This window comes from Lactuca serriola, chromosome 5 (genome assembly GCF_051521515.1).
Source record: "Lactuca serriola cultivar US96UC23 chromosome 5, Lser_US96UC23_V15, whole genome shotgun sequence".
Lineage (NCBI taxonomy): Eukaryota > Viridiplantae > Streptophyta > Magnoliopsida > Asterales > Asteraceae > Lactuca > Lactuca serriola.
The window spans coordinates 104,595,891-104,740,069 of record NC_136412.1 but is presented as its reverse complement, the minus strand read 5'-3'; positions in this window follow the sequence as shown (position 1 = coordinate 104,740,069).

The window sequence follows — 144,179 nt, the reverse complement described above, 5'->3', positions numbered from 1 at the left end:
AGAGTTTGTGGTGATTTGTGATTCCATTTGAGGCATTCACACTATTGGTGCTTGACCCTCAAACTCCTCAAGAATCAAACTCATGAAAAAGGTATGTAATCTCTTCTAACTCTTTTATGTTTAAAAGTACCCCATGCCATGTTAGATAGGTTATGAACCTTGGAAAATTATTATTTTGCATGTATTTAGACAAACATAGATCCAAGGTTTATTAGGGTTGCATGCACACTTAGGAAGTGTTAGATTGCTCAAAACCCAACAGTGGTATCAGAGCCTAGGCTTGCTTGTTTGATACTTGATGCAAAATAGTGAAAAAAGTTGAAATTGTTGCTGTCTGGCTGATGGATTCGCCAAGTCCATGGGGGGACTCGCCGAGTACAAGGCAAAATTCATCCTACTCGCCGAGTAGGTTCATGCACTCGGTGAGTAGAATGATCAGAATGCAGAATTTCAACTTTTGCTGCTGGAAATGGACTAGAAACATTACCCTAAACTGTTTTGGTGTTTTAAAACTTGTTTTAGTTGGTGTAATGGTTGTTCTAATCCATTTACAATAGCATATATCAAAATTCCATGATTTTTATGTGTTCATATAATTCTTGAAATTTTGATGATCATGTTCATGTTCTTATGAATTTAGAAGATGATAGGAATTATTTGCTGAATGGTTTAGAATTAATTCTTGATCATTTATGTGTTTTAATGGAGTCCATAATTTGCCCTCAAGTTATGGATATCCAAAGGTCACTTTTCTTTAACACACACATTTAAACACATAAGTTACATGAAAATGAAGAGTCTTCATTTTTATGAACCTTTAATTCATAAGTTATGAAATGAAAAGTTTTGGATAGTTACAAAACTTGCCCTCAAGTTTTGGAATTTGTAAAGTTTCACACACTTTAATAAACTTTAATTCCAACCCTTAGAGTTTTAATAGTTAAAATTCAACCCTTATACTATTTATAACATTAATGGTTAATTATTATATATATATATATATATATATATATATATATATATATATATATGTATAAGAATAAGTCGTTCTACCGTTAGTAAGCCTCATTCACGAAGCCGGTCTATAAGGTGGGTATAAGGTTGTTGCCTATAAAATGGCAACTTAATGGGTGTCCACTCTCACCCACTGCTTGCTTGACTGGTGGAGGGTCGTTAGCCGAACGGGTAGGACAATGACTTTAAATCCTCATTAAAAGTATAATGATTATTATAAAGTAACTAAACCTCTTTAATTCCCAATCTTAGTTATTTTAGGAAAAATGTGAACATGGTGCTAGTCCATGGAATTCACACTTTGTACCTTACCAAGTCGTTGGTGGAGCGTGTGTGGTTAACCGGCACACTAACTTGGACTAGTAAGGATCACGAAGGGTGACTTAATGTTTGTCATAGATCAATGGAGCGTGTGTGGTTAACCGGCACATTGATTAGGTGATAATATTAAGGGTACCAAGTGAATTAGCATGGTTATTCACACCTTGTTTTGTGATCCTCGGCATCCCAGTCACAAAACTTGAAGGGCACAATCGAGATTGAAACATGCCATTGAAAAGTTCGATGAATCTCAAAAGAATCTAGGAATTTCAAATCCAATTAAAACCTAATAATTCATTTTGTTTTTCATGGTGGAAATTGGTGAATCGTCATTCACCTACCTTTCAAATATATTATTACTTAGATTATGACATCCCTCTTCTAAGTATAATATATTGTGATTGGGTCCTAGCCTTAATATTACATTTGGGTGTCTTATTAAGGATTCTATATATCTAATCTAAACTTGCTTTCTTCTTTCAGATGTCTTCCAACACTAATGCTTCAGGCTCTAACCCAACTGGTTCTTTCTCTCTCATGAATCTTTGTGGGTGAGTCATCTTTGATGGTTCCAACTTCATGGATTGGATTAGGAACATCAGGATGGTTACTCGTTATGAGGACAAGGAATATGTCCTCGATAAGGAGTTCAAAGAGCTTGATGAGTCTACTGCTACTCCTGAGGAGATCGTTGAATTCAGGACACATGAGAGAGATGCTACTAAGGTGGCATGTATCATGATGGCCACGATGACAGCCGACCTCCAAACGTCATATGAAGATTTCTACCCTTTTGAGATGCACCAAGACCTGATGGAGGGGTACCATCAGAGTGCTCGTCAGGAGCGGTATGAAATAATCTCCTCCATAATAACTACCCGCATGAAGGACGGTGAATCCGTCACGGCCCACATGCAAAAGATGCAAAGGTATGTGGACCGTTTGCTGAAGCTGAATGTGAACTTCCCTGAGGAGTTGGAAATTGACATCATTTTGCACTCCTTACCTTCTTGTTATGACCATTTTTGTGTGACATATCATATGAACAAGGAGGAAGTTTCCCTCAGCAAGCTTCAAGGACTCTTGAAGACCGCTGAAACCGGTCTTAAGGGCAAGGCGGTTGTTACCTATACTACTCCTACTCCAACATCTACCCTGTTTTGGCTATCGGGCAAGGCAAAGGGAAAAAGAGGAAGTGCCCTTCGAAGGGTACCAAGGGAAAGTCTCTTGAAGGCTCCTCATCGAAGACCAAGAGCGGTTCTGTCACTCCTTCTGCCATTCCCAAGGATGCTGATTGCTACTATTGCCTGGACAAGGGGCACTGGAAGCAAAACTGCCCTATGTACTTGCAGGATCTAAAGGATGGGAAAGTGAAACCCACCCATGCAGGTATTTACACAATATTGTCTAATTACTCAACATATTCTAACTCTTGGGTGCTTGATACAGGATGTGGTATTCACATATGTTCTGATTTGCAGGGCCTAAAACGAAGTGAGGATGTGGAGCACGGGAAGATAAACTTGATCATGGGGAATAAGAAGGCTTCACCTGTTTCCAAGATTGGAGTTTATACTTTGTTGCTTAATAATGGGTTAAAATTAGATTTGAATAAATGTGTGTATTCTTCTGAAATGGCGAGGAATATTATTTCTTTTCATGCTTTGTACAAAGAAGGTTTTACCTTTTCGTTTGATAATGAATGTGGTGGTATTAATGCTTTCTTTAAAAATGTGGTTTATTTTAAAGCATTACCTTGTGATGGTGTGTATGAAACTGTGTCGATTGTAGACAACTTAGGAAATAATGTGTTGTATATTCATTCTTCTACTAGCCTAGATAAAGCATCATTGTGTCATTGTCGTCTTGGACATGTAAACAAGAAACGCATAGGCCAACTCCAAAAGAGTGGAGTCTTGGAGTCATTCGACCATAAATCGGATGATAGTTGTGAATCTTGTCTACTTGGAAAGATGACAAAATCACCCTTCACTGGAACTTGTGAAAGGGGTGAGGGTTTGTTGGACCTAATACATACTAATGTATGTGGGCGATTCAAAACCGCCACAAGGGATGCTAATCGGTATTATGTGACTTTTACTGATGATTTTAGTAGATATGGGTATGTCTACTTAATCAAACATAAGTCAGAAACCTTTGAAAGGTTTAAGGAATTCAAAGAGGAAGTAGAAAATCAATTGGGCAGGAACATTAAGATGCTTCGATCCGATCGAGGTGGTGAGTATCTTAGTACCGAGTTCCTTGACTATCTTAAGGAGTGTGGGATTGTCTCACAATTGACTCCTCCCAGGACACCACAGCTGAATGGTGTAGCTGAGAGGCGTAATCGAACCTTGTTAGACATGGTTCGCTCTATGATGAGTCGAGCTTCGCTACCAATCTCTTTTTGGGGGTATGCCTTAGAGACTGCCGCCCATATCCTTAATCTAGTCCCTACAAAGAAGGTTACCAAATCACCTCATGAGATGTGGACTGGGAAGGTTCCCAATTTAGACCACATCAAGATTTGGAGTTGCGAGGCTTTCGTGAGGCGTGAAACTCATGATAAGCTCGAACCCCGAAGTGAAAGGTGTATTTTCATCGGCTACCCATAGAAATCCTTCGGTTATCTCTTCTACAGACCCAGTGAGAATGTGGTCTTTGTAGCAAGAAGAGGGGTCTTTCGTGAGAGAGAATTTATGAGCCAAGGAGACAGTGGGAGGCAAATTGATCTTGAAGAAATTCAAGAAGCAATTGGTGAAGGAACCTCAGACACTAGCAATCAACCTGAGGAGGAAACTCCTGTTGAGCAAGCTGACATGTCTGTACCTCCGAGGCGTTCCACACGGGTTAGGAACACACCTTCGTTTTATTATGGCTTTCATATTACTACGGAAGGTGATACGTTTATCAGTGATAGTACACTGGTAAATTTGGATGAACCTAGCAGTGTTAAGGAAGCCATGGCAGGCCCGGAGTCTGCTAAATGGAAGGAGGCTATGGACAGCGAGATACAGTCCATGTATGACAATCAAGTTTGGAACTTGGTTGACAATGTACCAGGCCGTAAAACAGTCGGGTGCAAATGGATCTTCAAGAAGAAGACCGACATGGAAGGAAAAGTGCATACTTATAAGGTTCGACTGGTTGCGAAGGGTTTTACTCAGACTCAGGGTATTGATTATGATGAAACCTTCTCGCCGGTAGCAAAGATTAAGTCTATTAGGGTTATGCTAGCCATTGCTGCATTTCATGATTATGAAATATGGCAAATGGATGTCAAAACCGCTTTTCTTAATGGAAAGTTGGCTGAAGATGTGTACATGAATCAGCCAGAGGGTTCTATCAGTGCAGAGTACCCTAATAGAGTATGCGAGCTTGAGAAATCAATTTATGGATTAAAACAAGCATCTCGTAGCTGGAATCTTTGTTTCGACGAGAAGGTCAAAGAGTTTGGCTTCTCGAGAAGTGAAGATGAGTCTTGCGTGTATGTCAGAGCTAGTGGGAGTATAGTTAGCTTCTTGGTACTATATGTGGATGACATACTACTTATAGGAAATGACATCCCAAACTTGCAGGAGGTTAAGTCCTGGCTTGGGAAGTGCTTTGCTATGAAGGACCTAGGGGAGGCTGCCTATATCCTAGGGATAAGGATATTAATAGAAAGGAGTAAAAGACTAATTGGACTTAGTCAGAGTACCTACTTGAATAAGGTGTTGAAAAGGTTCAACATGCAGAATTCCAAGAAAGGAGATCTACCGATCCAAAGCAATGCCAAACTGAGTAAGACTCAGAGTCCGAGTACAGAGGCAGAGATAGCTGAGATGAGCCAATTACCGTATGCTTCCGTTGTTGGCTCGATCATGTATGCTATGACTTGTACCCGCCCTGATGTGGCCTTTGCTTTGAGCATGGTCAGCAGGTATCAGGGGAACCCTGGTAAGGCTCATTGGACTGCGGTAAAGAACATTCTCAAGTACCTGCGGAGGACTAAGGATTGGATCCTTACCCTTGGTGGGAGTGATGACTTGAGAGTATTAGGGTATAGTGATGCTAGTTTTCAGACTGATAGGGATAATTTCCGCTCTCAGTCGGGTTGGGTCTTTACCTTAAATGGAGGGGCAATTTCTTGGAAGAGTTCCAAGCAGGAGACGGTGGCTGATTCGACTTGTGAATCAGAGTATATAGCAGCGAGTGAAGCAGCAAAGGAGGCGATATGGCTGAAGAACTTCATCGGAGACCTTGGAGTTGTACCAGCTATTAAGGAACCTATGGAGATTTTCTGTGACAGCAATAGTGCGGTTGCCTTAGCCAAGGAACCAAGAGATCATGGCAGATCCCGACACATTGATAGAAAATATCACTTCATAAGACCCAAGATTGAAGAAGGACTCCTCGTGGCAAAGAGGATATTGTTAGATGAGAATCCTGCAGATCCCCTTACGAAGGGACTGACGAGGGTTAAGCATTTTCAGCATGCGAGGCGCATCAGGCTGAGGGACGATATTAGTTTTACAAATTAGATAGTTTTCCTGAACCTTGTAAAATGTAATCGACATTTGATGATGAATAAAATTTGTGATTTATTTATGAGTAAAGTGTTACTGTCATTGTCAATTATTTAGTATTGTTTCAGTTTTGCATGTTTTGACTTGCAGAATAATTAATTTATTCAAACCTCCACAATCGGTCATACGTCGGAAGTAGGTATGAATCAAGATTGTCATGAATTGGGTTTGTAGATGGCTAAAGGTGTTTATACATGGCAATGGTTGCTGTAACGTTCATGAGTACTCATAAGTTATGAGTATTGGTATAAACCCACGCTCACTTATATCACTTCATGGAATTTATCTCGAGTGATCGTGAGACGATAATATCATATAAATCTTCAAACCTAGAGATATGAGTTGTTACCTATGAGTTGGTTGTGCATTGATTGCACGTAAACGCATCAGTAACTTGATGTTATAAAACGTGCCTTTGTGTACAATTCAACAAGTAGTAGAACAAGCATATGAGTCGAAGTTTATCTGTTCCTTCTAGAAATAGAAGCGATATCTGGGACCCTCGATGATTTTGTGTTGACCCATGTACCGAGCCCGGTTCGAACTAAATTGATGTGTTCAGTGAAGTTCTTTGTCAAACAAATCGGAAATCGAGAAACAACTGCCAGACAATAAGCAAGACATAGTTCCATATGTTTGTCCGGCTGATATCATGAGAACAGAGGATTATATGATCACTTGTCTTAAAATGGCGCTTCATAGTTCAACAGAGTTTTCGAGAGCTATGATTGCTGGTTGGTTCCTGAAGTAAAATAGGCAAATACAATTATTAGACTTATCCAAGTGGGAGTCTGTTGGATAAGGTGTCTAAGTCCATAACTTATTTGGTATATACTTGACCCGACCCGGCATGGTCCATTTGGGTTGCACTTCACCCGAACAATTTATGGATAATTTTATGAGAGTTATACACATATGTTTATTAATATATTATAAGTTATAATATATTAATATGAAGTCATGTTATTTAATTAGTCTTAGTCTTAAATTAATTATGAATTAATTTAGAGATTAAAAGGAAGACTAATTAGATTGTGGGCTATTGGTTTTATATAGTGTGGGCTAATACTCATTTGTTAATGGGCTAGGCTTGTATGGAAGTCCATGGATGATCCATGGAGCTTTTAACCCATGGATCCTTGGAAAAGGAAAGGTCATGGGTTATTAGGGTTTCACCCTAATCATGTACACTATATAAGCATGCTTATGTTGCATGAAATAGCCACTAGTGTGTGTGTGCTTGTGTGTGGCCGAAAAATTACAAGTGTGTATACTCTCTCAAAGTTTTCGAAGAGTTTGTGGTGATTTGTGATTCCATTTGAGGCATTCACACTATTGGTGCTTGGCCCTCAAACTCCTCAAGAATCAAACTCATCAAAAAGGTATGTAATCTCTTCTAACTCTTTTATGTTTAAAAGTACCCCATGCCATGTTAGATAGGTTATAAACCTTGGAAAATTATTATTTTGCATGTATTTAGACAAACATAGATCCAAGGTTTATTAGGGTTGCATGCACACTTAGGAAGTGTTAGATTGCTCAAAACCCAACAATATGGACATGCAATTTATAAGAAGTATAATAAAGTTTTAATAAAAGTATTTGATAAGTAAAAGAGTTTGTAAAATATTTTGAAGTAAAATAGTTTGATAAACACTTTGAAACAATGATGAAACCATTGGTTTTATAGTTATTAATCTCATGTGATTGATGTAATAACTATAAGTATTCAACTTGTATTCCCCCCCCCCCCCCCATAAAAGCATTTAAAACATTCAAAAGTATTTCAAAGGTTAATCAAAGGGGTATGAACTCACCTGTAGTGAGTGGTTCTGATGACAATGTTGGATTAGAAGCTAGGTGTCAAGTGGTGACTTGAGTACACACTCGAATCCTATTTTGAATATATTGAACATATATAAAAATAATTAGTGTTATGAACGACTAAATAATGTATTGGGACCACCTTAGGGACTAGTAAACACTTATAATGAAGTGTTACAATCATATATGATTGTATGAGGGTTTATAAGGCTATACAAGAGGGTGTATGGCCAAAATGCACACTATATGTGTGTGTGCGGCCAGTTATGCGGCCTGGTGTACTACCAGCACATGTGTGCGGCCATTTGTGCTGCCAGATGGTGTGTGCTGCCAGAAACATGGTGTTCTTGGTGTTCTTGGTACCTCTTATGAAGATCTTCAAAGAGAATGGATGATACTTGAGAGGATTTCGTGTTCTATGCTTGACGAAGTGAAGGAAGTGTTCAAAAATGATTTAAGTGTGGTATATATAGGTGGAGTGTGCGGTTGGGAAGGGTGTGAGGCCGCAAACATGAGTGTGTGGCCGCACACTCAAGTGTGTGGCCGCACACTCCATGTGTTGGAGTGTTTGGCCTGGTTTTGATTCCTACACTTCAAGTTAACCCTTTTTAGCACTCCTACCTTGATTATATCACATTTAGAACGCTTCATTAGACTCTAAAGGGTACTACTATATAGTAAAATAAGTCTAATATTGGAAAGAATTGAAGAGTGCATGCGAGAAGTTTTTTGGGTTGTCAAATAAATGTATTGTAAACTCCTTGATTCCTTTGAGATTCATTGAACTTTTCAATGGCATGTTTAAATTTCGATGTGCCCCTCTAGTTTGTGACTGGGATGTAGAGGATCACAAAGCTGACGTGAATAACCATGCAAATGTACATGGTGCCCTCATTGTTACAGTCACCTATTCGATGTGCTGATTAACCACACATGTTCCATTGAACTATGACAAACAATAAGTCACCCTTTGCCACCTATGCTTAGAGTCCATTTAGTGTCCCGGTTAACCACACACGCTCCACTAACGTATTAGCAAGGGTGCAGAGTAAAATTTCATGGAATTGCACCAATTCACTTTTCCTAAAGTAACTAAGATTGGGAATTGTTGTAAAAACACTTAGTTACTTTTATAATTCATTATACTTTTAATGAGGAAAGGTTTGCCCTATCCTACCCGTTCGGCTAACGACCCTCCACCAATCAATGAAGTGGTTGGTGAGAGTGGATACCCAATAAACGACAATTTATAGGCCATAACCTTATACCCCCCTTATAGATCGGCTTCATGAATAAGGCCTCCTAACGGTAAGACTAGCATTTTAAGTTATACATGTATACATATGAATCTTGTAATATTATACTAGTATAGGGTATATTTTAAACATTTTAAAATACTAGGGTTTTAATCAAATTTGAAATTTCTAAAATTTAAAACCTTTTAATTTAAAATTTTAAATGTTAAAACTTTGATTTAATAATTATCCCAAAATTAAACTATTAATTTTATTAAATCTTGAAGGATTATCTTATTAAATTAAACAATTAATTTAACCTAATTCCTTAAATCCCCTAAAATTCGAAAATATGGGATGAGATAAATCAAAATCTTTAATTACCAAATTATGCCATTAAAGAGATAATTATAAGATATGGCAATATCCAAATCCCTAAAATTTAGGGATCTTATCTTGGGGAGGAGTCAAATTTCGAAACCCTTGGGTTGGGTAACCGTAGAATTCGAAATCTTGGAGGCTAAGGAAAGGGTTTGGGAAACCCTTATCAAATTTCGAAATTTAGGGTTTAAGAACCCTAATTTCGAAAATCATGCCTCCTAGGGTTTATTGGCAATAAACCCTAAAGTGTCAAATTCAAACATTTGTATAAGGCTAATTGAAAACAAAACTAAACGCTCTGATACCACTAATGGGTTTTATACAAACAATCCTATGTGTGCATGCAACCCTAAATACGGATCTATGTTTTTACTATTAGTTACACAACATTATGAACACAAAAAGATACCTAGCATGCTCCTAGTAATTTCAAAATTCATAAGGAAGAGTAAAACATATACCTCTTGTTGTTATGTTGTAATAACAACTTGTATCTTGAATCTTCTTGTCTTTGAAAGCAAGTACCACAAGTGTAGTACCTCTAATGGCACACAAACACCAAGAGCAATTGAAGAACCAAGAGAAAGAGAGGGGAGAGGCAAAAAAATTGGCTCTAGGAACTTCTAGGATCAAGTGGCCGATTTTCTTATGCCAAGGGGTCTTTATATAGGTGTAAGAATTAGGTTTTCAGACCTTATCCTTATCTGGTTGCTTAGCCACCAAGCAGCCCAAGGATAATTCTAGAAGCCCTATCTTTAGACGAATTCTAAGGTTTTAAACCCCTTGAATTCGTCCACCATATGCTTTTGGGTTTCCTTGCCCAACTTTGTAACAATCACATAATTACAGTTCAGTCCCCCTAGTTCAGTTAACTTCTTTTGATCACAAAATTAATTCTTGACCAATGTTAATTAAACAAATATGATTTCTCTTTTAATATATTATTCTTATAATATATTAATAAATCATAATAACCTCTTTCTCTATTATTTCTCCAGTCAAGTTGCTTCGGTGAAGGTAACCCAAAAGTTACATGCATAACCGAGTCAAGTACTTACCAAATATGGTTACGGGCTTAGACACTAATCCAACTTAAGGATCTTTAATTATTAGATCATACGAGGGAATTCCCTTCTTAGGATAACCTGTTTAGGTTTTAAACCTTGACAAAATTCCTGGGTAACATCATAACATCAATTGATAACATGTTAATGTTATGTATTGGGGAGGATCCCAAACTGTGAAATATTTCATAGGCAAGATCCCTACTTATGACAACATGAAAGTGTTATGATCCGTGTGTATTTTCTAGGGAAAGTTCCCAATGTGTGATAACATGAAGATATTATAAACCTTATGTAATTTCTTGGGTAAGATCCCAAGTTCTAGAATAACATGAAACTGTTATAAACCTTATGTAACTCTTGGTAAGATCCCAATCTCAAATAACATGAAAAATGTTATAAACCTTAAGGATCTTAACTTATGTTTATAGATAAAAGGGTTTCCATTCCACTGTATGGTGAAATGATCTCCTTATTCGTATCCCACAATTACATATCGTACGGTCAAGCGAGGTGTATAAACCTTAGTTCGTGTGAAAGAGTTAATTAGCTCTTTAAACCTTACGGGGGATTGGGTACACTTCAGCATAGGAGAGATGATCATTCTATAGCTTGTGTATACGATAGTTTAAAGATCATACCATTGATACAATGGAATTGTCTAAGTGTTAAGATGCTGAGATCTTCATGTGTCAAGATCCTTATATTTCAGGAGATCTTCAACCTTAAGGATCCTTAAGTTTCAGGATCATTGCTTATGGAGATCCTTATCTACTAGGATCTTTACGTTGTTTTGCATTGAAAACGTTAGCTAGGGGTGGGTGTTAGTCTATCTAATGCCCCTTTGATGCTTAAGTTAGTAACGTATTCAAGGAGAAACTAAGGAATGATGAAATGTTTAAGGTAAAGAACATGTGCACCTTGGTTTTGTTGAAGATCGGTTGATCTTACTCACGTATAGTATACTTTGAGATGTATAGCATTCCATGATCTTGGCAAAATTTCTCCTTCGAGTTTCGCTAGCCAATATGCTTGTTTTCATGCTTCAACATCTATTAGATATGGTCCTTCCCACTTAGGAGCTAATTTACCTGTACAAGGATCCTTGGTGTTTCAGAATGTTTTCCTTAATACGAAGTCTACTATTTGAAATCTTATGATTTTTATGTTCTATTGTAAGCCTTGGTAATCCTTTATTGATGAGAAACAATACGTATCCTAGCAAGATCTTTGAGTTCGTCAACAGTGTTAAGATCCTAGGCTAGGATCCTGTCATTGTTTTCTTGATTTTGGAGCAAGTATCTTGCTGTCGGGATCACTACTTCGGTAGGGATCATTGCTTCTATCCCAAACACTAAGGAATAGGGGGTCTAACCTATGGCTGCTTTGGAAGTAGTCCTATTTGCCCATAGGACGAAAGGAATCTCTTCTGTCCATCTTCCTTTCTTTTTATCTATATTTTTCTTTATGTTGTTTACTATGATCTTATCACTAGATTCTGCTTGACCATTAGCTTAGGGATGAATAGGAGTGGACATTATCATTTTGATTCCCTAACTTGTGTAAAAGTCTCTTGTCCTCTTGCTTATGAATTGGAATCCGTTGTCGCTTATGATTTCAGTAGAGATCCCAAACCTGGTCATGATATTACGTTTAATAAAAGAGACTACCTCTTTGTCTCTAACCTGAATGAAGGCTTCAACTTCGATCCACTTTGATAAGTAATCAATCATCACACTACCAGAAAACAGCCCTTTAATGACGCGCAAACAATGACACACAATGATTTACAATACGCAAAAGCGTGCGCCCTAAAAATATTTCATAGGCAAGATCCCTACTTATGACAACATGAAAGTGTTATGATCCGTGTGTATTTTCTGGGGAAAGTTCCCAACGTGTGATAACATGAAGATATTATAAACCTTATGTAAACTCTTGGGTATGATCCCAATTTCTAGAATAACATGAAACTGTTATAAACCTTATGTAACTGTTTGAATAATATGATATAAACCATAATATAATTATTCTAGAAGTCAAAACATGCAAAAAGAAATAATAGTAAACGATTGACAAGAGATAGAAACACTTTACTCATAATGTAACATCCAGATTCCCAGGTATATTATTTTTATTCATTTATTTTGGAAATTGTGGAGGGACTCGGTGAGTTGGTGCTTATACTCGCCGAGTAGGGTCCCGAATTCTCATCCGGATTAATGATCAGACTCGGCGAATCCCTGAGTGGACTCGGCGAGTCCGTGTTGTTTAATGAAACCCTAATTCCTGGGTTTTGGAGCCTATTTAAGGGCACTCATAGCCTCCCATTGCGACTACCAGTCCCTTGAGAGAAACCCTAAGTGATCTAAATAGTTTGTGAGGAGGAGAGGCCATATTTGATCTTTCTATCATTGGTTTAGCAAGAAGAAGGTGAGCAAGATCAAAAGGAGGCTGAAGGGGGTGCTATTTGGTGGAATTCTGAGCTCAGGAGTGCTTATTTGAGGTATAATCTCGATCCATCTTCTGTTTTGGTGATTGTTTATAGAGTTAGGGTTTTCTAGACCCTTTGGTAGATGGTTTTGATTGAGTAAATGGTTCCTTTTCGTATTATGGTCTGAATCTAGATCCATAGAGGTCCAGAGACCTTACTCCATTGAGATTTATGTGGATTGATGGTGAATATGAACTTAGGATGCCATATTAGAGGTCATTTCTTCAAATGGAACTTTGGAGCCTTTGCATGGGCATCAAGCTTCGAGCTTTACGTGATTATTGGGACTAGAAAGGATAGATCTATTGAGTAGAGCATCAGATCTGACCTCAGGAAGCCATTGGAAGTGAGCATGGTTTGGACTTGCCGAGTCCATGAACAGACTCGACGAGTCGAGACGAGTTGTCCCGAGACTATGAATCTAGAGAGTGACCTGCTGAGTTAAGTGAGTGACTCAGTGAGTCAAAAGAGAATCGGAGGAGTAGAGTTCACGTGTAGACTCGCCGAGTCGTCCAATTGCACTCGACGAGTCTGGTCAAAGTTTGACCATTGACTTTTGTTGACTTTTAGAGATTGGTCAACAATGGGGTCTTTGAGTCAAGAGAGGGGTAAAATGGTCTTTTACCCATCTGAGGATGCTAAGAGAGGGTGGGGTCTAGTCTCCAGAGTTATATTCATGAGTGTATCTTACTTTATGTGATTAGGCGGAGACTAGACTATACTGCTACCAAGTCAGGGATTTACCGAGACATCTGAGGTGAGTCTTCTCACTATACTTTACCTTGAGTGGTAATTAGAGTTATGTTACAGAGTTATTGTATGCTATTTATGTGATGTGTTCCACTGCATTATTTCTATGTGATTTATTGCATGTGTATATCAGAGTATATTAGAGTTAGAACCGGAAGGTTCACAGAGCTAGGACCAAAGGGTCCACAGAGTTCGGGGCCCAAGATCCGACAGAGTTATATGTGACACCCCAAAACTAGAACGACGGAAACGTTCTGGGGTGGAGGACGTCATGTAATGTATCATAACAATGCAAAGTAGTAAACAAGCAACAACATCGTCCATTGCATTAATCGTAATAGTTTAATACATGTGTGTTCTTTCATAGTAATAAGACATTACAACAAGTAATCAAAATAAAAGACGAGTCTTGACTGCTCCATCTTCGCAAAACCTGGTCATCGTAACTGTCTACTGGTGACCTGAGAATACAAGTTATTTTGAAAGCGTAGGTCAGCATTTAAGCTGGTGAGTTCATAAGTATTTAATGTCATTGTTTGTATAAGTTTGATGATAACATTTGAAATCGTTCAATGTAATTGTTTGTATATGTTTTGAAAACTCCTAGAAAATCCTGTATTTCCTACTAGTATAAAAAGTAGTCTTCTACCAAGACCCGACTATTTTGAAAGTACACATCACTTGTAAATGTGACGGTTTTTCCCCTATTTAACTATTATTATAAAACTATAAAAGTAATAATATAATAACTTATGTTGTATCCTTTGGTACTAAGATATTCTAATATAATCTACCTCGTCGGTTATGTGAACGTGACACAAAATAAAGGTAACAACATAATTATACAGGTATTAGTCGACCCCGTCGTTATGTGAATGTATCACAAAATAAAGGTAATGAGCTAATAACTTAAGTATTATCCTTTGGTACTAAAATAAACACGACGTGGAAACTTGCCGTAAATGGATGAACCGTAGACATCAGTAGATGTGCATTTACCTCGGTTGCTAACAGCCGGGTGTAGGAATAGTTAGTCCCTTAAGTATACCTGTAATGGTATCAACTATAGACATCCGTAGATGTGCATTTACCTCTGTTACTAACAGCCGGGTATAGGAATAGTTAGTCCCTTATAGTATCTTATCATATAGTATCTGTGTAAAAGTATTCCTATAAGAGTATCCATTTAAGTGTATTCATGTATGAGGAATCTCTGTAAAAGTATCCCTTCATATAGCATGTACTATAGACTCATGAATGAACTGACTCTGGTGAAATTCCTTGTAATAGGAATAATGTTTTGTATCCCCTAAACTATTCCTATAATAGTTTACTGGAATGTAATTGATGAGTGTCCAAGTAGGTTTATACACCCTTGCTACCAAAGAGTGTCGGAACTGAATTAACTGATGGAACATTTATGTCTATATAAGTGTACATGATATATATAACTAATATTTGGATGACATTCGGACGAATAACTGATACCGTAAGGCCACATCCCAATGAGAACAGAAAAGGAAATAAGGCGAGCTAACTGTTCTAAGTCTGTTAAACCATTCTTATTTAACTATACAAATATAGGCAAGCATTTAACAATATAAACATATAAAAGAAATTTTGTAAAGCCTTTGAAAAGTTTAATAAATAAGAATTTATGACTTGATGTCAGTTTATAAATCGATTCGAAAACCGTTTGACAAGACAGTTTAAGTGTGAGAAAACCTTTGTTTGAAGCACAACTATAACAGATTCAAAAAGGAAACATACAGTTTGTAAGACAGTTTCTAAAAGTGTTTTAACATGTTAAAACGTTTGAGAAAACTATTTGAAGTACATATGAAAATGTTCGTTTGTTCTTGTATACGAATGTATCTCCTTGAAATAGTATTTCTAGTATGTAAAAGTTCGTGATGTTCTCGTAAAACTATACCTATTATAGTTTTCTAAAAGTGTGTCTCGTTTGTATAGTAATCCCTAGTGAAATGCTCACTTGTTATGAAAAGTATAATTTTTGTAGTGCCTAAGATGGACACATATACATACAGTTTAAGCAGAGTGTTTGATTTATACATATATAACAACATTTTTCATTTCAAAAGATATGATGTTATCGTGATATATTTTGCATACGAAAGTTTCCCTATAATAGTTATAAATCACATATGATTCCGTTGATAAAAAGGTGTATAATGAAACTTTATATAACACACGATAATAATCGTGTGTTTTACTTGTATTCCCCCCCCCCCTTAAAAGCATATAAAAGCATTTATAAAACATTTAAAAGTGTGGATTGTAAGGGTATGAACTCACATGATAGATTGAAAAAAGCGGGACGAAAACCGAGCAGAACTTCTACTCGAGAAAGCGGATTTCTCGGGAATCTCGGGAGCGTAAAACTTCCTTCCAAACCTCGATATGAAAACCGAGACTTCGGGATGGCTTCGGGCGTTTAGACGTAGAGCTTTGACACGAGAAAGGGAAGAAATGAGGAAAAATGGCCGGCACCCTCGCATTCTATTTATAGTGGCTGGAGGTCCTCAGTACGCTGGGCGTACGACAGTACGTTGGGCGTACGACAGTACGCAGGGCGTACTCATGCGTCATGCATGATTGCATCCTCGGTCGAAGCATCGGAGCGACGTGGATGAGCCGGAGCCTCGCATCCGAGTACGCTGGGCGTAACTTGGATTGGTCCGATGACTCCTCCTTCGGATAATACCGGATTTTGAATTAAATTTATATTTTAATTATTTAGTAAACTTCAAAAATTCATATCTTACTCATACGAACTCCGTTTTCGACGTTCTTTATATCCACGCGTAGGTGAGACTGCGATATACAACTTTCGTTTAGACTCCGTCGGCTGATTTTGAATTTATTTTTAATATTATATTTTTAATAGGCCGGGGCAGGAAAAGTCCGTTAAAATTCCATAACTCCTTCATCCGATGTCTGTTTTCGCCAGACTTTTTACCGTTGCAATACCATTGATGAGATGTTCGATTCTCGTTTAGGTCATGTTGGCAAAAAGCCGTTCGATCTGGATTTCGAGTTTTTAGCTGTCTACTACTATGTCTGAAACTTCGAAAAAATTCATAATTTCCTCATATGAGGTCAGATTTGGGTATTCTTTTTATGTACGTTTATGGTTTAATGATATCTAAAACTTTCATTTAGATACCTAAAGCTAACAATTATTGTATTGAAACTTCGTGTTTTACGTCTATCAGTGTTGCCGGTTTTACCGAGAATCTTCGGTTGGTCATAACTTCTTCGTTATAACTCGGATTCTAGGGTTCTTTATATGTACGAAAACCTTGATACGAATCCTACTAATTTATTTAACCCAAATAATATTTTAGAAAAGTTAAATTTTGACCTAAATTTGACTTGTGATCCATCATATTGTCTCGAAATATCGGGTTGTCACATCATCCCCCCGTTAGAGGGAATTTCGTCCCGAAATTAGAGTTTAAACAGAATTGATAATCATGCTACAGATAGAAGTTTTATTTGCTTCATGTGTTCTTAAGTGAACTCGGTTCCTCGCTTGGCATTCCAGCGAACCTTTCACTATCGGGATACGACTTTGCTTCTTTCGCTTGACTTCACTGGCATGATAACTCTTCTTGGTCAAACGTATGTTGAATGTTTTTGTGGACTGTGAGAATAGTACATCTGGTACCTTACAAGTAGTGTCTCCAGATCTTCAGAGCAATTACTGCTACTCCTGACTCAAGATCACGTGTTGTATAGTTAACTTCCTGTGTCTTAAGCTGTCTTGAGGTATAGGTAGTGACCTTTCCTCTTGCATAAGAACACAACCAATTCATACTGATTATGATGTCAGAACCTTGTGGTTGATTAGATGCCGCGAAGATCTAAAAGAAAGTATGATTACTCATGAATTAAGGAAAAAGAATAGGTATTTTTGTTCTATCTGTTTCTCTTGTCGCAATCGGCAGGAAGGGCATGTGTTTGGCTTCAAAGTTTATTCACATGGCAGCATGATCACTCGTAGTCTTAGGCAGTCTCCATCCTAAAGTTCATATTAGAACTCATACCTGGTTCATCAATCACAGTTTCACGTATACGAGTTGTATATAATTAAGATTGAAAAGGTAGTCAAATAAATGATTCTTCCTTAAGCCCACATCCCAACGAGGAAAAGAAGTTAAAGTGGAATCATCAATTCTAAACCTGTAGAACCTTGATTATATACCACCCCTATGTATACAATCTTCAGCGATAGATCAGCCGTATGGGTCTTTGGATTGAACGTGATGTACTGTACGAGTGGTACTTCGGGAGAGTTTTCTGAGGTTTTTTTTGAAAGGATAAGAAACATGAGGTACTCTATGCATGAGTGCTTTAGAGTTCTGAAATGACGGCTTCGCTAGAAAGACGTCCACTGAGAAAGAGATTTACGCATGAAACAGATATTGTGAGGATTGGATTGACTCAAGTAGAATTATAATATCGGAATTCACTTGGAAATAAGGGCATTAGATTTGATCATAAAGGCGTTACAGACAAAACACTATAGTGGAAGTTTTAACAAAGTTACAGTACTTTAGATTAACTACAAGACTATTGTTGTGAACAAGGTATGCTACAAAAGGCAAGTATACGCAGCACGAGGGTCCCTTTACTGAAGGGATCTTGCAAAAGATAAAGATCTAGTTGCACTACTTTTAAACATGTTTAAAAGCATACTTAATACTGACGACTAGAAGTGAGCCCATATGATAGTAGGGTCCTTCATTGCCTTTTTCCATTCTGAGGTCAAACTCCTCCCGTTCCACCATCATTCTTCTTTGTTGGGCAGTCCCTCTTGAAGTGTCCCATTACGCCACATAGATGGCATATTCGAGAGATTTTGACATTGGTGGTTGAAGTAATGTGTTGGATCCGAGTCCTGCAGCAATTGGTAATATGTTCGTTCTTGCTGCATTGAAAGCAGTGTAACGGACGACAACTACCCAGATGATGGAGGTTGCACTTATTGCATTTCGGTAGGTTTCCAGCATATCGCCTAGCTAGTGTAGGGACAATTAGGATACTAGAAGGGATGGTAGTAGGAGGTAGAGATGTCGTCGCTGCGAAGTTTGCCACATTTGTTGTCTTTTGCTCGCCCCTTGGGGTGATTTGCCTTTAGCTTTAGCCTAGAACTTTCGTTTGTTATTCTTGGGCTTGGGATTCGGGGTGTCATGGTAGTTTCTTGTTCGTTAAGGTACTTGATCACCACTTTGATTGGAATTATTGCTAACAATCTCGCTAACATTTGCGTTGTTAGCATTAAGGTGGGTTAGAACAGCAGACACGGCAGCCGAGACTGCAACTTGGAAGGTAGCTGCATCAATTTGAAGATTTGGTGTTTGGTTGATGGGTTGATCGTTTTTCTTCAGCGACATGATTCGGTTACACGGAAAGAGAATGAATTCGTGAGTGAGTATGGTTGAACCTAGATGTAGTTCGATCATTCATGTAAAGAATAGAAGTGTGATCTCGTGGGTTCGACCTACATCCCTATGATGCAGTCCTAGTAAAGAGTAGAAGTAAGTTCGTACAATGCTCCCAGACTTTTGTTGTTCAAGCCGAGGTTTTATTGGTTGGTGGGTAACATGATCCAACCTTTGAAAGGGGATTGGAAAGGATTCCGGAGTTAAATTTCTATAGTCCAATAACTTGACTAAATGGGGTTTTCAGCCAGACTCCAATGAAAGTATGATGAAAGTATTTGAACAAAGAGTGATACGGAAATTAGCCGGCTGTCAATATCATTGATGTTTAAGATGTAATAAGTTCGGGAAAATTGACCATGTAGTAGGTCTTACATCATATTCGGAGTTGAAAAGCCTTTGACAGTATAAAGGCCGAACTAAAAGTACTTACAATATAAGGTAGTCACATAGAAAGTACTACACGGAACATAGACAGGAACACGGTTCTCTAAAACAAAGAAGGAAGTAAGGTATCTCCTACTGGTGACAGTCACCCCTATGGTGAACCCTTAGTTCGGCTAGTTGACGTTCCATATCAAGCAGGTATCTTTCGTACACCCTCGGCTCGGGTTTCTGCTAGTGCTTGAAGCAGGGTCTCATGGTTTCTCTCAGATCTCTCACTTGTGTGATCAAGGCGATTGGTGCGGATGGTATGCATTCTTGCATTAGCATCAACCTCTGTGATACGATGGAGGGCTGTCCTACCCTGAATCTCGTTTCGGGCAACTCTTAGGACCAGAATTGGAAGAATTCTGTCTGTTGAGCTCCCATCGCTTATGTTTTAGAAGCTTTGGTCTCCATTAAACGACATATGTTGGTCTTGCTCTTCGTTCCCGGTTTCCAAGCATTCTACCCAGGGAGGCGTCGGGCCTTGAAAAGCCGGACGAGGGTTAGGATTTGGAACAACAGCCATCGGGGGTAGGTTTTCCACTTCAGGTTCGGAGTCAGAACCATTAGCAAGGCCTTCAGCTTGGTGGCCATTCCTTGGGATTGGGTGATCATCCTCTAACTCCTCTCTGAGTTATCCAGCATTGTCGTGGTTAGGATGATATGGGTCGTTGTGAGGATGGAATCCAGTCATGATATCTACGCGAGAAAAGGGATCATAAGAACTAACTAAATAGATGAACTAACTAAGATAATTATAAGATGATCTTTATCAATTGCTTCAATACTTGTTTAGTGCATACCAGTTATATGTATTTAGGATAGGGTAGACCTTCGAATAAGTGACCCTAACCCTATGCCCCCAACCCAACGAGGACAGTACATAAATCAAAGATTCACAGATTCTAAGTCTATGACAACCTAGTACATATAACCTTAGTGTATCTACTAAACAACTATTGACATACTGATGAAAATCTATTTAGTTCTCAGATAAGTAATTACAGTAACACTAAATACCCCTTTGGTATTTCATTGTGGTCGTGTTGGTAAGTTTTTAGACTTGTTGCCACATCACAACCATTCATGGGCATATGTTGATCACTCCTCGTACCATCATAGTTGATCAATCTATGCCATTCCTAGGACTGATCATACATCCCTAAGCTTACTTGTGATATTCAACAATCGTAATACTTTTGTTCTTGTCATTGTGACCTGATTTTAGTATGAATGCAGGCACGTATACTTAATTAAATATTCTATTATTTAAAAGTATAAACTCTTTGTCAGAGTATTTTAATCCCATTGTATTTATAGTTAGTATATCTTTTATGGGTTGATATACTCAATTCACTATAAACAATGCTCTGATACCAATCTGTCACACCCCAAAAACGGAACGGCGGAAACGTTCTGGGGCGGAGGACGTCATGTAATGTTGTTAGGTTTAATACAAACAATCCTATGTGTGCATGCAACCCTAGTTGGATCTATGTTTTCACTATAAGACATACAACTTTATGAACACAAAATAAACCCTAGCATGCTTCTATGATTTTCGAAAATTACATAGAAGTGTAGTAGACATACCTTTGTTGTTATATTGCAATAACAACTAGTTTTCTTGATCTCTTGAACTCTCTTGAACTCTTGAAAGCAAGCACCACAATTGTAGTGCCTCTAATGGCTCACAAACACCTTGAAGCAAGAAGGCAACTAAGAGAGAGAAGGGAATGATGCTAATTTCGGCCCTAGGGTTCCCTTGGAATCAAGTGGCCTTAAATTGAAGCATAGGGCATGTATTTATACTATAGGGTGCTAGGGTTTTAGTCTAAACCCTAATGGACAGCTTAGCCACCAAGCAGCCCAAGGAACCTTATGGAATGAGGCCTTGGACGAAAATATGATGATCCTTCATCATAATTTCGTTCCCCCTTAGTCCATTAGGTTTCCTAGCCCAAAACTCAACTATCACACATTTGATAGTTTATACCCCTTTATTTAATTAATCTCTTTTAGTCACCAAATTAATTCCTAATTAATTTATGACTAATACTAATTAAATAAATATGATTTCTCCTTTAATATATTATTCTTATAATATATAAATAAATCATAATATCTCCTCTCTCATATCAAATTACCTTGTCAAGTTGCTTTGGTGAAGGCAACCCAAAACGACTATGCACACTCGGGTCAAGTATATACCAAATATGGTTACTGACTTAGACACTAATCCAACAGTCTCCCACTGGGATAAGTCTAGTAACTATATCTCACATATGACTTCCGTACCCGATAGCAATCGTAGCTTTCAATAGCCGCTGTCAACCCTGACCAATAATCTGTCATTTAGATAAGGGATCGTATAATCCTCTGTTCTAGATATCATGCTAACAATACTTATTGTCTAGCATTTTATTTCTTGATCTCTGATTTGTTCGACATAGAACTCAGTTGAACACATCAACTTTATCTTGACCGGGCCCGACACATAAGTCAAACCAAATCATCAAGCGGCCGAGATATCGCTTTTATCCTCATGGAATAAAAGGAACAGAAAAACGTCGACTAATATGCCTTTATCATTTACTAGTTAAACCACACATAATAATACGTTTTATAACATCAAGTTACTGATGCGTTTTCGCATTATCAATGTATAATCAACTAGCAAACAATAACCATATCTCTAGGTTTAAAGATTATATGATATTATCATCTTGCGATCACTTGTGATAACATTTATGAAGTAATACCAGCAAGCGTGGGTCTATTCAATGCTCAATACAAATTTCATAAGCACTCATAAACTTTGCAGCAAACCTTTGCTATGTCTAAAACTTTTCAGACAATCTACAAACAAATTTATGACAATCTTCCATCATATCTACTTCCAACATATGAGCGATTGTGAACTGTTCGAATAATCTTATTATTCAAGAAGTCAAAACATGCAAAATTGACACAATAGATAAATAATCAACACAAGATAGAAACTTTCTTATAAATAACACACCTTTATTTAATCATCATTTGTTGAATATGACATTATCTATTACAAGTTTCCTACCTATCTAATCTAAACTAATATCGTCCTTCAGCCCTACGCTCCTAGCGTGCTGCAAATGCTTGACCCTACTTAGTCCCTTCGTAAGGGGATCTGCTGGGTTATCTTCTGACGATACCCTCTTCACAACGAGGAGTCCCTCTTTTACCCGATGTCTAATAAAGTGGTATTTCCTGTCGATATGTCGAGATCTGCCATGATCCCTTGGTTCCTTGGTTAAGGCAACCGCTCCTTCATTATCACAGAAAATTTCCATGGGCTCCTTTATGGATGGCACAACTCCAAGGTCTCCAATGAAGTTCTTCAACCATATAGCCTCCTTTGACGCTTCGCTCGCCGCAATATACTCTGATTCGCACGTTGAATCAGCTACGGTCTCTTGCTTGGTACTTTTCCAAGTCACTGCTCCTCCATTTAGGGTAAAGACCCAGCCCGACTGCGATCGGAAGTTATCCCGATCCGTCTGAAAACTAGCATCACTGTACCCTCGTACCCTTAAGTCATCACTCTCACCGAGGACTAGAAACCATTCCTTGGTCCTCCGAAGGTACTTAAGAATATTCTTAACTGCAATCCAATGTGCTCTACCAGGATTCCCTTGATATCTGCTGACCATGCTTAAAGCGAAGGCCACATCAGGGCGAGTACAAGTCATAGCGTACATGATAGAGCCTACTACGGAAGCGTAAGGTACTCGGCTCATATTAGCTATCTCTGTCTCTGTACTCGGGCTCTGAGTCTTACTCAGCTTGGTATTGCTTTGGATTGGCAACTCCCCTTTCTTGGAATTTTCCATACTAAAACGCTTTAGCACCCTTTTCAAGTATGTATCCTGACTGAGTCCTATCAGTCTCTTTTCCCTGTTTCTTACTATTCTTATTCCCAGAATATAAGCGGCTTCTCCGAGGTCCTTCATAGCGAAACATTTCCCAAGCCAGGACTTGACTTCCTGCAAGGTTGGGACATCGTTTCCTATGAGTAGTATGTCGTCGACATACAATACGAGAAAGCTTACTATACTCCCACTGGCTTTGACATACACACAAGATTCATCTTCGCTTCGCAGAAATCCAAACTCTTTAACCTTCTGATCAAAACAAAGATTCCATCTGCGAGATGCTTGTTTCAATCCATAAATAGATTTCTCAAGCTTGCATACTCTATTGGGATGCTTCACATCGACAAAACCCTCTGGCTGATTCATGTAGACATCCTCAGCCAACTTTCCATTAAGGAAAGCGGTTTTCACGTCCATCTGCCATATTTCATAATCATGATACGCAACTATGGCAAGCATCACCCTAATAGACTTTATCTTCGCAACTGGTGAGAAGGTCTCATCATAGTCAACTCCGGGAGTTTGAGTAAAGCCCTTCGCAACCAATCGCGCTTTATAAGTATGCACTTTCCCATCCATGTCCGTCTTCTTCTTGAAGATCCACTTGCACCCGACTGTCTTACGACCCGATACATTATCAACCAAATTCCAGACTTGGTTGTCGTACAAGGACTAAATCTCGCTGTCCATAGCCTCTTTCCATTTTGTAGTCTCTGGGCCTGCCATGGCTTCCTTATAGCTGCTAGGTTCATCCAAATTTACTAGTGTACTATCACTAATAAATGTATCCCCTTCAGTAGTAATATGAAAACCATAAAACTGGGGTGGAACACTAGCCCTAGAGGAACGTTGAAGAGGTAAGGACACGTCAACAGGTTCAACGGGAGTTTCCTCCTCAAGTTGAGTGCCAGTGTCCGAGGTTCCTTCATCGCTTTGATCTTGAATTTCTTCAAGTTCAATTTGCCTCCCACTGTCTTCTTGGCTTATTAATTCCCTTTCTCGGAAAACCCCTCTTCTAGCAACGAAGACAACATTGTCACTCGGTCTATAGAAAAGGTAGCCAAAAGACTTCTACGGATAGCCAATGAAATAACACTTCTCACTACGAGGTTCTAGTTTGTCGTGAGTCTCTCGTCTTACGAAAGCCTCGCAACCCCAAACCTTGATATGTGCCAACGAGGGAGCCTTCCCTGTCCACATCTCGTGAGGAGTCTTGGAAACCTTCTTAGTGGGAACTAAGTTAAGTATACGGGCGGTAGTCTCTAAGGCATACCCCCAGAAAGCTATTGGTAACGAAGTCCGACTCATCATAGAACGAACCATGTCCAACAAGGCCCAATTACGTCTCTCAGCCACACCATTCAATTGTGGCGTTCTTGGAGGCGTCAATTGCGAAACAATTCCACATTCTTTCAGATAGTCGTGAAACTCAAGACTTAGGTACTCTCCTCCTCGGTCTGACCGAAGCATCTTGATTTTCCTGCCCAGCTGATTCTCCACTTCATTCTTAAACTCTTTGAACTTTTCAAAGGTTTCCGACTTTTGCTTGATCAAGTAGATATATCCATATCTGCTATAATCATCTATAAAAGTCACGTAGAAGCGGCAAGCATCCCTTGTGGTGGATCTAAAGGGCCCACACACATCGGTGTGTATGAGATCCAATAAACCCGCACCCCTTTCACAAGTGCCAGTAAAGGGTGACTTGGTCATCTTCCCAAGTAAACAAGACTCACACGTGTCATCGTCCCTAAGGTCGAATGACTCCAACACTCCATCCTTTTGGAGTTAGGCTATGCGTTTCTTGCTGACATGGCCAAGGTGACAATGCCACAAGCATGCTTTGTCTAGACTAGTAGACGAATCAATATTCAAAACATTATTTCCAAAATTATCAACAATCATCACAGATTCATAAATCCCATTATAAGGTAATGCATTGAAATAAAAGACACCATTCAAATAAACATTAATAGAACCATTATTATTATCAAAAGAATATCTGAAACCTTGTCTAAACAACCCGTGAAAAGAAATAATGTTTCTTGCCATATCTGGCGAATAACAGCAATTCTCTAAATCTATTCCTAACCCATTACTCAACACTAAAGAATAAACACCGACTTTGGTCACAGGCGAAGATCTTCTGTTTCCCATAATCAGGTTCATCTTCCCATGCTCCATCTCCCTACTTCTTTTTAGGCCCTGCAAATCAGAACAAATGTGGTAACCACATCCTGTATCAAGAACCCATGAAGTAGCAAATGATGAGTTATTAGATTTAATAGAATACATACCTGCAAATGTGGGCTTGATCTTCCCATCTCTTATGTCCTGCAGATATTGAGGGCAGCTTCGCTTCCAGTGGCCCTTTTGGTAGCAATAGAAGCACTCTGCTTCTTTAGGATCGGAAGAGGGTTTAACGGAGCCAACTTTGGTCCCACTTGAGGACGAACCATCACGGGGTTTCCCTTTATGGTGGCTCTTACATGGAGCCTTCCTCTTTTTGCCCTTTCCTTGACCTATTGCCATCACAGGAGCGGTCACAGCAGGGGACGGTGCAACGGATTTGTCTTTAAGGTTGCTCTCAGCAGTCCTCAAAAGTCCTTGGAGCTTGCTCAAGGAGACCTCCTCTTTGTTCATATGGTAGGTCATCCTAAACTGATTGTAGCAGGAGGGCAAGGAGTGGAGGATTATGTCGATAGCCAAATCCTCATCAAACTTAACATTAAGTTTGAGAAGACGATCAACATACCTCTGCATTTTCTACAAATGAGAGGTTAGGGATTCTCCACTCCCCATCTTAGCGGTGATCATGTTAGTAATGATCTCATAGCGCTCTTGCCTCGTGCTCTGGTGATACCTGTCCAGCAAATCCTGATGCATTTCATATGGATACATGTCCTCATAGGACTTTTGGAGTTCGAGGTTCATGGTGGCCAGCATGATGTAGTGAACTTTCGTGGCATCACGCTCGTGGGCCTCAAAGGCGGCCAATTCCTCAGGAGTAGCAACATCTGGGATGATCTTCTCAAGCTTTTCATCAAGGACATATTCTTTGTCCTCGTAGCGTGTGATCATGCGAATGTACCTCATCCACTCGTTGAAGTTTGAACCATCAAATGTCACTTTCTGACACAAGTTCATCAACGAGAATGACCCAGAAGCGTTGTTGTTATTGTTGTTAGCAGACATCTGAAAAAGAAAGGGACAAAGTTTGATTAGAAATGAATCCCTAATTAAACACCCAAACGAGAAATTAGGGCTAGGATCCAACAACATTATTTACAACTTAGAAAGGGATGCCGTACTCTAAAAGTAAATAACTTGAAGGTAAGTGAATGACGATTCACTAATTCTCACCATGAAAAACGAAAAAGCAATTTAGGTTTTAAATGTATTGAAAACTCCTAGATCTTTGAGATTCATTGAACTTTTCAATGGCATGTTTAAATCTCGATATGCATTTCAAATTTGCGACTGGGATGCCGAGGATCGCAAACAAATTTGTGAATAACCATGCGAATTAACATGGTGCACTCAATGTCATTATCACCTAATCAATGTGTCGGTAAACCACACACACTCCATTGATCTATGACAAACATCGAGTCACCCTTCACTACCTATGTCATCCCCAAATTCATGTGCCGGTTAACCACACGCGCTCCATCAACGTTTGACAAGGGTACGGAGTGTAATTCCATGAATTAGCATCATTTTCACATTTTACCCTAAAGTAACTAAGAGTGGGAATTTGTAAAACAATGTAGTTACTTTAATATTTCCATTATACTTTTAATGAGGAATTAAGTGCCCTATCCTATCCGTTCGGCTAACGACCCTCCACCAGTCAAGCAAGCGGTAGATGTGAGTGTACATCCATTAAGCGTCATTTTATAGGCAGCAACCTTATACCCACCTTATAGACTGGCTTCGTGAATGAGGCCTACTAGCGATAAGACTAGCTTATTCTTATACATATATAATAATTAATCTTATAATATCATAATTGTATAAGGGTGTATTTTAAAGCATTTCAAAATACTAGTATATTAATGTGTATTTAAAATTTTCGAAATTAAGGCTATTTAATTTAAAATTTTAAACACAAAAAAAAAAACTTTGATTTAATAATTATCAAAATCAAACAATTAATTTGAACTATTAAATCTTTAAGGTTTATCATAAAATCAAACTATTAATTTATTTAATCCTTTTATCCCCTAGATTTTTTTTTTATTTTTAAATATATGGAAAGGATAATACAAGATCTTCAATTATCCAGTTTAAACAATTAAATTGATAATCACAAAGATAGCAATATCCAAATCCCTAAAATCTTGGGATCTTATCTTGGGGTGAAAGGGATTTTCGAAATCCCTAGGGTTTCCTAACCCTAATTTCGAAATTTGGAGGCTTGGCAAAAAAAAAGTTTAAGAACTCTATTAAAAATCGCCAACTAGGGTTTTGCAACCCTAATTTGCGAAAATCACCATGCCTTAGGGTTTACTTGCCATAAACCCTAATTTGTCAAATTCATAATATGTATCAAATCCAATTGAAAACAAAAAACCAATGGCTCTGATACCACTGTTAGGTTTAATACAAACAATCCTATGTGTGCATGCAACCCTAGTTAGATCTATGTTTTCACTATAAGACATACAACTTTATGAACACAAAATAAACCCTAGCATGCTTCTATGATTTTCGAAAATTACATAGAAGTGTAGTAGACATACCTTTGTTGTTATATAGCAATAACAACTAGTTTTCTTGATCTCTTGAACTCTCTTGAACTCTTGAAAGCAAGCACCACAATTGTAGTGCCTCTAATGGCTCACAAACACCTTGAAGCAAGAAGGCAACTAAGAGAGAGAAGGGAATGATGCTAATTTCGGCCCTAGGGTTCCCTTGGAATCAAGTGGCCTTAAATTGAAGCATAGGGCATGTATTTATACTATAGGGTGCTAGGGTTTTAGTCTAAACCCTAATGGACAGCTTAGCCACCAAGCAGCCCAAGGAACCTTATGGAATGAGGCCTTGGACGAAAATATGATGATCCTTCATCATAATTTCGTTCCCCCTTAGTCCATTAGGTTTCCTAGCCCAAAACTCAACTATCACACATTTGACAGTTTATACCCCTTTATTTAATTAATCTCTTTTAGTCACCAAATTAATTCCTAATTAATTTATGACTAATACTAATTAAATAAATATGATTTCTCCTTTAATATATTATTCTTATAAAATATAAATAAATCATAATATCTCCTCTCTCATATCAAATTACCTTGTCAAGTTGCTTTGGTGAAGGCAACCCAAAAGGACTATGCACACTCGGGTCAAGTATATACCAAATATGGTTACTGACTTAGACACTAATCCAACAAATGTATCACAACAATGCAAAGTAGTAAACAAGCAACAACATCGTCCATTGCATTAATAGTAATAGTTTAATACATGTGTGTTCTTTCATAGTAATAAGACATTACAACAAGTAATCAAAATAAAAGACAAGTCTTGACTTCTCCGTCTTCGCAAAACCTGGTCATAGTACCTGTCTACTGGTGACATGAAAATACAAGTTATTTTGAAAGTGTAGGTCAGCATTTAAGCTGGTGAGTTCATAAGTATTTAATGTCATTGTTCGTATAAGTTTGATGATAACATTTGAAATCGTTCAATGTAATTGTTTGTATATGTTTTGAAAACTCTCAAAAATCCCATATTTCCTACTAGTATAAAAAGTAGTCTTCTACCAAGACCCGACTATTTTGAAAGTACACATCACTTGTAAATGTGACGGTTTTTGCCCTGTTTAACTATTATTATAAAACTATAAAAGTAATAATATAATAACTTATGTTGTATCCTTTGGTACTAAGATATTCTAGTATAATCTACCTCGTCGGTTATGTGAACGTGACACAAAATAAAGGTAACAACATAATTATATAGGTATTAGTCTACCCTGTCCTTATGTGAATGTATCACAAAATAAAGGTAATGAGCTAATAACTTCAGTATTATCCTTTGGTACTAAAATAAACACGACGTGGAAACTCGCCGTAAATGGATCAACCGTACACATCCGTAGATGTGCATTTACCTATGTTGCTAACAGCAGAGTGTAGGAATAATTAGTCCCTTAAGTATACCTATAATGGTATCAACTGTTGACATCCATAGATGTGCATTTACCTCTGTTGCTAATAGCCGAGTGTAGGAATAGTTAGTCCCTTATAGTATCTTATCATATAGTATCTGTGTAAAAGTATCCCTATAAGAGTATCCATATAAGTGTATCCATGTATGAGGAATCTCTGTAAAAGTATCCCTTCATATAGCATGTACTATAGACTCATGAATGAACTGACTCTAGTGAAATTCCTTGTAATAGTAATAACGTTTTGTGTCCCCTAAACTATTCCTATAACAGTTTACTGGAATGTAATTGATGAGTGTCCAAGTAGGTTTATACACCCTTGCTACCCAAGAGTGTCGAAACTGAATTAACTGATGGAACATTTATGTCTATATATGTATACATGATATGTATATAACTAATATTTAGACGACATTCGGGCGAATAACTGATACCCTAAGGCCACATCCCTATGAGAACAGAAAAAGAAATAAGGCGATCTAACTGTTCTAAGTCTTTTAAACCTTTCTTATTTAACTATACAAATATAGGCAAGCATTTAACAATATAAAAGTATAAAAGAACTTTTGTAAAACCTTTGAAAAGTTTAATAAATAAGAATTTATGACTTGATGTCAGTTTATAAATCGATTCGAAAACTGTTTGACAAGACAGTTTAAGTGTGAGAAAACCTTTGTTTGAAGCACAACTATAACATATTCAAAAAGGAAACATACAGGTTGTAAGACAGTTTCTAAAAGTGTTTTAACATGTAAAAACGTTTGAGAAAACTATTTGAAGTACATTTGAAAATGTTCGTTTGTTCTTGTATACGAATGTATCTCCTTGAAATAGTATTTCTAGTATGTAAAAGTTCGTGATGTTCTCGTAAAACTATACCTATTATAGTTTTCTAAAAGTGTGTCTCGTTTGTATAATAATCCCTACTGAAATGCTCACTTGTTATGAAAAGTATAATTTTTGTAGTGCCTAAGATGGACACATATACATACATTATAAGCAGAGTGTTTGATTTATACATATATAATAATATTTTTCATTTCAAAAGATATGACGTTATCGTGATATATTTTGCATACGAAAGTTTCCCTATAATAGTTATAAATCACATATGATTCCGTTGATAAAAAGGTGTATAATGAAACTTTGTATAACACACGATAATAATCGTGTGTTTTACTTGTATTCCCCCCCCCCTTAAAAGCGTATAAAAGCATTTATAAAACATTTAAAAGTGTGGATTGTAAGGGTGTGAACTCACCTGATAGATTGAAGAAAGCGAGACGAAAACCGAGCATAACTTCTACTCAAGAAAGCGGATTTCTCGGGATTCTCGGGAATCTCGGGAGCGTAAAACTTCCTTCCAAACCTCGATATGAAAACCAAGACTTCGGGATGGCTTCGGGGGTTTAGACGCAGAGCTTCGACACGAGAAAGGGAAGAAATGAGAAAAAATGGTCGGCACCCTCGCATTCTATTTATAGTGGCTGGAGGTCCTCGGTACGCTGGGCTTACGAGAGTACGCAGGGCTTACTCATGCGTCATGCATGACCACATCCTCGGTCGAAGTATCGGAGCGACGTGGACGAGCCAGAGCCTAGCATCCGAGTACGCTGGGCGTAACTTGGATTGGTCCGATGACTCCTCCTTCGGATAATACCGGATTTTGAATGAAATTTATATTTTAATTATTTAGTAAATTTCAAAAATTCATATGTTCCTCATACGAACTCCGTTTTCGACGTTCTTTATATCCACGCGTAGGTGAGACTACGATCTACAACTTTTGTTTAGACTCCGTCGGCTGATTTTGATTTTATTTTCAATATAATATTTTTAATAGGCTGGGGCAGGAAAAGTCCGTTAAAATTCCATAACTCCTTCATCCGATGTTTGTTTTCGCCAGACTTTTTACCGTTGCAATACCATTGATGAGATCTTCAATTCTCGTTTAGGTCATGTTGGCAAAAAGCCGTTTGACCTGGATTTTGAGTTGTTAGCTGTCTACTACTATGTCTGAAACTTCGAAAAAAAAATCATAATTTCCTCATATGAGGTCAGATTTGGGTATTCTTTTTATGTACGTTTACGGTTTAATGATATCTAAAACTCTCATTTAGATACCTAAAGCTAAAAATTATTGTATTGAAACTTCGCGTTTTACGTCTATCAGTGTTGTCGGTTTTGCCGAGAATCTTCGATTCGTCATAACTTCTTCGTTACAACTCGGATTCTAGGGTTCTTTATATGTACGAAAACCTTCATACGAATCCTACTACTTTATTTAACCCAAATAAGATTTTAGGAAAGTTAAATTTTGACCTAAATTTTACATGTGATCCATCATTTTCTCTCGAAATATCGGGTTGTCACATTATAGCCTCGAGTGGCTAGTATGTGTTATGTGTGGTATTTTGGGGAACTCACTAAGCTTCGTGCTTACAGTGTTTTGTGTTATGTGTTGGAGGTACTAGTGAGGAGCACGGGAAGGCGCTGGCATGATTCGTACACACTCATCGGAGTTTATTAGGATATGATCTTGGGATTTTGTACTAAGGTAATATTGATACATTGTTTATGAAAGTAATTATGAATGAATTATTATGTTTTTGAAAAGTGAAAAATTGGTTGAATTTTTATGGTGTTACAAGTTGATATCATAGCCTTGGTTTGAGGGATGCGGATGCATCTTCGGGCGTATCTGAACTCAAACTGAGGATTTGTGAAAAATTTTCTTTAACAAAACAATTAATTTTTTTTGAGAGAAACAGAGCAGAGCCGTGTGTACCGATCAACCAGCGCCCGAACGGTGATTTCCCAAAGCCTTATGATAAGTGTTAAGATATATATTACGTTATGTTATATGATGAGCTATATTATGCATGCTAGAGTAGACTAGGTATCCTTATTAGGACTAGAGTGGCCTGATATATGATGCCTTAGTCTAGGAGCTTTGCTGCTAGGGATGTTTGGAAGTGTTTAGATAGCAGCAAGGAGCTTATGAGAGATCAGCTAGTGAGTAGCATGAGATTTAAGAGAGTAGAGTGCTTGGAATGTGGGACTCTGGGAGGAGGACTTGGGATGAATGCTGACGCGGTGGGGTCGGTAGTATTGGGCAAGTACTACCGAAGGCACCGGGTCAGCGCGCAACCTAAGTAAGAATCCTTAGGGTACCAGAGATCAAGTAGGATTGGGATATCGAGTGCGTGTACACCCGAGCAAGTTTCTGATATCTTGTGTTGTATTTCATAGAGGCATCATGGTGGGGACGCGCCACAGACCAGGGACTAGTGGAGGGGGTGTGAGCGATGAGGAGCTCCGCCAGATGATTCATGATGAGGTGGCTGCTGCCATCCGCGCTGAGATTTCAGAGATGTTCGAGTCTATCAAGACCACCCTGATAGAGACATTTGACGAGAGATACGCTGCTCTTTCTGATGCTGCTGTTGCTGCGGCTACACCACAGGGTGGTGATGCGATGCTATTCCGGGAGTTCAGCAACACAAAACCACCGGAGTTTGATGGGACCCAGGACCCGATTGCAGTGATGAGGGATTTCAAATATCGAGGGGTGTTTCTTCACCTGCTCATCACTAGAGCATTTGAGAGTCCGGTTCGCGTTGAACCAGCTTCGCTTGGGAGCGAAGGACTGGTGGAAGTTTGTGACGGCATACTACTCGCCTGCTGAGCTTGATACAGTGACCTGGGAGATGTTCACTGCTATGTTCCGAGAGGAGTACGTTCCCCAGGTGGAGAGGGAGCATTTGGCCCAGGAGTTTCTGACCCTCAAGCAGGGTATCGAGTCTGTTACAGTGATTACGAGGATGTTCCATGAGCGGGCGATGTTCTGCCCAGAGCACGTGTCCTCCGAGCAAGCACGTATGAGCCGATATTTGAGCACTTTAAGGAGGGATATATGGGAGTTCGTGGCGAACTCGACGTATCGGACATTTGATGAGCTTCAGGAAAATGCCCGGAAGAGGGAGATCGAGCTAGAGACCTAGGCTAGGGAGGAGGCTGAGTCTCAGGGGAGGGATCAGCGACCGGCGCAGTCTCAGCTGGCAGCCAAGCAGGCCAAGCCCGCTGATCCGTGATCTGGGAGTCAGAAGGGCCGCACTTGTGGCAAGTGCGGCAACAACCACGATGGGGTGTGCAGAGCAGGGTCATGCTACAAATGTGGCAAGGAGGGGCATATGGCCAAGGATTGCCCTAAGGGATTTGCAGTATTTTTCACTGCAACCAGACTGGACACCGGAAGGCAGAGTGTCCACAGTTAGGGATATTTCAGGGAGCTTCTCAGGGATCTGCCACTGCTGCAGTGAGAGCTACGGACAGTCGGCCTGTAAAGGCCGAGGCATCGAAGGCACGAGGGAGATCCTTCCACTTGACTGCGGAAGAGGGCCGTGCAGCGCCCGATGTCGTGGCTGGTATGTATTCTTTCATTTATTTACTTTTATGTTGGGATATTATGCTTATATTATGATATGCGTAGGTACTTTTCTTCTGAGTTCTGTACCTGCCTTGGTGTTATTTGACTCGGGTGCAAGTCGGTCTTTTGTATCTTTGGCTTTTAGTCAGCACATCAGTATTAGTCGAGAGACGTTGAGTCGGCCTCTAAGAGTTTCCATAGCTGACGAGAGGGCGGTGTATGCCACAGAGGTGATTCGAGGTTGTGTACTCAAGATTTTCGGAGTTGAGTTTCCGATTGACTTAGTCCCTATCGTGATGGGAGATGTCTATGTCATCGTGGGCATGGACTGGTTGAGCAGATTTGGAGCAGTCATCAACTGCGAGCGACAGCTGGTGACCATACGAGACCCTAGTGGGGGAGTTCTTACGGTGTATGGCGAGGGTACACGTTCTGGGTCGGCGTTTTCTTCAGCCGCTAGAGCGAGGCAGAGTCTACAACAAGGTTGTAAGGGATTTGTAGCGTATGTGATGGATACGAGGGTTGATTCAGAGAGACCGAGGTCAGTTGATGAGGTTCCGATAGTACGTGAGTTCCCGGGTGTATTTTCGGAGGAGTTACCGGGTGTGCCTCCCAAGAGGCAGGTTGAGTTCAGCATCGATTTGGTTTCGGGGGCTGCGCCTATCACCAAGGCGCCCTATTGCCTTACGCCTCCAGAGATGCAAGAGTTATCCTCGCCCCTTCAGGAGCTGCTAGGGAAGGGGTTTATTCGGCCGAGCAGCTGGCCGTGGGGAGCACCTATTCATTTTGTCAAGAAAAAGGATGGTTCACACCAGACGTGCATTGATTACCGGGAGTTGAACAAGCTGACGGTCAAGAACCGTTACCTGTTGTCGAGGATCGACGATTTGTTCGATCAGTTACAGGGAGCATCTTGGTTCTCCAATATCGATTTGAGGTCTGGATATCATCAGGTGAGGGTGCGAGATGAGGACATCCAGAAGACAGCATTCAGGACTCGTTACGGGCATTACGAGTTCGTGGTGATGCCTTTTGGGCTCACCAATGCACCTGCGATGTTCATGGATCTCATGAACCGAGTGTGCAGGCCGATGTTGGATCGCTCGGTGATCGTGTTCATCGATGACATATTGGTGTATTTGAGATCCAAAGAGCAGCATGAGGAACATTTGAGGGAGATCCTCGGAGTTTTGAGATCGGAGAGGCTCTATGCCAAATTCTCCAAGTGTGATTTATGGTTACGAGAGGTCCAGTTCCTATGGCACCTCGTTAACCAGAAAGGGATATCGGTCGATCCGGCCAAGATTGAGGCAGTGATGAATTGGGAGGTGTCGAGGTCACCTACCGAGATCAGGAGTTTCCTAGGGTTGGCTAATTATTATCAGAGATTTATCAGGGATTTCTCCAAGATCGCCATGACACTCACCAAGTTAACCCGGAAGGATGTTGCTTTTTCATGGTGCCCAGAGCAGCATGCCTCCTTCGTGACACTTCGCCAGAGACTATGTGAAGCCCCGGTGTTAGCCCTTCCGGAGGGGATGGAGGACTTCGTAGTGTATTGTGACGCGTTGATATCTGGGCTTTGAGCGGTGCTGATGCAGAGGGGGCATGTGATAGCATACACATCGAGGCATCTAAAGCCTCAAGAGACGAGGTATCCCACCCACGATCTGGAGTTGGGGGCAGTGGTGTTTGCCCTCAAGATCTGGCGTCACTATCTGTATGGGGTTCGGTGTACCATATACACGGACCACAAGAGCCTGAAGTATTTAATGGATCAGCCCAATCTGAACATGCGACAGAGGAGATGGTTGGATGTGGTGAAGGATTATGATTGTGAGATCCTGTAACACGCGGGCAAGGCTAACGTTGTAGCCGATTCCCTGAGTCGTAGGGCGGAGGGCGCCCCGATACAGGATGTTTGTATGAGGATGACAGTGATGACCCCAGTATTTGACGCCATTCGAGGGGCCCAGGCTGAGGCCGTGAGACCAGAGAACCGTAAGAGAGAACAGGTTATCGGGTATGTATCGGAGTTCGTTACTGATAGCCAGGGGCTTATGACATTTCAGGGCCAGATTTGGGTATCGTTTGTGGGTGGAACGCGTACCATTTTGATGGAGGAGGCGCATCGGTCGAGGTTCTCAATCCATCCGGGGGCCACTAAGATGTATTTGGACCTGAAGAGAGAATATTGGTGGCCGTGTATGAAGAGGGATGTCGCGTGGTTTGTAGAGAGATGCTTGACCTGTCGCAGGGTTAAGGCCGAGCACCAACGTCTACATGGTAAGTTGTAGCCATTAGAGATTCCCGAATGGAAGTGGGAACATATTACCATGGATTTTATCACCAAATTGCCAAGGATTGCGAGGGGCGTCGATGAAATTTGGGTGATTGTAGACAGGTTGACGAAGAGCGCTAATTTCCTTGCCATCAGTGAGAACTCTTCCGCAGAGAGGTTGGCAGAGATGTACGTGAGGGAGTTGGTATCATGGCATGGAGTGCCGATCTCGATTGTCTCAGATCAAGATGTGCGTTTCATTTCCAGATTCTGGAAGAAATTTCATGAGGAATTGGGTACGAGGCTACAACTTAGTACCGCATACCACCCACAAACTGATGGGCAGAGTGAGCGAACGATTTAGACGCTCGAGTGTGTTGGATTTCGGCGGGATTTGGGACGCACATTTTCCCTTGGCAGAGTTGTCCTACAACAACAGCCATCATTCGAGCATTGGTATGCCACCCTTTGAGCTGTTGTATGGGAGGAGGTGTCGGACCCCCATTTGCTGGGGAGAGGTAGGGCAACGTGTGATGGGTAGTAGGGAGATCCTGCTTCATATGACAGAGTAGATATTGCAGGTCAGACAGAGTTTGTTGACCGCTCAGAGTCGCCAAAAGAGTTATGCGGACAGGCACCGGTCCGAGCTCGAATTTCAATTCGGCGACTTCGTGCTTCTGAAGGTCTCTCCTTGGAAGGGAGTGATCCGATTCAGGAAGAGGGGCAAGCTGGGGCCCCGCTATATTGGGCCTTTCAGGGTGATCACAAGAGTAGGCAGGGTAGCCTACCGTTTGGAGTTACCTGCATAGTTGGGTCGGATACATAACACCTTCCACGTGTCGCAGCTGAGAAAGTGTATAGCCGACAAGTCGGCAGTGGTACCATTAGAGGATATTCAGGTGGATGCGAGCCTGAACTATGTTGAGAGACCGATGGTGATTAAGGATCGGAAGGTCAAGGTTCTGAGGAACAAGGAAGTGCCTCTGGTGCAGGTCCAGTGGCAACATCGGAAAGGGTCAGATTTGACTTGGGAGCCAGAGCGAGAGATGCGAGAGCATCATCCAGAGTTGTTTGTAGAGTGAGACTTCGAGGACGAAGTCTGATTCTAGTGGGGGAGAACTGTAACATCCGGATTCCCAGGTATATTATTTTTATTCATTTATTTTGGAAATTGTGGAGGGACTTGGCGAGTTGGTGCTTAGACTCGCCGAGTAGGGTCACGAATTCTCATCCGAATTAATGACCGGACTCGGCGAGTCCGCGCTGTTTAATGAAACCCTAATTCTCGGGTTTTGGAGCCTATTTAAGGGCACTCATAGCCTCCCATTGCGGCTGCCAGTCCCTTGAGAGAAACCCTAAGTGAGCTAAATTGTTTTCGAGGAGGAGAGGCCATATTTGATCTTTCTATCATTCGTTTACCAAGAAGAATGTGAGCGAGATCAAGAGGAGGCTGAAGGGGGTGTTATTTGGAGGAATTCTGAGCTCTGGAGTGCTTATTTGAGGTATGATCTCGATCCATCTTTTGTTTTGGTGATTGTTTATAGAGTTAGGGTTTTCTAGACCCTTTGGTAGATGGTTTTGATTGAGTATATGGTTCCTTTTCATATTATGGTCTGAATCTAGATCCATAGAGGTCCAGAGACCTTACTCCTTTGAGCTTTATGTGGATTGATGGGGAATATGAACTTAAGATGCCATATTAGAGGTCATTTCTTCAAATGGAACCTTGGAGCCTTTACATGGGCATCAAGCTTCGAACATTATGTGATTATTAGGACTAGAAAGGATAGATCTATTGAGTAGAGCATCAGATCTGACCTCAGGAAGCCATTGGAAGTGAGCATGGTTTGGACTCGCCGAGTCCATGAACAGACTCGACGAGTCGAGTCGAGTTGTCCCGAGACTGTGAATCTAGAGAGTGACCCGCCGAGTTAAGTGAGTGACTCGGTGAGTCAAAAGAGAATCAGAGGGGTAGAGTTTATGTGTAGACTCGCTGAGTCACCCAAGTGCACTCGACGAGTCAGGTCAAAGTTTGACCATTGACTTTGTTGACTTTTAGGAATTAGTCAACAATGGGGTGTTTGAGTCAAGAGAGGGGTAAAATAATCTTTTACCCATCTGAGGATGCTAAGAGAGGGTGGGGTCTAGTCTCGAGAGTTATATTTATGAGTGTATCTTACTTTATGTGATTAGGTGGAGACTAGACTATACTGCTACCGAGTCAGGGATTTACCGAGACATCTGAGGTGAGTATTCTCACTATACTTTACCTTGAGTGGTAATTAGAGTTATGTGACAGAGTTATTGTATGCTATTTATGTGATGTGTTGCACTACATTATTTCTATGTGATTTATGCCATGTGTATATCAGAGTATATTAGAGTTAGAACCGAAAGGTTCACAGAGCTAGGACCAGATGGTCCACAGAGTACGGGACCCAAGGGCCCACAGAGTTATAGCCTCGAGTGGCTAGTATGTGTTATGCGTGGTATTTTGGGGAACTCACTAAGCTTCGTGCTTACAGTGTTTTGTGTTATGTGTTACACGTACTAGTGAGGAGCGCGGGAATGCGCCGGCATGATTCGTACACACCCATCAGAGTTTATTATGATATGATCTTGGGATTTTGTACTAAGATAATATTGATACATTTTTTATGAAAGTAATTATGAATGAATTATTATTGAAGTGAATTGTTATCGAGATTATGAAAGCAATTATGGTTTGAGTGATTTAAAAATAAGAACACGAAGAGTAAATATTAATCAGATCTTGTATTGATAAAGACTAATTACAGAATAAGTAGAAAGGATATTTGAGTTCCCCAAAAGTTATCTTCTACTTCTATCCTCAGTCCCTATTTATAGGGAACCTGAGTGTACAAAAAATATACTAAGTCTAAACATTACGCTTCGCATATAACTGACTTCGTAAAATAACTAAAAATGCGAAACTAAACAAACACACTATTCGACATTTTACAATTTAGCCTCTACAATCTCCCCCTTTGAAAACAGTAGAAGCTATTCAGTCCATAAGCCTTTGAACAACAGAGTGAATTGTCTTTCGCACTTCTCCATACCAGGAAATCACCTTCTTGAGACCCTTCTTGTCTCCTTCATTATTCTTCTTGCAGTTGTTCATACGAACAATAAAGTGTGTATATTGCGAAGAAGTGTATCTTTCAATTTCTGATACCATAAACAAAAATTTCTTGGGCTTTCCTTTCGTATCTCTTCCCGAAAACACCATGCCGAAAGGTTTCAGGCATATTTCCCCAACAACATACTTTGACAATGCTGACAGGGTTGATGTTTCTTCCCAAGGAACGTTCGCTTCCCTTCCCAAAGTAGTTGCCAATTCTTCATCAGCTAGAGCCAAACAAACGAAGTAATTGTCGATATACGTCTTGACATGTGCGAAGCCGATCTTAAACACTTCAGAATCAGATCCTTTGAACTTATTCTCTTCCATATGCTTCAAAATGTAAGCCACTTGAATCAAATCATTGCATTTCATCAGAGGAAACTCAGCTATAGTGAAGTCATACTTCTTGTTATCAGCTCGAATAACAAAGTAACGAAAATTCTGAAGCATGTCTTCAAACATTGTATCTTTCTTGATCGTTAACACCTTTTTGATCTTCATTAACGACCATACTTCATCTGGATTTTTCCCAAAAACAGCATGAAATCTGATTTTCATGTGTATATAATCATCAGGATTATCAAACTTCTCACTAATCTTGTATTGAGCTGTAATGAAGAGCATTTCGTTAATCGGAAAATCTAACTGACAATTGTCTAAATTCGCAATATCATAACTTCTCTTTGGCTTCTTCTCGAATTCATACATTTCCCTCCCCACAACTTTTGACTCTATCGTTTCATAAGAATACAGCTTCGCAGGATCTCCTTTGTTCATTGTAGGAGGATCACTTGCCCTTTGCCTCATAATACTTTGGACTTGTCTCATTTTATCCAACACAACTTCTGCTTCAGCTTTCTTCTCCTCCTTCGATTTTTCGTACAAAATTCCTTTTCCTTTTCCCACAACATCAGTTTGAGGTTTTGAACTCGAACTTCCTTCTTTTGTCCCAATCGATATTCTGTTGGCAATTGGTCTTGTGGTTATTGTTGTTGAAGAAATTGGCATCGTAAGTACTGGAAGTGTAGATTTTAGCTGAGTAGATACTACTTTCCCCACTGTCTTCGCATCATCCTCTTACTTAAATTTTTCTCTCCCCCTTGCACCCCTATGAAAGCAGGTGGGGCATTCTTCGGTAGTAAAGAGGTGAAGTTCGCAATTGGAGCCAGTGCCTTCTGAATTGCCTGTTCCAAAGTATTAACCTTTAGAGACAAGAACTCAGGAGTGAGAATTTGCTGAGTTGATGATTGCGAAACCACTATTTTCAGCTCAGTCACCAACTTGATCAACTGATCAAATTTCTCCTTGGTTTCTTTGTGGTTAGCTTCAAGGATAGGGTCAGCAACAACTTTGTGCATTGCATTAGCAACCACATCAACCCACTTTTGGACGTCGATATGTTGAGAAGTAATATCCTGAAGCTCCTTCGCAAGTTCAGTTTTCAACTCTTCAAGCTTAAAGTTGACATCCTCTCGAACTTTCTTCACATCCTGTACAAATAGAACATGGCGTTCTTTTGCTACATATTTTAACTCCTGGACCACCGTAGAAAAACTACTTCCTTGAGCTCGAATGCGAAGCTCATTGTTTTTATCTATCTGATCAACCTTTTCCAATATTCGCTTTTCAGCAGCCTTCAGCATAATATCAACCTCCATTGTTGAGATAGAAGACATTCTGCCAGAATCAGCTTGTGACTGAATAATGGCATTCAACTTATGATTCAAGATTTTAAATTGCTTTCCTGTCATAAGCATATGATCAGGTATATCCTCCTCCTCTGAATCAAAGTTAATGTCTTCAAGTACTCCTCTAAAAGCTCCTCCGTCAGTTTCATTATCAGACATGGGTTGCGAAGGTTGAGCAGTTTGAGGTGATTGTGAGGGAAATAGGGTTATAAATGGGTTTCATAGAGGATGGTCAAAAATAGATGAGGTTGTGGATAGTGTTGTAGATGGAAATGATACAAGTGATAAAGAAATGGGTAAGGTGACTGGTAGGCTAGTTGGCAAATTGGTTTCAACACTTGTGATAGGTGCCCCCGTATCAGATACGTTGACAACCGTATCTAAAATAGGTACCTCCTCAGAAACTGATTTGGTAGTGACTATTTCAAGTGGTTGTGAGGAAATTTGCGAAACTTGAATATTTGACACATGTGGAACAGAAACAATTATCGGTGTAGAGACTGGTGGAGTGTCAGGAACCACCTCTTTATCGGAAGACTCATTGCAAATTATCAGCTTTCGCTTTTTCAACAATGTTTGTTGCATTTGTTTCGCAACATCTTGAGCACGTTGTGTCTTGGATCCTGGAGAGACAGGAGTTGGAATATTGCGAATGGTATCCCCCTTACTGCTAACTTCAGTCTTGCGAATCTTTTTCAATACCCCTGATTTTGAGGGTATTGTATCCTTCTTCGATTTTGGCGAGGTTTCCACTATCTGAACCTCCTCATCTTGACCCTGTTTCGAAGATTGAGCAGTTACATCATTCTTGGTAGCCTTCTTCTTCTTTGAGGTTTTGGTAGCAACTCTTAACAAAATGCCATTCTCCACAGCAGCATCGAAAGTCTTCATGTAGCGTATCAACACCTTGTGAGTTGGAGAGACCTTGTGAAGCATCGCATCTGGAATGCGAGCAACATGGGTAAAGATTTCCTCATCATCTTCAACCACCTTTGGAAATTGATATAGAGAGAATTCTGCAACCTCAGCATCCTCTGGTATTGGAATTCCTTCTTTTCCATATACCTGTTAAAGAATCAGGCTCCAATACCTTGCACAAGATATTTCTTTTTCCGAATTCGTGTTTTCCAGACTCTTAACAAATTCCTTCCATAACTGAGTTGCATAGTCTACACTAATATCATAGTACAATCCCATTACCATGGCATAAACTTCCATATGCCCCTATCTAGACCAACTGTGCGTCCTGTTAAGCATCTGAGAAAAATACCAAACAGAAAATTCCACATATACGGTAATCCTGACTTTCTAAAGTCACTGATCTTCTCAAGTGTTGGTTGATGGCCCATTTCGTTGAACATGTGGATGACTTGAGAATTAACGGGTTTGAAAAATGGAGGGTTGTTAGGGATTTTCAAGAACTCAGCAAACATCTTCTTTGTAAGTTTAACCCGTTTGTTGTTCATCATGTTGAAGGTTATCACATCAGTGGTGTAGTTTTGTGACGCCGATGAAGCTGCCAATGACAACCATGTCATCGGAACTAAGAAGGAACTAAACATGGCGGCGGATAGGGGTGATCGTTTCAGGGCAACTATGAGCATCTTCAATCCTTTGGGATAAAAAGATACATTGGGTCAACTTGATAGTTGGTGCTTTGGATTTTCATCAGGGATTGAGAAAGAACTTCATCAGTGTTTGATTGAGTGGCAGCCATTGTTAGGGTTTGAAATAGATGAAGTTGAACAAGTTTGAAGCTTTTTAGGATTGTGAGAGTTTTGTTCGCGTAACCGTATACAATGATCTTGATCCCCCATTTATAGGTTACCCAAATTGATTTGAAATTAAAGCGGGATACATTTAATGTTATCCGATGTGGCACCTTGAAAATCGGATCATGACTGTAAAAGATAACCATGCTTCAAAAAGTAACTATCACATCTCCTTGAAAACCGGATAGAATACCAACCATCTTGAGTACACAACCTATCAATTTTCCCGTTATAGAATTTGAACCGTTAAAACCCTTCGCATGAAGGCAAGGCTCTTTCACTTTTGGGATGTAAAGTGAAGTCATATGCCAGATTTGCGAAATCATCAGCATGAGTTGGTATTACTCAGAACCTCGATTTTGTGTGTGCATTGTTCCAATGAAATAAGATGAGAAACAAAAAACAAAAGTTTTTTTGGAATTCTGTGATGTCAAAAATTCAATTTGACACGAATGCAGTTAAACCCCAGGCAAAGGTTGCTTCATTAATCATCAAGAGAGATGATCAACAGCTTGTGTAGTTTCCCGTGAATTACAATCGAATACTTTTTGATAAGTATCGAAGGGCTTCTTTTAAAAGATATTTTGTGTTGGTTTAAAATTTCATTACATATCATCCTTAACATAAGGTGAGAAATTGTAAATGAAATTACTTGTATGACCAGTGTAGTCAGTGACAAGTTGGCTTTTGAAAATATTTATCATGACTAGGATTTGCGAATAAAACTCACACAGAAATCATATTCATAAAAAATTTGTACTGGATCTTGTTGGGTAACAAACATCGTGGGTTGCGAATGTTTGATCAAGACCACACATGCGAATCGAATATGATTTGGAGTTTCAAAATTTTGGTACTGAAACAAAAGTTTCGTTAAAATCTGGAACGATATTCCCCGTCAATTCCTTAAGGTTTATGATGTTTGGGTTTCACTTCCATCACGGACTCATGATGTCAGATCATACACACAAAATTTTTGTACATCTAAGTCTCGATGGGTTGGATCAGAGACCTCTGGGATATACGTCTTTGTGTGTGATTTGTATGCAGGAATTTTGAGATGAAAAAGATTGGTTATTAGATCGAAAGTACCTCTGTTCTATGTGGACCAAACAGAAAACTCTTAACTCATATGAGAAGAGTAAGGTAGCTCTTTTGACTTATGCGAATACAAGCCTTTTGGGAAGAAATTTTCATTTGATAATTTCATTAAGGCTTTCTTTTCTCACACATATACTCATATGAGGCTTGAGACAACATGTTGCAGCATGCTTCTAGGGACATCCTAACTAGTTCAAATTAAGAAAAATTTATACCTTCCCATAGAAACATATGAGCATGATCTCTTCGCATAAATCCCTAGACTGAACTTACAACTCACAATGTTTAAAGAACAAAGAAAACAGAAATATTTTTGTGATTTTTGAATTTTTCAAAATTAAAAATATAACAAAATAAAATCTTTTTGGATTTTTAATTTTTCAAAAACAAAAATGAATAAACTAAAATCTTTTTGGATTTTTGATTTTTTCAAAAACAAAAACTATAAAATGAATCGTAAACCTAACCTTAGTTGTTATGAGCGCAAATGCGAAAAAATGTGGATGCGAAGCCATGCAAAGCCTCTGGATGAACAGTAACATCTGAACAATTCTGACTCATAACTGCTGAATGAAACTTTCATGCTTGAGATTTTGGAATTGAATTCGCATCAATCATCCCTAAACCTGCTAAAATTCTATCAAATTATTTTTCATCAAGAGGTTTTGAAAAAATATCAGCAAGTTGTTCAGTTGTTTTAACAAAATGAATTTCAATATTCCCATCTTCCACATGATCTTTGATAAAATGATATAGAAGAGCAATGTGTTTTGTCTTTGAATGTTGTACAGGATTATGACAAATGCGAATTGCACTTTGCGAATCACAATACAAGGGAATCTTTTTCATGTTTATTGCATAGTCACGAAGTTGGCTCTGAATCCAAATAATTTGCGAAGTGCAAGCAGCAGCAGCAATGTATTCAGCCTCAGCAGTTGATATAGCCATACAAGTTTGCCTCTTCGATTGCCAACTTACCAACTTCCCATCCAATAGTTGACATCCATCACTTGTACTTTTCCTATCCAAAGTACATCCTCCTAGATCAGAAACTGAAAAAGCTTGAACGAAAAATCCCGTTTTCGAAGGATACCAAAGTCCTAACGAAATTGTTCCCTTAAGATAGCGAAAAATATTTTTCACTGCAGTCAAATGAGGTTCTGTATTATATTTAAACCAAGAAAATTATTAATTTTTCCCATCATGCTCATTTCAAATTGACTTTTCATTAGATTTTCAAATTCAATTGACAATGTTGGGTCAGTTGAGCCAAAAATAATATCATCAACATAAATTTGAACAAGCATGAGATGATTCCCAACTTTCTTGCAAAATAATGTGGGGTCTACTGATCCTTGTTTAAATTTAGATTGTTTCAAGAAGTTTGTAAGTGTTGCGTACCAGGCTCTTGGTGCTTGTTTTAATCCATACACTGCCTTGTCTAGGATGTAAACATGATCAGGATGTTCATCATTTATAAATCCTGGTGGTTGTTCAACGTAGGTTGTTTCTTCAAGTTCTCCATTTAAGAATGAACACTTAACATCCATTTGATAAACATCAAAATCTTTGTGAGCTGCATAAGCTAAAAATATGTGAACTGCTTCGAGTCTTGCAATAGGAGCAAATGTTTCTTCATAGTCTATTCCTTCTTGTTGCGAATAACCTTTAACCACTAATCTAGCTTTATTGCGAATAATATTGCCATCTTTGTCGGTTTTATTTTTAAAAATCCATTTTAATCCAACAATTGAAACATCAGAAGGTTTAGAAGTTAATCTCCAAACCTTGTTTCGTTCAAATTCAGCCAGTTCAGATTGCATAGCAACAACCCAATTTGAGTGTTCCATAGCATCCTTTACTGTCTTTGGCTCTATTTTCGAAATAAAGACATTAAACATACATAGTTCTTGGTTCGCATTCAGTACCTCATTTTTCGCATGAATTTGAGCTCTTGTCAACACACCATCTTGTGGATTTCCAATTACTTGTTCTTTTGAATGATTTCTTGTCCATTTCTCAAGTGATGGAAAAATAGGATCAAATTCCAATGGTACATCTTCATACATATCTTCATTTTCAGATCCTGCAACAGAAAAATTATCATTTGGTTCATGAAACTCATCATTTTCATCAAGATTAATTGTCTCTGTTTCATCATGCTCCCCCTCAACATGATGTTTATCTTGATGCTCCCCCTCAAAATGATGTTCCTGTTGATTTTGCGAATGCTCCCCCTCAACTTGATGATTCATATTTTCATTCTCCCCCTCAAAAGTTGGCTGGCAATTTTCATTGTTGATTGTATGCTCCCCCTCCATAGGAATATCAGGCACACTTTCGCAAGATATTGACCTTGTAGTAATTGTCGAATCATCAGTATGTTTTGAGGATTCTGATGTTTGATTATCAGGAGCATTGTTTTCCGCATCAATTGCCTTGTCAGGAATTCCAAAAATTAAGTCATAATCAAAATCATTTATTTCAGAATTATCAATTTGTGTATCTGAATTAACAAGAATTGATTTATTCTCAAATTTACTATCCGTTTGTTTAAGATAGTAATCATCAGATGTTAAATTGAAAGTTTCTTCAACTTTTCTGGTTCTTTAGTTGAGCACTCCGTATGCAACTGAATTGTGTGAATATCCTAAGAGTATGCCTTCATCAGCTTTAGCTTGGAACTTGGACAAAGTATCTTTGATATTCATTATAAAACACCTGCAACCAAAAACATGAAAGAATTTGACATTAGGTTTCCTATTATTGATTATTTCATATGGAGTAACATTGAATCTTCGATGAATGAATGATCGATTCTGAGTAAAACATGCAGTGGAAACTGCTTCAGCCCAAAGATATTGAGGTAGATTTGCATATGTTAACATGGTTCTGGCTGCTTCGCATAGAGATCGATTTCTTCTTTCAATAACACCATTTTGTTGAGGAGTATATGGTGATGAGAAATTATGCGAAATGCCTTTGCTTGTGAGAAAAGAATCAAGAGCTTGATTTTTAAACTCATAACCATTATCACTTTTAGTTTTTCTTACTCTATTTTTCAAACGAAGCTCAATCTTTTTGATAAAACCAATCATCGTCTGAGCAACTTCAGGTTTTAACCTGAGAAAAAATACCCATGTGAATCGAGAAAAATCATCTATAATAACGAAAATGTACCACTTTTTATTGATTGTAGAAACAGTCGACGGTCCACATAAGTCAATGTGAAGAAGCTCCAATGGTTCTACAATTTTTGAATCTATCACAATCGGATGACCTTTTCTATGTTATTTTCCTTGTTCGCAAGCTGCTCACAGAGAATCATTGTCAAATTTTAGTACATGTTGATGGGTTTTAGCCATAAGAACTTTCCTATGTGCGCATGCAAAACCCTAATGCTTGGATCTAGGCTTTCTAACTAAACATGCTTTGAATCCAAGACTTCTAATGACTAATTAGGTATAAGAACAATACAAAATCAGATCTAGAAGTTTACCTTTGAATCTCTTGTTTGATCTTGTTGTCTTGGAGCTCTAGAGTCACAATTATCACTCCTCTAATGGCTTACAAACACCAAATAGAAAAGTGGATGATTTAAGAGAGAGGTTAGGAAGAAATCGGCCAGGGGTTCTCTACTTTAGATGAGATACCGATTTCTAATGCTCTAAGGGTCTATTTATACTTGTAGACTCCTAGGGTTACACCCTTAAACCCTAGCTGGATAATCTTTTCTTAAAGCAATCCAAATCCTTACCTTAGATAAGCCTTGGACGATTTTGAGCTATCCTAAGCCCTAGAATCCGTCCATCCCTTATCCCTTAAGGATTTACAGTCTAAAGTGTAACTATCAAACAATTGACAGTTTATACCCTCTTATTTAATTAATCTCTTTAAGTCACCAAATTAATACTAATTAATTTATGACTTATATTAATCAAATAACAATATTATTATTCCTTATATTATTCTCGTAATATATCAATAATATTTACTCTCTCATAATAAATCATCCTATCAAGTTGCTATGGTGAAGGCAACCCAAAAGGACCATGCACAATCGGGTCAAATACTTGCCTAATATAGTTGCAGCCTTAGACACTATTCCAACAGTCTCCCACTTGGATAAGTCTAGTAACTATATGCCCAAGTACAATCCGATTCGCAATCGTAGCTCTCAAAGACGCTGTCAAACTCTGATCTAATCAATCTTGTCCTTTAGATAAGGGATCGTACAGTCCTCTGTTAGATATCATGCTGAAAATTCTATGGAATGATTAGTCTAGCATTTAGGTTTCTCGATCTCCGATTCATTTGACATAGAACTTAATCGAACACATCAATTTAGTTCTGACCGGGCCCGGCACATAAGTCAAATTAAATCATCGAGCGGCCAAGATATCGCTTTTACCTTCTTATAATAAAAGTTACAGATAAACTTCGACTTATATGCATTTACTTATTCATTAATCAACTATACACAACAATGCGTTTTATAACATCGAGTTACCAATGCGGTTTTGCATTATCAATGTACAATCAATTAACAAATAACAAACCATATATCTAGGTTTTAAGACTATATGATATTATCATCTTGCGATCACCCTTTTATATCATATTCCATAAGGTGATTCCAGCAAGCGTGGGTTTGTTCCAATGCTCAAAACCAGTTCATAAGCACTCATGAACATCGTAGCAATCTTTTGCTATGTCTAATACCATTTAGACAATCTACACACCAATTAACGGCAATCTTCATTCATATCTACTTCCAACATATGAACGATTGTGGACAATTTGAATAATTCGATTATTCTTAATAAATTCAATTATTCTGGAAGTCAAAACATGCACAGTGAAACAATAGTTAAACAATTAACATAAGACAACAACATTACTCATAAATAAAACTCCTTTATTTAATCATCAAATGTTAATTACATTTATCTATTACGCGTTTCTAATACTATCTAATCTATGCTAATATCATCCTTCAGCCCAATACTCCTAGCATGCTGCAAGTGCTTAACCCTACTCAGTCCCTTCGTAAGCGGATCTGCTGGGTTATCTTCTGATGATATCCTCTTCACTACGAGTTGTCCTTCTTCTAAACGATGTCTAATAAAGTGATATTTTCTTTCGATATGTCTAGATCTACCATGATCCCTCGGTTCCTTGGTCAAGGCAACCGCTCCTTCATTATCACAAAAAATCTCCATGGGCTCCTTTATGGCAGGTACAACTCTAAGATCACCGATGAAGTTCTTCAGCCATATTGCCTCCTTCGACGCTTCGCTCGCTGCAATGTACTCTGATTCGCACGTTGAATCAGCTACGGTTTCCTGCTTGGAACTTTTCCAAGTCACTACTCCTCCCTTCAGGGTAAAGACCCAGCTTGACTGCGAACGGTAGTTGTCCCTGTCGGTCTGAAAGCTTGCGTCACTATACCCTCGCACCTTCAAGTCATCACTCCCTCCGAGGACTAAGAACCATTCCTTCGTCCTCCGAAGGTACTTAAGGATATTCTCACCGCAATCCAATGGGCTCTGCCAGGATTCCCTTGATATCTACTAACCCTGCTCAAAGCAAAGGCTACATCAGGGCGAGTACAAGTCATAGCATACATGATTGAGCCAACTGTAGAAGCGTATGGTACTCGACTCATTTCTGCTATTTCAGCTTCGGTACTCGGACTTTAAGTCTTACTCAACTTGGCATTACTTTGTATCGATAATTCTCCCTTCTTCGATTTTTCCATACTAAAACGTTTTAGTACCTTCTCTAAGTAAGTGTTCTGACTAAGTCCTATTATTCTCTTACTTCTTTCTCTCACTATCCTTATTCCCAAAATATAGGAAGCCTCTCTGAGGTCCTTCATAGCGAAGCACTTCCCGAGCCAGGACTTAACTTCCTGCAAAGTCGGGATGTCGTTTCCTATGAGTAATATGTCATCGACATATAAAACGAGGAAGCTTACTATACTCCCATTGGCTTTGACATATACATACGATTCATCTTCGCTTCATACAAATCCAAACTCTTTGACTTTCTCATCGAAGCAAAGATTCCATCTGCGAGACGCTTGCTTATGTCCATAAATGGACTTCTCAAGCTTAAACACTCTATTCGGATGCTTCGGATCCAAAAACCCCTCTGGCTGAGCCATGTAAACATCCTCAGTCAACTTCCCATTAAGGAAAGCGGTCTTGACATCCATTTTCCAAATCTCATAATCATGAAATGCAGCAATCGCTAGCATCACTCTAATAGATTTTATCTTCGCAACTGGTGAGAAGGTCTCATCATAGTCAACTCTGGGAGTTTGAGTAAAGCCCTTAGCGACATATCGTGCTTTATATGTGTGTACGTTTCCATCCACGTCGGTCTTCTTCTTGAAGATCCATTTGCACCCAACAGTCTTACGTCCGGGCACATAATCAACCAAATTCCAAACTTGGTTATCATACATGGATTGGATCTCGCTATCCATTGCCTCTTTCCATTTTGCAGACTCCGGGCCTACCATGGCTTCCTTATAGCTATTAGGTTCATCAAGGTTTATTAGTGTACCATCACTAATATACGTGTCCCCTTCGGTAGTAATATGAAAACCATAAAACTGGGGTTGAACTCTAACTCTTTCGGAACGTCTAAGAGGTAAGGACTCGTCAATCGGTTCAACCAGAGTTTCCTCCTCGGGTTGAGTGCCAGTGGTAGAGGTTCCTTCTTCTATCGACTCTTGAATCTCTTCAAGCTCGATTTGCCTCCCACTGTCTCCTTGGCCTATGAGTTCTCGCTTTCGGAAAACTCCTCTCCTCGCAACAAAGACAACATTGTCCTTCGGTCTATAGAAGAGATATCCAAAGGATTTCTGCGGGTAAGCGAGGAAAATACATCGCTCACTACGAGGTTCGAGCTTGTCTTGAGTATCTCGTCTTACGAAAGCCTCGCAACCCCAAACCTTGATATGTGCTAACGAGGGAGTTTTCCCTGTCCACATCTCGTGAGGTGTTTTGGCAACCTTTTTATTAGGGACTCGGTTAAGGATATGGGCGGCAGTCTCTAAGGCATACCCCCAAAAAGAGATAGGTAGTGAAGCACGACTCATCATAGAGCGAACCATATCCAATAAGGTTCAATTACGCCTTTCTGCCACACCATTCAATTGTGGTGTCCTAGGTGGCGTTAATTGTGAAACTATTCAACACTCCTTGAGATAATCGTGGAATTCAAGACTTAGGTACTCTCCTCCTCGATCGGATCGAAGCATTTTGATTTTCCTGCCCAATTGATTCTCCACTTCATTCTTCAACTCTTTGAACTTTTCAAAAGTTTCTGACTTTTGCTTGATTAAATAGATATACCCATATCTACTATAGTCATCGGTAAAAGTCACGTAGAAGCGGTTCCCATCCTTCGTGGTTGATCTAAACGGTCCACATATGTAACACCCGTATATCAGGGCTAGTCAATTTAGAGACAATAAGAGTCAAAAATGACTTTTTGATAGAAGATTATTTAGGATGAATAATCCTAACTAAGTTGTAGTATATGTTACAAGGTTTCCGTACATATAAAGAACGCCAAAATCCGAGTTATAACGAAGAAGTTATGACCTGTCGAAGTCTCGCGACAGAACCGGCACGACACAGCACGACGTAAAAAGTGAATTTACGTTAGAGCGATATTTAGCCTTAGCAATCTAAACGAGAATCGAAGATCTCGTTGTTGGTATCGAAGCGATAAAAAGTTAGGCGAGAACGGACGTCAAACGAAGAAGTTATGAATTTATAACGAAGTTTTCTGTCGCGGCCTATTAAAAATAAATAATAAAAATAAAAGTCAAAATTAGCCAACGGAATCTAAACGAAAGTTGTAGAGCGTAGTCTCACCTTCGCGTGGATATAAAGAACGTCGAAAACGGAGTTCGTATGAAGAAGATATGAATTTCCGAAGTTTATTAATCATTTTGTATTTAAATTTAAAAGGAAATTCGGAAGCATTATCCGAAGGAGTCACCGGTCTGATCCGAGGTACGCGCCGCGTACTCGAGTACGCCCCGCGTACTCCGAAGTGTCGACATTCGCAGCAAGTGGCTTCGGATGACGAACACAGTGACGTTTTTCGGACCAGTACGCCCCGCGTACTCCGAGGCTCCAGCCTCCTATAAATAGGATGCGAGGGCAGCCGACCCAATTGCCAATTTCTTCTCTTCTCTCTCCCGTTTTGCATCGTTTTGCGTGCCAGAAATACCCCGACGCCCCGGTATTATTCTCTAGCCCCGAGGCAAGTCCCAAGATCCCGAAGATCCCGAGAAGTGCGGTTCCCGAGCCGAAGCTCTGCCCGCGAGAAGTTCGATTTTTGTGGAGATCTTCCAGATCTGCGGTGGATTACTACTTCTGCAAGTCATAGTGCTGTCCGATCATCTTCTGATCAAGTGAGTGTATACTACCTTTCATAAACACGATAATAATACAAGTATGGTTTGAGTGTATTAAGTATATTGTTGTTTATATGTGTGGGTGTGTAGTTGCTTTCTTCTAACACATCAATATGAAGTATTTGTTATGAAATACGTTCTATGTGTTTATATGTTATTTGTCTATTTGAGATGGACATGGAAATTGGAGTTTTATGCAGGTGTTAAATGATTTAAACTGTGTAAGTATTTATATCTACAAAATTGTTGGGTAGAACAAGGGTAGATGGGATAGTTGGTGACTATGGAGTTAGCGCCTGCTGTTAGATAAACCTTGGTGACTATGGAGTTAGCGCCTGCTGTTAGATAAACCTTGGTGACTATGGAGTTAGCGCCTGCTGTTAGATAAACCTTGGTGACTATGGAGTTAGCGCCTATTATTAGATAAACCTTGGTGACTATGGAGTTAGCGCCTATTGTATAAACCTTGGCGACGATGTGACTTCGTGCCTATTTGATGAACCTTGGCGACTATGGAGTTAGCGCTTGTTAAGTAAACCTTGGCGACTATGGAGTTAGCGCTTGTTAAGAAAACCTTGGTGACTATGGAGTTAGCGCCGCTTGAGTAAACCCCGACGACTATGGAGTTAGCGTCTGATAACTATGGATTTAGTACTCGATAGATAAACTTTGGCAGCAATGGATTTCGTGCCGATTCCTTAGGAATAAGTGAATGAAGGATAGTTGGTTCTTAGGGTGAAACCTTAAGAAGATAATGGGGATGGGTATTTGGGTTGATTGTTTGATAATTGAACATAACAAATGTATTATTGTGGGTTGAAAACCCTATATGCTCACCAGGCTCCGAAGCCTGACCCACTCAGTTTTCTTTTCATTACAGGTAATGACACAAGAGTATAAGTCGGCGGACTTGACGAGAGATTTTGGATTATAGATCAGTAGTTGAATAACTATTGTAAGGTCTATTTTATGTTGTTTATGCTTTTGGTCTGTAACGAACATGACATCCCGAGGTTTTATTATTTAATAAAAATACATTCTTTTCGAGAAATGTTTTGATAAAATGGTTATCATATTTTATTTTGGGAACAAATTCCGCAACCGTTTTCTTTAAACGATCACTCTGATTTTGAAAACAAAGCATAAACAAATCGGTCTTTTCTGGCCGTGAAATTGGGGATGTCACAACATACATCGGTATGTATTAGGTCTAATAGACCCTCACCCCTTTCACATGTACTTGTGAAGGGTGACTTAGTCATCTTTCCAAGCAAGCAAGACTCGCACGTGTCATCTTCCTTAAGGTTGAATGACTCCAACACTCCATCCTTTGGAGTTGGGCTATGCGCTTCTTGTTGACATGTCCAAGACGACAATGCCACAAGGATGCTCTATCCATACTATTGGAAGAATCTATGTTTAAAACATCATTTCCTAAGTTATCAACAATCATAACAGTTTTATATATTCCATTACATGGTATAGCTTCAAAATAAAAGACACCATTTAGATAAGCTAAAATAGAACCATTCTCATTATTAAAATAAAATCTAAAACCTTGTCTAAACAAACCATGAAATGAAATGATGTTTCTAGCCATATCTGGTGAATAGCAATAATTGTTCAAATCTAAACTTAAACCATTCCTAAGTATTAAGAATACACTCCAATCTTGGTCACAGACGACGATCTTCTGTTCCCCATGATTAGATTTATTCTTCCAGCCTCCACATCCCTATTTCTTCTTAGTCCCTGCACATTAGAACAAATGTGGTAACCACAACCGGTATCAAGAACCCAAGAAATAGCATGAGATGAATCGTTAGATTTAATTGTGTATATACCTGCGAAAGACGGCTTGATCTTTCCTTCCTTGATGGCTTACAGGGACTCTGGGCAGCTTCTCTTCCAATTTCCTATCTTGTGGCAGTGGTGGCACTCTGCCTCCTTTGGGTTAGGGCAGGGTTTAGCAGGATGAACTTTGGTCCCACTAGAAGAGGCACCATCTCGGGCTTTAACCTTGCGATAGTTCTTAGACGAAGCCTTCCTCTTCTTTCCCTTTGCTTGTCCAATAGCCAAGACAGGAGCAACGGATGGATTGGGAGTTGGTGCAACAGACTTGTCCTTGAAGTTGCTCTCAACGACCCTCAAGAGACCTTGTAGTTTGCTTAGGGTGACCTCCTCTTTCTTCATGTGGTAGGTCATCCTAAATTGATTGTAGCTCGGAGGCAAAGAGTGAAGCACCATGTCGATCGCCAAGTCTTCCCCAAAGTCAACATTCACCTTGCGAAGGCGGTCGACATACCTTTACATCTTTTGCAGGTGCACGGTAAGAGACTCTCCATGACCCATCTTAGCGGAAATCATGTTAGTGAAAATCTCATAATGCTCTTGTCTCGCGTTTTGGTGGTATCTCTCCAATAAGTCTTGATGCATCTCGTACGGGTACATGTCCTCATAGGACATTTGGAATTCGGAGTTCATGGTGGCTATCATGATGCAATGTACCTTCGTTGCATCGCGCTCATGAGTCTCAAAAGCGGTCATTGCAGCCGGAGTAGCGATTTCAGGGTTAATTTTCTCGAGCTTCTCATCGAGGACATACTCCTTATCCTTATAGCGAGCAATGGTGCGAATGTATCTTATCCATTCGCTAAAGTTCGTCCCATCGAAAGTGACCTTTTGACAAAGGCTCATCAATGTGGAAGAACTAGCAGCAACGTTGATTGCGTTCGACATCTACAAATAGAAAAGACAAAGATAGATTAGAATATGAATCCCTAATTATCACCCAATAAGAAAAATTAGGGCTAGGATCCAACAACAATATTTATATATTAGAAAAGGGATGCCATAATCCAACATGCAAATAATATGAAGGTAAGTGAATGACGATTCACTAATTCTCCACCATAAAAAACATAACTTTAAGTCCTAGATGTATTGAGAATTCCTAGGTTCGGATGAGATTCATTGAAACTATTCAATGGCATGTTTAAATCTCGATATGCCCCTCTTGTTTGTGACTGGGATACCGACGATCACAAAGCGAGTGTGAATTACCATGCAAATTCACATGGTGCCTTCATTGTAACGATCACCTATTTGATGTGCCGGTAAACCACACACGCTCCATCGAACTATGATAAACAATGAATCACCCTTTTCCACCTTTGCTTAGAACCAATTAGTGTGCCGGTAAACCACACACGCTCCACTAACTTCTTAGCAAGGGTGTAAAGTGTAACTTCATGGGATTGCATCAATTCACTTTTCCTAAAGTAACCAAGGTTGGGAATTTTTTTAAAAAAAAACATGTAGTTACTTTTTATTTCATATTACACTTTTAATGACAGGATGAGGTTGCCCTATCCTACCCGTTCGGCTAATGACCCTCCACCGATCAAGCAAGCGGTGGGTGTGAGTGTACACCCATTAAGTGCCATTTTATAGGCCGCAACCTTATACCCACCTTATAGATCGGCTTCATGAATGAGGCCTACTAAGGGTAAGACTAGCATTTTAGTTATATATATATATATATATATATATATATATATATATATATATATATATATATATATATATATATATATAAATCTTGTAATATTATATTAGTATAGGGTTGTACTTAAAACTTTTAAAAATCTAGGGTTTGAAATTCAAATTGTCAAAATTAAGACTTTTAATCACAAAACATAAATTTCAAAACTTGAGGACAAGTTTTAAACATTTAAAACATGGAGGATCAAATAATAAATAATTTTAACTAACAATTAATTCCATAATTATCCATATTTGATTTATTCAAGATTTCTTGCAAGATAATTACCAATTTAATCAAAATAATTAATTAATTATCATATAAGGAAATTAAATATTTTATTAGTTGATAAATATCTTTAATTGATCAAGATTATCGTCATATATATCAAAAAATCGGATTAGGGTTGATCTAATACGATTAAGGCAAGTTTCCATAAGATAATCATGAAAAAATCCCGAATCTGGCATTTCCTGACGCTTGGACTCGCCGAGTGCACAAAGGGACTCCCCGAGTCAAGCCAACTCGCCAAGTCCACTATAGGACTCGCCGAGTCCATGACTCAGAAGCACACAAATTGAATTTTGCAAATAAGATTCAAACAAACAAGCAACAATTTAATAGAGACCAATCTAGGCTCTGATACCACTGATGGGTTTTAGCCATAAGAACTTTCCTATGTGCGCATGCAAAACCCTAATGCTTGGATCTAGGCTTTCTAATTAAACATGCTTTGGATCCAAGACTTCTAATGACTAATTAGGTATAAGAACAATACAAAATCAGATCTAGAAGTTTACCTTTGAATCTCTTGTTTGATCTTGTTGTCTTGGAGCTCTAGAGTCACAATTGTCACTCCTCTAATGGCTTACAAACACCAAATAGCAAAGAGGATGATTTGAGAGAGAGGTTAGGAAGAAATCGGCCATGGGTTCTCTACTTTAGATGAGATACTGATTTCTAATGCTCTAAGGGTCTATTTATACTTGTATACTCCTAGGGTTACACCCTTAAACCCTAGCTGGATAATCTTTCCTTAAAGCAATCCAAATCCTTACCTTAGATAAGCCTTGGACGATTTTGAGCTATCCTAAGCCCTAGAATCCGTCCATCCCTTATCCCTTAAGGATTTACAGTCTAAAGTGTAACTATCAAACAATTGACAGTTTATACCCTCTTATTTAATTAATCTCTTTAAGTCACCGAATTAATACTAATTAATTTATGACTTATATTAATCAAATAACAATATTATTATTCCTTATATTATTCTCATAGTATATCAATAATATTTACTCTCTCATAATAAATCATCCTATCAAGTTGCTATGGTGAAGGCAACCCAAAAGGACCATGCACAATCGGGTCAAATACTTGCCTAATATAGTTGCAGCCTTAGACACTATTCCAACACATGTAACCCTCGAACTAAATCTTCAGTGACAAGTTTGTTAATATTGCGAAAGTTCAAGTGTGACAATCTTCTATGCCAAAGCCAGCTGACATCACTAGATGCCTTTGATAGTAAACACACAGCAGGTTTTCCCACAATTGGTTTGATGTCTAGTGTAAACATATCACCATATCTTTTGGATTTCAGAAGTACTTCGTTTGACTTCGCATTTGAAATGATACTTCATTCTTCATTCAATACAACCTAGTTTCAAGTACCCACAACAAGTTGTGACACACTTATCAAATTATGTTGAAGTCCTTCAACATAAGCAACTCTGTTCACAGTGAATTGTCCATTTGTGACTTTCCCATAGCCTTTCACTTGACACTTGTGATTATTCTCAAATTTGATTACTCCTGCATTTTCCAAGCTTCTATAATCTCGCAAGTTTTCCTTTCTTCCAGTCATATGACGAGAGCAACCACTATCAATATACCATTTTGCATCATATTTCTCGTCATACATCACCTGCAATTATTGAAAAAATTTAGGAACCCAAGAATTGTTGGGTCCATCATTAGTAGAATGAAACAAATTCTTTGAACTTAAAAACCATGTTTTCACTTTGTTTGTGACAGAATCCATTATATCAACATCATCAGATCTAGATATTGAAATATATTCGTTCAATTGTTTTGGATTTCCATTGATTGTAAACTCATCCTTCACAACATTCGTAGCTTTGATAACTGGTTTCCATTTTTGAACCGGAACTTGCGAATTAGGAGATGTTGAACTAGCAGTGGAAGAGTTGTTTGCGGACTTGTCAAATGCATGCTTTCTTTGTTGCTCTGAAAACTCCCCACTTTGATATTGTCTTCCTTTCCCTTCAAGCCAACGATTGATCGTACTTACATCAGATTTTCCTTTTGAATATGAAACTTTGGTTGGTTTTGAGACCGAAAGATTTGGAAAATTTGGTTGTTTTGGTGAAAATTTCACTTTTGCTTGTGTTGAATTTTTCAAAGTTGATGAATTATTCGTGAATTTGTCAACATTTTGAAACTTTTGATTGTTCACAAATTTTTAGGAAGTCTCAAATTTTCTATTGTTGTCATATTTGCGAACATATGGAATTTTGTCAACAAAATTTATTGGTTTGTGAAAGCTTGTATCTGTTTGTTTATTTTTGCTTTGAAATTTTGATGATGTTGTATTTGATATTTGTTCTTTTTCAACTCTTGGTTTATCATTAGACACAACTTGCCAGAAAATTGCTTTTCTTGCTTTTCTTTTTGAAATATTATTTTCTGTTGAATAATTTCCAACCATCAATTTGAATTCATGAGAATTTAATTTCACTTCAGCCTTTGATTTTTCAACTTTTTCAAAAACATTGTTTGCCTTTTCACCTTTAACCACCCATTTTTGTGATGACTTTTGTTTTTGAAACACATAAGGATTTTGAGTTAAATTGTTTTCTTCTGTGTTTTGATTTGCGAAAAAATCTTCAGTAGTTGACCTTTGATTATCTTTTTCAATGATTTTGTTGAATTCAGGATGATTTTTCTCAGCATTTCCAGTAGTGACAAAAACTTGATTTGGAAAAATGGTTTTATCAGTGCATACAAAATTTGGATATACCACAGTGTTGGTTTCCAAATAATGTGCGCCTTTGTCATTTAAAATTTTGTCAAATTCTTTTGTATTTTCAAACACTTGATCAACCACAACTTTTGGAGGTATTTAATGTGAATCTTTCACTTCTTCTTTGTTTTCATCAGTATCGTCAGATTTCCAGCTTTCAACTTCCACATTATCAAAATTACAATGTTGCAAAGTAGAGGGTTTTTCATTTTCATCCTCTACTATCGAATCAACTATAATTTCTTTACCTTTGATCTTAGATGTGATATTAATGATTGACAATTGAGAACAATCAACCTCTTATTCCTCTTCTATCTCACTGATTTCACTCACATTATCTAAATTGTCATCAATATCAGCATAATCGAATTAAGAAGCAAGAGTTGAAGTTTCGGTTTTCTTTAAGATTTTTACTTGTTCACTCTTTGTCAAACTTTCATTGACAATGTTAACTAACTCATCAGCATTCAAGAATTCATCAATTTTGGCAATACCATATGCATATCTATCATCAGGTATTTTATCAAAATGATCAATTGTACTTTCGCAATCAAAAGAAACAACATCAACTTTTTCACGTTCATATTCAAGAAAAGGTAAAAGTTTCCTATGTTGTTCTTTGCTAATGTAAGAATAATGATGTAAAGCAGTTAATTTTGCATACATTCGTTTGGCAGAATTACAATATATATTCCTTTGTGCTAACAACAACCTAACATCATTTGTAAGATTATTCCTATCATAATTTACATTATTGATCTGCATTTCAAGTTTTTCTACTCTGCTCCTTTTTATTTCTAATTCTCTTCATGTCTCACCTAGTTGCATATTTAAATTTTGAGCTTCAGTACTAGCAGACACAATAACATAATCTAAATAAGCCACAGTATCATCAAATGAAGTGATTTCAGTATCATAAGCAGATAAAGGAATATTAAAAGATTCAAGTATAGCACGTACCTTGGTAGTAATGGGTGATTTGTCCGTGGATTTGGATACGAAGCACCTCCCTGAAATATCCTCTTCGCAATCTTCAAAATTTGCGAACATTGCTCCATGTGTAGGATGCCTCATTTCTTCATCATCAGATCCTGAAGACCAGATCTGATATGTTCCACTTTCTCCATTATCAGATTCACCCTTCGCAACTAGAGACACTCCTTTTGTGTTGGTGCGTAACTCTTTAATCTTTTCTGAATAGTATGCTTCGTCTTTAACTTTTTCCTTCTTCTCTTCTTTCTTTCGCAACATGCAATCAGCTGCGAAGTGATTCGCACCATTGCAGTAGTGACAGTATACTCCTGAGTCACCTTTCAGCTTCTTCACTTCTTTCGCATCTTTTTTTTCTCATCAGCTTTCTCCATTTTCTTCCTCTCCTCTCCTCCAGTTTTTGTGACTCCACTCTTCACATCACTAGCCTTTCCTTTTGGATTAAAATGCATTTTGAAAAATTTCTTAACTCTGTTATTTGAGTAGAATGCCACAGCCTCATCATCAGAGTTCATCAAAAATCCTTCATCATCTGAACCATCATGTGTTTTTAGCTGACTGTAGAGATCATTCAAGTGAGTTGTATCAAAACTCTGTTGATTCTTAATCATCATACTTACGCTTCGTCATTCCTTGGGAAGACCCATGATGAAGGTTAAATTGAACTCCATGAGAGACCTAGTGATTCCATACCTATTGCAGCGAAACACAAGCTCATTCAGATGATCATAGTAATTTTCAAGAGTTTCAGCATCCTTTTGTCTGAATTCCTTCAATTCAACTAGACATTGCTTCACAGAGTTGATCTTCGTCTTTTCACTACCTTGATACTTCTCTTTTAGAGTGTTCCAGATCTCCTTGGCTGTTTTACAACTACGGATGTAATTGTAAACCACAGGAGGTAGAGCACCTCTTAGTTCCCTCATGCACCTCTTTTCATTCTTCTTCAGACGGTTTTGTTTTTCAATTACTTCAGTAGTTGTAGCAGATGGTTCGATTGCCTGAATATTAGCAGGAACTTGAACTGTTCCATTGATACAGTCCCAAAGTTCTTCATCTATTCCATTCAGGTAGTCTTCCATTCTATCCGCCCATTGATCATAGTATTCAGGAATTAACATGGGAATTTTGGTTGAGGAACCAAGCAAGTGAGAGAAGGAAGTCATAGTATTCATGTTGAAGTTTGCCATTGATGAACACAGAAATTTTCAGAAAGCTTGAAAAACTTGATGAATTTGAGAATTGATCAATTGAATTGATCACAAATTGCTAATCGATTACTCGACTAAACAATTCAAAGACAGAATCAATTCAAATCTGAAGATCAAATTTGATTTTCAAAACCAAAATGCGCGGAAAATTTTGAGTAAAGTTGCTACTCAAAAAGCAAATGATTTTAACATGAAAATCGGATCAATTCAGTTTGAATCCTGCTCTGATACCAATTGAAATGAATTGTTATCGAGATTATGAAAGTAATTATGGTTTGAGTGATTTAAAAATAAGAACATGAAAAGTAAATATTAATCAGATCTTATATTGATAAAGACTGATTACAGAATAAGCAGAAAGGATATTTGAGTTCCCCAAAAGTTATCTTCTACTTCTATCCTCAGTCCCTATTTATAGGGAACCTGAGTGTACAAAAAATATACTAAGTCTAAACATTACACTTCACATATAACTGACTTAGTAAAATAACTAAAAATGCGAAACTAAACAAACACACTATTCGACTTTTTACAATTTAGCCTCTACAATTATGTTTTTGAAAAGTGAAAAATTGGTTGAATTTTTACGGTGTTACACATAAATAACTACTTTTATTTTTCATCAAATGTCAATTACATTTTACAAATTTCAAGATTATCTAATTACTAAAACTAATATCATCCTTCAGCCTTATGCTCCGAGCATGCTGGAGATGCTTAGCCTGAGTCAGTCCCTTTGTGAGGGGATATGTTGGGTTCTCATATGATGATACCCTCTTTGCCACGAGGATTCCTTCTGCTATTCGATGTCTGATTAAGTGATATTTTCTGTCAAAGTGTATGGATCTCCCATGATCTCTTGGTTCCTTGGCTAAGGAAACCGCACTATTGCTGTCACATAAAATCTCCATTGGCTCCTTTATAGCTGGTACAACTCCAAGGTCTCCGATGAAGTTCTTTAGCCATACAGCCTTCTTTGCTACCTCGCTTGCTGCTATATGCTCTGATTCACAAGTGGAATTAGCCAGTGTCTCCTGCTTGGAACTTTTCCAAGTTATTGCCTCTCTGTTTAGGGTATAGACCCAACCCGACTGAGAGCGAACATTATCCCTGTCAGTCTGAAAGCTAGCATCACTGTACCCTACAACTCTCAAGTCATCACTCCCACCGAGGGTAAGGACCTAGTCCTTAGTCCTCTGTAGGTACTTGAGAAAATTCTTTACCGCAGTCCAGTGTGCCTTGCCAGGGTTCCCCTCATACCTCCTAACCATGCTCAAAGCAAAGGCTACATCAGGTCGAGTACACCTCATAGCATACATGATCGATCCTACAGTTGAAGCATAAGGTATTTGACTCATTTCTGCTATCTCAACCTCAGAACTAGGGCTTTGTGTCTTACTCAATCTGGCGTTATTTTGGATGGGTAACTCTCCTTTCATGGAGTTATGCATGTTGAACCTTTTCAACACTTTATCAACATAGGTGCTTTGAATAAGTCCAATTACTCTTTTATTGTTGTTTCTCAAAATTCTTATTCGGAGGATATAGGCAGCTTCTCCAAGGTCCTTCATAGTGAAACACTTCGCAAGCCAGGACTTTACTTCTTGAAGGGTTGGGATGTCATTTCCTATGAGTAGTATGTCATCCACATACAGTATCAAAAAGCTGACTATACTCCCACTAACCTTGATATAGACACAAGATTCATCTTTACTCCTTGAAAAGCCAAATTCTTTGACTTTTTCATCAAAGCAAAGATTCCGTCTACGAGGTGCCTATTTCAAACCATAAATGGAGTTCTCGAGCTTACACACTCTATTGGGGTACTCTGTACTGACAAAACCCTCTGGCTGAAACATGTAAACATCTTTAGCCAACTTTCCATTAAGGAAAGCGGTGTTGACATCCATCTGCCATATTTTATAATCATGAAATGCAACAATGGCTAACAGAACCCTAATAGACTTAATTTTGGCCACTGGTGAAAAGGTCTCATCATAATGAACTCCCGGAGTTTGAGAATAACCCTTTACAACCAGTTGTGCCTTACACATTACCATCCATTTCGGTCTTCTTCTTGAAAATCCATTTGCACCCAACTATCTTACGATCAGGTACATTGTCAACCATGTTCCAAACTTGATTGTCATACATGGACTGTATCTCTCTATCCATAGCCTCTTTCCATTTAGCAGCCTTAGGGCCTACCATGGCTTCCGTGTAGCTTTTAGGCTCATCCAGATTTACCAGTGTGTTATCAATGATAAGTGTCTCACCTTCTGCAGTAATATGAAAACCATAATAATGCTCAGGTGCGTTCCTAACTCTGGTGGAACTCCCCAGAAGTATAGATTCTTCAGTCGGCTCAACAGGAGTTTCCTCCTCAGGTTGAGGGCTAGGGTTTGAGGTTCCTTCACCACTTGACTCTTGAATTTCCTCAAGGTCAATTTGCCTCCCACATTCTCCTTGGCTCATGAATTCTCTCTCTCGAAAGAATCTTCTTCTTACTACAAAGACCACATTATCACTTGGTCAGTAGAAGATGTAACAAAAGCATTTATGTGGGTAGCCAATGAAAATACACCTTTCACATTGGGGTTCGAGCTTATCGTGAGTCTCGCGTCTCACGAAAGCCTCGCAAACCCAAATCTTGATGTGGTCTAGATTGGGAACTTTTCCAGTACACACCTCGTGAGGTGTTTTGGCAACCTTCTTTGTAGGGGCTAGATTAACGATATGGGCGGCAGTCTCTAAGGCATACCCCCAAAATGAGATTGTGTGACATCGCCTAATTTCTCGGCCAGAAAAGACCGATTTAATTTATGCTTTTTAAAATAAAATCAAATAAATCTTTTTAAAAGATGTTGGGGAATTTGTCCCCAAACAACATATGATAAAAGTTTATCAAAATCCTTCATTAAGAAGGTATATATTTTCCATATATATCAAAACCTCGGGATGTCATGTTCTGATACAGATCAAAAGCATAAACAAGACATTATAAGCCTTTCAACAGTTATTTACAACTACTGGCTTATAATCCAAAAATCTCTTGTCGTCCTCCGACTATGCTCGGGGTCCACTACCTGTAATCATAAAACTGAGTGGGTCAGGCTTGGGAGCCTGGTGAGCATATAGGGTTTTCAACCCACAATAATAATATACTTATTAAGTTCACCAATCAACAATAACCCTGATTACGAATTCCCATTGTCCTCACTTTACGTCCCTAAACACCTATCACAAGGGACCTAGCCTAAGGATTATCATCGGGATGGACACTACTGCTAAGGGGTTTCCTCAGCCATATATGTCCTTAAGGCAACCATGAGGGGGATGGAGTAGGACAATGAACATTTAATTCATCAACACCTACAAGTTGCAAACCAGCTAGTGTTCCACTGGACTATCTAGAAAGTCCGTGGTCGTCATCTATACTCCGCTAGATGACTACAACAACAACAACAACAAAAACAACAACATCGACATCGAGGCCTCTCACCTTTTTTAACACACATCAACTATTTCATCTACCCATGTTCTACCCAACATATTTTGTAGATAAAAAGCATATACAGTTTAAAACTTGTATAAAACATCAATTCAACAATCACCTCAATTAAACAATTAATATATTTACACATAACATGTATTTCAAGGTAAATACTTCATATCTATGTGTAAATTGAAAGTAACTACACACTCACGTGATTTAATGAAAACCAGGCAGCAATTCGTTTCCTAAAACGATCGTTTCTAATAAAACCTGGAGTGTTATTGAGAAACCGGGCTCTGCAAAAGTCTGGCTTCGAAACCGAAAAGATAAATTTTCCAGGCTTCTCGGGCACTTCGTGGAGTATTCCGGGCTTTACAATCGATACCGGGGCTTTGCGGGATGTTAAGCTGAAGAAAATATGGGTTTAGGGGTTAAATATGGCAAAATTCCAAAATTACCCGGGAGGTCTCGCACCCTTCTATTTATAGGGGCGATGCTTCTGATCGGATGGTCAGGAGGAAGACACGCGTCACAGATTCGAAGCTCGCAGAGGGGGATGGCTCGCACGAGGCTGCGCATGGCTCGCACATGGGTCGAACCTGCGAGGGCTCACTGGCAACTTCTAATTGGACCGCGGCCTACTGGTGCACCTGCGAGGTTCGGAGTTAGGCTATGCGAGGCTCGGAGCTAGGCTATGCGAGGTACGGAACACACGACCGGCATTGCGAGGCTCGGACGGAGAGCTGGCTGCTTCGGATTGGGCCTCCTCCTCGGTCGAATCAGGATCCGACACGTGGCTTCGCATGATTCAGCAGCTTCGGTGACAAAGCAGCTTGGTGACTCAGCAGCCTGGTGACTCAGCAGGACACGTGGCACCTTTTCAGCGAGGGTGACGTGGCAACTCGTGACTATGCGAATTTTCTCTATTTTCACGCCAAAACTTCTAAAATCCATAAATTTCGCATACGAGCTCCGTTTTTGACGTTCTTTATATGCACGCGTAGCTATAATTACGCTCTACAACTTCCGTTTAGACTTCATCGGCTAAATTTGACTTTAAATATTATATTATTATTTTTAACAGACCGAGACAGGAAATCCGTTAAAAATTCATAACTTCTTCATCCGATGTCCGTTTTTGTCAGACATTTTACCGTTGTGCTCCTAATGACGAGACCTTGAATTCTCGTTTAGGTTGTGTCGGCTAAAAATCGCTCGATCTAAAATTCGAGTTTTTAGCTGTCTCCTGCTAAGCTGAAACTTCGAAAAATCATAACTTCCTCATACGAAGTCAGATTTGGGCATTATTTTTATCGAACTTCTCAGTTTAACGAATACTACGACTTTCGTTTAGATTACTAAGGCTAAAAAGTAGTTTATCAAAAACTTACTTTTTACGACATTCAGCACCGTGCCGGTTTTGTCGTGATACTTCGACAGGTCATAACTTCTTCGTTATAACTCGGATTTTGGTATTCTTTATCTCCCCGAAATCCTTGTTTCGACCACTACAACTTTATCTAAAGATATCGGGCTTATGTAACACTTTAATTTTGGTGCTAATTTTTATTCTTAATTAATTAAGCCCTAATAATTAAGCATAAAACACATAATTCACATAATATTCACATAATTCCTTTTCATTTCTTCAAAATGAGTTACAAAGGTTAACCTAGACTATCAAGTCAATATAAATGCCTAGGCTAGAAACACGAGTGTTACAATTCTCTCCCCCTTAGGATGATTCCGTCCCCGGAATCACATATCACCAAACAACTGCGGGTAGCGACTCATCATGTCACTCTCCGTTTCCCAAGTGAGATTTGGTCCATTCGTATGTTTCCAGCGCACAAGCACTAAATTGACCTTCTTGCGTCGTAACTTCATAGTCTTACGGTCAACGATTGCCTCAGGTTCTGCGATCAACTTCTTGCTTTCATCCAACCTTAACTCAGAAATCGGAATTATGCCGGGCACATCTCCCGTGAACTTTCTCAAATAACACACATGAAAGGTGTTATGAATACCCTCCAGTTCTTCCGGTAACTCTAGCTTATAAGCTTGATTCCTGATCTTCTGAATAACTTTAAATGGTCCAATAAACCTTGGACTCGACTTCCCCCTCTTACCAAATCTTATAAGTCCCTTCCACGGTGAGACTTTAAGTAAAACCGAATCTCCAACATCGAAGGATATCGGTTGTCTTTTCTTGTCAGCGTAGCTCTTTTGTCGATCTTGAGCAGCTAACATCCTTTCCCTTATCACTTTCAACTTTTCAGCAGTCTGATGGACTATTTCAGGTCCCATAAACTGCTTTTCCCCAGCTTCTAGCCAACATGATCGCGTTCGACACTTCTCCCCATACAAAACGTGATAAGGTGCCATCTTGATGCTTTAGTGGAAACTATTATTATAGGAGAATTCTACTAAAGGTAAGTGTTCATCCCAGTTACCTTGGAATTCTAGGGTACATGCTCTCAGCATATCCTCCAATGATTGAATCGTTCGCTCGCTCTAACCATCGGTTTGCGGATGGTAAACTGTACTCAAACACAACTTGGTACCCAATTCCTCTTGTAGACTCCTCCAAAATCTCGAGGTAAAACGGTTATCATGATCGCACACAATCGTTAACGGAACACCGTGAAGCCTCACAATTTCCTTCACGTAAGAATTCGCAAGTTTATCCATAGACCATTTCTCTTTGGCTGCTATGAAATGCGCACTCTAAGTGAAGCAATCAATGACCACCTAAATCATGTCGTCATTGTTCCTTGTTCTGGATAGTTTAATCACAAAATCCATGGTGATGTCTTCCCATTTACCCATGGGTACGGGTAAAGGTTCTAAACTCCCATTTGGTTTCTGATGTTGTGCCTTAACCCTAGCACAAGTTACACAATCGGCCACATACTTAGCAACATCGAGCTTCATCGTCGACCACCAATAATAGGGTTTTAAATCCCTATACATTTTTGTACTGCCGGGATGAATCGAGTACATGGTCTTGTAAGCTTCTTCCATCAGATGATCTCTTACTCCGCCCGTCTTAGGTACCCAAATTCTATCTTGGAATACCTTCAACCCTTGGTTGTTTGTACCGAACACTAACGTTTTGCCCAAACGTTCTTCCTTTCGGTCACTTTTCTCTAAAGCTTCCTCTTGAGCTTTCTTTATACTCTCCACAATTGTCGAGACAACTTCAATTCTCAACGCTCTTGGCCTTTTCTTTTCAAGGTTTACCTTCCGACTAAGAGCATCAGCAACAACATTTGCTTTACCAGGGTGGTAAAGTATCTCACAGTTGTAGTCCTTGAGTTACTCTAGCCAGCGTCGTTGCCTCATGTTCAATTCCTTCTGATTAAAGAGATATTGGAGAATCTTATGATCAGTGAAGAGTTTACACTTTGTGCCATAAAGATAATGCCTCCATATCTTTAAGGCAAATACTACCGCTGCCAACTCCAGATCATGAGTGGGGTAGTTCTTTTCATGTTCCTTTAATTGCCTCGATGCATACGCGATCACTTTATCCCTCTTGGTCAGAACACAACCTAACCCAACTCCAGATGCATCGCTATAAACTGCGAAGTCATCAACTCCTTCAGGCAATGAAAGAATCGGTGCTTCATACAATCTCTTCTTCAACTTCTCAGAGGCTTCCTTGTGCTTCTCATTCCAAGCATAAGTGGCTCCTTTGTGGGTCAAAGCTGTTAATGGAGTAGCAATTGAAGAAAAGCCTTGGATAAACCTTCGGTAATATCCAGCTAATCGTAAAAAGCTTCGAATCTCCGTAGGACTTTTTGGTTGTTCCCACTTCATCACAGCTTCAATCTTTGCTGGGTCGACCATTATTCCTTCTTGGTTAACCACATGACCTAAAAATTGGACTTCTTGAATCTAAAATTCACATTTGGAGAACTTTGCATACAGCTTCTCCTTTTTCAGGACATCTAGCACTTCACGTAGATGCTTTTCATGTTCCTGCTTGCTCTTCGAATAAATGAAGATATCATCTATGAATACTATCACAGATTTATCTAAGAATGGTTTACAAACCCTATTCATCAAATCCATGAAAGCTGCTGGGGTATTTGTTAGTCCGAACGACATAACCAAAAATGCATAGAGTCCATATCTCGTTCTAAAAGCACTCTTTTCGATATCCTGCTCTCTCACCTTTAGTTGATGGTATCCCGACCTAAGATCGATCTTCGAGAAATAGTTCGAACCCTGCAACTGGTCGAACAAGTCATCGATCCTTGGCAACGGGTACATGTTCTTTATCGTCACTTTGTTCAGCTCTCTGTAATGGATGCATATTCTCATGCTTCCGTCTTTCTTCTTTATAAATAACACAGGGGCTCCCCAAGGTGATGAACTAGGTCGAATGAAACCTTTGTCCAATAACTCCTGAAGTTGTGTCATAAGTTCTTTCATTTCTGTTGGCACTAATCGATAAGGTGCTTTTGCTATCGGCGTCGTTCCTGGTAACAAGTCAATACGAAATTCTACTTGTCGATCAGGGGGCAATCCTGGAAGATCTTTGGAAAAGACTTCCGAATAATCACACACCACCGGAATATTCTGCACTTCCTTCTTTTCCATCTTGGCATTGATCACGAACGCTAGATATGATATACATCCCTTGGCCAAACACTTTCTGGCTTTCATTAGGGAAATGATTCCAGAATTTACTCTGAGTTTGTCTCCATACACCATAAAAGACTCTTTCCCTGGCAGGTTTACTTTTACTATCTTCTTTCTACATAGTATTTCTGCATCATTGGCGCTAAGCCAATCCATTCCTAAAACTATGTCGAATCCATTTAACTCGATAGGCAATAATTCCTCTTGGAACTTATTCCCATCCAAGTCAATGAGGATGTTTTTCATACGATGGCTAATAGGTACAAACTTGCCACTAGCAATCTCGACTAATAAGGCATTAACTAGCCTATCTACAGGCAAAGCTAGCTTTCTACAAAATTCATGTGATATAAAGGAGTAATTGGCTCCAGAATCAAACAAAATTTGGGCAGGCAATTCGTTTACGAGAAAGGTACCTGAAGCGACATCGACTTCTTCTTTTGCAGCTTCGAGTGTCATCTGAAAGGCTCTCGCCTTCGGCTTTGGTGGTAGATTGGGTTTTGCTGCATCCTTCTTCTTCGGGCAGTCCCTCAAAATATGCCCTTCTTCATTGTACCCAAAACATACGTTCTTATTGAAGGTGCATTCATTGGTATAATGCCCTGGCTTTCGACATTTGTAACAAGTGACTTCCACGCTGCACTTCCCAGCATGTTTCTTCTTACACTTGTCACACCACTTGGCTTCGGCTCCTCCTCCAAACTTTCTCGAACTAGTCTTCGAGAATTTGTGCTTTTTATTGGAACCTAAAGTTCCTTCAAACTTTCTCTTTTCGCCAAGTTCAACCTTGCTGGCAGCTCTCCCTTTTATCATATCTTCAACAGACTTGGCAGCCCAGATAGCTGCCTCCAAAGTAAGTTCCTGATCTACTGGCACTGCGTACTCACATGGAAATCTTTTTAAAAATTGGTCCCCAAACAACATATGATAAAAGTTTATCAAAATCCTTCATTAAGAAGGTATATATTTTCCATATATATCAAAACCTCGGGATGTCATGTTCCGATACAGATCAAAAGCATAAACGAGACATTATAAGCCTTTCAACAGTTATTTACAACAACTGGCCTATAATCCAAAAATCTCTCGTCATCCTCTGACTATGCTCGGGGTCCACTACCTGTAATCATAAAACTGAGTGGGTCAGGCCTGGGAGCCTGGTGAGCATATAGGGTTTTCAACCCACAATAATAATATACTTATTAAGTTCACCAATCAACAATAACCCTGATTACCCATTCCCGTTGTCCTCACTTTACGTCCCTAAACACCTATCACAAGGGACCTAGCCTAAGGATTATCATCGGGATGAACACTACTGCTAAGGGGTTTCCTCAGGCATACATGTCCTTAAGGCAACCATGAGGGGGATGGAGTAGGACAATGAACATTTAATTCATCAACACCTACAAGTTGCGAACCTGCTAGTGTTCCACTGGACTATCTAGAAAGTCTGTGGTCGTCATCTATACTCCGCTAGATGACTACAACAACAACAACAACAACAACAACAACAACAACGACATCGAGGTCTCTCACCTTCTTTAACACACATCAACTATTTCATCTACCCATGTTCTACCCAACATATTTTGTAGATAAAAAGCATATAAAGTTTAAAACTTGTATAAAACATCAATTCAACAGTCACCTCAATTAAAAAATTAATATATTTACACATAACACGTATTTCAAGGTAAATACTTCATATCTATGTGTAAATTGAAAGTAACTACACACTCACGTGATTTAATGAAAATCGGGCAGCAATTCGTTTCCTAAAACGATCGTTTCTAATAAAACTGGGAGTTTCATTGAGAAACCGGGCTCTGCAAAATTCGGGCTTCGAAATCGAAAAGATAAATTTACCGGGCTTCTCGGGCACTTCGTGGAGTATTCCGGGCTTTACAATCAATACCGGGGCTTTGCAGGATGTTAAGGTGAAGAAAATATGGGTTTAGGGGTTAAATATGGCAAAATCCCAAAATTACCCGGGAGGTCTCGCACCCTTATATTTATAGGGGCGAGGCTTCTGATCGGATGGTCAGGAGGAAGACACGCATCGCAGATCCGAAGCTTGCAGAGGGGGATGGCTCGCACGAGGCTACGCATGGCTCGCACATGGGTTGCACCTGCGAGGGCTCGCTGGCAGCTTCTGATTCGACCGCAGCCTACTGGTGCACCTGCAAAGGTTCGGAGTTAGGCTATGCGAGGCTCGGAGCTAGGCTATGTGAGGCTCGGAACACGAGGCAGGCATTGCGAGGCTCGGACGGAGAGCTGGCTGCTTCGGATTGGGCCTCCACCTCGGTCGAATCAGGATCCGACACGTGGCTTCGCATGACTCAGCAGCTTCGATGACTCCGCAGCTTGGTGACTCAGCAGCCTGGTGACTCAGCAGGACACGTGGCACCTTTTTAGCGAGGGTGACGTGGCAACTCGTGAATATGCAGATTTTCTCCATTTTCACGCCAAAACTTCTAAAATCCATAAGTTTCGCATACGAGCTCCGTTTTTGACGTTCTTTATATGCACGCGTAGCTAAAATTACGCACTACAACTTCCGTTTAGACTTCGTCAGCAAATATTGACTTTAAATTTTATATTATTATTTTTAACAGACCAGGACAGGAAATCCGTTAAAAATTCATAACTTATTCATCCGACGTCCGTTTTCGTCAGACTTTTTACCGTTGTGCTCCTAATGACGAGACCTTCAATTCTCGTTTAGGTTGTGTCGGCTAAAAATCGCTCGATCTAAAATTCGAGTTTTTAGCTGTCTACTGCTAAGCTGAAACTTCAAAAAATCATAACTTCCTCATACAAAGTTAGATTTGGGCGTTCTTTTTATCAAACTTCTCGGTTTAACGAATACTACGACTTTCGTTTAGATTACTATGGCTAAAAAGTAGTTTATCAAAAACTCACTTTTTACGACATTCAACACTGTGCCGGTTTTGTCGTGAAACTTCGACAGGTCATAACTTCTTCGTTATAACTCGAATTTTTGTATTCTTTATATCCCCGAAATTCTTGTTTCGACCACTACAAGTTTATGTAAAGATATCAGGCTTATATTACACTTTAATTTTGACGCTTATTTTTATTCTTAATTAATTACGCCCTAATAATTAAGCATAAAACACATAATTCACATAATATTCACATAATTCCTTTTCATTTCATCAAAATGAGTTACAAAGGTTAACCTAGACTATCAACTCAATATAATGCCTAGGCTAGAAACACGAGTGTTACAGATTGGTAGCGAAGCTTGACTCATCATGGAATGAATCATGTCCAACATGGTCCGATTGTGCCTCTCAACTACACCATGCAACTGTGGTAACCTAGGAGGTGTCAATTGTGAGACAATCCCACATTCCTTAAGAGAGGCAAGGAACTCGGTACTAAGATACTTACCACCACTATCGGATTGAAGCGTCTTAATGTTCCTGCCCAACTGATTCTCCACTTCTTGCTTAAACTCTTTGAATTTCTCGAAGTTTTCTGACTTATGCTTCATTGGGTAGACATATCCATATCTACTAAAATCATAAGTAAAAGTCAAATAGAACCAATTAGCATCTCTTATGGAGGTTCTGAAGGGTCCACACACATCCGTGTGTATGAGGTCCAACAAATCTTCACCCCTAGCACAAGTGCCAGTAAAAGGCGACTTTGTCATTCTACCAAGCAAACAAGATTCACAACTATCATCTGACCTTAGGTCAAATGACTCCAAGACTCCATCCTTTTGGATTTGGCCTATGCATTTCTTGCTTACATGTCCAAGATGACAATGCGATAAAGATGCTTTATCTAAGCTAGTGGAAGATTCAACACACAATACATTATTTCCTAGATTAGCTACAACAGATACAGTTTCATACACGCCATCACAAGGTAGTGCTTTAAAATAAAGAGCATTATTAAAGAAAGCATGAATACTACCATTATTATTATCAAAATAAAAGGTAAAACCTTGTTTATACAATGCATGAAAGGAAATAACATTTCTTGCCATTTCTGGCCAATAATGACATTTATTCAAATCTAATGTAAACCCACTATTCAGCACTAAGGAATAAACTCCTATCTTGGTGACAGGTGAAGCTTTCCAGTTTCCCATGATCAAGTTTATCTTTCCCTGCTCCACATTCTCACTTCTTCTTAGTCCCTACAAATCACAACATATGTGAATACCACAACCTGTATCAACAACCCAAGACTTAGAATGAGGTGAGTTATTAGACAATATAGTGTATATACCTGCATGGTTGGGTTTTACTTTCCCATCCTTCAAATCTTGCTGGTACTTTGGGCAGTTTTTCTTCCAGTGCGACTTTTCATGGAAATAGAAGCATTCAGCCTTATTAGGGTTAGCAGAAGGAGTGACAAAACCTTTCTTGGTTTGGCTTGAAGAGGAGCATTCAAGGGTCTTACCCTTGGTACCCTTAGAAGGGTTCTTTCTCTTCTTCCCTTTTCTATGCCCGATTGCTAAGACATTGGCCGCAGTTGGAGTAGGAGTAGGAGTAGTAACAACCGACTTACCCTTTAGACCACTTTCGGTGGTCTTCAAGAGTCCTTGAAGTTTGCTGAGGGTGACGTCTTCCTTGTTCATGTGATATGTCATGCAGAATTGATCATAACACGATGGCAAGGAGTGCAAAATGATATCTATTCCTAACTCCTCATGGAAGTTCACATTCAGCTTCAGTAAACGGTCCACATACCTTTGCATTTTCTGCATGTGTCCCGTGATGGGTTCACCATCCTTCATTCGGGTTGTTCTCATGGAGGAGATTATTTCATATCGCTCTTGACGAGCACTTTGATGGTAGCGGTCCGTCAAGTCCTGGTGGCCATCATGATGCATGCCACTTTTGTAGCATCTCTCTCATGTACCTCATATTCAACAAGCTCTTTAGGAGTAGCAGTTGGCTTGGGTACCTTCAGCTCCTTGTCGAGAACATATTCTTTGTTCTCATACCGTGTGACCATCCTAATGTTTCTGATCCAATCTCTAAAGTTGGACCCATCAAAGATGAGCCTCCCACAAAGATTCATGAGAGAGAAGGAGCTAGTAGGGTTTGAGCCAGAAGCATTGTTATTGGAAGACATCTGAAAAGAAGAAGGAATAGATTGGATTAGATATATAGAGATAGTCCTTAATAAAACACCCAAATGTAATATTAAGGCTAGGACCCAACACAATATTTTATAACTTAGAAGAGGGATGTCGTAATCTAAGCTATAAGCTATATGAAGGTGGGTGAACGACGATTCACCAATTTCCATCATGAAAAATGAAATATTTAATTAGGTTTTAATTGGTTTAGAAACTCCTAGATTCTTTGAGATTCATTGAACTTTCTTCAATGGCATGTTTCAATCTCGAGTGTGCCCTTCAAGTTTTGTGACTGGGATGTCGAGGATCACAAAACAAGGTGTGAAGTAACCATACAAATTACTTGGTATCCTTAAGGTATTACCCGTCAATCGATGAGCTGGTTAACCACACACGCTCCATCGATACTATGATAAACATTAAGTCACCCTTTACCTACCCTGTTAAGTTCAAGTTAGTGTGTCGGTTAACCACACACGATCCACTAACGACTTAAACAAAGTGTAGAGTGTAATTTCATGGATTAGCACCTTATTCACATTTTCCTAAAATAACTAATATTGGGAATTAAATAAGGTTTAGTTACTTTAGTATTATCATTCTACTTTTAATGAGAGTTTATAAGTCCTTGTCCTACCCATTCGGCTAACGACCATCCACCGATCAAGGAAGCGGTGGGTGAGAGTAGACACCCATTAAGTTGCCATTTTATAGGAAACAACCTTATACCCCCTTATAGACCAGCTTCGTGAATGAGGCGTACTAGTGGTAAAACGACTTGATCTTATACATATATATATATATATATATATATATTATTAACTTATAATATAGTAAAGTATAAGGGTTGAATTTTAACTTTTAGAATTCTAAGAGTTGGAACTAAAGTTTTAATTATGATTTTACTTGTTCCAAAACTTGAGGTCAAGTTTTGCAAACTTTCAAACTTTTCATGTCTTATAAATTATGAATTTAATTGAGTATTAAAAATGAAGACTCTTCATTTTTATAACCCTTGTGTTCTTTTAATGGTTTTTTTATTAAAGTGTGACCTTTGGATTTCCATAACTTGAGGACAAGTTATGGACTCCATTAAAACACATAATGATCATGAATTTAAACTACCAAGTAGGTTACAAACAATTCCTATGATCATCTAATCCTCATAAGTTCAAGAACATGAATATGAACATTTCAAGAATCATAAATTACTGATAAAACTTGTAATTTTGATAATATCCATTGTAAATGGATTAGCATAAACATTACACCATCTAAAACAAGTTTTATAACACCAAAATAGTTTAGGGTAATGTTTATAGTCAATTTCCAGCTGCAAAACATGAGAAACTGCATTCTGCAAGTTACACTCATCGAGTTCCCTAAGGAACTCGTCGAGTTCATGTGTTAACTCATGAACTCGGTGCGTTTTTGGCCAGAACTCGTCGAGTTTTGCAATCTGTATAGTTTTAGTTTTTTGAAAAACCAACTTTTGCATCATGTATCATATAAACAAGCCTAGGCTCTGATACCACTGATGGGTTTTGAGCATTCTAACACTCCTATGGTGTACATGCAACCCTAGAAACCTTGGATCTATGTTTGACTATGATACATGCAAATAATTATTTTTCCAAGGTTGTTATCCTATCTAGCATGGCATGGGGAACTTGAATCAAATAAAGCTAGTAGAATCACTTACCTTATAGTTGTAGTTTATTGCTTGGAGTTTTAGATCCTAGCACCAATAGTGTGGATGCCTCAAACGGAAATCACAAATCACCACAAAATTTGGAACTTAAAGAGAATAGTAACCCTTCATGAAATCAGCCCTCTTACTTTACCCAACACAACTAGTGTGATTTCAAGAACCAAAGCCTCCTTTATATAGTGTGGTGGATTAGGGTTACATCCATGTAAGCCCTAATACCCATGTCTCTTCATTTGCATGAGATCCATGGGTTAAACCTCCATGGAGTATCCATGGACTTTCCATGCAAGCCTAGCCCATGCCAAATAAGAATTAGCCCACACTATATAAATACGAAAGCCCATATTTAATTAGTAATACTTTTGATCTCTAAATTAATTCTAGATTAATTATAGATCAGTACTAATTAAATAATATGTTTTTATGTTAGTATATTAGAACATATAATATATTAATAAATCATAACTTATACTATTTTCAAAAGATTATCCATAAATTGTTCGGGTGAAGCGCAACCTAAATGGACCATGCCGGGTCGGGTCAGGTACATACAAAATATAGTTATACTTAGAGACTATATCCAACACTTGCATCTCTACCATTGCCATACCTTATTAATATATGTCATATTAAGAATATATTAAGCTCCCTATACACTCCTCCTAGGATTCCTTCCACTTCACCCTACTATTGGCTGAGGAATAACTTCTACTAATATTAACTAATTATCTAATGAGTAGGATTGCATGCTGCTGAAATAAAATAGTTTATTGACTGTGTTGGATTATTAATGTTTTGCGTTATTAGGCTTTTTATATAGTCTATTGTGTAACCGGCTTGGGACTGTCCACTCATTATTAGGGTTTAGCTATATAAGCTATGTGCATGGGTTGTATTAAAATTAATCGTGTTATTGTAAACCCTAGACAACCTCTACAGTAGTAGTTCTTGATCGAGCTCTTCTGAGGCTGTGACTTTTAATCATTCGACACATTCTTGATTCATATTAATCGTTTTGTTGTTTTTACCTTTTTGAATCTATTCGATCTATAGAGTTTCAATCTCATCAATTGGTATCAAAGCAAGAGACTTATAATCTATATGCATCTCTTCTGTTGAAAGAGTTTTTACGGTTTCCACTATTATTGGATATGGTTCAGCCATCATCATTGTTATTGATGCTAATCTTTGATCTCTTTATTATCCAAAAACCATTTTAGTTTACACATCTGATTCATACAAGTTTTGATCGATCTTTAATCATCCCAGGCGATTCTCATGTTAACTCAATAAATCTTTCAAGAGACATTAGATCTACAAACAAAATTCCTATCCTTTTCCCCAGTGATTATGAAGTGTGGGCATTGAACTTTGAAGATTACGTCCTAGGGCTTGAAGACCATTGTTGTTTGATATGGGAAGCCATTACTATCCATACGTTTACTCATACGGCAACAAGAAGAGTAATTAAAACTCAAGCCGACTATAACAAGCTTCTTCTTGATGTAAAAGATGTATCTCAAGATAAGAATGATAGACTGTTAAGCAATGTTAAAGCGATGAGGATCATCAGATTTGCTTTGCCACTAGATACCTTTTGTTTAGTGAGTTCCTACGACACAGCAAAATCCATTTGGGACAAACTTATGGAACAATATTCGACTGATGTTGATCTTGAGCATTCTACTCAAACTCTTCTGCTTTCAATGTTTGGAGGGTTTATACAAAAGCTTGAAGGGAGTTTGGATCAAACCTTCAATCGTTATAATCATCTTCTCAGTAGGATGATCAAGCACAAGATTGGACATGAACTAATCGAGCAAAAAGTCATGTTCATGAATGGACTAAGATCTGAATGGAAGGTTGTTGTCTATACCGTAAAACCACATAAGCAGTTCATGAAATACATGTTGGAAAATTTAATTGGAATACTCAAGTCGCATGAAGACGAAGTGAAGAAAAAAGGGAAGATAGTTTCTGGGATGGGTTCACTGGATCTTATTGCTAAGGGAAAAGATACCGAAGATGAAAATTTTATGGCTGGTCTTTTTGACTGCGAACTCTTAAAGGAAGGGTAAGCTTTGATGGTCTCTAATCCAAGGAAGAAGAAAAGAAGGATGAGAGTGCGGAGAAGTTCAAGGATGAGAGTGTGAACAGATGTCAAAAGGAAGAAGAAAAGAAGGATAAAAAGCTTGTTGGTGACTCTGGTTGTGATTGTAACTACTGTTATGGCAAATACCATCTAGCCAAAGAATGGATGCTAAGAAGAATGGTTGTGAATGCATGCAGAAAAACGAAGTTGAAGACGAATTTGGCAGAGTTGAGGTCTAGTCGACTGACTCCGAAGATGAAGAAGTTTGCAGACCTACTCATGGAAAGAGCTTTGTGGGGAAGGATGAAGCTTCGTAGTTTGATGCAATGTGTTTTATGTTTACCAGTGAAGTATCAGTAATGAGGGGCTATGCTACAGATGATGGATGTAGCTTTGATAGGTGTTTCGCTACAAAACCAGTTCTTGAGCAAATAAGCAAGTGCGAGCAGGTGATCAACAAGGTAAATTCTATGCTTGAATCTCTGAATATACCTTTATCTAGATATGAAACTAAATTAAAAAACTTAAAATACACGTTTTCAAGTTTCGGTTAAAGTCTAAAACAAACTCGTTTGACAAATTCTAACTTAACCGATCAACTCTGTAGGGTTTCATCAAAGAGTAAAGAGAGATGCATGTGGCTTGAAAAATCGGAGTCAGATTCGCCTATGTCTAGGGATGAGTTGATTTACTTGTAGAGAGATAATTTAGGTATTTTTAAACAGCGTAACATTTTTTGTTTGATTGCCAAAAGACTTTATTTTAATATCAGTTAGTTGCTTTTGGATTGTGAGATCGGTAAGAAAATCCATAAAATGATCTTGCCATTCCTAGAATTAAAGGAGGATGAAATAGACGTTGATTGTTACAAATGCGAGTCCATTGTCTCTTCAGAAGAAGTTTCAGATGCTTACAGGGTAGGACTGGACAAAATTGAATCATACATAAAGTAAAAAGACCACAAAAATATGCTTAAATAAATTTTGGATGAAAATGACAAAAAGCAAATCAAATCTGAAACTGTACAGAAGGTTGATTCCTTAAGCACCAAGTGATATGAGTGAAATCACTGCGGAAAATGAGGTTGATTGCTCCAAATTTGTTAAAAACGAATTTGAACTAGTGAAAGTCTTAATTTCCAAAAATTCAGTTGACATTGCACAGTAGTTTGAAAATAAATCCAATGTTTTACATGAAAAAGCAAATGTATTTCCCAAAGTTCAAACGATTCCTAACCAAGTTTTCGCAACTAAGGGACTAAACAAAAACCAAACAGCTGAATTGATGTCCATGGCTGAAGACGACAACAAATATGGATGCAATTAGTTCATCTGGTTAGCTCCGATTGATAGCGCCGATGAAACCGAAGGTCTATCTAAAATGACCTCTTGGAAAATGAAGAGCGGATATGTAGCAGAACCGCTGAATAACGTTCACTCAAGCTACGAAAAGGGGAGTCCCAGTGGAACCAAGAATAATCCAAATGACACTTCGTTCATTCAAACCGAAACTTTAGTTCGCAAGCCAAAAGCCAAGGCTAACATTCATAAGTCATATGAGCAGTTCGTAGCTCAAAAACACCAAAGGAATGCTAGATACGACAAATATCTCAAGGAAAGAAAGCAATTCTGGTAGTCAAAGAATTTCCAACTTCATTCATAAATAAAAATCCAATCCCAATATGAAAGTCTCTTCACTTGCAAAACCTAAGAGTTTTCCACAAAATCGGTCTCCACAAGTTTCAAGTCAAATTTTTTTTCAAAAACCATCCTTTTAAAATCTTGCAAAACCTATGCAAGAAACCAAGTCTCGTTTATGCCCTGAAAATATTGTTTCACATTCGATCGAGACTTCGCAAAATTTCAAGGGAAAAGGAAAAATGACTTCGGAGTCTGACATTCATCACAAAAGATCCGAATCTAATCAAAAGAGAGAAGAGAATAAATTTTTCAAACAACAAATCCAAAACAAACAAAAGAAACTATCCACTAATGGTACACACTTAAAATACAATAGGATTACTATTTTTCAAATCACAAATAAAGATAAACCAACCATAATAAAACGAACTTATCTGGTTGATCCAGCTATTACTTTTCCTGTGAGAACCTTACGAGGGCCCAAAAAACTTTGGGTTCCTCAATCTGCTTAACTTTCGCTGGTAATACGTGATGAGGAGTTTGACTCTTAATGGTACATTGACAGTGGCTGCTCGCATCACATGACATGTAGGAAGGAGGAACTGTGAGAGTTTAGAGCACTGAAGGATGGAGGAAAAGTGAACTAAGTAAATAATTCATTAGGGGAAATTAAGGGTTATGGGATGATAACCAATGGCTAGTTTTCAATTTGCAAGGTCGTGTATGTGGAAGGACTGCAACACAACCTAATTTGTGTTTCGCAGCTAGTTGTTGGCACATGATTAAAAGTTTCTTTTGATGATGAAGGGTCTAAGATTGTTGAAAAGGCAACCAAAAATGTGATGTTAAAGTCAAAGCAAAATGGTGAAATGTATCCCCTCAATCTAAAACCCATCAAAGGGAAGCCTGCAATTTGCTTACTTATGAAAGCTTCCACTGATGATAGCTGGCTATGGTATAGAAGACTTCCACATCTTAATTTCAAATATGTCAACAAACTAGTCCTTGGTGATCATGTGCGAGGGAATCCACTCCTGAAGTACGATAAAGAACATATTTGTGCAGCCTACAAAATAGGGAAACAGAGCAGGAAGAGTCATCCAATGTTCATTAATATGAAAGTTATAGAGCCGCTTGAACTTCCACATATTGACCTCTGTGGTCCTTCTGCAATTGAAAGTATTGGTGGTAACAGATATATTCTCGTAATTGTAGATCATTTTTCTAGATTCACTTGGGTAGAGTTTCTTAAGTAGAAATCAGAAGCCGCTCCAAAGCTCAAGGATTTTATAAAGTAGATAGAGCTACAACTACAAAAGTTAGTTTGAAACGGTCGTAGTGACAACAGTTTGGAATTCAAAAACAAAGCGTTTGAGGAATTTCTTACTGCAAAAGGAGAATCTCATAATTTTTTCACTCCTTATACTCCTCAACAAAATGGAGTCGTTGAAAGACGAAACCGCTCATTGTGCGAAGCCGCGAGGACCATGCTGTCATTCGCAAATCTATCGCTTTACTTCTGGGAGGATACGATAGGAAATGCCTGTTTTACCCAAAATCATTCCATTCTAAATAAGAGATTTTCTATCACCCCATATGAAATCATAAATAATTCCTAACGTAATGTCAAGGTTTTCCATGTTTTCTATTCCAGGTGCCTTATCTTTAACTCAAAGGAGCAAAGGAACAAATTCGATGTGAAGGCTGACGAAGGTATCTTCCTGGGGTATTCTTTGACTTCTAAAGCATATAGGGTTCTCAAAAAAAGGTCCGAAAGGATAAAATAAACCTACTATATTACTTTCGATGAAAATTACTTAAATATATTCCAGAAGAATGATAGTCTGACACAAGAGATGTTTCCCAAACCGAATCATGCTACAATTCCACTCTCCAATCTTTACGAGGAGTTCTTGAACCTACTCGACGAACCTAAAAGGGCAATCTCCTCAAAGCCCATAGCAGTAGAAAACAAGGAAGGCGAACTAAAGAAAATAATTGACGATGCTTGAAAGAAATGGAAAATGAGCACCAGATTCCGAACGATCCTAAAGTTTCATCAACAGGTGTGAATGCTACACCACAGGGGAGGGTTCCACCTTAACCTCCTCACATGATACACCTGTTCAGGGGGAAAATGAAACCCCATGTTTCAACTCAGAACCACCTTTCCAGGGGGAATCTGCATCCAGAAGATGATATTCATACATCATTTGAGGGGGAGAATGAAAATATGAATGATGATTCAGATATACAGTCTGAGTTTGAAGTAGTGAATGTTAAACTAGATCCAACATGTGATCCTAATTACATTCCATTATCAAAATGCACCAAAGATCATCCAAAATCCCAAGTCATAGGAGATTCGTCCTCAGGAGTTCTTACGAGAGCTCAAAAAAAGCGAAGTGATCTACTTTATTTTCGAAAGTAGAATACTGCATGTTCAACTCGTTTATCTCCAAGATTGAACCTAAAAATGTTAAAATTGCTCTTGATCATTCTGATTGGGTGCATGCAACGCAGAAGGGGCTCAATAAATTCAAACTAAACATGGTCTGGAGACTTATTCCCACTCTAAAGGATGCATCTGTTGTTGGTCTTAAATAGGTGTTTCACAACAAGCTGGATAAGAAACAAGGCACGACTCGTAGTAAAGGGAGATTTTCAGGAAGAAGGCATCAACTACGAAGAAACCTTCGCACCCATTACAAGGTTAGAATTGTTGGGTTTTGAGCATTCTAACACTTCCTAAGTGTACATGCAACCCTAAATACCTTGGATCTATGTTTTCTCTATTATACATGCAAATAAGAACATCCAAGGTATTATCCTAATCTAGCATACAAAAACTATGAATGTAACAAGATAGAATACATACCTCTTGATGTAGCTTGATGTCTTCAAGCTTTAAGAGCTTAGCCCCAATAGTGTGGAAGCCTCAAGTGGAATCACAAATCACCAAGACACCTTGGAATACTTTAGAGAATATGATTACTTGGTTCTCTCTAGTGAAATTGGCTAGCCCTTCTTTAGTGTATCCACACTAGTGCCAATTTCACCAACCAAAGACATCTTTATATAGTATGGAGGATTAGGGTTAAACCCTAATACCCATGACCTTTCATTTCCTAGGATCCATGGGTTAAACACTCCATGGACTATCCATGAAAGCTTAGCCCAACCTAAATGAACTTGGCCCATTCCATATATATAAGAGTCCATATTTAATTAGTTCCTTTTGATCACTTAATTAATTATAAATTAATTCTTGATCAATACTAATTAAATAATATGATTCCATATTAATATATTAGAACTTATAACATATTAATATTAATCATAAACATACTATTCTCAAAAGATTATCCATATAAATTGTGTCGGTGAAGTGTAACCCAAATGGACCATGCCGGGTCGGGTCAAGTATATACCAAATATAGTTATGGACTTAGACATTAATCCAACAGTCTCCCACTTGGATAAGTCTAAAACTATTATTGTGTATGACTTCAAACCTAACTGGCAATCGTAGCTCTTAAAGTTGCTGTCGAACTCTGATCTTGTCAACGAACTTGTCCATTAGATAAGGGATCATATATTCCTCCATTCTAGATATCATATGGACTGAGACATGGATTATAATCATTCTCTCTGTCCATTTGTTGTTTCCCGATTTCCGATTTATGACGACTGGCTAATTGAACAAATCAAATCAGTCCTGGCCCGGCCGAGCACTTCCATTTGTCATCATCAAATCATCGAGGGGCCCACAGATATCGCTTTTATCCTGAAGGTAAAAGGAACGGATAAACTTCGACTCATATGGCTTGTTCTACTACTTGTTGAATCATACACAAAGGCACGTTTTATAGCACCGAGTTACCAAATGCGTTTTCGTGCAATCAATGTACTATCAACTCATAGTAACAACTCATATCTCTAGGTTTGAAGAATATAAGATATTATCATCTCATGATCACTCGTGATAAAATCCATGAAGTGATTCCAATGAGCGCGGGTTGAATCCAATACTCAGAACTTATGAGCACTCATGAGTGTTGTAGCCCTTTGTCCAACACCTTAGACCTCTACAAGCCAACCCATGACAGTCTTAATTCATATCTACTTCCAACATATGACCGACTGTGGATGTTTGAATAACTTAGTCATTCAGGAAGAATAACCCAGTTTATTCGGGAAGTCAAAACATGCAAAATAAAACACAATAATAATTGAATCCAATATGGTATCAACCCTTTGAACATAAATAAAACACCTTTTATTTATCACCATATGATTACACATTATTCATTGTATACTGTTTCAGCTATCAACTTTATTCTTGAATTTAAAACAATAGTTGTCCCATGCTCCAAGCATGTACACTATGTTTTCTTAAACACTAGTCATGCCACACACCAAGTATGCATACTATGTTTGTCTATGATCTTAACTTTGTGAACTATATCAATTGAACATAACTTCAATGATTCTCTTTTCACACTCCCAAATCCTTACTGCAAATGCAAGAATTCCAAATTCATGCCATTTACAGAAATCTGTTAGATTCTAAACTTATATGCATTGATCCTCTTGTAACGATTATGCACAAAGTCACAAAGACTTGGCAACAATCATTACAGAGTATTCCAAAGGAGATCAACTCCTTGGAAATATCCTTCTTGCATTAAGTTTCCTTAATCTTACACAGATTGAAAATTCTAACTTTGAAACATTTCCAGATTCCATTTTGACTATCACTTCTGAACAAGAGTTGCCTCCTTACAGATTATGTCAATATGGTCCTTCCAGAATTATCACTATACTTCCAATTGTCCTTGAGTAACCAATCTTTGGTAAACCTTAGATTGTCCTCGACAATTGTTTAATCCTTTTAGTCATATCTAGTTCTAAACCTTTTCCCTTCTTAATGCCCCAGGCATTTGGAAAATTTTAGAACGGATGAATATAGCACATGTAATCGATCCTATATCCGAAGCATATGGGACACGATTCATGATGTCTTACATAAAGACTAAACCAGTCTTTTGCTATAATATTTCCATTTCAATTTGCCAAGTTCTCATAATTCAGATTATGAAAAGGGATGTCGTAATCATAATCGAATTTTAGAACGCAAATAATGGACCCAAATACAGAATTTCCTTATGTTGAGCCATTCCAACATGAAATTCATATATATCCTTGACTAAATGATTAAAACCTCACGATCTAAGCTTATAGATTTGAGATGAAGCATAATTTCCTCTCCCTTAATTATAGCAAAACAACTTTTTCCCAATTGAAACTTTTGTTTTCTATAATTAACATTGCTAACTTGCAATACTTATCATAATTATCATGCTCCCACTAACATGATGATTATTAGCATAACACTTATGCTCCCACTAGCTTTGACATGTACTCAGAAATCAGCTGGACAGTCTGAAATTTAGATTCATACACCCTTTCCGTAGATAGCTCACCTGTGTGTCTAAGCAATTTCAAGAACCACGAAAAGGGATACCGTAATCATGGTCTCAATTGCTTAGGCATTTGCCATTTCTCACAAGTCCATGTTAGTGTGCCGGTTAACCACACGCGCTCCACTAACGACTTTTGAAAATGCAAATAACACAATTGATATCTTCATAAAATCTACTTAGTGAAAGCGTTTCCTCACCATCATTTTCATGAATCGGAGAGAAACCTTATGAAACTTAGATTTATATGGTGTATGAGTTCCTACCCATATGAATTTGTCAAACCATAATCACAAGACAAAGATAATGACAAATCCAAAACCATATGGATTAAACTCAATCTTAACTTCTTGCCACCTGGCAGCTCAAGGGCCTGCCATTGCTTCCAAGTTGTTATGCAACAAACTGAGAACTCTAAGAACTCATATGCAAAGCCAACTTTAACAGGAATGGGCACAGATATGTCAACACGATAGGTTATAAACCTCAAGTCGTGTGCTAGTGAAGAACTTCAGGTTTTATTCTTGATTATTTCTTGAGACTTTCAAGACCTTTAAGACTCCCACTGTCCTCTTGACATATAAGACTCCCTTGTCAAACATCCAAGAGATAGTGCGGATTCTAATCAAGAAAAACACTTTACCCAATTGGCCTAAGTTGGTCTTTGTTTTATCCAAAACATCACAACTTACCAATTTCAAATGTACAAGAGTAGAAAACTTTTACTCTTACATTTGACAAGTGTTTTAAACCTTCTTTAAGACATGTCACTCAAATGACAATCTTGGAGTATGACTCTAAGACTTGTATTGGAACGAAGTATGACTCATCTTCTTGATTTAACCATTTCAATAATTCAAGTTCCTCTTCTTAGTCATAAGAATGCACTAAGATTTCCTTAGAGAACTAATTTTGATATGGTTTCTTAATCATTAAGATGATCACAAAACTGATACTAAAGTACTCTCCCATCTTTTCAGATATGAGAAACTTTTATCCTTCTGCCTAATTTGATTCTTCTTATTCACCCTGCCATACATTGGAACCTTTTCCAATGTCTCAGAGTTACACTTAAGCTTGTAAGTATAATCATATTTACTGAGCTTTAGTAAACTATGACGAATAGTCTGATCAATCTTTTGTGGTGGACTTAATCAGTGCACAAGAATGTGTACTCGATCCCTTAGTCCTTTACTTGACTCACACATCCATGTGGCCGAGTAATTAGTCTTAATTTTCCAAAACTTGAAAGTTCTCATTCATCATGCTATACAACTTGCATGATTCCAAGTTCCGGTCCAATTGAAACTTGGGTGATGAGAATCTTTCCTTATTTGGTAAATCTAGACATTACCACAAATGAAAGAATCAATTTCATATTTCCACTCTTGCTCTTAATGGAATCATATAAGCAACAATTTTTCCTCAAAAGCCATTGTAAGGATATTTTAAAATAAATAAAATCAAAAAAAAATTCTTTTATTTTAAAACTTTGCGGAAAAACTTATCCTTACAATCCATATGAAAACTTGTTGTTATCTATTCCTAAGCAATATCTCATAACTCCTAAGAAGTTGCTCAAGAATCCGATCTTCAAACTATGCAATAGAAATCCATCTACGCCATCAGATTCAGCATATTCTTTCTTTAAGTTTCTTCACTTTTCTTTGATTCTTAAAACATCACCATGTGACCCAGTCACATCATGTATCAGGAATCTCAGAATAGAAACTTAACAGAGTTAGATAGTGGTCTTTACCTGAAGTAGAGTCAAACTTATTGACTTTAACATCCTTAGGTAAATTTGGCAGCTTCGCAACCAATGCCCCTTCCCTTGGCAATATAAACGTATGGACCCTTTGATAATGGTACACGAGACTATCACAGACTTAGCTTTTCTCTTTACCATTTGGTCAACCGAGTTGACTATGGCCGATCCCTTTCCATTGGGAAGAGAATGCTTTACTGGATATCCAATGTCATCATTGTCAATGTCCATAAAGTTTTAGGAAGTTGATCTTAGCAAATATATAAGATCATTAAGGGTCTTGTCATAGTCTGTTTCATAGGTGTCCCAAAGGAACTCACTATGTGACTTAGAAAGTGATTGAACCACCAACTTTCTCAAGACTTTGACACCCAACTCTCCCGGCTTGTCAATATGTGACTACATCTCCAAGATGTGTTCACACCTAGACCTTGCCTTGCCAATAGGGCTTGAGTGACCTTAAACTTTTCAAGAACTTGTGGGTTGGGGAGAATAATTGGAGGAGGTGAAAGAAGTATGATTTCCAAAGGACATCATCTTCATTTAGGAAACCTTGTTTCACTAGATTTGGGAAGATCATAGGTGTCTATTACAGACATCTTTTGAGAGATATTCAAGATAGTTGATTTAAAGTCCTAAATATGACACCCAATATGAAATATTAAGGCTAGGACCCAACAAACTATTTTATAACTTAGAAGAGGTATGCCGTAATCCAAGCTATAAAATATTTGAAGGTAGGTGAATGACGATTCACCAATTTCCACCAAGATAAATGAAATGAATTATTAGGTTTTAATTGGTTTTGAAACTCCTAGATCTTTGAGATTCATTGAACTTTTCAAAGGCATGTTTCAATCTCGAGTGTGCCCTTCAGGTTTTGTGACTGGGATGCCGAGGATCACAAAACAAGGTGTGAAGTAACCATGCAAATCACTTGGTACCCTTAATAAATTACCCCTCAATCGATGTGCCGGTTAACCACACACGCTCCATCGATACTATGATAAATATTAAGTCACCCTTTACCTACCTTGTTAAGTCCAAGTTAGTGTGCCGGTTAACCACACACGCTCCACTAACGACTTAGACAAAGTGTAAAGTGTAATTTCATGGGTTAGCACCTTATTCACATTTTTCCTAAGTAACTAAGATTGGGTATTATTAAGAGTTTAGTTACTTAGTATTATCATTAATACTTTTAATGAAGGGAGAATTCTAGTCCTGTCAAACCCGTTCGGCTAACGACCCTCCACCGGTCAAGCAAGCGGTGGGTGAGAGTGGACACCCATTAAGTTGCCATTTTATAGGCAACAACCTTATACCCACCTTATAGACCGGCTTCGTGAATGAGGCGTACTAGTGGTAAGACTGACTTTACTCTTATACATATATATATATATATATATATATATATATATATATATATATATATATATATATATTATTAACTTATAATATTATAAAGTATAAGGGTTGAATTTTAACTTTTAAAATTCTAAGGGCTAACTTGGAATTAAAGTATTCATAAGTGAAAACTTTACAAATTCCAAAACTTGAGGGCAAGTTTTGAAACTATTCAAAACTAATTAATTCCATAACTTATGTGTTTAAAGTAGTTTTAATCCAAAAACTCTTCAAGTTCCATAACTTGAGGACAAGTTATGGAAGACTTTAAACTAATAAAAGAATTAACTTTTCTTTATTTTATAACTTATGGAATTAATTAAGGTTACACCTTTTTTTATTTTATTTTATTTTATTAAATGAAGAGACTCTTGGTCCTCCATAACTTGAGGACAAGTTATGGAGTCATAAAACCATTTAATTAGAACTAGACTCTTCATTTTTGTAACCTTTGCCAATTTTTATGAGTTTTATGATTCTTAAATGTGACTTTTCATATAACTTGATGACAAGTTACAAAAACACATTTTAGAATCAATTCTTAGATTAATTTGGATTAAAACCAACTATCACATAATTTTATTCATTAATCTAAATTCACTCATAAAACAAGCTAACACAAAAAACTTTTGGTGATCCATAACTTATTCTTAAGTTATGGAATACTTTAAAACATTAACACCAAATTTTGTAACTCCAAAAAAACTTTGAATCAATTTTTTTTTTAAAACCTTTTCATATCCATAACTTATGGAGGTTTCAAAAAATAAAACTCTTTAGATCAAACTTTTAAAACTAATAAAATAATCATATTATTTTATCTTTTATTAAATTTGACCTAATTCAACTCATAAAGCAAATTATTCAAATTTTACAAATAATTAGTTTTTCACAAGAACAAGTAATTATCTTAAAATTTGACAAACTTCATGTTTTTTTTTCAACTTTGAAAATAAAATATTTGCATCAATATAACAGAAAACAACCTGGCTTTGATACCACTGTTGGGTTTTGAGCATTCTAACACTTCCTAAGTGTACATGCAACCCTAAATACCTTGGATCTATGTTTTCTCTATTATACATGCAAATAAGAACATCCAAGGTATTATCCTAATCTAGCATACAAAAACTATGAATGTAACAAGATAGAATACATACCTCTTGATGTAGCTTGATGTCTTCAAGCTTTAAGAGCTTAGCCCCAATAGTGTGGAAGCCTCAAGTGGAATCACAAATCACCAAGACACCTTGGAATACTTTAGAGAATATGATTACTTGGTTCTCTCTAGTGAAATTGGCTAGCCCTTCTTTAGTGTATCCACACTAGTGCCAATTTCACCAACCAAAGACATCTTTATATAGTATGGAGGATTAGGGTTAAACCCTAATACCCATGACCTTTCATTTCCTAGGATCCATGGGTTAAACACTCCATGGACTATCCATGAAAGCTTAGCCCAACCTAAATGAACTTGGCCCATTCCATATATATAAGAGTCCATATTTAATTAGTTCCTTTTGATCACTTAATTAATTATAAATTAATTCTTGATCAATACTAATTAAATAATATGATTCCATATTAATATATTAGAACTTATAACATATTAATATTAATCATACACATACTATTCTCAAAATATTATCCATATAAATTGTGTCGGTGAAGTGTAACCCAAATGGACCATGCCGGGTCGGGTCAAGTATATACCAAATATAGTTATGGACTTAGACATTAATCCAACGAGAATCTGTTCCCATATTTCTGGCATATGCAACACACAAAAACTTTGAAGTTTATCAAATGGATTTCTATGAGAACAAGGAAGATCTGATGAGCAGGGACAAGGTTTGAAAACTCAAACCTTGAATGAATGCTTAAGATCAATGTTTGCTTGCTAATAAGTGTTCCAGTCAAGTCTGGCAATACCAGTCAAGTCTGAATAATTATTCTTGACAAAGTATTCAAGATATAAATGAAGTGAGAAGATAACGATTAATGTAAAGATATTAAATGAAGAACAAGAAGAATGTTTTTGGAGAGAATTAAAGTAAATTAATAAACGCTAAAAATGAGTGGAAGATCCATCATATGACTTTTCATTGAAAGCTACTTTATATAGGAGAAAAGGTTACAATGAATAAACCAGGAAACTAACATAGGATTGGACAATAGAGGTGTTCCTGACATTTTGATTGTCAAATATTACCAAAAAGACTAAGTCCTATGAAAACTCATATAAATACAAAGATACATTTCATTAATTTAAAAATGACAAAACACAGTGACTCCAGATCAGTATACATTCCGGACATGAAATCTATTCCGGAATGCCTTCACTTTACGCTTCTCCTCTTCTTCTCTCCAGGTCCGGACAGATTCGTGACCACTCGTCACTTTACTTCTGGACCATTCTTTATTTATGAACAAATGCACTTCAGAATTGGCACTGGGAGTTAGTGTAACATCCTAATTCCAGGTACATCCTGTAAATCCCTGATCATTTGATCTATTGTCCATTTTGGCCCTTATTAGAGAAAAGGTGGTAACCGAGTACGTGGGGCGTACTAGAGTGTACGCTCAGCATACTCGAAAGCATGCATGTAATGCTAAGGCCAACGAGTATGATGGGCATACTAGTGGGTACGCTGGGAGTACTAGGCCCAGAGTGAAACCCTAATTGTTAATGAGCTCCCTATTTAAAGGACATGATGGCCTCTTTTCGGGCCACTATTCCCAGACACCAGGCCCTCCTAACCCTAAATCTTTGTTCTTATAGCTGGAGAGTGCATTTGAGAGCTTGTGAGTGTAAACTTGTGACCTTGAAGTAGAGAAGAAGTCTTAGAGAAGAAAGAGTGAAAGCCCAGGAGTTTGGATCTGAGCTTAGTTGTGTGGAAAGCTTCACATAGAGGTATAAAGCTTCAAGCTTTCTCACTATTTTGATTTGTGCATTTATATGAAGTAATTTTGAGTTTTGTCCCAAAAGATGGAGACTTTATGAGATAATGAGCTCAAAGACCTTGATCTACCCCTTTTTAGTGTATTTCATGGAATATAGTCATAAAAATCCAATCTTCGATGTTAAGAGTAAGCCATGCATGAGATATGAGCTTCATAAGGAAAGAGAATGGATGTTTTTAGTGTTGGTGATCTAATCAGCCATGAAAAGGCTTAAAGTTACGAACTTTATGGATTAAGAGACATTAGGAAGTCCAGATCTGAGATATGAGCCGATGTTTTAACTGATTAAGACCAAAAATGCGAGGAGGGTGAAACTGGGACGTAGCTGGGCATAATCCCAGCAAGCGCGGCTTAAGGGTCGAGCATCCCCGATGCCTGCATGGCAGCCGAGTACGACCAGCGTACAGAGCTTGTACGCGCAACGTACTCCCTGTCGTTGACTTTCAGTTGACTTTTAGGGTTTGGTCAATTTGAGGACTATAAGGCCATAAAAGGGTAAAATGGTCTTTTCCCCCTTTATGTGAGTTTTTAGAAGGGTTAGTTTAGTGAGAGCCGTATTAATTATAAGTTATTATTATTGTGTTAGGTGGAGGCTAGACCCGTGATTCGAGTTTGAGACTATCCGAGTTTTTACGAGGTGAGTCTTCTCACTATACTTTACCTAGAGTGGTAATTATGTGTGACCAGAGAGTCTTATGTGTTTGCTTGAGTTATGCATTTACTATGTGATATGTACTGTATGCTATATTATGTGATACTTAGACCGGACTGGAGGGTCCAACAAACCATGAGGCCGGATGGTTCTCAACTAGACCGGACAACAGGGTCAACGAGCCATGGGACTAGAGGGTCCCAACCAGATCGGACTGGAGGGTCCAACGAGCTGTAGGACTGGAGGGTCCCACTGAGACACATTGACCAAAGGATCTTACATGGCTATAGCCTCGAGTAGTGAATTATTTGTGCGAGCTATTTTGGAGAACTCACTAAGCTTCGTGCTTACCGTGTTATGTGTTATGTGTTTCAGGTACTTCCGAGGATTACGGGAAGGCACCAGCTTGATTGTACACACACACCTAAGTTGGAGTTATATTTACTACGGATCCTGGATTTGTGATAAACTATTTTGAAATATGTTTTGACGTTGATACTTAAAGTTTTGGAGAAATGTGATATGTATTTTACCGTGTTTTAAAAATGAAAAATTGGTTGAAATTTTTACGTCATTACAGTTAGGATTGCTAGAGGTTCACTTTCAGGTTCCAACATTCTCCCCTACGTGAACTTACCAATCTAGCCAATTTATACAGCTTCTTCTTTGATGAAGGTGTAGGCTCTGAACAACCATTCTTTGAATTCAATACACCAGGTCAGTTGACTCATAAAATTTTTCTTGACCTTTTCTGGAGCTTCAGATTTGGAGGCACGAGAGATGAACTTCTGTAGGGCTTTGGTAGGAACTGTGTGTTGTCAAGGACTCACAAAAGTCCTTCTTGTTTGTCTTTCTAGTTGTGTAGACAAACCCTAGAACCGATTCATCAATTGGACCATCTACAAGCAGTTCAGCTTCACGAAGAATGAAGTCGATTTTTGCAACGAAGTCTTCAGTTCCGTATACGTGTGCCAACTCAAAGTCACGTCTGCAAAATTCTACAACATAATCCTTGTGGAAGCTTAGAGCTGTATGGTAAACACTCATACTGATATCATATTTTTGAATTCCTCGGAAGTAAGCAGTCAAAGTCAGAATATCATTTAGATTCATCGAAGGGAAATCAACATCAGTTATGGTCTGGGGTGTTGGTTTGTTCTGGAGAATGTGCAAACGAAATAATGGGCAGTTAAGTTCGAACTTCACAAGGATTTTTCTTCCGAAACCATCAAATTTGGTAATTCTCTTCCTCGTCCACACATCCTTGAGAGGTTGTGTGTTCTTAGAATAGAATGTTTCTAGCCTTTGTCGCTCAGTCCGGAGAGTCACTTCCGGATTGTCAGAAGGGTGAAGAGTAGCGAATTTGATGTAGTATTTGCTGTAAGGAGAAAGAGAGGAAGATCTAGTTTTTCAGAGTCATTTGTGGGAACATCGTAATACATGTACGAGATGATTTCATGATCATGGAGAATGGCTTCACGACAAAGAGGAGATATTCCATGCATCGGATCAGGGTTATCCTTGAGAGCTTGGATCTGGATGCTGTCCTCTAGTTCCTGATTAATTTCCTTCTGAGACCATCCATGTTTTTGATTTAAAGAATATCCGGAGAGAGCTGCTTGTTGTTCAACTATTAACGGTTGTTTGGCTTTATCTCTCTTCAAAGTAGCCATGATAAGCTTCATGTTCTCATCAATTAGGAATTCTGGAGTGGGGTTTGGAAGAGGTTCTTCTAGAATTTCATCAGGGATCCAGAGTGGGGAACCCTGGTCTAATGGAGCAATTTTTGGGGCCGGAATAGGAGGAAGCATTGAAGGAGTGGCTTGGAAGGCCTGGGCAGTAAGAAAGGATTTCGCCTTGGCCATTTGGATGCCCATCCAAAGAGCAACAGGTAGAGAAGATGACCAGGAAATAGCGAACCGAATCCTCTTTCCTTCATCTGTGAAAACCTTTAAAAAAGCTTCTTCGGAGCCTCGAGACCGAGAACTCCCTTTGTAACAAGCACATATTCATCACTGTCTTCATCATTGCTTTTAGAAGGGGAGATGGAAATGATCTTCAGTTCATCTTCATCAGAATCATTTTCATCACGTAGTGTGAATTCCGAGCTAGGCTTACATATTTGGCTGGGACCTTCTCCCCCTCTTGCATCGGTGAATCGACGAACTGGTGCAAGTGTGAGTGACTCCTTCAACCCATCAAATTTTTCAAACACTTTTTGAAGACCAGTGTTGAGTTGTTTTCTGGGAGCATCATAGGTTTCAGAATTAGGCGCTTGAGCAGAAATATGATCGATGTGGATCAAAGTAGCTTAATGAGGACCTGTTGAGTGATAATATTCATTTCGTCCTTCTTCTGGATCTCCTTCCCCAATCGTTTGATCTGTTTCTCATGACGCACATGGGTCTACTTAATAAGATCATTGATAGCAGATACCAAGTCATCATGGACTTTGAGCATTGTGGTGATCGTGTCAATATAGTGTTCAACTGAAGAATCATACTTAGCTTCAACCTCTTCCATAGAATGCTCGAGTTAGAGGGAGATAAGTTGATATAATTGGGCTTCTCGTTCAACAACTAAAGGTCATGACTGATTTGAGAGAGACTGAATGATGGCATCAAATTTGGAATCAAGTCCGGAAACCTTTTGATCCATTTTGGTATTGAGCTCTGTTACGGATGTGTTGATTGAGGAGACCTTCATCATGTCTGACACATTTGATTGAATTTCAAGTAGAGCAAAAGGATCAATGTAATCACCAACAGAGGATCCGATGTCAGAACTTGAGTGATGTGGCTTTGCTTGATGCAATGAAGGATTCGTAGATGGACTAGGCTAAGTGATAGCATCATCTTCATGTAGCTTGGAGTTGGATCCACCATCTAAAGTGGTTGAAGAGGATGATCCAAAGTCAAAAGCAGACTTGGAGTATAATGTCTTAGATTGAAGGCGGATGGAAGACATGAATTTAGGATCCAAAACTGATTTGCCTTCATCTATTAGCATAACTTCTTCAGAGAGTTCTTCGTCCGGATCGGTTTGGAAGGTGGTGTGGTGAGGAGTAACTGGTGGTTGTTCCAAAGCAAGCTCTTTATCAGCATCAACATCAGTTGGAGGAACATATGGATGATTGCTTTGAAGAGCTCTGTTGTACATTGAAGTAATTGTCGCCTCCACTTGAGCTCTTGTCATATCCGGACGTCTGGAAACAGCCCTGTTCACATAATCTTCAAATTTGGGATCATTAGCACCTGTTCATCCTATACACCTTCCGGGTATCAGACCAGTTGTGGCATCCGGAGTTAGAGGGACTGTTCCGGATTCAGAATGCTTAGGGTCCAAACCAGGGGTTTTAGAGTGTGTGTGAGTGGAAGAAATGAGAGGGATATCATATGTGATTCGTGGGTGTATTCCAGGGGGTGCAAGGAACTATGGTCAACACTGACATCACCTTTTTGGGAAAGAGACGGTGGATTATGTGGAGACTCCCCGTGAGTGTGTGCTTATGATTTTGATTCATCGAGGAGTACCTCAGATGAGTGGGCAGGGGGTGTTTAGATGGCCAGAATCAACCTGAATGTCATGCGGTCCTTCCTATTTAGAGGTGGAACTGACTTTGGATTTCTTTTTAGGCTTTGGATTTGAGTGAGAATTCTTCTGTTTGGCAGATTTTTTAAAATTTGATCCAAATGTGGAAGGTTTGGCCTTTTCCAAAATCGGCTCAACGGTGACTAGGGCAGGTTGTGTTGGGTTAAGCACAACCGAAGTCTCCAAATGATGTTTCAAATAAATGAATTCAGAAGGAATCGAGGCCAACATATGGTCTAAAAGTCATCTAACAGGACCAAAGGAGGATTGGTCAGGAATTCTATAAGCTTTTTCAACTTTGAAAGAAACACATACCTCCTGAGGAATCATGGAAACAGGAAGTGGTTTGGAAAGCTCCTTGAAGAGTTGTTGAATTGTCAGTTCCCAGGACCTAGGGCTTGAAATTTCGTTAACCTTCCTCTTGATGGAAAATTTGCAAAAGTCTTGCCATAAAACCTCCGGGAGGTCAATTGCATTGCAGCGTCCGGAAAAGATGCTATAAACCACGTATAGCTAGTTCTTGCTAAGACTATCTGTACCACCATGCTTTTCGAATAATCTCGAATGATGAAGTGCATCAGTACAGTCCATAGTTTGGAGACATCTGATTTCTTGAAATCTTTAGCTCTGTAGTCTTGATGGTAGAATATGTGATTCAGAAACGTCTGAAACTCTTTAGTGGTATGTTCTTGAACTCTGAAACCCCTAGAGTTTTCTTTTACGTTGATGGCTTTGAGAAAAGTGGACTTGTAGATGGGCACAATCCTGTCGCTAGTGATTTTAGTTTGCAACACACCATCTTCAAGTTTAATTCTTGTAAATGCTCTGTGAATGTGATGAAGTGGAAGAGGTGGTTCAGGGACTTTAGTGAGAGGAACAGATATTCGATGATTTGCTATGAACTCGATCATAACACGAATAGATTCATCGTAATTGTTAGGATTTAGGGAAAACAATTGCGTCGTATCCTTGAGAAATGGTTCAGGGGATGCTAATGATAATGAACCTTTGGAGCGTTTCCTCTGCGCGACGGACTTCTTTGGAGTTGAGGCAGTTGGAGCAGTTTTTTGTGGTGAAGATTAGGAAGCCCTTATTTTAGAGCGATGAATGCTTGTAGAAACGAATAACACAGACAAGGTTTGAAGTTTTAGAGGGTTTGAGCGTGTAAAGAGGAAAAAGGGTGTTTTGATGGGTATATATAGGTAACGGAAATGGGTCGGGTCAGTAAGGGTAATGATGAGGGTCTGAATGTGAATCAGGTTGCATTAAATGAATAACTACTTTTAGGTGTTGAGTTGACCTTGGAAGGGAAAGGTGTGGTTGTTTGTAGCTTGAAATAGATAACTCTAAACGGCGATTCGATGGTTGCTTTACGGAGGCGTGCAATCGTTGCACGAAAATGAAGGAAGATAGGATAAGTGTAGGGTTTTGAGCATTCTAACACTCCTAAGTGTACATGCAATCCTAAATACCTTGGATCTATGTTTCTCTATTATACATGCAAATATGAACATCCAAGGTATTATCCTAATCTAGCATATAAAACAATGAATATAACAAGATAGAATACATACCTCTTTGGTGTAGAATGTTCTCAAGAAGCTTGAGTGCCTAGTGCCCCAAGTGTGATACCTCAAATGGTTCACACAACATTAATTGCTTTTGGAATAACCTTGAGAAAACTTTAGAACACTTGAAATCGGCTAGCCCTTTTCCTTCACCCATAGTGGCCGATTTTTCCAAGAGTATGATCTTTATATAGTGTTACAATTAGGGTAAACCCTAATTGTCATGACTTTCCATTTCCTTGGATCCATGGGTTCAAATACACCATTGAGCATCCATGAAGCATCACATGGGTTTTAGCCCAACTAGATAATCCATGGAGCATTGGCCCACTATATAAGTATGGATGATTTACACAATCAACCCATATATTTAATTAGTCTTCTTTTGATCACTTAATTAATTCTAAATTAATTCTTGATCAATACTAATTAAATAATCTTATTAATATATTATAACTTATAATATATTAACAAACCTTAAGTGTTATTTCTCTCATTATAGTCTAGCCAAATGCATGATGCCATGCAACCCAAATGGACCATGCCGGGTCGGGTCAAGTCTTACCAATTATAGTTATGGACTTAAACATTAAGCCAACAGTCTCCCACTTGGATAAGTCTAAAACTATTATTGCGTATGACTTCAAGAACCAACTGGCAATCATAGCTCTCAAAAGCTTCCGTCGAACTCTGACCTTGCCGATGATCTCTGACCTTTGTCAATGACTTGTCCATTAGATAAGGGATCATATATTCCTCCATTCTAGATATCATATGGGCTAAGACATGGATTGTAAATCATTCTCTCTGTCCATCTGTTGTTTCCCGATTTCCGATTTATGACGACTGACTGATTGAACAAATCAAATCAGTCCTGGCTTGGCCAAGCACTCACATGTGTCATCGTTAAATCATCGAGGGGCCCACATATATCGCTGTTATCCCGAAGTTAAAAGGAATGGATAAACTTCTACTCATATGGCTTGTTCTACTACTTGTTGAATCATACACAAACACACGTTTTATAACATCGAGTTACCAATGCGGTTTCTTGCGATCAATGTATAACCAACTCATAGTAACAACTCATATCTCTAGGTTTGAAGAATATAAGATATTATCGTCTCATGATCACTCGTGATAAAATCCATGAAGTGATTCAAATGAGCGCGGGTTGAATCCAATACTCAGAACTTATGAGCACTCATGAGCGTTGTAGCACAACTTTGTCCACCAACTTGGACCTCTACAGGCCAACCCATGACAGTCTTGATTCATATCTACTTCCAACATATGACCGACTGTGGATGGTTTAAATAACTTACTCAATCCAGAAGAATAACCTAGTTATTATGGAAGTCAAAACATGCAAAGTGAAACACAAGAATAAATGAATCAAATATGGTATCAAACCCTATGAACATAAATAGACCACTTCTATTTATCACCATACTGATTACTCATTATTCATTGTTTCACTTTTATCAACTTTATACTTGAATTAAAACACTAGGTATCCCATGCTCCAAGCATGTACACTATGTTTTCCTAAATAGCTTTGCCATACACCAATTATGCACTCTATGTTTATCTATGATCCTTACTTTGTGAAATAAACCAATTGACCAAACTTTCAATGATTCTAATTTCACACTCCCAAATCGAAATCTTGTTAGGATTTAAACTTAAATGCACTACCCTCTTGCAATGAATGTGTACAAAGTCACAAACACTTGTCAACAACCATTATAGGGTATTCCAATGAAGACATACTCCATGGACACAAAGCCTTATGTTCAAGGTATGCATTGCTTTGAACATGCTTCTTGCACTAAGTTCTTTCTAATCTTACACATATTGCTTCTATCTATAGAGACAACTCTATATTCCCATTTTGACTACCACTTCTGAACAAGAGTTGCCTCTTTTCAGACTATGTCAATATGGTCCTTCCAATATTAACAGTATACTTCCAACTGTCCTTGAGAAACCAATCTTTGGTAAACCATAGATTGTCCTCGACAATTGCTTAATCACTTTAGTCATATCCAATTCTAGAAATTTTTCCTCCTTAATGCCCCAAGGCATTTGGTAAATTCATAAAGAATAAATATTATAGCACGTGTAATCGATCTTGTACCCAAAGTAAATGGGACACGATTCATGATGTTTCAAATAAAGACATGGTTCTAGACCATTCTTTTGCCATAATAATTTTTTTGTTTGCCATATTCTCAAAATTTTACTATGAAAAGGGATGCTGTAATCATAATCGAATTTTGAGAACGCAATATATAGAATTTTCTTAAGTTGAAACAATCCAACATGAAATTCATATATATATATATATATATATATATATATATATATATATATATATATATATATATATATTCTTGACTAAAGGTGATTAAAATCTCAATATATAAGATCTTTAGAATGATTATAAACTCAATCTAAGCTTTTCATAATTTAAATGAAGTATAATTTCCTCTCCCTTAATTATAGCAAAACAACTTTTTCAACCCCTGCAACCTCACGAATTGAAACTTTTGTTTTCTATAATTAACATTGCTAACTTGCAATACTTATCATAATTATCATGCTCCCACTAAATTGATGATTATTAGCATAACACTTATGCTCCCACTAGCTTTGACATGTACTCAGAAATCAGCTATTGACTTTTTTACCAAAGTTCAGATTTCAGATACTAGATTGCTCACTGGTGTGTCTAAACAATTTCAGAACTATGAAAAGGGATTCCATAATCATAGTCTTAATTGTTTAGACCTTTGCTATTTCTCATAAGTCCATGTTAGTGTGCCTACTAACAACTTTGAGAATGCCAAGATTACTATCTACTTACAAATCTACTTAGTGGAAGTGTTTCCTCACCATCATTTTCATGAATCGGAGAGAAACCGTATGACACTTAGATTTTTATAGTTTATGAGCTCCTACCCACATGAATTTGTCAAAACCTTAGTCACAAGACACGGATAATGACAAATCCAAACACATATGGACTGAACTTGTGCAATCTTAAGTTTTTGCCATTTGGCAGCTCAAGGGCCTGCAATTGCTTCCAAGTTGATATGCAACCAATTGAGAACTCTAAGGGCTTATATGCAAAGCCAACTATAACTGGAATGGGCACAGTATATGTCAACACGATTGGTTATAAACCTCAAGTCTTGTGCTAGTGAAAAACCTCAGGTTTTATTCTTGATTGGTTCTTGAGACTTTCAAGGCCTTTAAGACTCCCACTGTCCTCTTGACATATAAGACTCTCTTGTCACATATTCAAGGGATAGTGCGGATTTTTTTTTATTTTTTTTATCAAGATAAACACTTCACACAATTGGACTAAGATGGTCTCTGTTTTATCCAAAACATCACAACTTACCAATTTCAAATGTACAAGAGTAGATAACCTTTTACTCTTACATTTGACTAGTGTTAATAAACCTTCTTTAAGATACGTCACTCAGGTTACAATCTTAGAGTATAACTCTAAGGATTGTTTTGGAACGAAGTATGACTCATCTTCTTGATTTAACCACTTCAACAGTCCATAACTCCTCATCTTAGCTATCAGAATTCACTTAGAGGATGAATTGTGATAAGGTCTCTTAATCATTAAGATGATCATATATCATAAAGTACTCTCCCATCTTTTCAGATTTGAGAAACTTTTATCCTTCTACCTAATTTGATTCTTCTTATTCGTTCTGTCATACATCAAGACTTTTCCAATGCTTCAGAATTATACTTAGACTTATAAGTATAACCATATTTACTAACCATAGTAAATCATGACGAATAGTCTTATCCATCTTTTGTGGTGGACATTGACAAGTGCACATGAATGTGTACTCGATCCTTTAGTCCTTTACTTGACTCACACATCCATGTGAACAAGTAATTAGTCTTAATTTTCCAATGCTTGAAAGTTCTCATTCATCATACTATACAAGTTGCATGATTCCAAGTTTCGGTCCAACTAAAACTTGAGTGATGAGAATCTTTCCTTATTTGGTAAATTCAGACAATACCACAAATGAAAGAATCAATTTCATATTTCCAGTCTTGCTATTAATGGAATCTTATAAGCAACAAAAATTTTTATAGATGTCATTGTAAGGATACTTTAAAATAAATAAAATCAGAAATTTTCCTTTTATTTTAAAAACTTTGTGGAAAAACAAATCCTTACAATCCATATGAAAACTTTTTGTTATCTATTCCTAAGCAATATCTCATAACTCCTAAGAAGTAGCTCAAGAATCCAATCTTCAAACCATGCGATAGAAATCCATATACGCGATCAGATTCAGCATATTCTTTCTTTAAGTTTCTTCAGTTCACTTTGATTCTTAAAACATCAACATGTGACCCAGTCACATCATGTAACAACCCGAAATTCATATCCCTAAATGTAACCCTTCTCGCGACTCGTTTTGATCATCCAATCGCCGTTTCTGATTTCGTTTCCGATTCAGACATTTTATTAAGTCATTAACGTGGATTTTATTTTATGACTTAATGAGTGTCTTAATACCCTTAGAACTCATTCTAACGTCTCATATTAATGATCGGAACGTTTCTAGAATCAACCATATCGGGTTACGGCAAATTGGTCGGGTGCGACCAAAAGCCCCATCTAACGCCGGTATCGGGTAGAATTCTATGGTGTCCCGAACTTGGACACTATTTAAAGTTATCCAAGTCATCATTTTGAAGCTTTTGCTCCATTCTACAACTATCACTCCAACCTCTCTCCTCAAACTAGATTTAAAGGTCCAAATCTAGAGTTTAAGGTCTCAAATCTTCAAGGTACCTTCCTATACTCATTTTGCATCATATTGGACCTTCAAATTCGAGATTTATTCATGATTTAGAGGCTTGTATATGAGTTTACGGCCTAGGATGGTGCTTAGGCCGTAAACCCATATTTAAAGGGTTTTTAAGCCCTTAAACCCTTCCATGACTCAAACTAGACCTAGATATGACTTTTAGAAATTTGGTAATGGACTTAGAACACTTTAAAAATGAATTTTGGGGGATTTGTATGAGTTTATGGCCAAGGCATGTGCTTGGGCCGTAAACTCCTCAATCATGGGTGTAAGCTCATTTTCAAGGTGTTAGAAAGCCATCCAACACCACCAAATGCCTTGGAATAAATCATAGAACCAACCAAAAATAGTTTAGGGACCTTAAACATAACAAAACTCTTCATTTGAGAGTTTACGGCCATAGCATGTGCTCCAAGGCCGTAAACTATTAATTGTAGGTCATTTGGTGCCCTAAATTCATTTCAAGGCTTGTAAGGATTTTAGGAATCACATGTGATTAACTTTGGGAAATTAAAATCACATATTCAAGGGAGTATGAGAGTTTACGGCCATAAGCTCCATGCTAAGGCCGTAAACTCCCTTAAGTGATTTTATTTGATGAATTAAATTAATTCCAAGCCTTAGGTAAAATTGTTCCAACTCTTCCCAAGTGATTTTGGCCATTTAAGCTCCATAACCCTTTCCAACATGAGTTCACGGCCGTGAACTCATGTGTGGGTAGTCTTTAGGCCGTAAACTCATTAGGAAGTTTACTCTTGGGGAGTACACTCAAATCCCAAGTCCTTTGCTTCAATTCCCGTCCGTAGATGTCACCCGGGTCACTCCAAACACCCGTTTTGAGGTGTTTTCGTTCGTTGGACTGTAACTTCATATCTAATTAGAGTTTGTGAATCTAATTAGATATATTTGTATGCCATTTCCTGTTACATAGGAACCTCGCGTGTTATCAGGCCTCGATTCGACGTTTAGCATCCGAAATCGACATACTTCCACGTCCGGTGAGTTCATACCCTTAACCTTTTTCAACTGTTTTTAACTGTTTTCAGGGGGGAATACAAGCAAAAGTACAAGAATATCTTGTACTTAAACTCATGATTTCAGTTAAATGGTTTCATAATTGTGCATTTTAAGAATTGAAAACCTTTTAACAAACTGTTTTAACTTGCAGAGTTGTTTGTTTTAACCCGATTTTCAATTCTTATTATACACTGTTATATTGTATACTTTACATATGATTGTTCACACTTATATTGATAGAACACATAAAATATCGTAATGTCTGTAATAAAACACTTAGGTTCGAGTGTAAAAGACAGACACCATCAGAAAACATAAAACATCTGTATGTCCTTAACAATACACCTAGGCTCGAGTGTGAAAGATAAACACCATCATAACACACAAATCAATTATAATGTCCTTAATAAAACACCTAGGATCGAGTGTAAAGGACAATCATCATTAGATCACACCTAGACTCGAGTGTAATGTCCTTAATAATACACCTAGGCCCGAGTGTAAAGGACGGGCACATTAGAACTTAGTTAGTCGTAGATACTACTTTCCTAGTCGAAAAGTAAAGAGTAATCTTAAAGATTGGAGACACGTCCTTGTAACACTTCCTTGGCACGAGATAGTGGAGGACTAACCCTGTAACCACAATCTCCGAACGTAGGAGAGCGTGACTTGAGTGTATAGATCTATACGGGACTGACAATCCCACACCTGGCTGCTAGCTACAGCCGAACCAAAAGGTTCAAGGGTGACGAAAGTTATAAAAAGTATATTGGCCCTGGTCCGAGTCATATCTAGTCTGAGTATGGTTAAGGACTCGCAATCAGGATTATTAACACTTTACGAGTATTTATTAATTTTATGTACGTAATAAAACTAATGTACGTTCAAGGATGACAGGCACACATACACACACAGTCAGGAAAACATGGGGTTTTCCTGGGGAGAACATTGAACATAACCAGAATCGGTAATGATATACACACAGTCAGGAAAACGTGGGGTTTTCCTGGGGAGAACATTGAGCATAACCAGAATCGGTAAAGATATACACATAGTCAGGAAAACATGGGGTTTTCCTGGGGAGAACACTAAACATAACCAGAATCGGTAAAGATACACACACACAGTCAGGAAAACATGGGGTTTTCCTGGGGAGGACACTGAATATAATCAGAATTGGTAATAGTTCACACACACACACAGTATAACTTTTGCTTTTGAAACAAATGTAAAACTTTTCTATATGAATGTAATGGTTGTTTACTTTACTTACTATGTACATTGGATTTGATACTCAACATGGAGTTAACCCCAGAAATGTTTCCGCCTTAGGTTTTCGGGGTGTGACAGATTGGTTTCAGAGCCCTTGTTTATAGTGAATGAAGCATACCAAACCTTACATGGTATAAAACTATAAACATTAAGGGGCCTAAGTGCTCTGAACTAAAAGTATCCTTCAAAATATAAGTATTTTCAAAAAGTATATAAGTATACCGAATCGTCGAGATCCGTAACTATAAGTAGAACAGAACATAAGTAAATGGGTTTCGTACGCTGTGGTTAAACCTGGGCAGTTATGTAGTCGTGTCTAGGATCAATATATCCTGGCCAACTATATTCATTCGAGACACGGCCAACATGTGCTTGGGAGTGACTGTGGTATGCGGCATGCCTAAAACATACCCTAATACCACAAACATCGAGCCAGTGTCGTAACGAATCATGAAATACTATGGGAGTATTTCTCGAGCCAACCCTTGGTAGAAATCCTCGTTCATGCATTGTTCTTTTATCATTCTCTTAGCGATAATTTACCCTCTTGATAACTCTTTCCTGCTTTATCGCTTATTCAACATATATCTGTCATATCTCTTGATTCAATTCAGAGGACTTATTATCTTCTCTTTCTTGATCTTATTACATCAAGATGCCTCCAAGAAAGAGACCCAGCTCCAAGACCAACAACCCTCCGCCACCACCGCCTCCCCAAATTGATCCTGTAGTATTTCAGGCAGCTGTTACAGCCGCAGTGACAGTTGCCATGTCTCAACGGAACTCTGGCGGTTCCGGTAGTTCGGGAGGTGGTACCCAAACCCAAAACCATGAAAGTAGTCAGGGACACCAAAAAGAGGGTTCATATAAAGATTTCATGAACGCCAAACCCACGTCGTTTGATGGCACTGGAGGTGTCATTTCCCTCACCCGATGGTTCGAGAAGATCGAATCCATCTTTGAAATCTGCGCCTGTTCAGATTCAGACAAGGTGAAGTTTGCCGCCTGCACCTTTATCGACAAATCCTTGAATTGGTGGAACGGCCGAGTCAAATCCCTAACCTTACCTGTAGCCAACGCTATGGGTTGGGAGGCCATGAAGGAACTTTTGCTGGCTGAGTACTGCCATCGAGGCGAAATGCAGAAGTTAGAACATGAACATTGGAACTTGAAGATGAAAGGTTCCGACATCACTGCTTATACTTCCAGGTTCGACGACTTGGCACTACTCTGCCCGGGAATGGTTACCCTGGAGAGTAAGAAAATAGAGAGATTCATCCGGGGACTGACCCAGCCAACGAAAGGAAACGTCATAGCTGCGAGGCCGGATACATACGACAGCGCCAAACGCTTGGCACAGATCCTAATCGATCATAGTGAAGACCTTAAGGAGGCAACTACCACTCCTGAGCCGATAGTGAGGAGTGGGGAGAAAAGAAAACTTGGGAAGAAAGAGAAAAGTCAGACATCGCACGAGTCTTCAAAGAGACAGCAAACGGTGGCAGTTCACGTTGCCACTTCCCCTGCGACTGTTTCTGTTGCTGGATCCTCAACTCGGAAACCTACCAATAGGTATACTAGAACCCTTCCTAGTTGTGACAAGTGCAACTATCATCATCTTCCTTCCGGTCCATGTATCGAGGTAATTTGCAACAAATGTGGCATAAAGGGTCACATGGCGAAAGACTGTAAGACACCAACTCAATCAACGAGTCAAACTTCCGGAGCGGGCATTGGTCGAGCCTGTTATGGTTGTGGAGAAGTGGGGCATCTCAAACGAAACAGTCCCAAGGCTGTAACACTTGGCAACACCGGAAGAGTTCTAGCGATAGGACAAGAGGAGACAACCACCGATCCCACTGTTGCCACAGGTATATTTCCCATCGTTAAATTTATATGCCTGTGATTCTTTTCGATTCTAGCACTGAAAGAAATTCGTTAACCATCCAATTGAACATTTTCTAACCCGGTCGTTTGCGAGTAATCGAAAATGTATATCTTCGAGATGGTTATCACGTGAGAATGAGAACGCTTGTGTCGTATCCATAGATTGTATTCTCAATCCGAGCGATTATTCTTTTTCCATTCGACATATTGGCAAACTTTTTATGAAATGCTTTGATGTCGCCTTTAGCATGAAATGACCGAGCCTCATTCATGCTGTCATTCTTGGATTCGAGAAAACCATTCGTTCTAATTTCCCTCCGACCCGACTCTCATGATCTTCGAACATCAAAGCTTAAAAAGTTTTCCCATGTATCTCTCGTCCGAGTAATCACCAAGAAACGAGAAGTCTACAATCCTTTCCCGATGTTGCTTCTGAAGAATTCTTGAGAATTCTTTCCGAACGCGTAGTCCAGTCTCGCATCGACCTAATCTAGGGAATTTCCTCATAGCCAAACCTCAGTAAGCACGATATGTGCAAGACAGCAATCAGGGCATGATACGATCACTACGAGGTAGTAGTGGCGCCCTTCGGTCGAACCATTTCCTTGGTCATGTAGATAAGCAAAGCAGTCATACTCGTAAACCCATCCAAAAGCAAAGGCAATAAAGAATTAGTCGGCATCGGGAACACCCATGGAAACCTGTCGATTCTTGGGTTCCACCGACTATAATCGTAGACTCATGTAGAAGTTTCCCTTAGAACCATCGGACCCTTAGTTACTCTGCTATGTGAAAATATACCCACTTGTTGAAGGTTTTACCCTGGAAAGACATAGTATGTCTTGGGAAATGCGGAAAACTTAACTTGTGGAACCTTAGACCCTTCGAGATCTTCGTTAGGAATCGATTCCATAGCCCTCTCCGAGCTATCTTAAGGACTCAGTAGCAACCATCTGGTATTCCGCATCTTTATTCGTAAGGCTTGCCGACCTGACGAAACCCTAGTAAACTCCTTTGAGGAGATAAAAACCAATGAAAATCCGAACCTTCATGTATGAATCAATTGAGATCGTGGATTGAGAGGTTAACCATGCGTAACAAAGCCACATCCTGACAGTGAGGGTTCGCTAGAATGTTAAGCGGAGACCCGAAGCAGTAGATTCATCCACATATCTCTTTTCACTTCGTGATCTGTGTTCGAATCTTTGAATTTCGGGACGAAATTCCCTCTAACGGGGGGATAATGTAACAACCCGAAATTCATATCCCTAAATGTAACCCTTCTCGTGACTCGTTCTGATCATCCAATCGTCGTTTCTGATTTCGTTTCCGATTCTGACATTTTATTAAGTCATTAACGTGGATTTTATTTTATGACTTAATGAGTGTCTTAATACCCTTAGAACTCATTCTAACGTCTCATATTAATGATCGGAACATTTCTAGAATCAACCATATCGGGTTACGGAAAATTGGTCGAGTGCGACCAAAAGCCCCATCTAACGCCGGTATCGCGTAGAATTCTACCGTGTCCCGACCTTGGACACTATTTAAAGTTATCCAAGTCTTCATTTTGAAGCTTTTGCTCCATTCTACAACTATCACTCCAACCTCTCTCCTCAAACTAGATTTAAAGGTCCAAATCTAGAGTTTAAGGTCTCAAATCTTCAAAGTACCTTCCTATACTCATTTTGCATCATATTGGACCTTCAAATTCGAGATTTATTAATGATTTAGAGGCTTGTATATGAGTTTATGGCCCAGGATGGTGCTTAGGCTGTAAACCCATATTTAAAGGGTTTTTAAGCCGTTAAACCCTTCCATGACTCAAACTAGACTTAGATATGACTTTTAGAAATTTGGTAATGGACTTAGAACACTTTAAACATGAATTTTGGTGGATTTGTATGAGTTTACGGCCAAGGCATGTGCTTGGGCCGTAAAATCCTCAATCATGGGTGTAAGCTCATTTTCAAGGTGTTAGAAAGCCATCCAACACCACCAAATACCTTGGAATAAATCATAGAACCAACCAAAAATAGTTTAGGGACCTTAAACATAACAAAACTCTTCATTTGAGAGTTTACGGCCATAGCATGTGCTCCAAGGCCGTAAACTCCTAATTGTACGTCATTTGGTGCCCTAAATTCATTTCAAGGCTTGTAAGGATTTTAGGAATCACATGTGATTAACTTTGGGACATTAAAATCAGATATTCAGAGGAGTATGAGAGTTTACAGCCATAAGCTCCATGCTAAGGCCGTAAACTCCCTTAAGTGATGTTATTTGAAGAATTAAATTAATTCCAAGCCTTAGGTAAAATTGTTCCAACTCTTCCCAAGTGATTTTGGCCATTTAAGCTCCATAACCCTTGCCAACATGAGTTAACGGCCGTGAACTCATGTGTGGGTAGTGTTTAGGCCGTAAACTCATTAGGAAGTTTACTCTTGGGGAGTAAACTCAAATCCCAAGTCCTTTGCTTCAATTCTCGTCCGTAGATGTCACCCGGGTCACTCCAAACACCCGTTTTGAGGTGTTTTCGTTCGTTGGAGTGTAACTTCATATCTAATTAGAGTTTGTGAATCTAATTAGATATATTTGTATGCCATTTCCTGTTACATAGGAACCTCGCGTGTTATCAGGCCTCGATTCGACGTTCAGCATCCGAAATCGACACACTTCCGCGTCCGGTGAGTTCATACCCCTAACCTTTTTCAACTGTTTTTAACTGTTTTCAGGGGGGAATACAAGCAAAAGTACAAGAATATCTTGTACTTAAACTCATGATTTCAGTTAAATGGTTTCATAATTGTGCATTTTAAGAATTGAAAACCTTTTAACAAACTGTTTTAACTTGCAGAGTTGTTTGTTTTAACCCGATTTTCAATTCTTATTATACACTGTTATATTGTATACTTTACATATGATTGTTCACACTTATATTGATAGAACACATAAAATATCGTAATGTCTGTAATAAAACACTTAGGTTCGAGTGTAAAAGACAGACACCATCAGAAAACATAAAACATATGTATGTCCTTAACAATACACCTAGGCTCGAGTGTGAAAGATAAACACCATCATAACACACAAATCAATTATAATGTCCTTAATAAAACACCTAGGATCGAGTGTAAAGGACAGTCATCATTAGATCACACCTAGACTCGAGTGTAATATCCTTATTAATACACCTAGGCCTGAGTGTAAAGGACAGGCACATTAGAACTTAGTTAGTCGTAGATACTACTTTCCTAGTCGAAAAGTAAAGAGTAATCTTAAAGATTGGAGACACGTCCTTGTAACACTTCCTTGGCACGAGATAGTGGAGGACTAACCCTGTAACCAGAATCTCCGAACGTAGGAGAGCGTGACTTGAGTGTATAGATCTATACGGGACTAACAATCCCACACCTGGCTGCTAGCTACAGCCGAACTGAAAGGTTCAAGGGTGACGAAAGTCATTAAAAGGATACTGGCCCTAGTCCGAGTCATATCTAGTATGAGTATGGTTAAGGACTCGCAATCAGGATTATTAACACTTTACGAGTATTTATTAGTTTTATGTACGTAATAAAACTAATGTACGTTCAAGGATGACAGGCACACATACACACACAGTCAGGAAAATATGGGGTTTTCCTAGGGAGAACATTGAACATAACCAGAATCGGTAAAGATATACACACAGTCAGGAAAACATGGGGTTTTCCTGGGGAGAACATTGAACATAACCAAAATCGGTAAATATATACACACAGTCAGGAAAACATGGGTTTTTCCTAGGGAGAACACTGAACATAACCAGAATCGGTAAAGATACACACACACAGTCAGGAAAACATGGGATTTTCCTGGGGAGGACACTGAACATAATCAGAATTGGTAATAGTTCACACACACACAGTCAGGAGAACATGGGGTTCTTCTTGAGTAACAGTACTACGTAACTAGAAAAGTATAACAAGATAAATAACTGAACTACAATTCACAAGAACAATCATGTTTTCATTGTACTTCGTTTACTTTACTTTTTGGATTTGGAAACTAACTTTACATAAGAAAATATGGAATTTTCATGGATAACCACTTTTTCAGGAAAATAAAGGAACTCGTACATTTTCAGAAAAACTAACCGCTTATGAACTCACCAGCTTTATGCTGATTTTCAAACTGCTTGTATTCTCAGGTCCGTGTTAGACAGGTACCCGAAGAACCTTTTGTGCGAAGACGGAGTTCTCAGAAGACTCGTTTCGTGTTGATCATATATACTATGTATCACATGTATAACTTTTGCTTTTGAAACAAATGTAAAACTTTTCTATATGTAATGTAATGGTTGTTTACTTTACTTACTATGTACATTGGATTTGATACTCAACATGGAGTCAACCCCGGAAATGTTTCCGCCTTAGGTTTTCGGGGTGTGACACATCATGTATCAAGAATCTCATAATAGAAACTTAATAGAGTTAGACAATGGACTTTACCTAAAATAAAGTCAAACCCATTGACTTTATCATCCTTAGGTAAGTTTGGCAGCTTCGTAACCAATTCCCCTTCCTTTGGCAAATTAGCATATGGGCTCTTTGATAATGGTACATGGGACTATCACAGACTTAGCATTTCTCTTTACCATTTGGGTGTCATAGTCTGTTTCATAGGAGTCACAAAGGAACTTACTATGTAACTTAGAAAGTGATTGAACCACTAACTTTCTCAAGACTTTGACACCCAACTCTCCCGGCTTGTCAATATGTGACTTCATCTTCAAGATGTGATCACACCTAGACCTTGCATTGCCAATAGGGCTTGAGTGACCTTGAACTTGTGGGTTAGGGAGAAGAATTGGAGGAAGTGGAAAACATGGGGTTTTCCTGGGGAGAACATTGAACATAACCAAAATCGGTAAAGATATACACACAGTCAGGAAAACATGGGGTTTTCCTAGGGAGAACACTGAACATAACCAGAATTGGTAAAGATACACACACATAGTCGGGAAAACATGGGGTTTTCCTAGGGAGGACACTGAACATAATCAGAATTGGTAATAGTTCACACACACACAGTCAGGAGAACATGGGGTTCTTCTTGAGTAACAGTTGTACGTAACTAGAAAAGTATAACAAGATAAATAACTGAACTACAATTCACAAGAACAATCATGTTTTCATTGTACTTCGTTTACTTTACTTTTCGGATTTGGAAACTAACTTTACATAAGAAAATATGGGATTTTCTTGGATAACCACTTTTTCAGGAAAATAAAGGAACTCGTACATTTTCAGAAAAACTAACCACTTATGAACTCACCAGCTTTATGCTGATTTTCAAACCGCTTGTATTCTCAGGTCCGTGTTAGACAGGTACCCGAAGATCCTTTTGTGCGAAGACGGAGTTCTCAGAAGACTCGTTTCGTGTTGTTCTCATATACTATGTATCACATGTATAACTTTTGCTTTTGAAACAAATGTAAAACTTTTTCTATATGAATGTAATGGTTGTTTACTTTACTTACTATGTACATTGGATTTGATACTCAATGTGGAGTCAACCCCGGAAATGTTTCCGCCTTAGGTTTTCGGGGTGTGACACATCATGTATCAAGAATCTCATAATAGAAACTTAATAGAGTTAGACAATGGACTTTACCTGACATAAAGTCAAACCCATTGACTTTATCATCCTTAGGTAAGTTTGGCAGCTTTGTAACCAATTCCCCTTCCTTTGGCAATTTAGCATATAGGCTCTTTGATAATGGTACATGGGACTATCACAGACTTAGCATTTCTCTTTACCATTTGGGTGTCATAGTCTGTTTCATAGGAGTCCCAAAGGAACTTACTATGTAACTTAGAAAGTGATTGAACCACCAACTTTCTCAAGACTTTGACACCCAACTCTCCCGGCTTGTCAATATGTGACTACATCTTCAAGATGTGATCACACCTAGACCTTGCATTGCCAATAGGGCTTGAGTGACCTTGAACTTGTGGGTTAGGGAGAAGAATTGGAGGAAGTGGAGGAAGTGAAGTTCCAAGAGATTTGGGAAGATCATAAATGTCTAAACTAGACATCTTTTGGGAGATATTCAAGTTGAGTTGATTCAAGTCCTTAATATAACACCCAATATGAAATATTAAGGCTAGGACCCTACAAACTATTTTATAACTCGGAAGAGGGATGCCGTAATCCAAGCTATAAAATATTTTAAGGTAGGTAAATGACGATTTACCAATTTCCACCATGAAAAACGAAATATAATTAAGTTTTAATTTGATTTGAAACTCCTAGATCTTTTGAGATTCATTGAACTTTTCAATGGCATGTTTCAATCTCAAGTGTGCCCTTCAGATTTTGTGACTGGGATGCCGAGGATCACAAAACAAGGTGTGAAATAACCATGCAAATTACTTGGTACTCTTAAATGTTTCTCACCCAACCGATGTGCCGGTAAACCACACACGCTCCACCGGCCTATGATTAAACTTTAAGAAACCCTTTGCCTACCTTGTTAAATCAAGCTAGTGTGCCGGTAAACCACACACGCTCCACCAACCGACTTAAGCAAAGTGCCAAGTGTAATTTCATGGGTTAGCACCTTATTCACATTTTCCTAAGTAACTAAGATTGGGAATTTATAAAAGGTTTAGTTACTTAGTATTTATCATTAATACTTTTAATGAAGGGAGAACTTATAGTCTTTGTCCTAACCATTCGGCTAACGACCCTCCACCAGTCAAGGAAGCGGTGGGTGAGAGTGGACACCCATTAAACTGCCATTTTATAGGCAGTAACCTTATACCCCCTTATAGACCGGCTTCGTGAATGAGGCCTACTAACGGTAAGACTGACTGTTACTCTTATACATATATATAAATATTATTAACTTATAAAATTATAAAGTATAAGTATTGAATTTTAACTCTTTAAAATTCTAAGGGCTTAACATGGAATTGAAGTATTCATAAGGGAAAACTTTTTCAAATTCCAAAACATGAGGGCAAGTTTTGAAACTATTCAAAACTAATTAATTCCATAACTTATGTGTTTAAAGTAGTTTTAATCCAAAAACTCTTCAAGTTCCATAACTTGAGGACAAGTTATGGAAGACTTTAAACTAATAAAAGAATGTTCCTTTTCTTTATTTTATAACTTATGGAACTAATTAAGGTTACATTTTTTTTATTTATTATTTAATGAAGAGACTCTTGAACCTCCATAACTTGAGGACAAGTTATGGAGTCATAAAACCATTTAATTAGAACTAGACTCTTCATTTTGTAACCTTTGCCAACTTTTATGAGTTTTATAATTCTTAAATGTGACATTTCATATAACTTGAGGACAAGTTACAAAAACACACTTTGGAATCAACTCTTAGATTAAAATGGATTGACACAACTATTTCACATAACTTTTCTATTAATCTAAGCAACTCATATGAACATGATAATTGGAATTAAACTTTTTCATGTAATTAGCATAACACTTAAACTAATACAAAACATGAATATATTGACAATTATCTTTGAAATTGGATTACTATGAACATTACCACATCAAAAATAAGTTTATAAGTTCAAAAACAACTTAGGGTAATGTTCCTAGTCTAATTCCAGCCAAAAAGTCGAATTTATGCTGTCTGGGGGTCCAACTCGTCGAGTGCACGAACCAACTCGGCGAGTTAGATGCATTTTTCCTTGGACTCGGCGAGTCTGCTGGGCAGACAGCATCAAAACTCGATTTTTCAGCTCCTTTTGCAGGTACAACAAGAAAACAAGCCTAGGCTCTGATACCACTGTTGGGTTTTGAGCATTCTAACACTCCTAAGTGTACGTGCAACCCTAAATACCTTGGATCTATGTTTTCTCTACTATACATGCAAATATGAACATCCAAGGTATTATCCTAATCTAGGATATAAAACAATGAATATAACAAGATAGAATACATACCTCTTTGGTGTAGAATGTTCTCAAGAAGCTTGAGTGCCTAGTGCCCCAAGTGTGACACCTCAAATGGTTCACACAACATCAATTTCTTTTGGAATAACCTTGAGAGAAATGTAGAACACTTGAAATCGGCTAGCCCTTTTCCTTCACCCATAGTGGTCGATTTTTCCAAGAGTATGATCTTTATATAGTGTTACAATTAGGGTAAACCCTAATTTTCATGACTTTCCATTTCCTTGGATCCATGGGTTCAAATACACCATGGAGCATCCATGAAGCATCACATGGGTTTTAGCCCAACTAGATAATCCATGGAGCATTGGCCCACTATATAAGTATGGATGATTTACACAATCAACCCATATATTTAATTAGTCTTCTTTTGATCACTTAATTAATTCTAGATTAATTCTTGATCAATACTAATTAAATAATCTTATTAATATATTATAACTTATAATATATTAACAAACCTTAACTGTTATTTCTCTCATTACAGTCTATCCAAATGCATGATGTTGTGCAACCCAAATGGACCATGCCGGGTTGGGTCAAGTCTTACCAATTATAGTTATGGACTTAGACATTAATCCAACAATAAGGATCCTCTAAAAGTAACCGTTGTGAGATGTTTCGCCTTATGAACCTTTGGTATTCCAGATGACCATTTCTGGATAGAATTAGAACCAATGGATAAAGATTTGAGTTCTGGAACAGGAAATTTTGAAAAGGTTCCGGAACAGGAAATTTTGAAAAGGTTCCGGAATAGGAATTAATCCGGAGTGAGTTTATAATTTAAAAAGGTTTTCGATTGAGATTCCAGAACTGTGATTTGAAAAATATGGAGTGAAATGCCATCTAAAGTTTTGAAAAATCTAGAGTTAAAAAGTTTGATTTTATATTCCAGAGTAATAAAAATATTGTTATTCCGGAGTAAAATTCCGAACGAGATTTAAGAGACATTCTGGAACATGATTTAAGAGAACATCCGGAGTTAAATTTTTTTAAGAGAAAGTAGAGAGTGCAATACCTTTCCGGAGTGGAATTCCAGGATGACCTGATCAAGTGAATTGCGAGATAAAATATTTATCATTAGGACTATGTGGACTTGAACAATAGATAATCAGGATGAACTGTACAACTTAAAACTCAGGTGATGGTTAGAGATAAAGACAAGTAAAATGATCATATGTATTTCGAGAGAAACTAGTTCCGAGAGAAAATTTTTTAAGATCGGAACCAATTTGCTTTCGAATACTTCCATCAGAGAGAATTAGTCTCTTGAAAGAACTGAGGATCTGGCATCATCATACCCATCTTGTTTAGAAAACCATTGAATTTGGTTTCGTCTAATTCCTTAGTAAAGACACCAACAATTTCATTGTCAAATGGAACAAAAATGAGTTCAATGTTACTATTTAAAACAAGGCCTTTAATGAAATGGTATCGTATGTCGATGTGCTTCATCATAGTGTTGAATTGAATTGTGTGAAATTGCAATGGCAATTTGAGAATTACAATAGATGGGGATTCGTTGAAAGCGGTAACCATAATCCAAAAGTTGAGACTTCATCCATAGAACTTGAGAAGTATAGCTGGCAGCAGCAATATATTCAGCTTCGGCTGTAGAGAGAGCAATGTAGTTTGTTTTCTTGGATGACCAACTAACCAATCAACCACCTAGGATTTGACATCCACCTGATGTGCTTTTCATATCCAATTGTAGTCCAATATAGTTTGAATATGAGTAGGCTTGTAATAGGAAACTCTAATTTGTTGGGTACGAGATTCCGAGGTTCTTAGTACCTTTAAGGTACCTGAAAAATTTGTTAACATCCAAAAGATGAGACATCTTCGGGTTGAATTGAAATCTGGCACACAAACATGAAGCAAACATGATGTCCGGACGACTAGCTGTGAGATAGAGTAGAGATCCAATCATTCATCTATACTTCTTTTCATCGATTGCTACACCTGAAGGGTCAGCAAAGACCTTGTGTCTGAATCCCATAACAACCATGGTAGAGGCACAGGTGTCCATTGAGTACTTTTTGTGGAGGTCTGAAATGTACTTCTCTTGGTGAATGAATATTCCGCTGTTAGTCTGTTTGAATTAGAGACCAAGAAAGAAGATTAACTCCTTATTTATACTCATTAGGAATCGATTGATCATTAACTTAGCAAAGTTAGAAACCATTGATGAATCTGTAGATCCAAAAATGATTTCGTCCACATGAATTTGAGCCATCATGAGTTGCTTTCAATTCGATCTTCGGAATAGAATAGGATCCAGAACACCTCTTTGAAAACCAGAGTGCTTGAGAAAGTCGGTGAGGGTCTCGTACCATTCCCGAGGAGCTTGCTTGAGTCCATAAACTGCCTTCCAGAGTTTGTAGCAGTGATTTGGAAATGTAAGATTCACGAATCCGGGAGGCTGTTGAAGATATACTTCAGTGTCAAGTTCACCATTTAGAAAGTCACTTTTAACGTCCATTTGGTAAACTTTGAAGGTTTTATGAGCAACAGAAGCAAGGAAGATTCTGATAGCTTCAAGTCGTGCAACAGGAGCAAAGGTCTCATTGTAGTCGAGGCATTTAATCTGAGTAAAACCTTTAGCCACTAGTCTTGCTTTATTTCGAATAATGACTCCTGCTTCATCTAAGTTGTTGGCAACTCCCTTCTAGTACCAACGATAGGGTGTTTCTGAGGAGGAGGGACGAGAGACCAAACTTCATTTCTATCAAATTCTACTAGTTCTTCTTGCATGGCGGTGATGCAATCAGCATGTTCAAGTGCATCTTTAATGGATATAGGTTCAACCATGGAGATAAATGCCGAAAAGTGACATTCATGTTGAAGACTTGTAGCAGATCTAGTTTGTACACCAGCGTTTAGGTTTACAATTACTTGGTTCGGGTGATGATCCTTGGTCCAGATATGTAACCTTGGAAGTTCTTGAGCCGCAGATGAGCCAATATTAATGATGGGATTGAGTTGCTCCCCCAGAATGGTTTGAAATTGAGGATGATGCTCCCTCTGAACTTCTAAACCAGAGAGGTTGACATCATCGTTAGACCACTCAAACAAATTTTCATTAACATCAATGTTGATCGGATTTGAATTAGCGAGGTCAGCAGCTGCATCTTGAAATACATCCACATTTGATTCAAGGGAAGGTTAATTATTCTCCCCCTCAACTTGAGAAAGTTGAAACAGTTTGGAATCAAACGGAGGAAGACGTGGAATTGGAATATAGACATTTTGAGAAACAGGAACATCCGGAGTGGCATCATGCATTATATGAGATTCTGAATCAAGAGTTGTTTTGCAGGGTCCAAAGAGAGTTTCAAAATCCACTTCATGGATTACTTGAATGTTTGGATATTCTGGAGGAGGAGCATCATACTCCAGAATTTGGGTGGTAACATGAGTGGGGCCAGAATTCCGAACAAAATTGTCATCAAAGTTAACATCAAAACTTTCTTCAATAACCCGAGTACATCGATTGAGAACTCGGTAAGCCTTTGATTTTGAGGAGTATCCGAGGAAAATAGCTTCATCAACCTTTGGTTGGAACTTGGTAAGTTAATCACGGTTATTCTTGATAAAGCATCTGCATTCGAAAACATGAAGAAACGAGATTGTTGGCTTCCGACCATTTATGGCTTCATACAGTGTTTTGTTGAGGTTTCGATTGATGATACATCTATTCTGAGTAAAGCATGCAATAAAAACGGCTTCAGCCCAAAAGTAGAGAGAAAGATTTGCAAAATTGAGCATTGCTCGAGCAGCTTCGAATAAAGTTCTATTTCTTCGTTCGACTACACTGTTTTGTTGAGGAGTGTATGGAATAGCAAAATTGTGGTCAATGCCTTTCTCAGTAAGGAAATTCTCAATGGTGGAGTCTGTCAATTCTGAACCATTATCACTACGGATTCGCCTTACTGGGAGTTTGATAAGAACTTTTATTCCTTTGATGAAATTTATGAGCTCGAAGGCTGTTTCTGACTAAGCCTGAGGAAGAAGACCCAAGTGAACCTAGTGAAATCATCTACAATCATAAGAATGTACTTTTTATGATGCAAACTTTCAACTGTTGATGGTCCACATAGATTAATGTGTAGAAGTTCTAAGGGTTCGGAGATTGATATTTCAATGATGACTGGATGACCTTTCTTTGACTTCTTGCCACACTCACATGCAACACATAAGTGATCATTCTCAAATTTAAGGAGTGGCAGACGTCTAACCATTTCACATGAAACAAGATCATTCATGTATCTGAAGTTTAAGTGAGCAAGCATTTGGTTCCATAACCAACTGCCATCAGGAACAACTTTGGAGAGTAAGCACAGTTGGGGTTTGCCAATGATCATGTTAATATCAAGAGGGTACATATTCTTGTTGCGGTTGGACTTGATCAAGCATTCTTTTTTGTCTTAGGTCATGATGTAGCTATGTTTTTTGCATAATTCAACTCGATAATTTGCATTAGTGAGTTGAGCCACACTTATCAAGTCGTGCTTTAAATCAGCTACATACGCCACGTTTGAAATTGAAAAACTTCCATTTGTAAGGATGCCATAACCTCATATTTGAGAGTTGGAGTTGTTGCCATATGTTACATATTCAGCATTTGGTGCAAGCTTCAAATCTCGTAGAAAATTCTTCTACCCTGTCATGGGCATGGAACAAGCACTATCAATATACCATATTGTATCTTGCTCTGAAGCACCGAGTGCCAACAAAATTAGTGAAGTGTGGATTTTTTAGGCTCTGTGTTAAATTTTGGGACGAGGGCATGAGTCTTGGGCTTTTGAAGTGACTTATGAGCAACAGAGGGTTTCAAAAGTTTGTTTCAAGATTCCTTGGGATATAAACAGAATGACATTATTCTTTCATCTATCCAATAGTCATATTCAATGAAATGAATGTCCGAAGTAGTTTGCTTCTGAACATGAACTTCCGGAGAGGTTGGGAGGACTGACACTTTCGAAACTACAGTTTCATCAATGTGAGATTTGATTTTCCACATAAAATTTTGTTTTGAAGATTTTGAAGACGTTGTTTTCATGATACTATTTGGTTTGCTTGATGACATATTGGTTTTTGAAGAATTTTGTTTAAAAATTGTGTCATCGGATTTAGCAATGAAAACAGATGAAACAGTCTGAGGAGATGTCTTTTAACAGAAGTAGTGTCCACATGAGTTTTGGGGTTGGTGGAACTAACTACATTCTTTGGTTCTACAGGACTGGTAGAATTCGAAGGTCTCTTGAGGATCCTAGTGGGAGTGAAGGATTTTGACTAGGAGTTGAGGATCGAGAATTCCGAGATACACTCTGTCACACCCCAAAACCGAATTGGCAGAAACATTTGGGGGTGGAGGACGTCATGTACAGTATCATAACAATGCATAATACTAAAACAAGCAACAACATCCATTGCATTACTATAATAGTGTTGGATTAGTGTCTAAGTCCATAACTATTTTGGTATGTACTTGACCCGATGGTGCATGGTCCTTTTGGATTGCCTTCACCAAATCAACTTGATTGGAGAAATAAATAAAGAGAGAGAGGTTATTATGATTTATTAATATGTTATAAGAATAATATATTAAAGGAGAAATCATATTTGTTTAATTAATATTGGTCAATAATTAATTAAGAATTAATTTTGTGATCAAGTGTAATTAATTAAACTAGAGGGGCTGAATTGTAATTATGTGATAGTTACAAAATAAGGTAAGAATTATCTTATATATATGCTGGACGAATTTGAAGTGATAATCACTTAGAATTCGTCTATGATAAGGATTCAAGGATTATCTTATGGGTTGCTTGGTGGATAAGCAACTAGATAAGGATAATGATTGAAACTCTATCTTTACACCTATATAAACCCCCTAGGGCTTAGGAATTCGTCTAACCCTTCCCAAGAGGTCCTAAGGACGAATTCCTACCTCCCTCCTCTCTCCTTATACCTTCTCCACTTGCTTATGGTGTTTGTAAGCCATTAGAGGAGTGACACTTGTGACTCTCAGCTTTCCAAGGTCAATTCAAGGAGGAATTGGATTGTTGTTACTATATAACAATCAAGGTATGTTCTTAAACCTAATTACATGTGAATTCTGATTTCCATATGCTAGAATTAGGGTATATAGTCTTGGATTCAAAGTATGTACAATAGAGAAACCTAGATCCGAGCTTTAGGGTTTGTATGAGCACATAGGATGTCTTATGACCAAAACCCATCAGTGGTATCAGAGCCATGATTGGTTTCTATTGTAATGATGCTTGATGTAACTGAAAATCGTGTTTTGGCCTCACTGTTCGACCTGACTCGGCGAGTCACTCTTGGACTCGGCGAGTCAGCCCTACTCGACGAGTTCCAGAGGGTGACTCGGCGAGTCGGTGCGTCAGATAGTGCTTATCTCGGGATTTCTTGCTGTTTTTGCATTGGGATAATTACCTTATCATGTTAGATTAATATTAATCCGATTATATGATATATTTGACTATATTTTTAATCTAATTGAAGATATTTATCAATTAATAAGATAATTGTTTCCTTATAAGATAATTGATTAATTATTTTAAGTAAATTGATAAATTATTTTGCAAGAAATCATCAAATATGGATAATTATGTGATTAAATGTTAATTTGAATTATTTGTTATTTGATCCTTGTTGTTGTGAAAAGATTCATATTTGGCCCTTTAGGTTTTATAGTTTAAATTTGAATCCCAAAAGTTTTGCAATTTAAATAGTTGAAACCCTAATGTTTTGAAAAAGGTTTCAAAACTTTCCCTCAAGTTTTGGAATTTAAATTTTGATTAAATAGTTTAATTTTGATGCATATTTAAATTCTAAACCCTAATGTGTTGAAATGTTTCAAAACTTGCCCTCAAGTTTTGGAATTTAAAAGTTGATTAAAAGTTTAATTAGGAATGTTAAATTCTAAAACTCTAGTATTGTTTTGAAAAAAGTTCAAATCACACCCTTATGGTTTTATTAATTAATTAAGGTGTATAATTAAAAGAGATTTAATAAATCCATAAAAGTTTAGGTTTACAATTTAATTGAATTAAAGGTATAATTGTTAAATTGGACCACCTAGTATTTTAAAAGTATAAAATGCACCCTATACTATATATAACATTAAAAGTCTAACATTATATATATGAGTAAAATTCAGTCTTACCGTTAGTAGGCCTCATTCACGAAGCTGGTCTATAAGGGGTGTTTAAGGAAATTGCCTATAAAATGGCGATTGAATGAGTATCCACTCTTACCCACCGCACTCTTGACTAGTGGAGGGTCGTTAGCCGAACGTGTAGGATAGGACGAAACCTTCCATTATAAGTATAATGAAATATAAAAGTAACTAAATGTTTTCATAAAATTCCCAATCTTAGTTACTTAGGCAAAAGTGAATTGATGCGATTCCATGAAATTACACTTTGTGCCCTTGCGAAGACGTTAGTGGAGCGTGTGTGGTTTACCGGCACACTAAATGGTTCTAAGCAAAGGTAGCAAAGGGTGACTCAATGTTTGTCATAGTTCGGTGGAGCGTGTGTGGTTTACCGGCACATCGAATAGGTGACTGTAACATGTGAGGGCACCATGTAAGTTTGCATGGTTATTCACACCCGGTTTGTGATCCTCGGCATCCCAGTCACAAACAAGAGGGGCACATCGAGATTTAAACATGCCATTGAAATGTTCAATGAATCTCAAAAGATCTAGGAGTTTTCATAGATTTAAAGCTTAAATTCTTTTTCGTTTTTTCGTGGTGGAAATTAGTGAATCGTCATTCACTTACCTTCAAATATTCTGCAATTAGGGTTACGGCATCCCTCTCCCGAGTTGTAGAATATTGTGTTGGGTCCTAGCCTTAGTATCTCATTTGGGTGATTTACTAAGGACTCACTCAATCAACTAACTTGAATATGTTTTTCTCCCGTTTTGTAGATGTCAAAGTTCGACAACTATGGTCTTCCCAAATCCCGTGGAACAAGCATTCCACATGAAGATGGTATTCCACGATTCGATCAAGGAACAAGAAATCATACTTCACTTCCTCCTCCTCCTCCAATTATTCTCCCTAACCCACAAGTTCAAAAGCTTGAAAAGTTCAAGATCACTCAAGCCCTTTTGGCAAGTAAACATAAAGAAGGAAAGTTCGTGTGTGCACACGTCCTAGGGATGAAGTCACACATTGATATGTTAAGAATATTGGGATCCGTTGTCTGTGAGGAAATGGCTGTTGATTGGGTTCTTCAGTCACTTCCTAACTCATATAGTGAGTTCGTAAGAGAGTACTATATGATGAACCGCGACGTGACCCTTATAGATCTCACCTATATGCTTATTGCTGCTGAATCAGCAATGGTTTGGCGCAATAGAAAAAGCAAAGTTGATTGGTGAATCTGCCTTCAAGACCTATATGGATATAGACAATGGCAACGAAAGACATGCTATGATCGAAAAGTTTGATCATAAGAGAAAGGCGATGTCTGAAGTAGTTCCAAAAGAGTCGATTTGCTTTTATTGCCAAGAGAAGGGGCATTGGAGATGAAGCTGCCCTATTTACCTAAGAGATCTAAGAGATGGGAGAGTCGAAACGTATGGCTCTAATTTAGGTAAAATCCATTGACTAACTCTTTTAAGCTTCATTCTAAATTCTGAATACATAATGTGATAAGATTACAATTGATGGATCGAAGAAAAGAAAGGAAGCTTAAGGGAAGAAGTGAGCAGAATCTAACCGTGAAAGAATGGATTTTGATCGCGTTTCTCGAAGATTAGATTCTTGAGCTACTACTTAGAGTTAGAATTAGATTGCTAAGAAAGATGTATTAGCATAAGTTTTTCAATGAGTTGCATTGTAAGGACAAATTTTTCCGCAATAAAATAAATTTTGATTTTAAATTTTATTTATTTATCCTTACAATGGGGTGTATAAAAAAATTGATGTTAAAATGTTTCTATTATTAGCAATAATGGATTTGGTTCTTATTATGGAAAGTCGAGAATTTACCAAATAGGGAGAGTTTCTCATCGCCCAAGTTTCAATTGGACAGAAACTTGGAATCATGCAACGTGGATGCACGATGAATGAGAAATTTCGTATTTGGAAATTAGACTAATTCATTGACAAAGAGTCAAGTGAAGGACTAGGAGATCAAGCACACATAGTTGCGTGTTGATCAAAGTCCACCATAAGAGTAACAAAGATGTTCGTCATGATTTACTAAAATTTTAGTAAATATGATTATACTTATAAGATTAAGTGTGATTCTAAATTGATTGAAAAGGTTTAAATCAATAGTAGAACGAATAAGAAGAATCAAGTAAGCAGAAAGATAAAAGTTTCTCCGTTCTAAGAAGAAGGGAGAGTAGCTTTATGCTTTATGATAGGTCTTAATGATTAAGAACCATATTTCAATTGATCCTCTAAGTACAATTGTATGTTGAAGAAGAGGAATCAAGAATTGAAGAAATGGTTAAATCAAAAAAGTCAATCATACTTCGTTCCAAAACAAGTCTTAAAGTTAAGATTGTGACATTGAGTGAAAAAGCATTAAGAAGGTTTATAACATTCATTAAATGTGGTAAGTTGTGATGTCTTGGATAAGACAAAGACCAACTAGGACCAATTTATGAAGTGTTTTTGATAAAAGCTACATTAACTCTTGAATATTTGTTTGTCAAGAAATGTTTATTGACAAAAGAATCTTATATGTCAAGGAGTTAGTGGGAGCCCTAATGGTCTTGAAAAATTTCAAGAACAAATTAAATAAACCTTATCGATCATCACTAGCACGCGAGTTGAGGTTTACAACCTATCGTGATAACATTATTTGGTTTCTATGCCAATCCAATCGACTTAATTATGCATGTAAGTTCTATGAGTTATCATTTTGAACGCATAAAAGGCAAAGCACCTTAATCAATGAAAGGTACATTAATAGGAAAGGGTGAGCTGCTTAACTACTTGGAAGACATGGTGGGCAGCTGTGCTACCATAAGGCAAGAAATCAAGATTAAGAAAGTTCCGTCCATATGAGTTTGAATTTGTTGTAAACTTTGGTCTTAACAAATTCACATGGATAAGAACACATACACCGCTCAAATCTAAGTGTCATAAGATTTCCTCCTTCATGAAAATGATTGTGAGGAAATGCTTTCACTAAGAAAGATTTTAAGAAGATAGTAATTGTAAAATTGCATTCTCAAATTCAATCATGGTTACGGTATCCCTTTCCATAATTTGAATTGTGAGGTTTGGCAATTGTTTACACACACATGAACTATCTAAGGCAAAGGTGTATAAGTTCAAGAAGCCTTGATAAAAGATTATCAAAGCACTAAGTATTAGAAACATGAACTTAAGAAAATTCAATAGGTATTGTTTTTCTGAAAGTTAAGATGTTTATGAATACATGTCGAAGCTAGTGGGAGCATAAGTGTTATGTTTTATAATAATCATCATGATAGTGGGAGCATAAATGTTATGATTGTATGATGATTAAGGAAAGTATTGCAAGGTTAGCAATATTAATTATAGAAAACAAGAGTCATATTTTGCAAAGTTGTAAGAGTTGAAAGGTTGTTTTGTTATAATTAAGGGAGAGAATATTATGCTTCATTTCAAATCTAAAGGATTAGGTTGAGAAATGTTAATAAACTTAGTCAAGGGTACATAGTGTGTTCTTAAAATTTCGATTATGATTACAGCATTCCTCTTCACAATTCGAATTTTGAGAACATAGCAAATAAAACATTATGCGTCGTGTCCCATACGCCTCGGGTATAGGATCGATTGCAAATGCTTTAATGTTTGACCATTCTAAAATTTTCCAAATGTCTAGTGCATTTAGAGGGAAAAAGGACTAGAATTGGTTTTGACTAAAACAATTAAACAACTATCAAAGGACAATCCAAAGTTCGACGAGGATTGGTCGCTTGTGAGTAGTTGGAAGTATAGTATTGAAAAATATGGAAATGTTTCCTTATTGGATGGACCGTATCGACATCATTAAGAATAGATAAGATACTATTAAGAATGAATTGTCACATGGAAAATATGGAAGTGTGTCCATATTGGGAATTGAATATTGAGAAATCTATGACTAGATTAGAAACTTCTATGCAAAAGGATGTTCAAAGAATGTACTTTGAGTGAGAGACATCACGACTATGGAATTGTCTTGTAACAATTTCCGATAGAGGACTTTGTAATATCATTGGCAATAGTCTTTGTGACTTTGGTGCAGTGACATTACGAAAAGACAGTTGCGTAGAATGTTAGAATGTAGCATATTCTGTAAGTAACAAGAATTTGATATTCTTTAACTTATGGAAAAAGGATTTGGAGTTGTGAAATGAGAATGATTGGGAATGTGCTCAATTTTGTCTATTTCACAAAGTAAGAACCATAGGTAAACATTGTGTGCATGCTAGGAGCATGGGACAAGTGTAGTAATTCAAGTAAGAAGTTGATTACCCGAAACGACAAATAATGAGTAATCAATATGGTGATAAATAAAAGGCGTTTTATTTATACTCAAAGGTTTGAGGCCATATGGGATTAGTATTATTCTTGTGTTTCACATTTGCATGTTTTGACTTCCAGAATAATTGAGTTTATTAAGAATAATCGAATTATTCGAACGGGCCACAGTTGTTCATATGTTGGAAGTAGATATGAATGAAGACTGTCGTGAATTGATGTGTGGATTGTCTAGAGAGCATTAGACATAAGCAAATGTTTGCTGCAACGTTCATGAGTGCTTATGAATATGATTTGAGCATTGGATCAAACGCACGCTCACTTGGATCACTCCATGAATTGTATCACGAGTGATTGGTGAGACGATAACATCTTATATTCTTGAAACCGAGATGTGTGAGTTGTATCTTGCGAATCGGTTGCACATTGATAATATGTGAACGCACTAGTAACTTGGTGTTATAAATCATATTGTTGTGTGTGATTTGGTTAGTGAGTGTAAGCAAGCATTGTATCAAAGTTTATCTGTTCCTTTTATCCAAGGTAGGATAAAAACGATATCTTTGGGCCCCTCGATGGTTTAGTGATGACAAACATAAATGCTCGGCCGGGCTAGGGCTAATTTGATTTGTTCAATTAGTCAGTCGTCATAAATCGGAAATCGAGATATAGTACAAAGAGAATGATTTGAAATCATATGATATTTAGAATGGAGGAATATGTGATCCCTTATCTAAGGACACGCGTATTTAATATGATCAGAGTTGACAGCGGCTTTGGAAAGCTACGATTGCAAATCGGGATCCGAAGTCATACGCAGAATAGTTGTTAGACTTATCCAAGTGGGAGACTGTTGGATTAGTGTCTAAGTCCATAACTATTTTGGTATGTACTTGACCCGATGGTGCATGGTCCTTTTGGGTTGCCTTCACCAAAGCAACTTGATTGGAGAAATAAATAAAGAGAAAGAGGTTATTATGATTTATTAATATGTTATAAGAATAATATATTAAAGGAGAAATCATATTTGTTTAATTAATATTGGTCAATAATTAATTAAGAATTAATTTTGTGATCAAGTGTAATTAATTAAACTAGAGGGGCTGAATTGTAATTATGTGATAGTTACAAAATAAGGTAAGAATTATCTTATATATATGGTGGACGAATTTGAAGTGATAATCACTTAGAATTCGTCTATGATAAGGATTCAAGGATTATCTTATGGGTTGCTTGGTGGATAAGCAACTAGATAAGGATAATGATTGAAACTCTATCTTTACACCTATATAAACCCCCTAGGGCTTAGGAATTCGTCTAACCCTTCCCAAGAGGTCCTAAGGACGAATTCCTACCTCCCTCCTCTCTCCTTATACCTTCTCCACTTGCTTATGGTGTTTGTAAGCCATTAGAGGAGTGACACTTGTGACTCTCAGCTTTCCAAGGTCAATTCAAGGAGGAATTGGATTGTTATTACTATATAACAATCAAGGTATGTTCTTAAACCTAATTACATGTGAATTCTGATTTCCATATGCTAGAATTAGGGTATATAGTCTTGGATTCAAAGTATGTACAATAGAGAAACCTAGATCCGAGCTTTAGGGTTTGTATGAGCACATAGGATGTCTTATGACCAAAACCCATCAAATAGTTAAATACATGTGTGTTCCTTTGTAAAGTTTAAATGAAACCAAAAATGTACAATAAAAAATAAAGAAGAGTCTTGATATCCACTCTGTCCTTCAAAAGCTGCATGGGTGTACCTGTCAGACTGGTTCCCTGAGAGTACAAGTTATTTTGAAAGAGAGTATCAGCATAAAATGCTGGTGAGTTCATAAGTATTTTTAGTGTCATTGATTGTATGAAAATGTTTGTAAATGTTTGAACATATAAGTTTGTAAGTGTTTTCTTGTAGTAAAGTACTTGATGTAAATGTTTGTAAACCGTTTGTACAATATTCGTATCTTCCCAAAAAATCCCATATTTTCTACTAAATTGTAGTCTTTTACCAAGACCCTAACGTTCAGTTTGTTTGTTTGTAAAAGTATGTATTTTCCCAAGTCCCACTATTGCTAACAAAACATAGGTTATACATTATCGTTAAGTGGGAAAATGTTTAAAAGTAAATGTATTATGGAAAACTTTATAGAATTGTAGTTTTGTAAGTGAAAACTTTCGTAGTATTACTTATGTTAAAGCCAATGAATTATAAGATAATGTGAGATTTGTAACCATACTGATTGACGGCTGTAATACACGACGATGAAAGACGTCCAAACAAATATGACATTTGTCACCCCTTGGCTTGGTCGGCCGGGGACTGTAGCTAACAGTCGGGGTGCGGGATCGTCTGTCCCATATATATCTATACATACAATGCACGCTCTCCCTCCAGGAGACTATGGTTACCAACATGACAACGGTGTAATCCATGTCATGTAGAAGTAAATCTCATATTCTAATTTTTATGTTGTTGTATGATCCTTCTGTTTACTTGTAGATGTATATGTAATGTTTCTCATAATAGTAAGTATTGACTCATGAATGAACTGACTCTTTATATGCCTATTTGAACTTAGAAGTAATGAATAGTATTATCCCACACTATACCTATTATGGTTTACTAAAACAATTGTTTGTATGACTGAATGCATCGAACTGAGAGAAAAGCCTTTCTATCTATACATATATACATAACATGTAACTAAGGATCAAATGACACTCAGAAAAATAACATGATACTCTAACTCCACAACCAAACAAGGAACAGGAAATAAAGTGAGTTATCAGTCCTAACTCCTTCAAACCTTATTTATATAACTATATATGTATTAGACTGATGGGTTTTAGCTATAAGAACATCCTATGTGCTCATACAAACCCTAATTCTTGGATCTAGGTTTCTCTATTGTACATGCAATTCATCTAAGACTATAAACCCTAGATCTAGTATATGATAATCAATATAACATATGAATTAGGGTTTAGATCATACCATGATTGTTATGTAGTAATAACAATCTCAAATCCTTCGTGTATTGACTTTAGAAAGCTTAGAGTCACAAATGTCACTCTTCTAATGGTTCACAAACACCAAGAGCAAGAGGATGAAGAAGAGAAGAGAAGGAGGCTGCCCAAAATCTATGGAAACCCTAGAGAACAACTTCACCACGTTTTTGGGGCTTAAGAGTTTTTTAAATAGTGAGGCTATTAGGGTTATCTAACAAGGAAACCTTAATTTGGATGCTTAGGCCCTAAGCAACCCATGAACCCCTTTTTAATAAGCCTTGGACAATTTCTAATGGGTTTCCCCATAGAATTCGTCCAACCTTATATTATAAGGTAATCGATAGCCCAATTGCAATTATCTTATAATTATAATTCCAGTCCCTTAAGTTTAATTAATCTCTTTTAGCTACAAACTTAATTCTTATTAATTCTTGATTAATATTAATTAAACAATATGATTTCTCCTTTAATATATGATTCTCATAATATATTAATAAATCATATTTAATCCTTTCTCTCCATAATTCATCCTATCAAGTTGCTTTGGTGAAGGCAACCCAAAAGGACCATGCACCATTGGGTCAAGTACATACCAAAATAGTTATGGACTTAGACACTAATCCAAGAGTCTCCGACTTGGATAAGTCTAATAACTATTCCGCATATGACTTCAGATCTTGATCTACAATCGTAGCTTTCTAAATCCGCTGTCAACTCTGATTTTATCAGATACGCGTGTCATTTAGATAAGGGATCATATATTCCTCCAATCTAGATATCGTATAGACTGAAACATGGATCTAAATCATTCTCTCTGTCTATGTGTTGTTTCCTGAATTCAGATTTATGACGACTGACAACAGACTACAATTGAACACATCAATTTAGTCCCGGCTTGGCCAAGCGCTTAGGTGCCATCACTAAATCATCGAGGGGCCCACAGATATCACTTTTATCCTACTTTGGATAAAAGGAACGGATAAACTTTGACTCAATGCTCGCTTGCACTCACTCACCAAATCACACACAACAATATGTTTTATAACACCAAGTTACTGGTGCGTTTACATATTGTCAATGTGCAACCGACTCGCAAGATACAACTCACACACCTCAGTTTCAAGAATATAAGATGTTATCGTCTCACCAATCACTCGTGATGAAATCCATGAATTGATCCAAGTGAGCGTGGGTTTAATCCAATGCTCAAATCATATTCATAAGCACTCATGAACGTTGCAGCAAACATTTGCTTATGTCTAATGCTCTTTAGACAATCCACACACCAATTCACGACAGTCTTCATTCATACCTACTTCCAACATATGAACAATTGTGGCCCGTTCGAATAATTTGACTGTTCTTAACCAATTAAATTATTCAGGAAGTCAAAACATGCAAAGTGAAACACAAGATGAATACTAAACCCATATGGCCTCAACCTTTGAGTATAAATAAAACACCTTTTATTTATCACCATATCGATTACTCATTATTTGTCGTTTCGGGTAATCAACTTCTTACTTGAATTACTTACCACACTTGTCCCATGCTCTTAGCATGTACACAATGTTTACATATGGTTCTTGCTTTGTGAAATAGATCAAATGAACACATTTCCAATCATAATCATTTCACAACTCCTAATCCTTTCCATAAGTGAAAGAATATCAAATTCTTGCCACTTATAGAATATGCTAGATTCTAACATTTTATGCAATGATCCTTTCGTAATGTCATAGCACAAAAGTCACAATGACTATTGCCAACGAAATTACAAAGTCCTCTATCGGGGATTGTTACAAGACAATTCCACAGATGTGATGTCTTTCACTCAAAGTACATTCCTTTGAACATCCTTATGCATAAAAGTTTCTAATATAGACATTGATTCTCAATATCCAACTCCCAATATGGAAACATTTCCATATTTTCCATATGACAACTCATTCTTAATAGAATCTTATCTATTCATAATAAAGTCGATATGGTCCATCCAATATCATACTTCCAACTACTCACAAGCGACCAATCCTCGGCGAACCCTGGATTGTCCTTTGATAGTTGTTTAATTATCTTAGTCAAAACCAATTCTTGTCGTTTTCCCTCTAAATGTTCTAGACATTTGGGAAATTTTAGAATGGTCAAATATTATAGCATTTACAATCGATCCTATACCCGAAGCGTATGGTACACGATGCATAATGTCTTACATAAAGATTTGATACTTTATCAATCTTCTGCCATGATATTTTTATGTGCTACGTTCTCACAATTCGAAATATAAAGAGGAATGCCGTAATCATAATCGAAATTTAAGAACGTGCTATGTATCCTTGACTAAATTTATTAACATTCCACAACCTAAGCTTTTAGATTTGAAATGAAGCATAATATTCTCTCCCTTAATTATAGCAAAACAACTTTACATCCTTACAACTTTGCAGAGTATGACTCTTGTTTTCTATAATTAATATTGCTAACTTGCAATACTTTCCTTAATAATCATACAATCATAACATTTATGCTCCCGCTATCATGATGATTATTATAAACATAACACTTATGCTCCCACTAGCTTTGACACGTATTCAGAAACAGCTTAACTTTCAGAAAAACAATGCCTATTGAATTTCTTTAAGTTCTTCTAGTACTCAATGCTTTGATAATCTGTTATCAAGGCATCCTAAACTTATACAACTTTTCCTTAGATAGCTCATATGTGTGTCTTAAACAATTAAGACTAATTGCCAAATCTCACAATTCGAATCATGGAAAGGGATACCGTAACCATAATCGAATTTGAGAATCCAATTATCACAATCACTATCTTCTTAAAATCTTTCTTAGTGAAAGCATTTCCTCACAGTCATTTTGAATGAAGGAGGAAATCTTATGACACTTCGATTTTAATGGTGTATATGTTCCTATCCATGTGAATTTGTTAAAACCAAAGTTTATGACAAATTCAAACTCATATGGACTGAACCTTCTCAATCTTGATTTCTTGCCTCATGGTAACACGACTGCCCATCATGTCTTCCAAGTAGTTAAGGAGCTCACCCTTTCCTATCAATGTAATTTTCATTGATCAAGGTCCTTGCCTTTTATGCATTCAAATGAGAACTCATAGGGATCACATGCATAATTAACTCAACTGGACCGGCACAGAAACAAGATAATGTCAAAACCTCAACTTGTGTGCTAGTGATGATCGATAAGGTTTATTCTTGATTAGTTCTTGAAACTTTTTAAGACCATTAAGACTCCCACTGGCTCCTTGACATATAAGATTCTTTTGTCAATGAACATTTCTTGACAAACGAATATTCAAGAGTTAGTGTAGTTTTTATCAAGACAAAACACTTCATAAAATTGGTCCTAGTTGGTTTTTGTCTTATTCAAGACATCACAACTTTCCACATTTGATTAATGATATCAACCTTCCTAATACTTGTCACTCAATGTCACAATCTTAACTCTAATACTTGTGTTGGAAACGAAGTATGATTGGCTTCTTGATTTAACCATTTCTTTAAATCTCGATTCCTCTTCTTAGACATACTAAGACTCACTTAGAGAATCAATTGAGATATGGTTCTTAATCATTAAGACCTATCATAAAACATAATAAAAGGTACTCTCCCTTCTTCTTAGAATAGAGAAACTTTTATCTGTCTACCTACTTGATTCTTCTTATTCGTTCTGCTATTGATTTAAACACTTTCAATCAATTCAGAATTGCACTTAATCTTATAAGTATAATCATATTTACTAAACTTTGGTATATCATGATGAATATCTTTGTTACTCTTGTGGTGGACTTGATCAACACACAACTTTGTGTACTCGATCTCCTAGTCCTTCACTTGACACTTTGTCAGCGAATTAGTCTAATTTCCAAATATGGAATTTCTCATTCATCGTGCAACCAAGTTGCATAATTCCTAGTTTCTGTCCAATTGAAACTTGGGCGATGAGAAACTTTCCCTATTTGGTAAATTCTTGACCTTTCCATAAATAACATAATTAAGAATCACATCCATTCGTTGTAGAAATATGCAAACATCAATTTTTCAAAACGATTTCATTGCAAGGAAATAAATAAATAAATAAATACGTCAAACAAAATTTATTTTATTCATAAAAGCAGCGGAAAACATTTGTCCTTACAATGCAAAATCAACTGAAAGACTATGTAATCAAATATTCCTAACAACTCTATCATAACTTTCTAAGCTCAAAATCTAATCTTCAAGTCCAGGCGATCGAGATCCATTTCTTTGAGATTAGACTCATCTTGCTTTTCCATCAGGCTTCCTTTCTTTTCACTGATCCTGCAAAACATTCAAATGAAATCTTATCACATTATGTATTAAGAATCACTGAATAGGAACTTAATGGAGTTAGATAGTGGATTTTACCTGAAGCACAACCATACTCTTTGACTCTCCCATCTTCTGGACTCTTCAGGCTCTTAGGGCAGACTTGTATCCAACGCCCTTTCTCTTGGCAGCAAACGCAGGTGGGTTCTCCTAGAACGTCCTCGAAAGCATGGTTGGTTGACTTTCCCAACAAATATGCTCCATTTCTTTGCCAAATCATTTTTGATTCAGCAGCAATGAGCATGTAAGTTAGGTCAATGAAGTTTGCATCATGATCCATCATATAATACTTTCTTTTGAACTCATTATATTATTCAGGGGGTGACTGCAGAACCCAGTCTACAGCCAACTTATCAGGGAATGACGCACCCAACATAATCAACCTATCGATGTGTGATTTCATTCCTAGAACGTGGGCACACACGGGTTTACCATCTTCATGTTTCATTTCCAATAGGGATTTAGTGACATTGAACCTTTCAATTCTTCGATCTTGTGGGTTAGGGAGAATAATTGGAGGAGGATGAGGAGGAAGTGAAATCAAACTAGTCCACTTTTATTCATTACTCGAATAGCGGAATAGCTTAATTTCAGCAGGATCACCTTTTCCTTGAAATTTTAGAAGAACATGATTGTCATACTTTGACATCTACAAAACGGGAGAAAATAAATTCAAGTTAGTTGATCGATTGAGTCCTTAATAGATCACCCAAATGAGATATTAAGGTTAGGACCGAACACAATATTCCACAACTCAGGAGAGGGATGTCGTAACCCAAATTACAGAACATTTGAAGGTAAGTGAATGACGATTCACTAATTTTCTACCATGAAAAATGAAAAACAGATTAAGTCTTAAAAGTATTGAAAACTCCTAGATCCTTTGAGATTCATTGAACTTTTCAATGACATGTTTAAATCTCGATATGCCCCTCTAGTTTGTGACTGGGATGCCAAGGATCACAAAGCGGGTGTGAATAACCATGCAAATCTACATGGTGCCCCCACATGTTACAGTCACCTATTCGATGTGCCGGTAAACCACACACGCTCCATTGAACTATGACAAACATTGAGTCATCCATTGCTACCTTTGCTTAGAACCATTTAGTGTGCCGGTTAACCACACACGCTCCAATAACGTCTTTGCAAGGGCACAAAGTGTAATTTCATGGAATTGCATCAATTCACTTTTTCCTAAAGTAACTAAGATTGGGAATTTGTAAAACATTTAGTTACTTTTGTACTTCATTATACTTATAATGGAAAGTTTTTGTCCTATCCTACCCGTTCGGCTAACAACCCTCCACTAGTCAAGACTGCGGTGGGTAAGAGTGGATACCCATTCAATCGCCATTTTATAGGCAATTTCTTTAAACACCCCTTATAGACCAGCTTCATGAATGAGGCCTACTAACTGTAAGACTGACTTTTACTTATACATATATATAATGTTAGACTTTTAATGTTATATATAGTATTGGGTGTATTTTACACTTTTAAAATACTAGGTGGTCTAATTTAATAATTATACTTTTAATTTAATTAAATTGTACACCAAAACTTTATGGATTTACTAAATCTCTTTTAATTATACACTTCAATTAATTAATAAAACCATAAGGGTGTGATTTGAACTTTTCAAAACAATACTAGGGTTTCAGAATTGAACATTCCTAAATTAAACTTTTAATAAACTTTTAAATTCCAAAACTTGAGGGCAAGTTTTGAAACATTTCAAAACATTAGGGTTTAGAATTTAAATATTTCAAAATCAAACTTTTCAATCAAAATTTAAATTCCAAAACTTGAGGGCAAGTTTTGAAACCTTTTTCAAAACATTAGGGTTTCAACTATTTAAATTACAAAACAAAACTTTTCAGTTCAAATTTAAACTATAAAACCTTAAGGGAAAAAATTGAAACTTTTCATAACACAAGGATCAAATAACAAATAATATAAATTAAACAATTTATTTTATCGTTATCTATATTTGACCTAATTTCAATTTCTTCCAAAGTAAGTTACCCAATTAATACAAATAATCAAACTTTATCATATAAGGAAGTTATTATCTAACTATCTTTTGTTTAAACAAGGATATACTCATAAATATGTATAAAATCGGATTTTAATGATCTAAAACAAATAAGGCAAGTATCCATGAGTAAAACAGCAAGAAATCCTAAAAATAGCTCCATCTGACGCTCGAACTCGCCGAGTACCACACTGGACTCGCCTAGTTGAGGCCTACTCGCCGAGTACACTGTGGTACTCGCCGAGTTCATCAGGCAGGGAGCTCAAAAAACATTTTTGCAACTTGAACAAACACACTAGGCATCAATACAATAGAAACCCATCAAGGCTCTAATACCACTGATGGGTTTTAGCTATAAGAACATCTTATGTGCTCATACAAACCCTAATGCTTGGATCTAGGTTTCTCTATTGTACATGCAATTCATCCAAGACTATAAACCCTAGATCTAGTATATGATAATCAATATAACATATGAATTAGGGTTTAGATCATACCTTGATTGTTATGTAGTAATAACAATCTCAAATCCTTCTTGTATTGAATTTAGAAAGCTTAGAGTCACAAATGTCACTCCTCTAATGGTTCACAAACACCAAGAGCTAGAGGACGAAGAAGAGAAGAGAAGGAGGCTCCCCAAAACGTGTGGAAACCCTAGAGAACAAGTTCACCACGTTTTTAGGGATTAAGAGTTTTTTAAATAGTGAGGCTATTAGGGTTATCTAACAAGGAAACCCTAATTTCGATGCTTAGGCCCTAAGCAACCCATGAACCCCTTTTTAATAAGCCTTGGACAATTTCTAATGGGTTTCCCCATAGAATTCGTCCAACCTTATATTATAAGGTAATCCATAGCCCCATTACAATTATCTTATAATTACAATTCCAGTCCCTTAAGTTTAATTAATCTCTTTTAGCCACAAACTTAATTCTTATTAATTCTTGACTAATATTAATTAAACAATATGATTTCTCCTTTAATATATTATTCTCATAATATATTAATAAATCATATTTAATCCTTTCTCTCCATAATTCATCCTATCAAGTTGCTTTGGTGAAGGCAACCCAAAAGGACCATGCACCATCGGGTCAAGTACATACCAAAATAGTTATGGACTTAGACACTAATCCAACATAGACATGGTTTTGAACAACAATATATATGTTTAGAAGTTGTAAAAGGAAAGATCTTATATACAAAAGTGAGTTTGGTAAAGAGTTGAAGATGTCAATAGTTTGAAGTAATTTGATTGATAAAACAGTTTAAAAGCATAGTAAATCCATGGTTTGATAGTTATTAATCAAATGTGATTGATATAATAACTATGATATCCAACTTCTACTCCCCCCCCCCATAAAAGCATTTAAAAGCATTTAAACGGTTGATTAAGGGGTATGAAATCACCTTGAACACACACAATGGTCCTATTTAACATATAAAGACATATATATATATATATATATATATATATATATATATATATGCATCTAATTAGTGATTATAACCACAATTAAGCAAGTATGAACACCCCAGAACATGGAAAACACTTTGAGTCAAGTGTTATAAGATCTTAGGGTTGTATTAAAGGGGTGTAAGGCATTGCTTTAAAGTTTACGGCCCAAGGACCAACTCCCATGGAGTTTCGGCCTAGAGTTTAAGGCCCTAGTGGGTTTACGGCCGTAAACCCATGGTAACTCCTACCATTTTGTATTTTAAGGTCTATAGCTCAATTATGAAGGGTTCTAGTCAAATATCCAAGCCTTAGGAAGTAGTGGTGGCACATATGCACCACCTTATGGTGTTTACAGCCCAAGGAGATTGCCTTGGCCGTAAACCCATATGTTCTTGGGCATTCTTAGTGTTTTCCAATGGTTTAACAAGTAATCTATGTATATAACTAGTTAAAAGGAGTGTACTTACTTATAGGAAGCTTGTAAGAGCTTTTAAGGTCAAAGAACACTAGCGTGTGTTCTTGGTGATTTGAAGAACACTTGAAGATCTAAGAAAAAGAGAAGATTTCATGGATGAAATCATGTATAACTACTAGATGAAGTGTTATAACAACAAATCAAGAGAAGAAACACTTACATTTTTGGATGATTGGAAGGAAGACGTTAAGATACTTGAGAGAGAATGTTGGGTGTTCTTGTGCTTGGAAGTGAGAAGTGAGGGAGGAAAGGAGTAAACTCATGCTTTAAGCATGAGTTCACGGCCAAATGGAGTTTGCGGCCCAAAGTCGCCAAGTTTGGTCATAAACACCATATTAAGGTGTTTAATGTTTTATTGTTACACCATAATCCAAGAAAAATACTTCCTGTTATTTGTTCGCTTCAACAATTAATATTAAGTCACCCAAACGGACTCTAAACGGAGTCAAAAGTTAACAGAAATGAATCTAACTTTAATTCAATGCAGGGTTTGTACAAATAGAAATTTCGGGTTGTCACACACTCATTTTTGAGTTCTCAAGGAATTTGGTATTTTGTCTAGACTTAACTTCCTTTTTGTGAGCATTTTGAGCTTCTATTTTGGGATCTGCAATATCCTTCCTATTAAGCATTGGTTTTTTGTTGGATCGAAACAAATATTTTTTGGTTTGTCCTGCAGAAGGATAACTAAATTCGGGATCAATGGGAACCAGCTAGGTTTTTGAGGTAACTAAAGATCCTGATTCATAAGAATCAGAGGAGACACGGCTGGAGGTTTCCACTTTATCATCTAAGGATACCCATACAAACTTAGAGGTAGCAGTTTCAGTTGTCTCCAGAATGATTTCTTCAATAACATAGTTGTTACGAGGATTATGTCTTGGAACATAATCTACACAATTTGAGACACTATGATGAAATTTTGTGGTCTGATTCAGGTCCAGGTTTGTCAGAGGCGGAAAAGGCATGGAATTGGGACACTTGACAACAATTGGTTGTAACTCAGGAATTAAGGAAGCAAAATAGTCTTTGTTCTTAAGAAGAGGTGACAAGGGAGAAACAGGGGTGTCCGAATGTTTGATGTTCGGAGCCTCTCCCATAATTGTCAAATTTTGCAACTCCTCCAAAGGACGAACAATTGGCTTCAGAAACTCGCTTCCGAGGCCAAGTGCTTTGGACCATGGATGACGAGAGTTATGAGTCATCCGTATATCTGCTTCAAGCATGTCAATAGAATTATGCAAATCATCTATCTTAGCATTGAGACATTTTTTTATCATAAATCAAGACATTTCTTTCGGAATAAGTGATTTCACATTTGTCTTTCAAAATGATACATTCCGGAATACCTTCACTTTACGTTTCTCCTCTTCTTCTCTCCAGGTTCAGACTGATTCCTGACCACTCTTCACTTTACTTCTGGACCATTCTTTATTTTGAAACAGATGCAATTCTGAATAGGCACTTAGAGTTAGGATTGCTGGAGGTTCACTTTCAGGATCCAACAATGTCAAGTGTGCATTTTTAAATGGGGAACTAAAAGAAAAAGTGTACATGGAACAACCACCAGGGTTCATAAATGAAAAGTATATGAACCACTGTTACATACTGGACAAGGCAATTTAGAGTCTAAAGCAAGCTCCAAGAGCTTGGTACGAAACTCTAACTTGTTTTTTAAAACAGGCTAAATTTAAATAATGATCAGTTGACCCAACCTTCTTTCACAAGAAAGACGATGACCACTTGATGATTGTCCAAATTTATGTTGATGACATCATTTTCGGATCAACTGACGCCAGCTTATCAACTGAGTTCCGAAAGTTGATGGAAACTAAATTTGAGATGAGCTAAATTTGAGATGTATAGAATGCAGAGTCAAGAGGTTATATTCATCAATTAGGAGGGTTACACAAAGAATTTACTCTCCATGTTTGGAATGGTGGGAGATTCAAAGTTGAAGGTTTCAATGGCATTCGGAACGAAACTAACACCATCTCTAGACAAGCCAACTGTTGACATAACTCTCTATCGTCAAATGATAGGTCCATTGATGTATTTGACCACTAATTGTCCAGACATCATGCTTTCCTTCTGCTACTATGCCAAGTTTCAAGCGAATCCTCGCGAACCTCACATGACCTCTATTAAGAATATCTTCAGGTATCTCAAGAGAACATCTTCACTAGGAATTTGGTATCCTTCAAGTTTGGGTCTCTTCGTGCAAGTATTTTCATATGTTGATATTAAGGGTTGTGGTCTGGATCGAAAGAGTACAACGGGAGGATGTCAATTTCTTGACGGGAAACTCATAAGTTGGCAATCCAAAAAGCAATCGTACGTCTCCCTTTCAACTGATAAAGCAGAGTACATAGTCTTTGCCTCTTGCACTTCACAAGTAATCTGGATTCAAAGTCAACATCATGACTATTTTTATCAACATTAAGTGAATCCACCTATATTGCGATTCTGAGAGCGCCATTCGTATCTGTTACAACCTAGTGCATTATCCAAAGACGAAAAATATAGCACTGAGGTATCAGTTTATCAAAGATCATGTGGAATATGGTAATGTCAAGATACATTTTGTAAGATCCGCTGATCAGTTAGCAGACATCTTCATGAAAGCCTTACCTGAACCGATCTTCAATCGAAATCTGCAAGGCCTAGGAAAGATAGACGTTGAATTTGTTCTGAAACTACCTTCGCATTATAATTATGTAACTGTGAATTGGTGTGAATGCTCGTAGTGACTTGCAGTCCACTTTTTATACTACGAATTGGTGCGAATGCTCGCAGTGACCGCAATCCACTTTTCATTTGAAGGTTCAGAATTTCATGTATCATTTGTATACTTCATGTGTTTCTTCTTATTTATTACTATTTTCGTTTTTTTCCAGAAAAACAAAATCAAAAAATATTTTATTTTTTTCTGTTTTTATTTAATATTTAGAAAATCAAAACACAAACATGTTTTCTCTTTTATTTATTATAGTCAAATAACCTAAAATATTAGATAATTGGTCAATATTGAAGATTCACATCTTGGTGATCTCAATTACGAGTGATGGAGCAGGTATAAACTTCTTAATCTATGCACTAGTTAAGCGTCCCTAGAAGCATGTTGGTGCATGTAGTCCGAAGCCCCAAAGACTCTATGTTGAAGCCTTAATGAATCGATAGCAGCAATTTTTTCTTCCAAAATTAGTCTGTTTATTGACATAAGTCATAAGCTACCTTACTTTTCTCACATTGTGTTAAGAGTTCGCTTCTTGGTCAATTTTGCATAGCAGAGGTACACTATTTCTTTGAAGCCACCTTCTACTACTTCTCCATCACTTTTGCATTCACCAATGTAACCCTTGAGACTCTCAAAAATTACCACTGAGGTTTATGGTTACACAACTTTTGTATTTATGATCTTAAATTCGTTATCAACACAAATTGAGTGAAACCCAAAATCCAACACATTTTTACAAATTGACGATGAACAATTAATCTAGATTTTCACCAAGGAATTAACGAGTATCCACGTTCGTGGTCTGTACCAAGAAATATCTTTTTATTTTGCTAGTCTTAATGAAATGTTCTAGTCCTAAGACGTTTCTTCCCAATAGATCTAGTTTTATTTTTCTTGAGATTTCAATATTTATTCTAGTCAATGAAAAATATTCCTAAGCATACTTATTCTTATAGCTACACTGGTCTAACAAGTACTTCGTACGAATGTTCGTACTCATGTTGAGTTTCGAACTTAGTTGAAGATGAAGCCACCTCATTTGCTTTATTAAAAGATGTATTTCGTTGTTTCTCTACAAACAATTGATCATACTTACGGGAAACCACACAGACACTTTAGAGTCTCTCTTGACTCCGAAGCCCGGGATCCATCAGTATCATGTCTTCATAAGACATCACTAGATTCCCATAGGATATATTTGATTTATTTCTTTATCTTTGGTACACTCTCACAGGAAGATCCTTATGATTTTCCCAAGTCTGGTTCGTGCTCCTAATGATTATTTTCAGTTTTGTAGAACATTTGATGACAGTAAATGCGAAAGGGCTTATCAGGATTCATTGCAAAAGACGGATATTGAAGTAGTTGCGAAAGGGAAAAAATGAAGCGACAATTTTAATGGATAAGATTTGAATTAGGCGCCTGAAATTTGAAACAACCCCTGCTTTTCCACCGACTGACACACTTTTCTGGAGTAACAATTATCAAATCGGGCTTTTTAGACGACGTTTCAGAACTCAAAACGCAACTGTTTCCCTATATTTTCTCTCATGGTTAATGGTATGAAGGGTTTTCGACGATTCATTATTCCTTACCACTGTCAAACGAGTTCAAAAAATTTCAAATGATTTTGTCTCTACTGTTCATCATCTTCTCCAATAAGTATCAATGGCAGGCTCTTCAAAAACGCCTTCCATTCAAGAACAATAAGCACAATCTTCGATTCTCAACATCAAGGCAAACTAAAACATGATTCTCGATTTGGATCCATTCAAGTATGATAGCTTTCTTCTTCCCATTGTTGAATGTTTGAAATACTCTCCAGTGGTCATTGCTTTGACTAAAACAGAGAGTGTTCCCATGTCTCTAGTGTCAAAAGCCTACTGAACTGCTTGCTATCAAAAGGAGGAACAAAGAATCACCTTCAAAGTTCACGACAGGAAAACCTCCATTACCAAGTCTCGATTTTAATCCCTGCTAGGACTTGCTCAACCATACGATATGATTGATCCTGAATCCGTCTCTAACTCAGCCATCTTGGAGATGTTTTACCAAATGGGTTACAAGGAAACCCTAACTGTCGTATCCAAATTTAGAAAACCCAATCTACCTCCACAATGGAATGGACTTTTTACCCTGGTTTTTAAGACTTTTTCTGAGCGTGTGAGAAGCTCAGATTGTGCAAGCAAATTGTTTATGACCTTGATGTATGGGGTCTATACAGGACTAAACCTTGATTTTGGCGCAGTTTTTTGGGCTCAATTTGCCCAAAGTACTCATTCTACAACATGACACAATGAAATTTCTTGTGCTCATTTGTGGACAATTGTGGTTCATCGGGCAATTGTGAAACTTCATGTTCCAGTAATGCAAGACTATCTGATGGCTGCTATTTTGACTTTTCACACAACAAACATCATTCTAAATGACAATTCCAAGTTCTCATTTGTTGGCTCAATTCCTAAAGCCATGTTTCACGATGTACCTGCCACAAGCAAGATCCTCGAATCATATAGAAAAATTCCAGTCTCAAGCTTTCATCCATTAACTATTGAGATGCGATCGATCATCAAAGAAGCCGACAAACCAAATAAGGGAGGACAAAAGTGAGCTTTGAAAGCCGGTCCTTCTAAACTAATCCAAACTCCGAAAAAGAAAAAGGTCAAGAAGGCTGCTCACAAGCAAAGGACGCCTACACCCAATGCAGATGAGGGTTCGTACTCTGATACCATTTATGGCCTTCGTACTGGTGAGAAAGTTCATATTGAAGAAGATGAAGCCATTGAGTCTTTGCAGCCACCTCCAGTCTCAGAATTGCCAATAGCAAACCCTAAAGTATAGTTTTCTATGCCAACATCTGTTTCGATATCAGATGATTTTTTCCAAGGCCTCACTCCGCCTCACCACCTATCACCACTACAACTCTAATTTCCATTGCACCCTGTCCTACCATGGGTTTTTCGTAACCTCAAACCTCTGTTTCCCAATTCTCCCCATTATTCACTGAATCCATTGCTACCACTACTACTATCACTGTGAACCTCCAGTGACTGTCAATGCATCTGATGCAAGGACATGAGCTTCAGGTGTAACTGTTGGTCACTCCACTCCACCCAGATCACCTCTTCGTCGGGATGATAACGATACCATTTTTGGAGGTGATGAAGAAGATTTTGCCACTTTTCCATTCAGCCCATTCACTGTCCAGGTCGACAGAGACACTGAACCCCCTGTCACTCAAGGGAAATTAAAAGAGATAAACGAAAAGCTAGATTTCCTACTAGCAACTTCTAAAGCTTCCTCCAGCGATATTTATACTAAAGCAACAGTTGAAGCCTTTTTCAAGACCATGACAAGAGAGAAAAATGTGAATCTGGACAAGGTAAATAAAGTAGTTACTGATTTTACAGCCATGTGCAAGGAATCGACCGAAACTAATTACCGAGGTTCAAACTTTTATGTTGAAATTTCAAACTTCCTTTGAGAACAATACTGCAAAGGCGAACACACTTATTGATAATCTTGGATCATCTCTCAAAATTGAGAAGGAAGCTCTTGAAAAGGTTCGCACTTTCCTTCAAAAGGATAACACTACTTTGCAAGCCATAATCTATTCGCAAATTGAAAAGTTACATACAGATTTGGCTATGGAGAATAAGATCGTAAACGAACTGACTATCAAGACAGACAAGGTGAAGGTCGTCTCTGTTAAGCTTAATCAAGTGAACATGCAAATAGATGAGGGTAAGTTTAAGAAGGCAGTCATGCAAAGCTGTGTTGCTGATATCAACTCTTTGTTATCCAAAATCGTAGAGTCTTGCTATCTACTGATTCATATCACTATCAAGAGGCATCTGGCAAACAAGCTTCGACCTGCTTTCGCTATGTTAAACAGGCTATAAGGAATTTCGGAGTCCACCGCACTTCCAACAAAAGGAGGAGAGGCAAGGAAAGTTTATTCTATGAAAGAACCAATCCCAAAGTCATTCAAAATGGAAATACATAAAACATCAAATGAACCGAAGGTTAATGAAGCTTTGGATTTGAAAGGGAAAGAGAAGCTGGTTGAAAGTGATGAAGAAGAAGAAAGTGAAGCCAACAAGCTGAAACGAAAGGCTCTT